The sequence below is a fragment of the Natrix helvetica genome (genome assembly GCF_964273705.1).
Source record: "Natrix helvetica genome assembly, chromosome: 4".
Lineage (NCBI taxonomy): Eukaryota > Metazoa > Chordata > Lepidosauria > Squamata > Natricidae > Natrix > Natrix helvetica.
In genome coordinates this window covers 48,132,133-48,276,311 of record NC_138550.1, presented here as the reverse complement: position 1 = coordinate 48,276,311, position 144,179 = coordinate 48,132,133, and the positions used below count along the sequence as shown (strand labels likewise).

The 144,179-nt window shown below is 35.2% G+C and overlaps 3 protein-coding genes across 8 annotated transcripts; 2 read left to right on the top strand and 1 right to left on the bottom strand.

Moving 5' to 3' along the window:
• Positions 1–38,418: 38,418 nt before the first annotated feature.
• On the top strand, positions 38,419–98,060 carry TMPRSS15 (transmembrane serine protease 15; the record flags this gene model as incomplete). Its single annotated transcript, XM_081953143.1, has 27 exons — positions 38,419–38,506; positions 43,798–43,919; positions 45,260–45,327; positions 48,074–48,225; positions 49,676–49,717; positions 49,818–49,859; positions 49,999–50,037; positions 51,471–51,584; positions 55,306–55,414; positions 58,413–58,522; positions 59,842–59,979; positions 60,950–61,099; positions 62,256–62,361; positions 63,101–63,251; positions 67,029–67,161; positions 73,230–73,319; positions 75,385–75,510; positions 76,237–76,377; positions 77,688–77,798; positions 80,829–80,961; positions 82,374–82,469; positions 85,552–85,601; positions 86,915–87,089; positions 90,651–90,832; positions 91,055–91,150; positions 95,420–95,559; positions 96,787–98,060. The coding sequence occupies 27 exons, from the start codon at positions 38,419–38,421 to the stop codon at positions 96,943–96,945; spliced, it is 3,063 nt and encodes a 1,020-aa protein (XP_081809269.1). The 3' UTR covers positions 96,946–98,060.
• A 1,501-nt stretch (positions 98,061–99,561) lies between these two features.
• CHODL (chondrolectin) lies at positions 99,562–135,666 on the bottom strand. 3 transcript variants are annotated; one of them, XM_081950628.1, is made up of 7 exons: positions 135,593–135,666; positions 109,075–109,387; positions 108,217–108,374; positions 106,509–106,556; positions 106,039–106,125; positions 103,027–103,129; positions 99,562–100,308 (listed from the first exon to the last, which is right to left on the bottom strand). In XM_081950628.1, the coding sequence occupies exons 2-7, from the start codon at positions 109,323–109,325 to the stop codon at positions 100,224–100,226; spliced, it is 732 nt and encodes a 243-aa protein (XP_081806754.1). In that variant the 5' UTR covers positions 109,326–109,387; positions 135,593–135,666; the 3' UTR covers positions 99,562–100,223. The 3 variants fall into 3 exon arrangements, with proteins under 3 accessions (XP_081806754.1, XP_081806756.1, XP_081806755.1); XM_081950630.1 differs by lacking the exon at positions 135,593–135,666 and adding an exon at positions 126,791–127,051; XM_081950629.1 differs by lacking the exon at positions 135,593–135,666 and adding an exon at positions 115,845–115,855.
• On the top strand, positions 134,556–138,983 carry LOC309390829 (uncharacterized protein). 4 transcript variants are annotated; one of them, XM_081950634.1, is made up of 3 exons: positions 134,556–134,651; positions 135,080–135,139; positions 138,414–138,983. In XM_081950634.1, exons 2-3 carry the CDS (start codon positions 135,095–135,097, stop codon positions 138,756–138,758), a joined length of 390 nt encoding a protein of 129 aa, XP_081806760.1. In that variant the 5' UTR covers positions 134,556–134,651; positions 135,080–135,094; the 3' UTR covers positions 138,759–138,983. The 4 variants fall into 4 exon arrangements, with proteins under 4 accessions (XP_081806760.1, XP_081806759.1, XP_081806757.1 ...); XM_081950633.1 differs by having other exon boundaries at positions 134,589–134,651; positions 134,963–135,139; positions 138,414–138,982; XM_081950631.1 differs by lacking the exon at positions 134,556–134,651 and adding an exon at positions 134,655–134,747 and having other exon boundaries at positions 138,414–138,982.
• Positions 138,984–144,179: the final 5,196 nt, after the last annotated feature.

Below are 144,179 nucleotides of genomic sequence, written 5' to 3'. Positions count from 1 at the left end.
GTGGAAAAAGTGGAGGTTAGAATCCTAAAAACCGAAGAGGAAAATGACCATAAATAAATTAAATTTGCTGATATTTATAGTGATTGGTTTTTTTCTGGAAATGGAAAGAGTGGAATACTGAAAGAGGAATTAAATGGAGGGGAACAGATGGCAAGACACAGAAGAAGAAAAAACAAAAGAATGTATGGATTTAAAGAAAGAAAATTTATTAGCAACATCATTGATAACACTACTGACAATCAAAGATAAGTTGATTAAGGAAATAGAAGAAGGGCATCGAAATTACATGAGAGATTTTATAAGCAAGGAGTTGCTAAGAGGAGTCCACACAAATTTGATTAAGGAGATGATTAGAGGACTGACACCACAAATGGCAAAGACATGAGACTGTTTTGCAATTGGAAAGATGCAGGTTGATAGATGGACGTGTATAATTTAAAACTAGTTAAACTTAATGAAATTTAGTGACAATAGATATAGTTAAATAAATAATTGATAATGATAATAATGTATACAATGTGTAGTGTTATGATAAGTAATAATTGGATATGAATATTGAATAGTACCCATGAAAGGAAGATGAGAAATCCTTTTGGATTATATATAAAGGTTAATAAAAAAAGAAGTAAGTTAGATTCAGTTAAGTCTTGATTATTAGGAGGGAAAATGTTAAGATACAGGATATAGTCAAATAAAGGAGGGATAATGATAACAACATACACACACACACATGTATGTATGTATGTATGTATGTATGTATGTATGTATGTACAACATAAGGAAACTGGATGTAAATTGTAAACAGTGATTTGGAAAGGAGGATTAGAAAATTTTGTTACTAAATATTATGGATGTTTAGCTAGAATAGGGCATAAAGATTCAGTGTTATTGGAAGATTTTAGAAATAGTAAATGAAATGCCAATATGTGGTATGTATTAAATCTTGGTATATTTTATGATGAAGGACGTTTAAACAATTATAGTCAAATGAAAATGGAGGTATGATGATGGTAACATGTATAAATATCTGAGTTAAACTACTTGAGTTAATATGAATTATGCTTGATGACTGTGGAAGAGATGCACGAAAGCCTTTTGTAACCAACTGATACACTTTCTACAATATGTAAAGAAGGAAGATTTTATGTGTTGTGTTTGTTTTGAAAATAAAAAATAAAAAAATTATTTTAAAAAAAGAAATGATGTTATATTATCACCTCTCTTTTGTCATTCTTAAAGCAGTTAAACTGTTCAAAGCACCATGGTACCTTGGTACTTGACTGCTTTGAAACTCATCAAATTTGGCACTCAACTCATTTTGACACAAACATTTTGTCCCAGTGCTCCTCATTTGTTTGGTACTCAATGCACAAGGTAGACTTATCAGTGTTGGCTACCTTGTGACTCACTACATTATTCCTTATGGGAAAAATTTGTTTAGTACTCATCATTTCTTGTATTCATTGCACTTCCCAATTGAGTTCTGAGTTGCACTGTACTAGAATTTCCTGCGAAAATGTTTACTAAAAAAATGAATGTAATTATCAGAGACTATCTAGCTATCTATCATCTATCAATCATCTATCTTTACTGCTTCCTGAAATTTGGATGTATCTAAAATAGGTGCTACTGATAAGAAACTGATAAAGATTTTAGGAAGCATATCATTCTACAGAACAAATCAAATAATAAAACTATAGTTAACATTGACTCAGGAGATCATAGTGTCTTAAAATTTTGGATCTTTGATCAAAATCTTTCTATCAAACCTTTTTTACAATTTTATATTGCTGTCATACCATCTTTTCCTTTAATTCTTCTTCAGCAGTCAGTCTCATTTCATTAAGTCACTGCTGCAATTCAGCTTTAATGGAGTGAAATACCAGCAAAAAGTATTTTCAACATATTTCTTCTGATCTGCGCTCAACAGATTTCAGTCTTTTTCTGCCACAAGCAATATCATGGTTCTTTTGCAGCCTGGAAGAGATCTAATGACCTGTTACTTAATTGTGTGCTTGGAAGTAAAATATACAACCAATCTCCTGAATTTGCATATTTGCACATTCTGCAATTGAGGACACACAGGTCAAAGTGCAGACTGATAATGAGACCATCAAAACAGTAAGGGATTTTATCTTTCTAGACTCCAAAATCGACCAACGTGGTGATTGCAGTTCTAAAATCTTGGAAGAACTGTAATGTCTGGAATGAATAACATCTGGAAGAGTAAAAATATAGACCTCCAAACCGAATGCAGCTGAGTTAACAAAATAATTTTCTAATTAGTACCTATGGCTGCAAAATTTGGACTCTGAAAGAGGCAGTTAACAGAAGGGTGGATGCCTTTGAACTATGTTGTGGAGAGGACTATTATATATCCCATGTACTCCAAAAATAGCAAAGAAGTCCTAGGCCAACATCACCAAAAAGATCACATGGAGAATGCTGATCCACAGAGTGGCCAAGGGTCAGACGGGATTGAATGATTGAAAAAGATGATGCAATTTGTCCCAAATCATGTTCTAGATACGAGACAACAATTTATGTATAAAGCCTGCATTGCTCATAATCTCACAAATTACCCACAAAGGATATTTTTAAAAACTATAGAAAATATTGATTCGATATTAATATAAACAAGGAGATGGGAGGGGATCATTAGGTCAGGTTTTCCACACTTAAAATAATGGATGTTGTAATATAACTATATTCATAAATGCAGTTGATGAAAATTGGAAGTGTTTCTATTGAATAGAATAAATAGAGACTCAAGACTCAAGAGCCATTGTTTTGAGTTTTTGGCATATGTGAAATATATTACAAAAAGAAATAGCCATTTGAATTGTGTCATTATGCCATGAATGTTTTGCATATCTGGAATTCATCAATTAATATATATATATATATATATATATATATATATATATATATATATATATAGTGTGTGTGTGTGTGTGTGTGTGTGTGTGTGTGTGTGTGTGTGTGTGTGTGTGTGTGTGTGTGTGTGTTGTATTTGTGCTGATAAATAAATAAAGGGAGACTAGTATAGATCTATTTCAAGCTATTTAGCTCTCATCAGCTAGCCATATAATATAATAATATATATATAATATGAATAGTATGCCCAAATATGGGAGGGAGCTCACTACTCCCCCTTTCTGTCCTTCGGCTCATTACAGAAGACCATCCAGGCAGAAAACCATACTTTTTTTTATTTTTAATGTTGCCTTTGCTATGTTTGTGTTGGATTTGTGCTGATAAATAAATAAAGGGAGACTAGTATAGATCTATTTCAATCTATTTAGCTCTCATCAGCTAGCCATACCCTTACTGGGATTAGAACCTGGGCTGTATTACATATTAGGCAGATGTATTAGCCACTAAGCCACAGGCTCTCCTCCTTTATCAGCTGAGTCAGGGATACACTCTCTCTCTCTCTCTCTCTCTCTCACACACACACACACACACTTATGTATTTCATATCATTATAATCAGAAATGTGACGGCAAAATCATGATGGTCTTTATCAGCTTGTTGCAAAACAAGATGTCATGTTTCATCTGTAACGACACAGATTCATCATTTAGTGTTTAGCAAAATTAAATCCAAAACAGTTAATTTGATATAATTTTATTTAAAATTTTAAGAAACAAAGGTAAAAAAATAATACAAGCTAATATAAAAAGGGGAAAATAAAAATGGTGCCAAAAATAACACTAAACCTCAAGAAGAAGAAGAAGAAAGAAGGTAGAAGAAAAATGGAAAAGAAAGCAAAACAGATATAAAGATAATTTTAAAATGTTTTAAACTTCATTTTTTTATGTTTTCTTTTCTTCTGCTCTAGTTGGCAAATATTTAATGTAACAACAGAATAAAGCAAAGTAAGCTGAAAATATTTCTAAAATAAAAGCAGCTAAATAGTGAAGTACACATGAATTGCCTATATTGAATTCTTTCATCAATAAATGCAATATTGAGAAGGTTGTAATATAGAGGCTTTGTCATACATGCACAAATATTACTTGTGACAGTCAGAGGCTTGCTTTTTAGTAAATAGTAGTAATTTAGTAATAAGGTATGAACTGCCTCTTTTAAGAAGCATGGTATTTGACTGAGTGAGTGTCAGATAAGTTAATAACTCTGCTTGGCTGCTTGAACGATGATACTCCTTTTCTCCAGTCATTACAACACTGACATCAAAAAACACAGAAGATGTGAACTTTTTCTAATCTTGGCATGTTTCCTGTAATGAGTTATTTGAAGCTTTGCATTGTTTTCAACAAATCTATTCAATCCTGTGAAATGTTAGCAATATACATCCTTTTCTCAAGATACTTTGTATTTAACATTTCCCCTCCTCCTCCCTCTTCCTCAAGTTTGCTGAAGAGCAAAAGTGGTATAGACACAACTGAATGCATTTTACAATATTGAAAACTCAAGGAGAGGCAATTACAATGGTTCCATGCATTTTAATCAGCTATAAATATCCTCAGCCTACATTTAATACACACACTTACACAGAAGGAATGTATACACGGATATACAACCTCATCATCCCGAGCCAACAGTACATAGCATAAAATCAGTGTTGAAAAGAGAGGACACAGCCACTGAGAGTTCTGTCAGCCTTGAGCTTTTGAGCAAGTCATGTTTATTGCCTGGTTAAATATTAATATGAGGAGAGTTCATGCTCTTTTCTGAAATCCCATTAGCAGACTGCATGCCAGCAGGAAAAAACATCCACATTCAGCGCTATTTGTAATATGCTCTGTTTAGAAGTGCATGACTAAAAGCCACCAAAAAAAAAAAGAAACCCTCAACAGTCTGAGTTTTTCCTAATACTGAAAACATATTCTATAACTTTTCTCATGTCAAAAATGTTTTGCCAAGGACACTTTTCCCCCACTTATGTTCTCACAATTGTTTAAAACAAAGTTTTAGGGTGACAGTCCTGCTATATTATAAAAGGAAGAATTAAACTAACCAGCAAGCGCACAAACCAGCTATTTTTTGTGAATAAACTCTAAAATCTGCTGACAATTTTCAATACGATAGCTGCAGCTGCCTGATCCTATGTAAAAAGATATGGAGAAAAATCTATTTCTAACACAGAGAGCTTCCTAGTCAGTGATGTGCAGTCAGGGGAGGCAGGGGAGGCACAGCCTCACCACTGTCATCCTGAAAAGAAAAGAAAAATGTAAAGGGAAAAAGGCGAGAGCTGAGGTCAGACTGAGCTAGTTGCTGCCTAAGCCTGCCTCTCCATGGATGACTGCTTAACTGTTTAAAACAGCCTCTAAAAAACGCCCTCTCCTATGAGGCAGGAAAACTGCGTGCCGCTCCTACGTCAGGAATTTTTAGGCTTTTAACCCTTAAGTTAAGCAAGGGTTAAAAACCTAAAAATTCCTGACATAGGGGAGGCACCCAGTTTTCCTGCCTCCTAGTAGAGGACGCTCGTTTGGGTGGGGCTTCTTTCGAGAAGCTTTGTGTGTGTGTGTGAGAGAGAGAGTTTGTTTGAGTGAGAGAAGGAAGGGGGTAGGAGAGGCAAGGAGGGCAGCCCACCTTACCCGGCTGGAGGGGCATCACCTCTGGCTCCAGTCCAGCCTGCGGTGCTTGCAGCCCCCACCAGCTCCTCCAGGGACTCCCAGGCTCGGCGTCAGAGAGCCGCCACGAGAGAGGCCGGCCAGGTTGCCTGGGAGGTGGCAGAGGTACACTTTATTCTTTTGGGTGGGGGAAGTGGGGGGGGAGAGGCTTCCTCCACTCCATCCGCGCCCCAGCTACGCTGCCCTTGCCTAACAAGCGAGCCCCAGATGCCGTGCAGCTCTGACGGGCAGTGCCGTGGCTGAATTCCAAGGCAGAGGGCGGCAGGGAGGCTGGGCCAGACTCTTCACGGGGTGGCTGGCCTCCCCCAAGCCAGACTGGCCTTGGTTGACCCCGACCAAAGGCCTCGGGTGCCGAGGGCACGGTTGGGGGAGCCAGGCCAGCGCCGTTTGGCTCTTCTCTGCGGAGCAAAAGGTGGGTGGGCAGGTGGATGCTCAGAGCCCCAGGAGCCCTTCCACTGAGCACAGCGCTCCCTCACAGCTCCCATCACCCTGTCTGGCAGGCGCTGCCAGCCCGGAAAGCAGCTGAGCTGGGGAGTCCTGGCCGGCAGTTCGGCTTCCAGAGCGGGTGGTGCGGGCACCGGTGGGCTCCTCCGGGCTCCCGCCTTCCCAAAACGCATCCCTGTTTTTGCGGAAAGCAAAAGAATGGAGAAGAAATGGGGAAGCTTCGGGTATGAAATGAGGCTGTGGAAGAGAGTTTTGCCCTTTGCTGATGAACGTGGCCTCATTTCACACCCAAAGCTTCCCCCTTTCTTCTCCATTCTTTTGCTTTCTGCAAAAACAGGGACACGCTTTGGGAAGGCGGGAGCCCGGAGGAGTCCACCGGCGCCCGCACTGCCCACTCTGGAAGTCGAACTTGCACCCATCCTGGAGGGATCCTACTCCGGACTGGGAGTTGAAGTCCACAAGTCTAAAAAAATTGCTGCCTCACCAGCCAAAAACCTCACTGCACGTCACTGCCTAGCATACATGACATTCCATTTCCTCAATCCATTTTTTGGTATAATTTGGGTCCCATTTTGGCTCCTTATTCTAAGTATCATCAATGTTGGACCATGAAGGGAAGCCTTTTCTGTTTTTGCTCCTTTCTCTGGAAGAGCATCATTGTGGAGATTAGATTATATCCAAGCCTTTTGTATTTCAGAAAGTCAGTAAAATCAGGCTGTGGGATCTTTAGGAACAGATTGGAGTTTTGGATTCCTTGCTCAGCAAGACAATTAGTAAAATTTATTCTGTTGTCCGAAAATGTATGAATGTTTATTTTGTATAGCAGGCATGTCATTCCAATGATTTTTGTTGTTGTCAACTCAATGATGGGCCTATTTATTTATTTACTTTATCAAACATGTACAAGATAACAGGTATAAGTATAAATATGGACATGAACAAAGGAAATAAGTACAAATAAATGGGCACAGTAGTACAGGCATGCTGGTGTGCTTATGCATGTCCCCTTTATGGACCTCTTAGGAATCAGGTGAGGTCCACAGTAGACAGTTTAAGATTGAAGCTGTGGGGGTTTGAGAATTTAACAACGGAGTCAGGTAGAGCATTCCAGGCATTGACGGCTCTGTTGCTGAAGTTGTATTTTCTGCAATCGAGTTTGGAACAATTTACTTTGAGTTTGTATCAAATGTTTGCCCATGTATTATTGTGATTGAAGCTGAAGCAGTCATTGACAGGTAAGACATTGTAAAAGACAATTTTGTGTACTGTGCTTAGATCATACCACAGATGACACAGTTCCAGATTGTCCAAGCCCAAAATTTCGAGCCTGATGACATAGGGAATTCTATTGTGAGTAGGGGAGTGGAGTGCTCTTCTCATGAAGTACCTCTGGACCTGCTCAATCATATTAATGTCCAATATACAGTAGGGATTCCAGGCAGGTGAGCTGTATTCAAGAATTGGTCTGGCAAAGGTTTTGTATGCCCTAGTTAGCAGTACAATGTTACTGGAGAAGAAGCTTTGCAAAATTAGGTTAACAATTCTTAATGCCTTTTTGGCAATGCTGTTACAGTGAGCTCTGGGGCTTAGATCATTTGAGATGACTACTCCTAGGTCCTTGACAGAGTGAGGGTCATCTATGAGGTCATATCTGCCCAGCTTGTATTTGGTATTTTGATTTTTGTTGCCAATGTGTAGGACAGAGCATTCATTAGATGAGATTTGCCAATTGCACGACCATTCTGACACATAGTCAAGGTTGCTTTGTAGGATAGCAGCATTTAAAACAGTTAAATAGTTTTAAGTCATCAGAGAAGAGGACGCAGATGCTTATAATATGATTGCAAAGGTCATTTATGTAAAGCAGAAAGAGTGTGGGTCCTAAAATGTTGCCTTGGGAGGACATTGCTGATAACTGGTGCCATGTTTGATAGGGCACTCCCTATTTTGACTACTTGTTGCCTGTTTGACAGGAACATGGTTATCCACTTGTACAGGGAATGTCATAAGAGCTTAGTTTTAATTTTAGTTTGTCGTGTACCACTGAATCAAAGGCTTTGCAGAAGTCTATGTAAATTGCATCTATTGCTTTACCCTGGTCAAGTTGTGTGGTCCAAATGTTTCTGCACTGTAGGATTTGCAGATTACAGGACAATTTTTTCTTAAACCAAACTGTTTGTTAGAAAGCAGGTTGTTTGTCTCTAAGTGGAGGGTTTATAATTGATTCCATGACTTTACAGGTGATGCAACACAGTGAGATTGATATGTAATTTTCTACTAGGCTAGGGTCTCCTTTTTGAAAATAGATATGACCGTGGCTAATGACTATAGGTCTGGCAAGGAGCTGGTTCTGAAAGATACCTCATGCCCCTAGTCCCAAAATCTCAATAATATTTAAGGGGACCTACTTGATTCTTGGATCATAGATAATTCCAAAGATATGGGGGAATTGTGATGGCTTGAATAATTGGCACATTGCTCTTATCATGACAGTAGATATCATTTCCAGCCATTTTGATCAGGATTCCAATGCAGGAAGTTCTATAAAGGCAATATGACTTCTTGGTCACTTTGCAGGAGGACATCGAATATGTTGTGACTTTTTATATTATTGTTTTCTTTTGAGTAGCCTGGACTGTACTTCCACCCATGTTACCAAACATAACTTTTAGCCAAAGGTATTGTGTGAATTATTCTGGCAGATGCTTCTCTCAATGTTGTTAAAATAATTCAACACTTCCTTTCTGGGGAGGGGGGGGAGGAATATGATTTCTATATAACAAGGGCTCTCCATGTTGGCAGTTTCTAAATACTTTAACTTCTTCCAGAAAACTGTCAGCTGACTTCCCCTTCAATAATCAGTTTTATTTGCATGCAAATTTGGAATACCGACATTGAATTTCAGTGGATGGATCTGAAAAAACATCCAGCATTAATATTTCATGTGACAGTAAATAGTTTGATATGGTACACAAGCATCCAAAATAGCTATTGTTTATCCTGATTTATAGGCAGGTCTTATATCATAAATGTTAAACAAGAAACTTCCGTATGCTTTTAGAAAGCTGATATTAAGTCTTCATATTGGCCATATAAAACAAAACATAAAATCAGTAGAGAAGGCAGAAAGAAGAGAAGGAGAAAAAAAGTATATACTTCATATTATAAAAATTCCAAAAAGATAAACTCAAATTCAATATGATTTCAAAAACATTGCCATAGAGAAAGTCATGGAACTTGTTTCCTCTCTAATAATATCAAGGGTCTTTTTGTCAACTGATGCTTAGTTCCTTTCATAGAAGAGATGGTCCTAGGATAGGAAGCAACTAGTACCTCTGGGCCATTTAACAATTTGTTACAATATGCAACACCACCATGCAGGGAAGTTTCAATTATCAAAAAACAGTAGGTTTCTTATCTAGAATTAAAATCACCCTTTTTAATCAACTCAAGCCGCAGAAACCTGGAGAAAATCTCAGCAGTTTGCTTTCCAGAAGCATCAATAATTATACTGATGTGTATAGTTTTTTCTATCATCACTACAAAAATGATTTTATTAAGGCGAATTCTCTTCTTCAAAAGGGGAAGACAACAGGAGAGGGCATTAGAGTTGAACAAATTGGTTTTTATGTGGAGTAGACATTATTTCCCTTCCAAAATATGCCCTCAATTGTAAAACCTAATTTAAAATAGTATAGATAAGATTCTACTTACCATTTAATAAACCAGGTAGGCTGTCTCAGGCTGAAAATATTTTCTCCATGGCTTCACAGTGGGAAAGCCCAAAAGTCTTGGCTACCATGTTGCCCAGCTGAACTGGAAGTCTTACTCATTACTTTTTTTAGTTGACCAATATCAATGGTTTTTTGTCCTTGGATAATGACTCATCACTACTTTCCTGAAATATATATTTACTTCAAGTTTGCTAACTAGCAATGAATACTTCAACCCAGGTTCAATCAGATCAATGAGCATCTGAGAAAAAGCTATGGCATAAACTATTTGGGAAGAAACTCCTATGAAGTTATGCAATTGATGATCCAGACCTGGAACCTAACTCCTGACCTTAACTAGCAGTGTTATAAGGATTGTATCATGCTGTTATTTATAAACAGTCACTTTCAGGTGAAGTTAGATGATTTGACTCTTTTACAGTTCCTTAATTTCATACTAATGGTATTTAAACAGCATATTCACTCAGAGTGGCCATTTTTGTATAACACCTGTACTCCACATCTGTGATTCTGTAACTTGAACAAAAAATTGTATGACAGTGCCTATCGACATTGTAGAGAATTTATTTATTTAGTTTAAGCTGTTCAAAATTCTCAGGTTTTTTGGTCTGAATGGTATTTTGCATTAGTTACTCTCTCGTTGACAGGTTTTTCTGTGACTTCTAGTAATGCAGTTTTTAATGGATAATATTCTTTATTTGATCTACTGTAAATGTCAATTTCAATCCAGATAAGAGCCTCCATTGGAGCATTTCCTCATAAACTTCATGTTGAAAAAGATTTGTTAGCATCACTTTCTACCAAAACTCTAAAATTTTATTCATCTCTTCCTTTTGGTGTAAAAAGAAAGAAAACATGAAGTTATGACATATAGTTTTGATGATTAAGTAGGATAGATTATAGAAAGTAGAGGGCCGTGATGTGAATTTACGGAAAGAGATCAATTTATAATTGTATTTATAACTATTGTAAAGAAGATTGGAATTCACTTCTTTGCATCTTTTTTTCTTTCTTTTTTGGATCTTTAGTTTTTTTGTTTCATTTTTTTCTCTTTTTCTCATTTCTTCTTTGCTTTATTTTAATTTATATTCATATTATTCTTGTATTTCAAATGTTCAGTAAATAGTCATGCCTTCCTCATGTTGCTGAATTCAGTTGACAAATTTAAATGTACAATAAGTGATGATATAGGTGAGAAATAATATTTCAGTAATCTCATAGTTTATCGGATGCTTTGGACTTTGATAAGGCAGGAGCAATGAATACTGTCTGAACCCCACATATAGTCAGTATGTTAACTGTTTTCTGATCAGGACTAGGTAATTTGTTTCCCTTTTGATAAAAGAAAAACCACTCTGCATACGAATCCCAGAAAACAGTCTGATGAATATCAAACATATCAGTGTGTCCTAAAGCCTTTTTTTCCTACAGTCAGTCTCTCTTCAGACTTCCAATTAAAGATTAGTGTTGACCACAACTGAATACTAAACCCCTTCCTGCTGGTTTTGGCTTTCAGTAAATCCTACTCCCATTCCTCAAATTCAGAATTGTGTATCAGGAACAGAAATACCACACAGAGGTTCAAACCAACTCTTTGTATGAACAAACAATTAAGCTTCCTGACAAAACTCTGCCCAACACCTTTCTGAAATGGCATGACCCGTAAACCACTAAAAGCTACTATTAATGCACAAAGACATCAACATACATTTAAAAATGCTGCTCATTCAATTAGTAGAGGTAGACAATAGTTCTGAACTTGTCAGATAAATAAATTCATCTTCACAGGGTAATGGCTCTCTTTTTAATTGTTACATTTTTAACAGTACTGTATATTTTCATTTGATTCACTCAACTTATCCAGATATTCCCATATTCCTTTTTCACACAACTCATTGTATTAATCTTTTCTATCATAATCTTTAACTATTTATGAAGCTGGCAGGGAAAAAAACCTATGTAAAAATCTTTATTTTTACTTTACTTAAAAAAATTATGTGGACTCTCCATGACCATAACTAAGTCCAACTTGTTGACATATATGGAATATCTTTATGGACACATTAGCAGTTAAAATGTATTTCCATTTAATAGGGCATTTATATATCATGTTCAACTGGATTCATGGAACATAAAAACTAAACATATAATATTGTTTAATGCATATTGTAAATTGTGATATTGGTATGCTTATTTTTTGTGTTTTACAGTAATTCTAACAAAGTACTTGTCATTGATATCCATAGTGTTGTGGTGTCATAGCACAAATTCCATGCCTGACATACTTGTGTGGAATATCATGATGTAAATATGAACCTGTGGGGGTTTTGTCATGTTGTTGCAATACACAACTTACTAGTTTAGCATCTTTGTGATAAGAATAAGCAATTAATTTCTAGAACTATTTGAAAATTCAGAATAAATTCTCAAAGGTCCTAAGAATTCTATGGAAAAAATACGCTAGAGAATGGGGAGTAAATTGTGAATTAAATGGCCATCCTAAGAAGATAATGGAGAAAAGAAGAGCATTTTTAAACTCTCATACATCATTTGACCATCAAAGTATACAAAGATAGAGAATGTAAAAATTAAACAACAGTTATAACTAATTACAGCACATCGTAAAATTAAAATATTTAGTTTGAATTGCTTGTTTTATTTTATTATCACATTGTTAACTACATTTATTTAAAATAGATTTAGCATGCCCTTTCTCAGCTGCATTCAGAATTTCTGTGCATTCATATCTGTGGTATAGCCATAAGTGTGTGTATGTATGTATATATGCAGACCAGTGGTGGGTTACGTCCGGTACGCCCTGATATGGGCGTACTGGTACCTGCTGGGAGCACCATTCTAGTACAGTGCTCCAGAGGGCCCACCCACCCACCCATCCTCCTTACCTCTATTTGACCAACCGAGCCATTTGTGCAGGCGCACAAAGCATATGATACCTGCGTGACGTTTTACTGAGCAGCTGGAGCATCATGGGCGGTGGGTGCACGTAGTGGATGCCCGGCCCTGTTGCAACGCACCATTTGCAATGGGATCTGGAACCCACCATGGATGCAGACCCACATATGACATATCCCTTTGCATCAAATGACTCAGTTTCAAAATTTCTGCTTTCTTATTAAGTTAATTACTACATTTAATTAGATTTTGGTTATCTGTAGGATAAAGATGGTCAAAAGAAATGTAATAATTTAAACCACAGTATTAACTTCAGTATTAACTTGTATTAACTTCAGATGAGTATGAATTATGATTTCCTAACACATACCGTATTTTTCGGAGTATAAGACGCTCCATTTTTCCTCAAAAAAGAGGCTGAAAAAAGGCTGGGTGCGTCGAATACAGCATTTTTTGCCTCCTGAAAACCTGCCCCTTAACCAAAATGGCTGTGCATACCCTTATGGAGGCATTCAGAGACCTCCTGGGGATTGGGGAGGGCAGAAATAAGCAAAAAATGGGCTGCTTTTGCCCCCCAACCCCCAGCAGCACTCTATAAGCTCCCATAAGGGTATGCATGCAATTTTGTTTGACAAAAAACGGGCCCCGTTTTTTGCTTGTTTTTGCCCTCCCAGTAGCACTCTGCAAGCCCCCCCCCCCTAGGCTATTCATGCCTTTTATTTGAAAAAAAACGGGCCCATTTTTTCAAAAAACGGACCATTTTTCGGAGGTTGCAGAGTGCAGAAACTTTTTTTTTCCTTTCGGAAAGCTCTTTAACTGATGAGAATTACATTGATCAAGTGCTGTTCCAGCAGAAAAAAAGTCTTAAGGTTTATCAGCGATTTCCTCCATCACATGGATAAATACACCTGGAAACATCTACCTACCTTCCTACTCTCTCTTTCCCTACCTACCTACTCTCTCTCGCTCTCCCTACCTATCTACTGTATTTCTCTCTCTCTCTCTTTCTATTTCTCTCTCTCTATCCTTCTACCTACCTACCTACCTACCTACCTACTGACACACACTTTCTCTCTACCTACCTACCTACTGTATTTCTCTTTCTTTCTCTCCCTCTCTATCCCTCTATCTACCTACCTACTCTTTTTTTTTAATTTGCCTCTTCAAAACCTTGGTGTGTCTTATACTCCGGTGCGTCTTATACTCTGAAAAATACAGTACTTTAACTTTTACAAAGGTTAAGCCAGAGGTGGGTTCCTTCTGGTCCTGTCTGGTATGCCAGAAGAGGTAGTGAAAATCTGGCGTACCTGGACCGGACCAATAGTAATGGTGGCTTGGCCACGCCCCAAACCTTGGTCAGAAGCTTTTTTTTAAAGCCTTTTTTCCCTGCCGTTCAGGCAAGAGAAAAGAAGCTTTAAAAATTAAAAGGGGGGAGGAGAGGGAGGAAGGAAGGGAAGGGAGAAAGAAAAATAAATAAAAAGAAAGAAGGAATCTCACTTTTTAACCAGGATTCACCAAAGTAGAAAAAAATGCTGTTGCTTTAAATCGGAACTGCCTGGCTGTAGAATTTTGGGAGTTGAAGTCCACAAGTTTTAATGCTGCAAACTTTAAATTGAAACGTGCTTTAAATTGAAAAAAGAAGTTTGCAAAGTGACATTCAGCAATTTGTTTGGGTCAACTGAACAACAGGATAAAAGGTAGAATTCTTATATGGTTCTATGTTTTTGAAGTTTTGGGGTTTGTGCAATATGGGCTTTGGATTTCTAAAAGGGTTTGGATCATTCCCTGCTTGTGAATGGACCCAAACTTTCTATAGACTCATTATCTATCTGGAAGGCATTATCTATCTGGCAGGCACGTAGTATGACCCTTTCTGGGAGTGATATTTTATTGGGGGAGGGATTGGTTGCTTCCCACAGAGGGAAGGGGGAAAAAGGAAGGAAGGAAGGAAGGAAGGAAGGAAGGAAGGAAGGAAGGAAGGAAGGAAGGAAAACAGCATAGCAATTTAGGGCTAGGAGGCTACTCAGATATCATCTAGTCCAACCCTCCTGCTGCAGCAGAAAACCTTACATTATCTGGATTATTTTGGTACCTCTAACAGAGAGGAAAATTGCCAGAAATGAGAAGGAATTTACTAGCACAAGGCTGCCATGCAGAGATAGTCCTTTACTTATGACTACAATTGAGCCCAAAATTTCGGTTGCTAAGCAAGAGCATTGTTAAGTGAGCTTCACCACATTTTACCCAATCCATGACATCTCCTGGTGAGTGACAAGTTGGCCACGCCCACACAATCATATGACTGCTAAGCCATGCCCACAAAATAGGCCACACCCACAGAATAGGTAGTAAAAATTTTGAAACCCACCACTGGGTTAAGCTTTATCCTAACAGCATACATGTGTACCCAGAGCTACGTGCTATTGAACTCTAGATATTAGATTGACTATTTAATGTACAATTTCATTTTATGACAGCTCACATTAAAAATTATTTCTGGTTCAACAGTAAGAAACCATCTGACACAATAGCCTTATATAGGTTCATTGTTCCATGTTTGTTTGTTGCTAACAAGGGCATGAAACAGATATTTGGGTAGAGTGGCAATGTGAAATCAGTCATGGATGAAACTGCAGAGGGTTTTTATAACACTAGCCCAACCCAGCCCCACCAATTACTATTCATTTCTTTTTAGCTCTAGCTGCTACAGAGATTTTCTTCTGACTAAGCTAGAGGAGTTCCCTTAGTTGTTATTGAGGTACCTAGCCTGGAATTTCGCTATCATTGTAACTCAAAGGAAAGATGACATAGGTCACTTTTTGTCATACCTTTACAGGGACCTCCATTATATGGCTATGCCATCCTATTTCCACTTTTCCAGAAATAACATGTCCGTTCTTTATGTCTTTATGTTAACAGGTAACAACTGTTAACTTTAGAAGGTCAACCAAACCAAGAAACAGACATTACATAGGTCTAAAACTATTTTTATTAGAATGGCTATAGTCAAAGAATCTTGGAAAGCTGAATATACTGCTCTTCTTCTCTCCTTTAACTTCTTGAGAATTAGTGGGAACTTCTTAATCATCCAAGTCATGGTTGTCCCAAAGGTGTTTTTTTACAAAAGGCAAGTGGACTTTCGGCGGGGGGGGGGTTGTTGGAAAACATTTTTCATCTCATTTAAGAAGCTTCTTCGGTAGGGTTGTGGTGGTATATCTGTCTGAAATGTTTTCTAATAGAAGCCAAAATAAGTAGCTCATGGTTACTAAGAAGGACTCATGTGGAGTCCTTTTCATTGATTTATTTTTGCCTATGGGTTTAAGCCATTCTTATCTCTTTGTTGCCTTGAAAATGGATCTATATTTTCTGCTAAGGTTAACTTAACTCTATTCTTCACAGGAGCACTTAACCAACCTTGTCCAGATCTGAAAGTCAAGCAGGGTCAGATCTAGTTAATATTTGGAAACTTCCAAGTAATACCTGAGTAATGGACCAAACTGGGAGACCAAAAGTCATTATGGAAAAAGAAATGAGTAATGACAAACACTGTATTTTTCTGTCTGTATTTCTGACAAGAAAACTACTGCATATATGAAAGCATCAAGAATTAAAGTGTAGAACACTTTATCTTTATTGTTACCTCTGTTAATCTTTAAATAAACCTTCATGCTGATTTTATTTTAAAACAATAAGTGTTGTAGATGCAAAGATGAAATGAACTGAGAAACAGAAAGTCAGAAAACAATAACTGAGATACTCATCCATTCCTAAACAAATCATGTGTTCCTTGTTAACTCCAAGTACTATTCTAAGCTTTCCTAAACAGGGAATTGCACAAGAAATAAAAATATTGGCACTGCATATTATGCTATAGAAGATGAAATTCAAAACTGCAGATGTTTATATTTTTTCTTAGCAAAGCATCCAGAAAAAAAATTTTTTTTTTTAATGCAGAGCAGCAGTGCACCCCAGTGGTGAGTTTTCTATTCAGTTGGCATTTTTCTATATTTGATTTGCTTTGCAATTTAAAAGATAACTTCAGCATATGGAAAATATATCACTAACTTTTCTTCTTCTATAATGTAAAATATATTTGTGTACCAATATCAAAACATCATTCACTTCAAGAATAAAAAAAGCATGCAGTAAATACCTATTCAAGTTTATGACTTTTATCTGCATGACTTTTATCTGTTCAATATGCTTTTTAATAAATACATATTTATTAATTTAAAGAAGACATCCAAATTAATACACATTAAAATGATTTCACACAGGCAAAATATTTTAAGATTGTTTCCAGAAAACTGGTACAGATCCTCCTATATTTTTCATTGATCTGCATTGACTGTATTGTCTGTCTGTACACAGACACACACACACACACACACACACACACACAGAGGGGGGAGGGAGGGAGAGAGAGAGAAAGAGAAAAAGAGAGAGAGAGACTGTTCTGTATATATACATATATAGAAAAACTGCAGTAAACAAAAAGAAATTACCATCTAGAATTAATGTCTTAAAAATCTATCAATATGGTAGAAGATTAGAAGTTTCCTAAAGCAAATTTTGAAATTAAAGCTTGACTCAATTTTTACTACTGTATTTTTCGGAGTATAAGATGCACCTTTTTTTCCTCAAAAAGAGGCTGAAAATCTGGGTGCGTCTTATACACCGAATACAGCATTTTTTTTGCCCCCCGAAGCCTTGCCCCTTCACCAAAATAGCCGTGCATGCCCTTATAGAGGTTTTCAGAAGGCTCCTGGGGGCTGGGGAGGGCAGAAATGAGCAAACAAATGGACCGTTCCCACTCCCCAGCCCCCAGCAGCACTCTATAAGCCTCCATAAGGCTATGCATGTAATTCTTTTGAAAAAAACAGGCTATTCATGTCTCTTTTTAAAAAAATAATAGGGCCCGTTTTTGCAAAAAACGGGCCGGTTTTGGGAGGTTTTCAGAGTGCAGAAAGTTTTGTTTTTCCATTTGGAAAGCTCTTTGATTGATGAGAATTACATTGATCAAGTGCTTTGCCAGCAGAAACTAAGTCTTAGATGTGCAGATTGTCAGCAATTTACTTCTCCAGCACATGGATAAATACACCTGGAAACATCTACTACCTACCTACTCTCTCTCTCTCCCTACCTACCTACTGTATTTCTCTCTGTGTGTCCCTCTCTATCCCTTTATCTACCTACTTACTTTTTTAAAATTGCCTCTTCAAAACCTTGGTGCGTCTTATACTCTGGTGCATCTTATACTCCAAAAATATGGTATTTTTTAATAACTATAATATTAATAAATGAATTTCAATAAATAAATAAATACAAATTAGGACTTTATTGTAAAGATTCTATGAAATAAAATGAAATTCAGAATAATTGACAGGTAGATAATTGCCTAAAGTTTATTATAAGATTGCCAAATGGTCCATTAGACACATGGTGATAAACTAGGTTTAGTTCTGATAATGTTTTCTTCAGGCCACTAGCCAGAAAATGTTCTTTTTACTTTCTTACCTGACCTCCCCCCACACCAATATAGCTTAAGTAAATATTTGCTCTTACCAGATTTCTCTTTGAAGTAACATGATAATAAAACACCATATTGAAAAACATTGTTGCAAAAAATGGGTCTTCTGATCTTACTGAGCAATAACAAGTGACTGCTAATTAACCTGTTGAGTCATTGAATAGCATAAAATAAAAGTTGCACTAAGCTGATTAAGAGATCATGCTGTTCAGGATGTTCAGTCATATGTGCTGTATTTTCAAAATGTCATTGTGTGTTACTTTATAATACTCAAAGTTCCAAAACAGAGAATGGTACTAAAGATAATAAATTAAAATGTAACCTTGAATAACACCAGGTCACTAGCAAAGGTGGTTCTCAAGCATTTCATAATATTGCTGAGACTGCTGGTAATGAGTTCTTGAGAGTTTATTTTATTTTGGGAGTTTATATCATTGCCTATTTGCACTTGGTGACTCAAGGCGGCATACAATACACACACACACACACATACACACACAAACATATACATGAAAGGCGTGGTGGCTCAATGGCTAAGACGCTGAGCTTGTCGATCAGAAAGGTCAGCATTTTGGTGGTTCGAATTCCTAGCACCGCGTAATCGAGTGTGCTCCCTTTACTAGTGCCAGCTTCTGTCAACCTAGCTGTTCGGAAGCACGTAAAAAATGCAAGTTGAAAAATAGGAACCACCTTTGGTGGGAAGGTAACAGTGGTCTGTGCACCTTCAGAGACCTCTTCGGACAGTGCTGTCTCTTCAGCTTTGAAACGGAGATGAACACCACCCCCTAGAGTCAGGAACGACTAGCACATATGTGCAAGGGGAACCTTTACCATTACCTAAATATAAAATAATATAAAAACAACAAAACTAATAAAAGAGAGACCCAATAATAAATTAATATAACAATATAATAAAATAACCCCCTGCCCTGGCGACAGCATATCACATAAGCCATTTAATGGGCTCCATTCCATTCTGTGTTTCTCAGGCCCACTGGCAGAAGCAGGTCTTCAGAATGGATATGTGTGATATGTTGGTAAGCCTTGTGGATGTCTCAGTGGTCAGGATAAAGGCTCATGAACTTGGTGGCACAGTGATTAGAATAGAGTATTGCAGGCAAACTCTGCCCACAAACTGGAGTTTGATCTTGATGGGACTCAAGGTTGACTCAGCCTTCCAATCTTCCAGGTCAGTAAAATGAGAACCCAGATTGTTGGGGGAAATATGCTGACTCTGTAAACCACTTAGAGAAGACTGTAAACACATTATGAAGCAATGCATAAATCTAAGTGTTATTTCTATTGCTATACTTGTACTGTCAGTTGATGCAGTACTGGGTTTTTAGAGTCTGATGTACAGTGCTTCCTGGAAGTAGCCATGTAGTTCAACTGTTTGGTTGTATAAGGGTGTTTTATTTTGTTTTGTTTTGTTTTGTTTTACTCCCCCACCTGATAGTAAAATGTTTGGCTTTGGTTTGTTTGTTTGCTGGTTTTTTTCCTTCTAGCCATAGATCAGGTTCTGTGTATAGGATGTGTATGTGGGGAAAAGAAGGATGATTGCTGGATCAAGGACGCTAAAACTGATCAGAAGTACCTGGATATTTGGTGTCATGACTACTTGAATAAATGTGATGTTGGATTGTGCAGATGGAGTCTTTTACCTAAACAAGAGAAAGCATAGGTGTGATATTCTGGGGAAAGTGAGACAGCAATAACTTCAGTGTGGTGACAAGCATGGGAGTTATGATGGGAGATAAGGCACAAGCTGTTCCCAGGGAAGGCAGTTTCACTACTTGTGGCCAATACTACATTCCAGCATCCTCTGCTCAGCTCTAGTATTTAGCTCTCAAATATTCCACACCCCCAATTTATGTTACTGCCATAAAGGTAATAAAGCTTATGTCATCTATGATTTAAAACATTTAATTTAAATCAAGGATGAGAACATCGTCCTTTCATCATTTCTGAAACTGGCTATACACAAAGGGATTTCCCTCCCTTTTGGAAATGTCTCCATCCAATTTCAGGTATAGGATCAGTTGCAATTCTGGGACAATGGTGGTAGACTAGCTATTACCAACAAAGGAGAATATTTGTAGCTCAGGGTTGAAATGAGGGCTCCTTGGTGCTCTCTAACCTTGGTTGTTTTGTTTTAGATGTTTCATTACCTAAATTAGGTAACATCATCAGTACTAGTAGGGAGTAAGATTTCCTCTCAATTTATATTCTAATTTCTTGCTCTGTCCATGTTGGTGGGAGTGGTCTTGGTGGCTCTTTGCTTGGGCTGTTTAGGGTGAGCATGGCCTAGCTTTTATTATTTCTGAGATTCTTGTGGCTACCAGGAGCTCGCTCCATATATAAACAGATGAGACACCCACTTTTAAAGTTAGGATCAGATATTTGGTGCTATTTACTGTTGCATAGCAACTTCCCTGCCTGAGCTGCTTGATGCTGCGGCTTACTAAGCAGTGGATACTCCAGACTTATGGTGCTAAGGGTCCTGTGTATATATTGGGGGTTTACTGCAACCAAATTAATTATGGGCCTGATTCAAGCTATTAATGGCCCAACTCACTGTGGGACTCTGTTCTTTGTCTCAGAACAGTGGTGAAGTGGTCTGATGTTGACAGATCAGTCCCTTGTCATGATAAAAAAACCTCATATTAGCCTTGAAATTCTCCATGTAAACTCTTCCCTGCAGGGAGGAAGGACCTATTAAACTGGTTCACTCCAGGTATCTGAGGGACCCAGCCAAAAGGGTACTTGCAGTCATTCCTGAAGCTTTGTTTCATAACTCAATCAATGCCTTTATTACTGTTTGGAATGAGCAGGTGATAGGGATCTTGGATGTGATTTCATCTGCAGACTCTCTGTGAGCATGGACTCCTGAGGATCACCTGATTTTGTTTCTTTAAAACAAATATGTCAACATTGTCAATTTTCATTTCTATTTTGAAGTAGTGATCCAAATTTTCTCTCTTGAGGATTGTAAACTTACTTGCAACTCTTCTTTCAGTTGCACTGGGGCATTTGTAATTAAAACATCTTTGTAATAGGTACTATGAATAGCAGATTTACTGTATATTTCACAATTACAATTAAATCCTTTGTATTGTCGAATACTTGTGCAGTAGCATCAATGGTTTGACAATTATCTGCATTTGGTTGCATCTCTGATTCACTCACCTTTCCTCCAATTACTTGAATATTTTCTTGCTTTGCTCTCTTTCATGTCATCTTTGGAACATAGTTGATCTATAAAATTAATTGTTTTGCTTAAATATTAAATATTTCATTAAATACTAATAAAATATTATTAAATATTTTTTGCAATATCTGTCTGGCTTAGATGCCTTGGATGTTGTTTCATTTTCTTCTGTTCTTAGTGCTCTCTTGTGGTCAAAGAATATTTTTTTAAAAAAATTAAAAAGCTTTTTTAAAATCAGCTGGTATGTCCTGGCCAATCAGAATCTATTAAAATTGGAAGATTTTAGCCTCCCACAACAAACAATTCAAACAGCAAATTATAACTCCCAACATCAAATAAATATAGCAAATATAGCAAAATTAACAAAATAAAACTTCAACATTGAAAACATATTTGCCCATAAAAATTAGGAAAAATACCCATACACCACACAACTCATCTCCAGCCACTCTCCTCCTTGTTGTTCAATAATAATGAAGTCCCAATAAGGGCACAGAAATTCAAATAGGAATAACACTGTAATGAAAAGAGTCTCTTTTAGCTTAGTAAAAATAATAATCTAATAAGGTGTTTAAGAAGTGAACTCTGTTGTCCATTTAAATTCCAAAATAGCTTATGGACAACTCAGCCAGCTAATTCAGAGTCCTACTCCAGGGTCTCCTAGCAGACCACTACTATATGGAGGACTTTGTAGGTTAATTCTGGGGCTCTGCGTCATCCAAAAGAGTCATCTAAACTTAGGAAACTCAGTTCCATGTTTGTAAGTTGAAAAAGATTTAGTCCAGAAGAAAGCTTGCCACACTGAAGGTTCTGAACATTGCTCAAAAGCCTACATAATCAGCCAGGAAAGGAAGCTGCCATTATCACTATTAGAAAGATTATAAAAGTTGAGCCAATAGCACGGCTTTCTGTTGCTACTTCTGGAATATTTGCCTCCTGAGGGCAGGTTAGTCCTCACATGTTATCTTTTGGGAAGTTGGTAAAAGAAATCCTCTTCCTCAGGGAAAGAGAGAGATGTTCACTGAACACTACAAGAAATACAATTTTAAGGTTTTAATCTATTGATTTTGATAGTGTTTTCATTCAGGTACAGTACAAATTGCCTTGGGTCATTCCACTAAACAATATTATAAATAATAAATAGGTAAAATAAAGTTGATTCAAACCTTATTCCTATCTTACATGAACCAGAGGAAGAAAGGGCAAAAAAAAAAATCAAGGAGCTTGTATACTGCAAAAGATTTAGACATTTCTTTTTGCAGTAAACAAATTGAAATGATTATTCCCCTTTTCCCCAAAGGACACTGCTGTGGAATAAAGTATAGTCATTGGTATGCAGCAAGGCTTGGCCACCCAGGAATTCAAGTAAAAGAGAAGGCCACAAGAGCAAAGATTTTAAACAGCATGACTGCAGTTCTTTTATCTTTACTTCTTTTTTCATTATTAAAATAGCTTAGGGATATGGCTCTTCCCTAGGTGCGTACATATAATTCTCATTAGCACTAATGGGAATTATGCATTCAAAAGAGAATATAACCCTAAATTGAACATTTACATACAACTTTCTTCCTGCATTATACTTGAACATGAACCATAAAACTAGGACAAGCACAATGAAGCAATGCTGGAGATCAAAAACAGAAGTGAAAATTTTCTTTCTAGAAGGGAAATCACTGTTCTATTGTTGTTGCTGAGCAACATTGGTTGTCTTTTTTTTAAGCTTCCAGAAGCTTATTGTTGAGATCTTAAGTCAACTAAGCTTTCCAAATAGGACAACACAACCAGTGGTCATGCTAGTAATGGAAATTGTAATTCCATATGCCTAAAAGGCATCAGATGAAGCTACCTACAGTAATTACGTTCATCTATATAGACATATCTTTCTTAAAAATATAGACTGAGTATTACTATTCATTACTATTCTTCTTTACTGCAGTAGTAAGCAAGTGTTATTCATTCTTAAAAACCTGATATTATGCTTGATTATAATGACTATTTCAAGAACCTGAACTGATAAACTAATCTCCAAATCTCAACTAAACAAATGCTTCGTCTTACACATTGGCAACAAAAATCAGAACACCAAACACAAACTGGACGGATACAACCTCATAGGCAACCTTCACTCTGTCAAGGACCTAGGAGTAATCATCTCAAACGATCTAAGCCCCAGAACGCACTGTAACAGCATTGCCAAAAAGGCATTAAGAGTTGTTAATCTAATTTTGTGAAGCTTTTTCTCTGGTAACTTTGTACTGCAATCTAGGGTATATAAAACCTTTGCCAGACCAATTCTTGAATACAGCTTGTCTGTCTTGAATCCACACTGTATATCAGACATTAATATATTTGAGTGGGTCCAGAGGTATTTCACGAGAAGGGAAGTCCAGTCCTCTGCTCACAATAGGATCCCTTATACAACCAGACTCAAAATTTTGGACTTGGACAACTTGGAACTATGCCACCTATGGTCTGACCTAAGCATAGTACACAAAATTGTCTGCTACAACATCCTACCTGTCAACAACTACTTCATTTTCAACCTCAATAATACATGGGCAAACAATTGATATAAACTCAAGGTAAACCACTCCAAATTGAATTGCAGAAAATACGACTTCAGCAACAGAGTGGTTAAGGCTGGAATGTTCTACCTGACTCTGTTGTTACATCCTCAAACCCCCACATCTTCAACCTTAAGCTGTCTACCATGGACCTCACTCCATGCCTAAGAGATCTGTAAAGGGGGTGTACATAAGCGCACCTGCGTGCCAGTGGTGGGTTTCAAATTTTTTTAGAACCTCTTCTGTAGGTGTGGCCTCCTTTGTGGGAGTGGCTTGCCAGCCATGTGACTGGGTGGGAGTGGCTTGGCAGTCATGTGACTGGGTGGGTGTGGCCAACTTGTAAAATGTGGTGAAACTCACTTAACAACGCTCTTGCTTAGCAATCAAAATGTTGGCTCAGAAACTCTGGCATTTGAAGCACGCAAGTCTTAAAGCTGTCCAGTTACAAGACCCTTGCACCCCTAACCCTTTAGAAAAAAAACTCCAGGGGTATTCAAACTTGACAGCTTTAAGACTTGTGGACTTCAACTCCCAGAATTCCTCCTCTCGCTCTTCGTCTTGATGATGTACGGATGGGCGGGGGGAGGGAGCTGGAACCGGTTCTAAACGGCACTGTAGATTTGTGGAACCTCTTCTATAGAAAAGGTTAGAACTGGCAGGAACCCACCCCTGCTGTGTTCCTACTGTCCCTGTCCAACTGTCTCATTTATTTGTACTCATTTCCTTTGTTCTTATCCATGTTTATACTCACCCCTGTTATCTTGTACATGTTTGACAAACTAAATAAAATAAACCATGTTTATGAACTTCAGTAGAATTATCTAAACTATATAAATTATAGTTTAATTGTGTAGACAGACAAATCAACATGAAAAGTATTCCTTGAAGCAAACCAACTTAGAAACCTTAGTTTTAAATAAATAGGACAGAGCCATTTGGCTATATTTCCTTAGTCCATAATTTATGTTGAGCAATTCATAGTGTAACTGAATAAAACACATTTTATGGTGTTTGCTCAGCCATAAACTTGGCTTGCAAATCACAGTGGGTTATAAGCTAGTCTACTGAGAATTCATGACAGGCTTCCTACACAGATTATCTACTGGACCATTTTTGAAACTTGCATGTATGCAATAACTATTAGCCATAATAATTAGGGCAATATAACTTGTGGCATTTGAAAGAAACATTATTTTAAACACCCAAGCTTCTATGAAACTGCTCAAGGTTTGGATAATAGTGTGATATTATTTTAAAAGGTTTTCTGGCACAAACGTTAGATCTTGTCAAAGTTATAAAGACAAAGCACAAAGTAAAATTTTCCAACTATCCAAAATCAAGTACGTAACAAATAATAAAAGATTGTTTGATTTAAGACTCTGAAAGAATCCAGAAGAAAAGAGAACAGAAATGGCCAGTAAAAAATTTATTTTCCTGGGTTATCTTTCCCAGTACAGCAGTAGCAGTTTTCTGTATTTTAGAATTAAGCAGGAGTGTTCTGCTTGTAATATATCAGACAAAATAACTGCATTTTCAGGATTGCAAATGGCTTGCATGCTCAAAATTATTTGCCATAATGGATTTTAATAAAAATTAACAATTTTTATGTGAGAAAAATATATATTTACAGGCTTTTACTTAGGGTTACCTAAGGAGCATACAACCCTGGGGCTTATGTGTCCTGAAGCCCCTTCCTTGCCTCTCACTTAACTTTTAACTTTGAATTTTAACTAACTTTGCCTCTTATTTAAGAATATACAGTTTTTATGTTTTTTATTTTCATTTCTATACTCTCCCAGAGTTTCTCTGTGAGGGAAATGGGTGGCTTTTAAATTTGATAAATAATAAATAATGAATGCTTCAATATATTTAATGGCTCTGAATGAAGAAGGAAATGAAATGCACATTTTTATTTCACCTGAAGTATCCTGCTATATATAGTGCAGAGGGTGATAAAAGACCCCAAGGTTTTATCTGTACTTTATCACAGGCATTTAATACTGGCCAGAATAATGCCAATATGTTGGCATATATATTATGATGTCACATCAGCTTTTACTGCAGTTTCCTGACCATCATCTTTGTTTCTTTGTTACCCACTTCAGATTCTGCTGCTACTACTGATGTTTCACGGATAGGAACTAGTTCTCTCTAAATTTTAGATCTTCTACCACTGTCTGCCTTGTATTTTAATTAGATAGAGTTATAATTGCTTTTGCATAATATCTTATTTTGGTTTTTTGTCTTGATCTCATTGTTTTGATCTAATTTTTTTATCTAATAGGAATTAATATGAATTACAATGTGTTGATTTAATTTGCCATACTAGCATATAGTGTAACAAAATACTCTGATTCCACTGATATCAAATTCCTTTTAGAATCTATCAGTTGAATTAATTAGAGATACTAGAGAGCTGAGCAATGACTTATAAAATCAGAGATTGTCAAGTAGGTATGATTTTTCTGCTAAAATATAACATACAAAATATAACAAATAATCCATTTAATGTTTTCAATTCAGATTTATGATATGTGAGCATAAATGGGTAATAGTTCATTAATAAATAGAACTTCTGAACTAGAAAGAATCCGACAACATTCTCAGCTCATAGAATCTTTTTAAAAATATGCATTATCCATGTTCTGTATATAGCAGTGATGGCTAATCTTTTTTGGATCGCATGCCAAAAGCAGGGGGAGTGCAGGGGGATCGTGCACAGGCGTGCCCACACCCATAATGCTAGCATGCAACCCCAGCTTGCATGCACATGTGTCCCCCTCCACAAATGTGTGCATGACCAGTGCTCCCCCCCCCCGCTTTTGGCATGCTTTTTTCACCCTCCTCAGGCTCCAGAGGCTTTCTAGGAGCCTGGGGGGGCAAAAACAGCCTCCTTCCCCCCCCCCGAGTTTCCCTGAAACCTCCAGAGTGCAAAAAACTGGCCCTATGGGCTAACTGGAAGTTCAGGAACGGAGTTCTGGTTTGCTCGTATGACCATTTTTTGCCCTCCTGAGCCTTCAGGGAAGCCTCCTGAAGGCTCTGGAGGGCAAAAAACAGCCCTACAAGCCAACCGGAAGTCCATTCCTGAATTTCTGGTTTGCCCATGGGCTGGTTTTTTGCACTCCAGAGGCTTTAAGGAAGCCTCCGAGGGCGAAAAACAGCCTTAAAAGAAGTCCGAAGTCAGCTGGCCAGCGTGCACGTGTGCACTGTAGCTGACAGGGCAACACCTCACGTGCTTTAACAATTGGCTACTGGTGCCCCCTGTGACACGCGTGCCATAGGTTCGCCATCATGATTATATAGATACAAGCATTTAAGCAGAATTAACTGTGCCTTCTCTTCTCTGTAACATTTTCACATTATTATATTGTTGGAGGAAATATCCATCTGGTCCAGTTCCCAGGTTGATTGATGAGGCAGAACCACATGTGATTTTGGGCAGCTGACAAAATGGAGTTGAGAGTGGTGGGGTTTTTTTGGGTTTGTATTTGAGCTTCCTCTTTCTAGCAAGAACATGTCCTTTAATATTCTATTGGCCATCAGATTCTATGGGATCATGTAGGGGTTATGTAGGGGTCATAGCTGGCTCTATAGGCAAAAGATAAAATGCAAATCCTAGGTGCTTGTCTGAGCTAATCTGGTCAATCTCTGGCTAATTTTTTTTTAAAATAAAATTTTTATTTTCAGACAAACACACAACACATATAACATAAAAGCCTCTTCAATTACACACAGTGTGTCAATTGGTTACAAAGTCTTTCTGTGTCCTTTCCGTATTCCTCACTTGAATTTTATCAAAATTCACATATTGACAATCAAGATATCTTTGTATACATTGTTATTAGGCTTCCTGCTATTCTAAGTCATTCATTTTAGCATTGATAACATTCTCTAATAGTTTCCATTTCCATGTTTTCCCCCATTATTAGTATCATCAACATAATATACATGTATACAAATTGTTATACTTATTAAGCATCCATTAAACCCAGCTATTATTACATCCTTTCAACATAAGGCATATTAAATTTGAAGTAAATTTGTATTATAACAAATTTGTTACATTATCCTGAAATCATCCAATGATATTACATCTTTCTAATCTATTCTATATAGAATTGTTTATCTTTTATAAAAAGGCTTTAGGCTTTTCAACATCATCTCCATAATCCTCACAGTTTGTATAAGATTTCATATTATCAATCTAGTATATAAAATTGATTTGTTATCATTATTAATCATTTATTTGACTATAACTGTTATTACATTGTACATTACACTAAATTTTTAACTATATTTAACTAAATTTATTGTGACGTCATTCTATTATTTTAGCATTGATAACATTATCTAATAATTTTCAATTCCATGTTTTTCCCCATTATTAGTATCATCAATCTAATATACTTGTATACAAATTGATATAATTATTAAACATTGATTAAGCCTAGCTATTATTACATCCTTTCAACTTAAAGCATATTAAATTTAAACTTATAGTATGACATTTTATTACATCACCCCTGAAATCATCTAATGATATTACATCTTTATATTCTATTCTATATAAAATTGTTTAACTTTTATAAAAAGGCTTTTCAACATCATCTCCATATCTTCACTTGCAGTATTGTATAAAATTTCATATTATCAATCCAGTATATATAAATGCTTTGTTACCATTATTAATCATTTATTTGACTATAACTATTATTACATTGTACATAGCACTCAAAAGTTAAATGCATTTAACTAAAATTTATTGTGACATTTCATTTCATCATCCTGTATCCTTCCAGAGATAGTGTAGTCCAATATCTCTTGTCATTTGTAAAGTCTGTATTCTAAATGTTTTCTTGATAAGTCTTATGTGGACTTCTCTTAAGAATTTGTTGTTCATTATAAGAATTTGAAACCTTTTATCTGCTCTGTTTATCAGCTTCACTTTTATTATCATTAGTGCTTTTGCCGAGATTACTCTCATTATTTCTGCCAAATTTTTTCTCCTTTCTTCATCTATTTTCTGACATCTGAAATGAAGATAATCAATTTCTCCTTTCTGTATTTCATACCTGTCATTTCCCTCCACTCTCAGTTTGCTGTCAGTATCAACAATTTTCTTATCACTTTCATATGTCTCTGTTATTTTTTCAGCTCTGTCCTCAAACTTCATTGCTGTCCCCATACTTTTTGTATTTAGATCTATAATTTCAAATCTCTTTTCAATTCTCTCTGTAATTATTAAAACCTTTTGAATTTCTAAGAAAATTATTTGCAAAGTTAGTGCCTTTTCTTCTTCACATTGTACCATTTTCCAGGTTATAAACACTGACAAAACATCCAAGATTTTTTAGGTCAAACAAATTCAGTGGAGTTTTTCAAATCAAAGCTTTCTCTTTCCTTCAAAGGAATAACTGTATCAACAAAACGTTTTCCCTGAGCCTATCAGTAAACAAAGCTTATAGCTTTATATTGCAAAGCCTCTAGCCACTAGATGGCAGTGTTACTTCTTTTCCATCTGTTTCTGCCTCTCTGTCCAAGAGAGGAAAAGAAAAGTGTAAAAATTATGCTGCGCCCCAGCCTTACGAGAGAAGAAGCTTTTAATCCATGAATACAAAATATGGAGAAAGCATAGAGGAGGAAGGAAAAAAAGAGACCAGTCAAGTTTAAAAGTCCATAGAAAACAAACGAAGTTAAGATAGAAAAGATATCACGATTATCTTAAACCAGAGTTAATTCGCTGCTTATTTTCTTCTGTCTTCAATTTTATTTTAAATTCCAATTCTTTTGGGTTTTCCCTTCTCTAATATTAAAAAATTTTCTCACCATTTTGGCACATTCCTGCACAGCTTCTGTTTCAGAGGCTTGTCCTAACCTTTGGCAGCCATTTTAGTTGCTTCTCTTGTAGCTGGCAAAAAGAGCTTTATCCTGGATCAATCAAGGGCTTTGCAATGCCCCTGAGATCAGCAGAACATACTCTTCTCTATCATGTTCCTTCAGAACAGTTTAGGTCCAAAAGGACTGTCCAGAAACAGAGATATCAACAGCAATCCTGGAGACCCAAGATTGCATGTCGTATCATTGAGATGTCAAGCCCCGCCCCCCAACTTCTGGCTTATTGTTTATCTGAGCTTCCAGGTTTCTGCGAGTTTGGACTGCTCTGGGGGGGAGGGTGCAATGTTCTAAAGGGTGTTTGGCAATTCCTATTGTTTCTAATGGCTTTCGTCCTGTGTTGGATCTTGAGTGAAGGGCTGCTTCTAATCTTATCACTCTGCATTTGTTAGCTGTCAAACTTGCTGCAAGCAGTTTTGAAATATCCTGTCTTGAATGGATTACTGCCTGCAGTATTTCCCTTGCTTATGAATAAAGCCATCTAGATAGTTGTCTTCTTTAAATAAGCTCTTTATTTCCTTAAGCGCTGGCATCTGCTATGGGATATTAAGAAAAAGTGGGGGATGCTTCCTGCCTTTAAAAATGTTTCTCCATTTCTCCTTTATAGAAATACAATATTCTGTTTTTTTTAATATTTCCCAAAATATTTCATTCTTCTGGGGAGTTAAGTGTTGACCTTCTACAATATGTTATGGTTGTTGTTGTTGTTGTTGTTGCAAAGACATGTCTAACCCATCATGAACCCAAGGACAATGTTCCTCCAGGCCTTCCTGTCCTCTGGAGTCCATTTAAGCTCGTGCCCACTGCTTCAGTAGCCTAAGTTTTTTAAAAAAATAATACTCTCTAGTACTCCATTAGCTGCTTCTGGCAAGAGCAGACAAATACACCTTGTAGTAACTTTAGGAAAATTCTCTTACCTAGTTTTCTAAATGCAACTCAATGATTTGAGAAGCATGATAACTCAGAATTTCCTATGATCAAAAGGCCCATCATTCCAGTCCTTTCTTCATATTTATTTCTCATTCCTCTTGCCAATTATCTATTCTGAAGTGCTAATTAGGAGCAAGAAGTCAATTGGATTATCAAGGAAATGTATCTGGAATATATTTTCCCATGAGATTTTTAAGAGGTATCTTTCCTTCAACAGTTTCCCTGGTGATGTCTGTAGATTTAACAAAGAATAAAATAGTAAATGTGACAGAGCAATTTGAGAATCCAAAAAAATTACTTCTGTAAAATTGTTCTCTCAATTATCAAGGGATATAACACAGTTTGTAAGGAATATTGTTATCCATTCAACAGTAAAAACAGTAACAGATCAATAGGTAAAGCAAGAACATAATATTCTTTTTTTATGAGAGTTGTTTTCCCTTTCTCCTTGTTAACTGGGTATAAAAAAGGATACACACCCACACCCACAGATTAAATTTATCTGCCCCGAATCATTTATTGTCAATTACAATTATAATCCCCCCCCAAAAAAAAGACTTAATGTAATCTATAAAGCCTGAAGGGACTATAATATCTGGAAGACTGCTTTGAACCAAATAATACAACTAAGAGGTGCAGTTTTCATCTAAAGTTCTTCTCCATGTTTTCCCATAACTGATGTTTGATGAGCAGCCACTGGCAGCAAGAACTTTTGCTGCTTCTGCAAACTACCTGTTGCATATCACCCCAGAGAATTTGATCCAACAGAATCTTTGTTGTTTCAGTAGGAAGTGAATAACTTTTTATTTGCCAAGGCATTTTAACATGTCATTTAATTTGCCTTGGGTTTAGTTTTACTTGCTCTGCTGAATTTGATGACTGCTTTAATTACTGTTTCCGCTGTGATATTCTTGTAACCTTTTATGTACAGGATATCATTGCTTTATAATTTACTTTATACCACCCAGAAAGCTTTCACTTAAAATAGACCAAACTTTTTACAAATAAATTTTATTTATTTTTTTATTTATTTGATTCAATTTATCAGTCGCGCCCTCTCCGCGAAGGGACTCGGGGCGACGTACAATCAAATATAAAGGCATGTGGCATGGAGTAGGTAAATACATCAACAATTAACAATACAAAAAGTAAAAGCCACAAAGTTAAAATAAATAACAATAAAATTAATACAATTAAAACAATTAAAATACCCAAAAGATTTAAATATACAGTTTAAAATTTGCCAGGGAGGTTAGAAGTTCTGATTAAGCCAGGCCGGCTAGTTGGAACAGGTGGGTCTTGAGTTTCGTGCGGAAGGAGCGGAGATCCGTCGTTATCCTGATATCTGGGGGAAGGTCATTCCAGAGGGCTGGGCCCATCACAGAGAAGGCCCTACTCCTGGGCGCCGCCCGCTGGCACTGCCTAGTGGACGGCACCCGGAGGAGTCCCTCTCTGTGAGAGCGGATTGGTCGCAGGGATGTATGGGGCAGGATACGATCCCGCAAATATGATATTATATATATATATATATAAAAAACTAAAACGAGCATATACAAATAACAATGTATCCAAAACGACATTAGCTCCATAGTTTTCTAAAGGAAGGGGACTGTTCATAGCATTAATTCTGCAATGAGAAGAGACTTAATCATTTTATATAGGTTAAGTAGTAATAAATTGGAATATCCAGCTGGTTAAAATTGAGAATAGAATATACTAAAGGTAAGAATCACGTTGTTCTGGGCTACTAAAGGCTATATCAATTTTCTCTTTTGGTGAATATATTTATGAAATGTATTTTTTATATTTCTTATGTGATGTATTATATATAATCTTAATTACTCAGTTTATTATACTGTTTCCACCCAAGAAATACTTAAGCTGGCTTACATATTAACCTGTTGCATAAACACTTATTAATAATTATACCTATTAACATACACTAAATGTGTTTTAATTATACAGCAAATAAAGGAGAACACTTAATGACATAAACATCTGTTAAAATATGCAGGCGATTTTTTTTTAATGGCAGGTATAAGACTTTGTCCATCACCAACTTATAATTCATTGATCTTCTCATTAACCATAAACATGCACAGTGGCACTAGTGTTACTTCACTGCCCTTTTTTAACTTCCTGAAGTGCTCGCCTTTGTTGCTACTAATATTATCAGTAGAGATACAAAACTGATCCAATTCCAGTTGTATTACAAATCTTTACCTTTGGCAGAAAGGACTTTGGCACATCTGATGTATATTTGTACAACATATGATACTCTTTTTCTAAACACAATTTAACTCAACACAATTAAAATTAAGCCATTAATTCTCCATGTCTGCGCCCATTTAATTTATCTAAAAGAATACTGCCAAAGCAGTCTTCGGTGCTGTGATTTGTGATTTAGAAATAACAACAGGCTAAAGGTTATAGAAAACTGGTCAAAATGTAATATTTTGTAGTGCTACTCCAGGCAAAAGAGTATAATTATCTATATATTCGATTATTTATATATTTAATATATTTTATCATTCCATCTTTCAAAAAAAAAATCAATTGATGAATTGGAGATCGTCTAACATGATAACAGTATCATCTTTCATATCCCAATATCATGTTTTGATAATTATAACATTAAGAAACCGCCTTTGCTATTTACATAGCAACAACAGATGTATTAAGTGTGGTACCATATATCTAAAGTGTTTTTCCTTTTTATATTTTATGAATGGGAGACTACAATCACTAGTTATAGCAAAGAAAATTATGAATTAAATACATAGCAAAATAATTAATTAAAGATATGTGAGGATAAAAAAAATATGTAAAATGGTGGGAGCAATGTTGCTATCATATCCTTGTCCTTTTTTGTTTATATGACCTTGACATATGGATGTCTAAGGCTTAATATTCATATGATCTTTCATGTTACAAACAATTGTTAAAGTTTTCTTTTATGGTCTTTAAAATAGAAAGTAATTGGGCAAAAATCTAAGAGTTTTGAACTATTGATATTTCAATAGTAATACCACTTAGACTTATATACCATCCCATAATACTTTACAACACTTTCTGGACAATTTATAATGTCAGCATATTGTCCCCAGCAATCTGGGTCCTCATTTTACCAACTTCAGAGGGATGGAAGGCTGAATACCTTGACTCCCATCAGGCTCAAACTCCAGGCTGTGGGCAGAGTTAGCCTGCAATACTGCATCCTAACCATTCCATTACCACAGCTCTTTAAGCTCCAGCTCCACTATTTATATCACACAACTCATAAAGTATACATCAACATTTTATTTGAATTATAGTTGATTTTTAAATTACAAATTATTTTGTAACATGAATGTTGTTGACTTTGCACCATATATTATACTTTATTGTAAGTTATTACAACGAAACTTACTCTGCTTCATAGTTCATGTGTTCTCTGTAGGAAGCTTAGTGGTCAATTATCAGCCTTACTACATAGCACTTGAAAACTCCTAAATAAAATTATGGAAAGTAATTTATCTTGGAAATGCTACTTATTTGTTTATTGTATTATATTCATTAAATTTAACATCCCCTATATCTCACCACAAGGTGAAAGCTAGCTATGTTAGCTGATCCAATTGTCGAATACTCAAAAGAAGGATAATAGAAGGGAATACTATATTTTGGAGAATTGGTGTCAGGAGTTCTTTCAAGCACAAAGGCTGATTGATAGTTTGCATATTTTTGCTGAAATAAATGATCATGGCTAAAGAGTAGGGCTTCAAAACTCAGATGAGTATTAGGTAACAAAAAATAAGGGGTAAAATTCCATCATTATTCAGGAATTTTGACATTTTAACAGGACATCTTATTGATTTAGGTTGTTGTCAAGTGCCAACATTTTTGAGGTTTCCTGTATATACAGTAAATGATCAAAATATGGATAGCTTCTCTTAATGTAGCATCAGCAACATCTTTTTCTAGATTTTTATTGCAGATCTGTCAGTGTACTTTATCCACTTACTTTTGCAGCAGCCAGCATTGCAGAATGGACCAATTATTTAACATAGCTGCCAGAGAAAAGCTGACTCCGATATCGTCTTGCTAATGAAGGGCAATCCTGTGCACATAACCAAGTCATTTTCTCACAAATAACTTAGAAAAATGCCACGTCCTGCCTTCTTTTTTTTTTCCATAGATTTTAGCACTAGAATGCTCCGTAAAGAAATACAAACACAATGAGCCAAAAACACCACAGCAAAACTGTATCTCTCACAGGAACCGCACATAATGCTGAGATAGCAGTTATTTCGTTACAATAGAGATCTCCAGGGTTACTGCATCAGACATCAAACTGGTGCATTGGAAAGAAGCAAATCAGCACCCTGGCCTGGCTAATGCTTAGAGAAAACTCTTAGATAATGTTAAATAAAAACATAATATTTAAAGAAAAGTAAGTTAAAGTGAGATTTCCTTTCTGCCCACAACCAATATAAAGGTTAATAGCCTACTAATTTGATTACAGTATATGATATTAGAATCCTGGGCAGCTATGAGGAAGTAAAGGGCGTAAATGATGACCATGGGTGATGAGATGATACCTCAATTTCTCCACTTCTATCAGATATTCAAAAATGAATATGAACTGAAACATCTATATTATTACATTATCACAAATATAGGGTCATTTCTGCATAATTGCAATTTGCTGCAGAAACTACTGATCAGAAATCATTGGAATAAAACCTGTACAGTGGTACCTTGGTGCTTGACTGCTTCAAAATTCGTTGAATTTGGTACTTCATGCTGCAAAAGGAAGCAGGGGTCAGCCACAGAGGGTAGATGATCATGCTAGGAAGGTTGCTAACATAGGAAAAGAGACAGATAGGAATTTCTTTCTGGCCAAGGCAAGGGGTCAAGTGATAAGTCATATAGTTTGTTTGGTACTCATCCTTTTTATAATTGTTGTGCTTCCCCAAACCAATTAAGGATGAGTACTGAGGTATCACTAGTTGAAAACTGCATTCTGGAATGAATGTCTAGAAGGATTCTCTTTCATTCAAATCATACTAGTGCCATAGCTGTCTAACTGAACTCAGTTAGAACTGAAAAAGCTTCTTGGATGAGAATCAAAACTTTTTCAATAGAAAAAAACAAACAAGAAAGCCAAGTTGCCTTTTGGAAAAAGCATCTTTGCATTCCAGGATGCTTTAAAACTAAATCAGAAATCCTTAAATAAAATATCATATACTTGAAATAAATGTGCGGTCAGTAAAATGCAAACCCTAAAGAAAAGGGATTATTATTTTATCACTGGGAGGATAAATTCAGTGTTTGATATCAGGTGTCAAAAATTTTATTTTGAGGCTGTACCGATCCACTTAATGAGTCTCCAGAAATTTTACGTAGCAGTCACTATGAAAAAGAAATTTACTTGTGGATATGTTTCCAGAAACTTTGTTATATGGTTCTTAAGTCCCAATATATCATATGGTGAGTGGTTTTACTGCCAATATTATTATAGCTTTTTCAAAATGGAATGGCATGTTAATTCTAACCTCTGTCACAATATCTGCTGTTGTCCCTAAAATGTACAGGGAAAAATATGAGGCAGTTCTTTATCTCTTCAGTCAACTGAAGACTCTACATGTGGAAGTATAGGAGTGTAAAAAGACTCCCTGTTGAAAACTATTGTTTACCCTTGTGGAATAAAATAAGATGCTTCCCCAAGTATGTTTTTGATTGCATTGAAAAATAATGTGGAATCAATTCCATATGCTACATGTGGAAAGTGACATATAAATATATCTTTAATATTGTTGTTGAGATATCATTTCTGTTATACCTGAAACCAACTACATAAAAGAGCAGCTTTTCACTCCATGGAAACAGGTAGTCCTCAGTTCTACTTTTGCATTCCTTAGAACTTCAATCATAATTTGTAAAAACTGAAAGCTTATTTTATTTCCATTCTGTGTTGTGAAACACATCTGCATTACACAAAGTAAAATATGAAACTTCTAAAAATAATTCCAAGTTTATAATAAATTCTCCTTAAAATTTCCTTATCCTTGTGTGTGAAGGTCCTCTAACCACTTTGCATCTCACAGGCTCCCAAAATATGTTAGATGTGTTTGTCCAGCAGATTCCCCATTACTGCTTCATATTTTGATTTATCTCTTACCAGATACAAAGGTAAATTGATCCATAATTTCCAGGACTTGCAAGTAACTATAAGCATTGCAACTGAAAGTAGCAATGTTCAATATCATTGCAATTTCATATAAAAAAATAATGCAAAGTTGAAGATTAACATTTACAGCCCTAGATGTTGAATATGTAGATATGTTATCTTGAAAAAATATTAACCTCTGAACAGGAGTTATACATTCCTATCATTAATACTTTTTCTTTGGGTGTAAAGTCTACTATATGACGGAACCTAGAAATGAAATTACTAAATGCATTATGATTAAAGCCTTTTGGGTTTTTTTGTCTTGTGATGTAAACTCATTGAGTCCAGCAATATATAAAAATAAATAATTAACTAGAATCATCTCAATATACCTGTGCTCAAATTATCACTATTATTCTCAAAGTTACAGGGATCTGGCAGCAATTTCAGTTTCCAGATCAAAATGAATCCAAAAAAAGGGTTCAAGAAGACAAACATCCCTTTTAACAGCTATGAACTTTTGCTCACTGTTCTATTTATAACCTCTCTATGTATTTGTACTGTTTTATTAACATTTCTATGGCTGTTCAACCAGGCAACTGAACAAGGTAAGAAACTACAAGCTTTGTAATTTGTTCTATATTAAAACTGAATAGTCTTAAATTGCTGTTGATATATACAGTATTTAATTGCTCATTTTGTTTGGCATTGTAATGACTACTGCTTCTTTGGGGAAAAATACATATTAAAAGCAGACATTCTACCCTGGAAGCATTCTTAGGTCTCTAAACTATATATTCTATGAAATAAAGGCAGCAAGGAACTGACTCAATTTAAAGTTTATGTGAAAATGATTTTGTACTTTTGTATCTTTGTGAAAATTCCTTTCATTTAAATGTTTGAGAAATTACTATAACCAAATCATGTAATCAAAGGTTATTGTTACATAGAATGAAATGACAAATGGAAATAAAAAGAATGCACTGTTCCCACCATTAGTATTGCTGTGATATATTCTCACTGTTGTGAGAATTGGTGGTCTAGTGGATGTTAAAATTCTTAAGAAAGTAACACAATTTTTCATCAGAATTGAAATGTAGCACATTATTTATTTTAATGTTAAATTTGCTTAGGTTCTTTCACTAGTTATTTTGTGAGTATTTCCCAATGTTGTGCTCTTGGTCACTTTACTTTTGTTTTATTTCTTGTCAAAAATATATTTTTGTTTAAAGTTAGGCAAGGTTATACAAAGTTTCCCATGGTCACATTATTTTAAAATTTACCCAAACAATTTGTTTTCTTCTTGTCATAATGGTTCCATGAATTAAAAATGTATTACAAAAAATACAAGGAACTATTAAGTATTCTTCTTTGGTTTTCTTTGTACTTTAACAACAAAGTACAAATCAAATCTTAACTCAAAAGTCCAGACAATTAATAGATGATAGAATGGATACAATCTATGGTTATGAAATTTATAAGATCTCTATGCTATTGCATTATACCTTTTCCACAATTTCTTACCGAGATGGAATTGGTAGGGACTATAAAAATAAAACTTTTCCCACAAATGCAATAATTTCTTGTAACTCAAACATTTTCAACTTTTCTGATGCAGTTACTGGAGCAGAAAAATGAAATCAGTCATACATTTTGGAAAAGTGGGTACATAAATTCCTAAATGAATAAAATAAATGCTATATTATTGAAAAATTGTTGTAAAAGTTATTTATATTTGGAAAAATACATACATACATACATACATACATACATACATACATACATACATAGTTACATACATACATACATACATACATACATACATACATATATATATATATATATATACATATGTTTTCGTAGATTTTCACGGGTGTAGGTATGCTGGTTTTGTTGTATTCGGGTCTTTTCCCGTGAAAAGACCCGAATACAACAAAACCAGCATATATATATATATATATATATATATATATATATATATATATATATATATATATATATATATATATATATATATATATATATATAATCGCAATATATATATATATATATATATATATATATATATATATATATATATATATATATATATATATATATCGCAATATATATATATATATATATATATATGTATATATATATATATATATATATATATATATATATATATATATATATATATATAATGCGCAATATATATATATATATATATAATGCGCAATATATATATATATATATATACAACAAGACCAGCCTCTATATATGCCAAAACGTTGCCAAGACAATCTCAATCTTACACGGGAAAAGACCCGAATACAACAAGACCAACATACCTACACCGGTGAAAATCTAAGAAAATCTAAGAAAATCTACAAATATGTGTGTGTGTGTGTGTGTGTGTGTGTGAGAGAGAGAGAGAGAGAGAGAGAGAGAGAGAGAGAGTGTTTTCATAGATTTTCACGGGTGTAGGTATGCTGGTCTTATTGTATTCGGGTCTTTTCCCGTGTAAGATTGAGATTGCCAATGTAACGTTGCCAAGACAATCTCAATCTTACACGGGAAAAGACCTGAATACAATAAGACCAGCATGTGTGTGTGTGTATGTGTGTGTGTGTACGAATGTATATGTATATATGTGTGTGTGTATGTAAATGTATATCAACATAAAAGTACACAATATAAATATAATATATAGCCTGATTAAGAAATATGGCTGATTAGAATTTAGCTAGGGAAAAATAATAAATCGAGCATAATTACACTGGCTTTACCGTTATTGGTCATTTATTATGAGTATGGTCCTATATGCATAATCTTTGTCTTGGCTGTTATTCTATTGTAGATTTCTATATTTTTGCTAATAACTCATTGATCTATAAAAGTGTTCTATGGGAGGGGGAGAATGTAGATTAAATTTAGAACAAAAGTATTATTCCTGATTTTCACAACTGTCACAATTATAGAATTCCAAAAGTTATTAAACTGTTCTTTATAATAGCATGATTGATTTCTAATATGAGATATTTATTAAATATATACCTGAGAAATGAATGCTACATTTACGTAATTTATTTTATGCAAACTTTAAATCTATGTTCTAATTATTAATTTTTGCAATATTGTCCCTGTATATCAATTGATGGTAAATGATTGCAAGTGTCTTTTTCCAAAGCTATTTATAAGAAAACTGTTTCATGCCCAAGATAATGATTCTTATAATACTCTGAAAGTATTCGCTTCCTGACATCATATCTCATACTAAATAAAATTATCTGCCTATTATTGCTCTTTCACTAGTATCTCAGCAACTTTAATCCAACTTGAAACTATTAATTTCTATGACTAAAGCCACCTACATCTGTTTTTTATATGTATTACATCAGTTTTCTATGTTTTCATTAGTCTGAATTAAAAACAACTCTAAGCCTTTTCTTAGGTCCAAGATGGTCTACGTAATTCATTAAAGAAAAAAAAAACAATACAACAAGATTGATGAAATCTAAATTAATAATTTATTATAACACACTTCATATAAGCATCAGCACTATATTATAAACAAGTCTAATATAAAAAAGGCCTTTTATCTTACAATAAAGCACTAATGTAAGGTTCAGTATCTGAATAGGGTTGGATGACCATAGCTTTAGATCTGTAAAAGATAACACAACACTATTTTCTAGAAACATGGATCTAAGCTTTCCCAATTTGTATCAAACCCAAGGGAACTTCCAAACATCATTCTTGGCTTTTCAAAAACTACATACTCTCCCACAACTACAATCTGTTCTTCAACTGTAGCATCATTAGTACAAAAGAGTTCAGTTGTTATATATGTTCTATCTCAACTAAGGATAGTCCTGGAGTTTCTGCTTGCTCTGTTGTCAGAATGGACCGTCCATTGTTTCCTGAGTACAGAAAAATATGATGTCATTCTCTATCTGTTCCCATGTTTTGAATTGTTTTGTGTTCTAAGTTGTCTTAAGCCTTTTAAACATATGGTTTCTAATCTAGCAAGAATCTATCTGATTGACTACAGCATTTGCCAAAGCTCCCTTACCTCCTGTAGCTGATCATTAATCTGTGTAGTCATTTTATTCTGGCAGCCAGGCTCCTGTGTTCTCTGCTTTTTTTAAAAAAAACATTTTTTATTGTTTTAATTAAACAAAAACACAAAAAAGAATCATTCTTCATTACATCTTGCAGAAAGCATGTCGATTGTTTACAAATAGATTTCATGGGTTACTACCACAATCATTATTTACTTCCTTCATATTGAATTGTACATTTTAAATAAATAAAAAAATTATGTATTTTACTATCAATGTATCATCATTCTTATTTAACTAGAATTATTTAAACTTGCTTTTATCTGGAATCATTTTTATTTAAAGACACAACACACCTACTGGCATTCATTAGCTATTTCAATAAACCTCCAATAATTACCCTTTTATAACATATTTCTTTTTTTCCCCCAACTCACTATTTAAGGCTTATATCTGATTGCTTTTACCAATGCCAATACATGTAGAAATCACTAAATGTTATCCATTAACATTTCCTTGTTGTTATTGTAGTTATCTAAAATATGTTTTACTATTTATATCACATCTCCTCTCATCTGACCCAAGAAAGATTACATCTTTATAATAAAATTTAAACAAAAATTTGTTAGTAGAGTTTATAAGTACCCAAGAAAGATTGCATCTTTATAGCAAAATCTAAACAAAAATTTATTAGTAAAATTGATAAACCTTTTTGATTAGTAAAATGGATAAACCTTTTTCCAGGTCCCGATTTGCAGTTTATATCCAAATTGCTTTTACTAGTTGAAATTATTATTTCATTATTATTATCATAATGAATTTGTTAACGAATAAACATTTAAAGAAACATTCTAAAAGCATCTACAAAATCCTACTTATTAATCACCAAAAATTAACTAAGTTTTTAATTATCAACATTCATTATCAGCCTGCATCTTTCCAGTAACAAAACAATCTTATCTCTTTTGCCAGTTGTTGCGTCAATTCTCTTATTAACTTCTTTATAAGTTTTTAAAAAACTTCTCTCTGCACTTTTTTGCTTAAAAGATCTCTCATATAGTCTCATTGCCCTTGAGCTGGTGTTGAAATTAACATGTCTTTGATTATCAAACGTATTTCTGAAGCTGTTTCTCTTCTTAATTCCATCATCAAATCCATATCTTGACAAGAGGGATAGAGCTCCAGATTATCAAATTCACTTTTCCATATTCCCTTCTTTCCACTTTCACCCATGAATGCTCCATTAGTAAGTTCATCTGTAAGTTCATCTTATCTTTATCTTCTATATCTTCATTCTCTTCTTTAATTTTTGGGACTCCAACCCCTTCATCTTTTGCTGAGCAAGACAATAGTCTATCCAACTTCTTCTCAAATCTCTCAAATCCTTCCAATATATTTTGAATTCCATCCAAAAAATCTTGAAAACTTAGGGTTTCCTCATCTGCATATTGATACTTATTTCCAAGAAGAAAGAAGAGAGAGGAGAAAGAAGAGAAAAAAGTCTAAAATCCACTGCCACTCTCACCTTCAATGGTTCTTTTATATATAAAAGTACCTTTATTTTGAATTTACTTAAGCACAAGATTCTTTTAATTTTTTCAAAAAAGAAGGGTTCTATCTTTTTCTTTTCTTTTCCTTTCCTTGCCCAAAATATTTCACAAAGGCACCTGCAGAAGAACAGTCCGTGCCCTTGAGTCCTTATCAGGTCTCCACAAGTAAGCTGCAAACCCTCCAGTTACAGTGTCAGTAGAATCAAAAGAAATAGAACGAAGGATACATTGTTTCAAAAAAAGAAAAAAACCCAAGTTCTGGCTTCCGAATGGCAGATTCAACTTTCTCTTATTCGTTTCAGGCTTAAGGAAAACAAAAGTCTCTAAATGTCTCTAATGAAATTTAATAAGCAGTAGAAGGGAGGGTTATTAAAAATAAAAAAAGGTTTTAGTTCTGCCAAAAAATAAGGTAGCAAAGAGTAGGGGAAAAAATCAATTCATTCACTTAAGAGGAGAAACAGGAAGCATTACAATCACAAAACATTGTTGCAAAGAAAAAGGAAAAAAACTTTCTAAGGCAGTCCAATAGAGATAAATTTCGTTGCTTTATTCATTTGCTTAAAGGACTAATTTATCTTTTAAAAAAAGATTTTCTTTGGGCAATCATTCTCAAAGGAAAAATCTCACCAGATGGACTCACTTTCACTGCCTTCTTTCCAGAGCCGTCTCTGACTTTGTCAGCCTGGGGACTGTCTGTTTACCGCCGGCTTGGAGAGCTTCCCTTGGGTCAATCAGGGACTTTGCAATGTCCCTGAGACCAGCAAGGATTTGTCTCCCTGTTCACTGTCTCTACGTGATGTTTTAGGTCCATATGGACCATGCAGCAGTAAAAGTATCAACTGCGATTTCGGACAATCGAGACCGCACGTTGTCTCATCATGATGTTGGCTCCTCCTCCTCCATTCTCTGCTTTTTTTAATGATTTTTTACAGTTGTTCCAGTGATTATTTATTAATTCTCACTCTTTCTAAAGGCTCATCACTGCATTTAACTCTTGCATCTTCCAGTGTGCATCCTTTTAGTTTCTATCCAAGTTTGGAAAAGTACACTTGCATTACTTCAGTGCTAGAAATAGAATGAAAACTGTTTATAATGAAAATATATACAGTTGAATATTTATTCTATCTCTACTTGCATGAATCCATATTCATAGATTTAAAAAATGCAAAAATTCTAAACCAACAGAATGAGAGAAACAATTTGCTTTCTAACTTCTATGCTTTTTTAATCAGGAGCAAAATGCCACGAAGCAAAGGGAATATTTACAATAAAATCAGGAGCATTGTTCACCCCTGCTTTGCGAAATAAATCATCGGTAGACTTCAAAGTTCTTGCCTTTGATGTTCAGCAAATGGTAAAAATAAACTGATTTTTACTGGATTATTTCTATATTTTCGCATTCCCTTTTTTGTTTAAATAAGTCAATGTCCTACCAATATATGGGAATGAGTGTGCAAGAGAGAAGAAGATAAAAGCAATATAACTTAGACTTATATACTGCTTCACAGTGCTTTACAACCCTCTCTAAGAGATTCACAGAGTCGGCATATTGCCCCCAACAATAGGTCCTCATTTTACTGACCTTGGAAGGATGGAAGGCTGAGTCAACCTTGAGCCAATGACAATAGACAGTCAGCAGAATTAGCCTGCAATGCTGTATTCTAGCACTGTGCCACCACATAGTGGTTATATATGTGCATGCATAAGTATGCCCATAAGAGATGGCATGGCATATAATGTTGCTGACAAGATATGTATTTTATTTTTATATTATTCCTTTTATATTTTGGTTTTTAAACCTTTTTGGCTGTTCTAAGTCTCTCTACAAGAGAATGGCAATATATTTCATGTTAAATAGTTACATAGAACTGCAGACAGAGAAGTTTAGAAAGAAAGCAAATTCAAAAATACTATATAGTGTACAATATTACAATGCTAAGAACAAATGTAACATAGAAAAGAGCCATGTCTGTCTAGAGAAGGAAACCTTCTCTAGACAGCTAGAGCTAACCAAAGTACATCCCTATAAGTAAGAGATTTTCCACCCACCCTAATTCAAGGTCAGAAGGGAAAGCCAGGCTTTCAAACATATTTTAAACAGAGTCACAATGGGGGATGTAAAACCCACTTCCTAAGGCCCATTAGATGGCATTGGCTGTGGAGCTCAGAACATGAGCACTTGTCCAAGTTAAAAATGTCATAAGCTTAGTGTCCTTTACATTGCTACAAGAGATCCAAATCCAGTCCCATTGAATTCCATTGACGCTTATCTACTGCCAGTTTAGTGCTGACCATTGACTAGATTCTTGTACACAGGCTTGAATAAGCCTTAAAAATGGACCTGATTCTTTGACCCTGACAGTCAATTGATTTAATCAATTTGTATGCATATGTGTATATCCTTTTCCTTCATGGTCATTATTTTTGAGCAGAAAGATGTCACTGCTGCATTAACCAAACTTTGTCTGCCTGTCTGTCTGTCAAGCAGCTTTCTTTTCTATCTCTATATATCTATATTTAAAGAGCCATATTATTATTTAAAAAATATTAATTTGTAAGAAAAACTGAATATTTCTTGCCTTTATAGGAAGAGAGTTTCCGGGTTATTTTTCCTGATGATATCACTTTTTATATTTTCTATATTAGAAAATATATTCTACATATGTTTTATATTGTTTATCTTTGTATATCTAGGTAGATGATTTGTTACATGCAAGTGAACTTCAAAATGAATATAAGGGAAGTAAAGTTATGGAATTTAGGTAAGTTAATTTTTAATCAAAATCAATATTAGGATGGACATTATGTACACATGCTTGAAATATTATTAAAATCATAGGATCTCTCACACTAGAATTATAACATGTTTATTCCTCTTCATCCGCTTCTAAAGCTACAGTTTTAAAACTCCTACATGCTTATTGTATGCTCAGTATAGATCCTGTTCTATGTTCATTAGGAAAATTGGAGTATATTTCCTTATTTAAGGTCTTAATGAAAGAGTAGTAGTAAAATTAAATGAAAATGAGAGAAAGAAATCAAAAGTATGAAGAAAATTCCTTTGCTTTCCATTTATCAGCCCAAAGTAATCCATTCCTGGATGAAGCATACTTATAAATTATGGGCTATAATACAAGGGATCCTCAACCTACCATTGAGACTGGAACTTCCATCACTAAGTGATGCGGTCATTAAGACGCATTTGATTTTATGATCTTTGTTGCCATGGTTGTTAATTCATTAAATGAATTATGCCATCATTAAATGAATGCAGTTTCTGCCTTTGAATTTGCTTAATAGAAGCTCCTGGAAAGGTCATAAATAGTGATCATGAGACTGTGGGGCTCTGCAACTATTATAAATACATGCCAATTGCAAGCATCCAAATTTTGATCACATGAATTTTGTGCAATGATCAAAAATGGGAGGACTGCTCATAAGTCAATGTTCAGCAGGGGTGTATCTTTAAACAGTCATTAAATGAATGAACATAAGTTGAGAACTACCCATAGAACCATACTGGTCTGGTAAATTTGGTAAAAAGATATTTTATTACTTTCCACTCTAGAGGCAAAAGAAAGAGTGAGTGATCCCAAATCAGCTTTGCCCTCCATAACACAGAACTGGTTATCCCAGTTCATAACCACTCCTCTTATTTATCACAAATCTACCGAAGGGGAATTTTTCCAGGAATCATTTTCTTTACTTCATATCCTAATCAGATCTGTTAAGAAATAAGATGTATTTCCTCATCATAAATTTTAACAATTGTTGAATACCTTTGCTAATATTATTAAAATATAGAATCACCATTCTCAAGTTCAGTAGTTTTAACTATCAAGTTATAGTACATATACTATAAGTAAAATAATAGGGGAAATGTTTGGCTTTAATAAAAATGAAACTATGTACCGGTATTTGAGAATGAATCAAGATCATTCTCAAATTCCACAGCATTAACTATCACATTATATTACTAAAAAGTTAAATAAGAGGGGAAAACTTTTACTTGAATAAGAATGAAGATATACTGTATAAAAACAAATATCTTCACAGCAATATCCATTTTAATATTCCAAAACTCATTCATAGTCTAGTCCAGAATTCCAAATCATAACCACTCTCAAGTCTGTTTAGCTTTTAAGGTTAGACAATCTCAGCCTGGGTTTATATTCCTCATTTCAATTAACAGATGGATTATTGTCATAATGCTCTAAATCCATGTAATTTATCATAGATCAAAAACTTGATTTTAAATATGACAGTAGAAATCATATTATGCATATAATGTGTAGAGGTTTTTATCTTTCACTTCTCAAGCTATGATGTTCATGAAATCTTTCTTCATACGTAGTAGTTAAACATGATGTGTGGTTTAGTTCATATTTCAATTTTAGCTTTATTAAGTATGATACAGAGCAAAGTACTAAAATCAAGTTAATTTTATTACAGAAAATTACACTCAGTTGCCATGATCATTAGTACTTAGGCTACTACTATAAGTAAAAAAGCATGTGCACCAGAAACCCGGAAGAGGAACGGGCAATGCCACATATGCCATGCGACAAGGTCTCTTCGGGCACGCATGCTATAAGTTCATCACGACCATAGAATGTCTGTTCAATATTCATACTTAAGCAGTTCTTTCAACCACTGCACTACAATTATTTGTAATTTGTAGTCCTTTATTCCTTACTGAGTATCTATATGAATGTACAGTAATAACTGATCATCATTCTGGATACTTTGGATTTATCTGTATCTAAATTTTAAATTTATGTTTTTACTTATAATCATAATTTCCTCATTGATCTTAGATTGGTTAAACAGATCATTAAACTTACAATATTTTTAGTCCATTTATTGATTGCAAACATGCTTTGCTACCTATATAAGACAAATGTCTGATTCCATGTCTTTTTTTAATTAATATGTTTAAGAAAATAGGAAGCTATTTATATGAGCCATTGTCCTATTTATCTCCCTATGATCTCCCAATTGAGAGTAGCTCACCCCACTCATTCCAACTGAATGGAATGAGGCTTGCTACGGGTGCCATCTGCTGAGGAATTCATTAAACTAGGAGAAAAGCCTTTTTTTGGTGTGACCCTATGCATGGGGAATACGCTACCACTGGAGTATTTAACAATATTAAAACATGGCTTCATCATTGGCAGGGCCCTATATACGAACTGGCTCTCCAGGTTAATCAAAATGGGTGGAAAGCAAGCATATTTTAAACAAAAGAATATTTTAAGATTCCACATAAAAATACTTCCCCCCCCCCATTGTTTTTTTCCCCTTTTTATCCTTTAAATATCCACATTTGTTACAAACAATTTCAGTGTTATACAGTTAGGTGTGTATGATGTTATAAAAAAGGAGGAAAATTCAAGCAATTAAAAATCATGCTAGTTTAATGCCAAGATTCTGGTTATTCATCTGTTGTTCAATACAAATTAATTTATGTTTGTATACTAATTTGTATTGTTGTTTACCTCTAACCAGAAATGGTAGTGTAATTGTAGTCTTCAAACTTTTCTTTGTACGGTGGGTGTCTGAAGTAAAGATAAAGAATGCGTTGGTCTATGGCATCAAAGAGAATAAAAGTGAACTCTTACAGACTTTTAACATTGATGTGAACAGCATAGAAGTAACAGGTAATCCACATTTTTTTAAAAATACAGCAAAGTGTTTAATTGTTTTTTTTTAAATACAGGAAAATGTTTAATTGGTTATTTTCTGCTGATTCTTGCTTTGATACTGGCATCTTCACCACTGTATTTATGTTCATATCAACAACACTTTCTATTATTTTCAGATTTAACTATTCTAAAATATTTATGATCACCATATGCATACAACTTCATGTATGAGCACATACACATATATGCAAATCTTACCAAAATAATACCAAAAAGCAAATGGAGTAAAAAATTAAAATTATGTCAAGTTTCAAAACTCACGATTGGCTAGGAGGTAAAATATTTTTTTCCAGCAAGAATGAAATATTAATAATATGGTCTCACATGACTACATAACTATGTGAATCTGAGAGTGGGGGAGAGACTTCATATTCAATAAAATGGCTTTAAAGGGGTTTACAAAGTATTTTTTTCATATTTTAAAACTAGTGCTGAGCCTTAAAATTTTGATCCAAATGTTATTTGAGATTCAAGATCTGCTGTTTTGCTTTCAGCAATGAACCTGGTAATTATGAAATACTGAGGTAATTTATTTAGTGCATAACATATGTATATACGAAATTTTCTCTGTTTTGTCATCAGTGATGTTACCTAGGTTTGGGTAATGAAATGTCTTGCAAGAAAACAAGCAAGCTCAGAGAGTATCAAGGACTCCTCATTTCAACCCTGAGCTACAAATATTCTTCCTTATTTTGTAACTGCTATAATGCAAGCACTTTCAAAAAAATCTATTTTATAGCTTACATCGTGTAGAAATATTTAAAGTAGCATACTTTATATTCAAAATTTCAACTCCAAACTAAAAATTCTTGGAAGAAAGTTCATCACTTGGCATAAATTTCCTACTTACTTGTCTTTGGTTCCTATATATGAATTTAAGTTAAACTCTTAACAGTTTATCTCACATGGCTGAAGTTGTTTTAGTTGATGATACCGAAACATTTCCATTTCTTTTATCAACTTTACTTTAATCAGTGCTGTGTATGATTCAACTGTAGGTTAGGAATTTAACAATATGAAGATGTAATAACATATAACCTATTGAAGGAATACAAAGTCAGGAAGCTGGACAAAATTACAATTACTTCTCAATACCAAACCAAAAAAACATTTTTATACTGAACTTTAAACAGATTGGAACATTTTATTAAGAAATAATTGTGCAGGGGGAGGCTGGTCATTTGCTTTACTTTCTGTTTCACTAAATTTGGAATATTTCTGTTACTAAAGCGAGCCTTAATAACACCTGGTTAATAAGAACAAGATTTATTTCCATAATAAATAAGAACATTAATTCACTTTTTGCATTATTGTGTAAAGTGACAATAATTAATACAAATTAATTTGGAAACATAAAGGAGAATTTTTATGGGTTTTTTAAAAGTCTGTTTGGTTCATTTTGCAGATTTGGGAATATCTACTACAAGCAGTCCTTTGACAACATCTGGTTAGTCAATACAAAATGCATATTATTGTTTTATCAATTAATGAAAACCTTTTGAGAAAATTATCCTTTTTTTTCTTTATTTTGTTTGATTTTTTTTCAGGTTTGGAAATATTTAGTACAAGTAGTGCTTCAACAATTTCTGGTTAGTAAATATAGAATGTATCACAGGAAATGTAGCATAAATATAGAATGTAGCACAGGAAAACTTTTCATTTTATTAATTAATAAAAACAGCTTTTAAAAAAATAACTTTTTGTTTTGTGGTTTGATTCACTATCCAGGATTGGGATTAACTCATACAACTATTTCAATAACATCCAGTTAGTAAATACAGATTTTATTAACTTAGGTAAGGTATATGGAATCCCCCAACTTTTTAAAATAAAATTGCTTTGTGAAACAATTTTCATATTCATTTTAGTTTTGTAATTGAAATTTTCACTTTCCAGAGCTAAGCACAATAAATTCTGCTTTCATTTAAGTTAATACCAGTATTTGGATTGTGACATGATAAAAAAATAAAATGCATTAAAAATTCTGGGTAAACAAATTGTATTTTATTTAACTTTCAAACTCAAAGATTCACAGTTAATTCTTTTTAAAGTATCCTAATATTCTTCTATTTTTTACAACAAAAATAATCTGTGTTTCTTCTAGAATATATCTATTTCTGTGTGTAATCACAAACAATTTATTTTAATTATTTTATATCACATTCAAATACTGGATTCAAGAACATTACTCTTTTTCTCTAATAGTGAATTGATTTCCATCTATTTTAGTAATTGGAACATATAACAATTGGTAAATATTTAGATAAATAAGCCTCATTTTTAAATTTACATTTCAACCTGAGTTTGTTGAATGAATCTCCCTCTCCCTCTCTTTCTCTCTCTCTCCCTCCCTCTGTGTGTGTGTTGTGGTTTCTCTGTGTGTATGTGTCTTTGTGTATGTGTATCACTGTAATTTGGAAACAAAATCAGTGACCAAAGTAAACATTTCCAATGGATTCATTTCCTTCTCCAGTAGATGGCATTGTTGTTTAGTTTTCAGAAGAACAAATAAGAAATAAATAAAATAAAATAAAGAAATAACTCTGTTGTTGACATCAGCAAAAAATTGTTCTGAATTTGATAATTTTGCCATTAGAAATAATCAAGGCTGAACTTTCTCGCTTAACTTAATAGAATTATGTTTCCAGAATAATGAGAAAACAACCAGTTAAAGAAAGCTCAGCTATTCTATCTATTTCTAAAATTCTAAACATTTATTCTGATCATAGTAATACCTTCACTATTATTTAACATTATTATTCTTTGTGTCAGTACACTGAGTGGATTTATAATTCATCTTCAATACAAAAATCTCAGTAAAAAGCCACTAGAAAGCAAGCCAATTTTTATTGTCATGTGTTAGATAACAACAGAAAGTGGATCCAATCTAAAGCCACTTCAAAAGTTTTATTTCAAATGAGTAGATGTCTTACTTTATACTACAGCAATCTTCATTGTATATTCACATCTCATAGTACAGTATACATAGTACAGTATATGTCAATGTGAAACAGAAGTTTCTTAGACAAATGAACTGCGGAATTTTTTTGTTACATTTTAAGAAATCCCTTGAATTGACTATTTCTGAAAATATGTCTTTTGGTTGTAAGATTGGATAACTTCTTGATTATCTTCTATGGGTGGTATTCTATTCTGGAATAGAAAAATTAACCATGCATTCTTTTTGAAACATATGTTAGGTAAATGTTTGCCTTCATATGGTCGTTGTGCTGATGATGAAAACTGCATCAGAAAAGAATTATTTTGTGATGGAATACCACAGTGCCCAGATGATTCAGATGAAAACAAATGTGGTAAGAATTTAAACTTCTGTAATTAACTTTTGAATTTCCAGAGCAATGTTAATACGAATGTTTTAAATATAAAAATAAATTAAGTCAAGCAGGATTGCCATTTGTTTTGTTTTACTTTTCAGATATATATATATATGTATTCTTCAAACTTTTATTGATTTTTTCTCTACTAAAGATATTAATAGATAATTTATTGTGGTTGTCAATACTATATGACAGTGGTTAGGGTGCCAGTCTATAAACCAGGAGAACATGAGTTCAAGTCCTCCCTTAACCATAAAGCTAATTGGCAATATTGGGTCAGTCAACATCTCTTATCCCTAGGAAGCAGCCAATGTCAACCCACCTCTGACACATTGTCAAGAAAACCGGACAGATTGATCCAGGTAGTCACTAGGAGACTGACATTCATTCATTCATTCATTCTCTCTCTCTCTCTCTCTCTCTCTCTCTCTCTCTCCCACCCTCCCTCCCTCCCTCCCTCTCTCTCTCTCTCTCTCTCTCACACACACACACACACACACACCACCACACCACACCACACCATAAAAAGAATTATAGTCTGCAAAGGAGCCTTATATCATTATGTACATATTTAACTTTTATGCTAAACAACATGCATATTTGATATTGCCTTCACTTATGCTTGTGATAATACTTACGATTGCACTAGATCTGTCCTAAATGAAATTGGGAGACTTCAAGCTGATTCTATGGTTCCTCCATGTGAAGGGAAATGTTTATAAAAAGCAATCTGAATTGAATCTTCAGAAGACTTTGTGCATAATTTGAAGCCACTGTCAATATATTCCCTTCTACATAATTCCATGTGATAAAAAGAAGACGGGTACTTCCAACATGGATCATGCATTGTCTTCCTTTCTTATTAATGGAAATAGCAATAGCACTTAGACTTGTATACTGCTTTACAGTGCTTTACAGTGCTTTACAGCCCTCTCTAAGCGGTATACAGAGTCAGCATATTGCCCCCAACAATTTGGATCCTCCTTTTACCCACCTCGGAAAGATAGAAGGCTGAGTCAACCTTGATCCTGGTGAGATTTGAACTGCCACACTGCAGCTAGCAGTCAGCTGAAGTAGCCTGCAATGCTGCATTCTAACCACTGCGCCACCTCAGCTCCGATAAAATACAATGCAAGGCAATGCAATGCAATGCAATGCAAGGCAATGCAAGGCAAGGCAAGGCAATGCAATGCAATGCAAGGCAAGGCAACGCAATGCAACGCAACACAATACAATACAATATAATACGATATGATATATGATATGTTTTTGATTGCTTTTCCTTTATTTACCTCCCTCATCCTTGAAAAATTCAATTTTCCCATCTGGAAAAAAAGACAGAAAGGTTGCACTCATTTTTTGAGAATATAAACAGTTTCTGATCTGAAAAGTTTCCTGAGAAAGACGTAAAAAGAGAATGTAGCTGTATGAGTGCATGCATATAGGAATGCCTTTGTCACTTTAGTCGTATTCATATTTTATTCTATGTTCATCAAGTATTTAGCTTTGTCTACACAACAGAGTGTTTTTAAATTTTTAATATCATTTGCTTACAATTAAGGTTATCAGGTTTCAATACATTAGTATAACAAAAGAATTATAGATATTTGAAAATGGTCTTCTGGTTGTCTATAAAATATTTATTTAACCACTTTATTGGTGACATTTAAAGCAATTCAAACAAAAAGTAGAGGGGGCATCCTCATCCTTCACTGGTCATCAAGCAGATAATAACAAGGAAACCGCAATGAATATATGCAAATTGTAGAAACATTGTAGAGAGATACAAAGGTCCCTCTTTTTAGTTTTCTAGTTATGAAATTCATTAACTTATCCATTAGTGAGACTCACTAAAAAATCCAGCTAAATTAAGTTTAGCTGATTATTCTCTGCCTCTTTAACATGTACAAACTATGAGTTGCAGGCTTCTCTTTTTTAGCAAGAACAACTTATTACTTACTTATAGACAATCACTTCAATTACTAAATATAAAGTTAACATTAATGTCCTTATATTGAGGTTCCAATAATAATCGTACGTTTTTATATACCACTTAGTGTCCATAAAGTGCGGGATGATAGATTTCTGGCAGGAAAGCAGTATAATGTTTTGATTACTATTCATAATATTCAGAGCTATAAATAGAAAAATTGAAGGACCTAGAAGAACTCTATATGGAGAATTCACAAAGAGCAGAATATGATATTTGCAAAATCATGAGATCATGGATATTTTGCAGCTTTTCGGTGTCACTTTTTTTCCCATTCCCCAAATGACAAAGTCACGTCTATAGCACATGAAATCGTGTAGAGAGTGGATGTGTAGTAATATACACTGCACTAATATTTTGCCCACAAAATAATATATCAGTAGAGTTCAGTATATGATAGGAACAGTGGTGGGTTCCTCTCCTCCTTGCTGCCGGTATGCTACTCACAGGGCCGCGCATCCTGTTCATGCATGCGTGCTGCACACGTATGCACACTCCACTGCCCCTGCGACACCCAGCTGCGTGTCGGAGCTCACGCAGGCGCCACAAGCTGTGCATGCATGCACAATTGGCCGATTGCTTTAAAAACAGGTGTAAAACGCAGGCAGGCGGGTGGGCCAAATGAGCCACCATACCGGTACGCTGTCAGCTGCTCCCGGCTACTACCGGTACGACCGTACCGGGCTGTACCAGCCGGAACCCACCACTGGATATGAATATAAAGCCAGGAGCTAGTTTGGTTTAGTGGTTAAGGCACCAGGCTAGAAAGCAAGAAACCATGATTTCAAGTACTACATTAGACATAAAAGCTAGCTTGGTGATTTGGCACTCTATCTCAGCTCAGCCCATCCCACAGAATTATTATTGTGAGGAAATTGGAGGGAGAAGATGTATTTATATTTGCTGCCTTCTGTTATTTGTAATAATAATAATGGTGGGATATTGTTGTTAGTTGAGAATTTGTAACTGACCCATTGCGACCCCATGGACAATGGTGGGATACAAATCAATTACTTAAAAGACGCACAGCACAGGAAAGGTATAATTTTTATAGTTTCAATAAATCAGTACACATCTCAGCTAAAATATAGGTAATGAATAACCCAAGAAGCCCTCCTTTCACAAAATTAAGCAATTGTTCAATATCTTAATTCAGCTTTCAAAATACTGTATGTACTGATGTACTGAAATATGAATAATAGCACTTTCTGATGTACTAATGTACTGAAATATGAATAATAGCAGTTTCTGAAAATCCAGAGTTATGTAGATCATAATTTTATTAAGCAGGTTCTTTCATTTATTTATTCAAATATAGAGTGTGATTTTTCTAAAAAAATATATTGGCTGAGAATGATTCGACTCTTTGAACAATCTTTGTAGTTTCAAGTATTATTTTGAAGTATTATTTTTGAATGGTATTTTTTGTCGTTGATGATGATGATGATTGTTTAATAATTTTTTTTTGTTTTTAAATAGTTTTTCTAAGCTTAGGATTTCATGTGAGCTGTGCAGAATCTGTCTCTAGATTATACAACTAAATTAAAGCTCCTAAATTCTGTTTTCTAATCAGTGACATTATTTTTTGAGTGGACATATTTTTAGCATTTATCAACGTTTATTCAATCAAAAGCAAAATATTTTGAAATACAATCAGCATATTTTCATCATATTCCGAAATCATCTTTTATCATCCTGCATTTACAGCTACACCCTGTGATGGAAAATTCATTCTAGATGGCTTGTCCGGATCTTTCCATTCTATTCATTATCCAGAACCCTATAGCTCAAAACTTGTTTGTCGATGGATAATAAAGTAAGATGCTTCATAACATTCTCGATCTTAATTTGACACTTTCTGCAATCAAAATGACCTTTTCCGCTTATATTAATACTTTAACTGTTTAATTTATACAATCTAGCCAATATTTATCATGATGCTCCTTATAAATCTATGTTTTTTCTAATATTGCAATACCTATCTGTTCTGCCCACCCCCCTCTCCACGCCTATGAATAACCAGAACACAGGCTTGGCTGTTTGACACTGTTTAAGTACTGAGATAACAAATCCTTTGGCTGAGGGCCCAGACAACTCACGTTCAATAGAACAACCCAGATAATTCAAACGAAGCAACGCAGATAGTCCCAATGAACAGACACGGCTAGAATACATAGATTTTCTTAACTACTAATTCGAACAGTTGTTTCCTGAGTCCTTTTGGAGAAGGGCGGCATATAAATCCAAATAAACCTAAACCTAAACCTAAATGCCTCACCTATAAGCTCTCAATCCACAACCACCTGTGCTTAATCATCTTCTATTAGTCTGCTGCTTCTGTTTCTCAGCCCTTCTCAATCTAGCATCAGGGACAAACTGCCTTTGATCCTCCCCACTGCTCCATGCCTCAGGTGCCTCCTGGTGGCCAACCAGCCTCTCTGGTCCCTGCTCTGAGTCTGAACCCTGCACAGGGTTCTCCACATCGTCCAGGGCAGACTCATATGGTTCCTCGCTATCCGAGTCCATCAGCAGCTCAACCGGATCCTGCTGGGCCACAACACCTATCTAATTTTAAGACATAACAAACCATTCTCTAGTATAATTTTAAACTTCTATCCTAGTAGCTGTTGCATGAAAGTCCTTCCAGCTAGCTCATGTCAGCCATTTCCTTATTTATTTAATTATTTCATTTTAAAGCTATATATTTTAAGCTATATATTTTGCCTATAATCACTTCCAAGTGATTATAGGCAAAAATATAACAAAAGAAAAAGAAAACTAGTAACATCAGAGATAATATCCACTACTATATACACAACATGTGACCAAAGAACAAAATACTAACATCAGTGTGGAGTCCCAATCAATATGCCATAGGGTTTGACAACAGGATGGAAGCTGTGCAGTTTTTTTTTATTTACTCGTCTACCTGGTCCATATTAATTGATTGCCTAAAGATTTTAACAGAATATCTTTTAATGGCCTTGAGACTCCAATTTGCATTTTTTTCTGGATCCAAATATTAAAATGTGTAAGAAAGAAACTATTCCAATTCATCTGGTAAGAAACTGTCCGTGTGCTTGTTTGGATATTAATGAAATATTAAATGAATGTTTTTGTATCGTTTTTGATATTTTGAAGTCCTCCCATGATGATATAAACAAATATGTCGAATTGCACATAATATTATCATCATCTGCTTCTGGAGGAATTAATAACAACAAAAAACAGCATTTCAGCTGAAGCTGAGAACATTTTTTTTATTCTTGCTATTTCTACTAGCATTGCTTTTATGATGACATTACTGTTTCTTCATTAAATTTTATATTTCTTTCTGAACCATGTAATATTCTTTTAATATACTGATGAAACTTAACAAATATGCTTTATTAAGTTTCATTTCCCAAAGTTTTCTTTTGTTTCTTTTTGTCAAATATAATTTTAAGATTATTTTCCCATCTGCATAAGTACTACGAAGGAATGAAAAGAAAGAATTATAGATCACATGGATCAATGCTCAGTTTCTGTTACCAGACTGACTCTGACAAGCATGTTCAAATTATTGTGGTCAAACATATATTTTTCATGTCTTTTGGGAACTGTAACTGTTACTAAAATTAAAACAGTTTGCGGTTTCACATTTTCATGTTGCCTCCTGAGTATTTAAAATCATTGTGCTTACAGTATATAACAGAAACTATAATATAGCAGTGTAAATAAACTCTGTTTGTAATATAATGCAACTGCTACGTTAATAATTATTATGGTGTGATCAATCCTATGGTCCCTGGGGTAAAGTTCTAAAATTATAGAATATTTCTATTTCTTTAGCCAAATTTTCTTAGACAGAAACTTACAGCCTAAATAAAGAAAATATGAAATATGTTTTGCTTTCTATATCAAATAACTATAGATAGTTATTTTGAAAATTAGAAATCTATGACCTTAGAAAATTACCCAAAAAAGTTATATAGACAGCCATTTACCACTATTCTGATTGGAAAGCCAGAAGCAGTAGTCATATACAATTAAATTTAGAGAATGGTAATCAATTCACCACCCAAAATAAGCCACACCAAAATTTGGTCCAAGTATCACAGACAGCAGTATCAAGCAAGAAAAATGACAATTATGCAAATCAAAATATTTATGATTACATCTGAAATCTATTCGTCTACCCCTGAAACTAAATATATCTGCATCATTCAGCTGCCTAGGCTCCTAATGATGGCATACTTATTCTCAAATTTAAATCTTGCAATCCTAGCACAGACATCTGAAGTAAACAGAAGAGGCTCTGAATCAAATTGTACACCAATGCCTACTTTCACCAACTATTGCTGTGGAATTTTTCCTTTTTCTTTGAAACTAAAGGAAGCAATTTGAAACTGTTTGGTGGTGGTGATTGATGATGATTGAAGATGATGATTGATGATGATGATGATGATGATGATGATGATGATGATTGCTCTTCCTCCATTCATTCTGAAAATATTCCAGGCAGAATCAAAGGACTTAGCTGAACAGATAGACAAGGACAGGGAAAGAGATCTTTCTTCTTAGTGGACATGCTTCCTAATCTGTTCTATTCAGTAGAGCACCATGACTTTCAGAATCATTTTCAGATAAGGTTGAGAATGTTTGGTAAGATTTTTTTTCAGGAAAGTGATTTTTTACCCTACTTTCTGTTGCAAGTACATAACTAAAAACATCCCGTAGTAACAAAAATTTCACATCACATTATCACAAGTCTACAATACAGCTATTATTTCCTAGTCATTAATATGGCATCTTTCATGATGTTTTTCTTTTAGTATGGAGAAGCACCTATCTATCAAAATTAACTTCACTGCTTTTGAGACAGAAGAGTTTAACGATGTTCTAAGTATTTATGAAGGTATAGGTCCAACAAAGATATTAAGAGGTAAGATGCCTTTTTAATTAAATGTTAAAAATAAATGAACCCTGTGATTTGAATAGAAATAGGTATTCTAAGGACTTTGAAGAAGAAAGAGGATAGAAAGAGTATTTGGTGTTGGACAGATTTGAAAATATAATGAATAGTCAAGAAAACAAATATTGGAAGATCAATCCAGAGTTCTTATTCAAAGTGTAAATGGTTAGGCTTAAGTTACTATATTATGGGCACATTATATGAAAATCTAGTTTGCCTGAAAAATTTATAATGCTGGAAAACATGGAAGAAAATGCAGTAGGATTATCAAGATCACTGGACTAATTAGAAAAGTGCACCATTGGAAGATGTGCAGCACCAGGTTTGGACAGATCATCCTCAAGAAGATCTCCGTGGCTGCTAAAAGATGACACTGACTTGATGGTATATAATTATTAATCAGATGTAAATTCAGGCTTTGCAATGTGTTTATACTATTCTGAGCTTTTTATGTACTTACTCATTCAGCTGAGTGTAGGACAAAACACATTCAGTTGTTATTGCCCTACATGACAAGCGTAAGTATTGAAGCCTAAGGTTTTTTTTTGGGGGGGGGGGGATTTAATGTTTTCTTTTTTGTTTACATATTTCAAGAGTTTTTAGAAAAATAATAATTACTACACTGTCAGTCCCAGCACAGAATGATATAGAATAAGCCAACCAAATTTCAATTGTTTATTTGCTCACACTCTTCAGACAAAATCTTGCCAGATGAAACCTATATCATTCTTATCTAACAGATACACCTAGAGAAATTCTAGGGAGTGACCATCCTAAATCTTTTTCTCTGACTCCAATCCAGCACCACACTGTGTTGCCCCCTTCTTGGAATATGCTCCCTCTGTCCTGAGAAGATGATACTTCACTGTAGTCCATCACACCACCTACACCTTCATAGACAAAATCCATGCCTTTCTGAAACATTTTCTTTGCATGAAACGATAGCTATGGAAAAGCAGGGGACACAATAAATCCCCAGGAGACATAATAAGTCCTTTTGTGTGAAGATGACAGAGTTTACCTATATTTATATAATGATCTGCTTACTTTTAAGTTCATTAAACTAATTGCAATTGACTGTTGTGACTAGAATCCTATTGAAAGTTTAGGTATACTTGATTTATTGTTACTAAAAAGCATGAACATTAATGAAAGGATGTTTACATACTGGAAGAAATATAGTTTTGTATCAACTTTCCACAGAACAAAATCAATTGATTCACTTTTACTTGAATAGGTATATTATTCCATTCTGATTTTTTTTTCTCCATTATGTTTTTTGTTCTTAGCTCAAATCTCAGGTTCTAATCCTGGTACAGTTTATATTTTTTCTGATAAAGCCACTGTGGAATTTATCACAAATTTTTATGGAAACCTTAATGGTTTTAATGCAACCTACACTGCATTTAATACAAGTGAACTAACTAGTAAGTATACCTGTAATTTATATTTAAGTACTACAGCAAAGTAGAGCTATGACTACTGTTTGAAAAATATAATTATAGCATACAGCTTCCTCGATGTGCAACAGCTGATCAACTATATAATTTAAAAATTACAAAGGAACAGATCCTTTTTAATCCCATCCAATTATTCATTGAGACCTCTACCATCAATGTCTTATTGCTATCTGCTTTCTGTAATTTTCGTCTTATTCAAATGCTTCAGTTCATTGGTGGTAATATCACATGAAAACCAATATGGTAGACTGAAATCCTGGATCATGTTTCCTTCAATCAGGTAATATATTGAGCAGCTAGGCCAGTTATTAATGTGCCTCAGACTCACAGTGTTGCTACTTTAAGAATAAAAATGCATCATCTTGGCTTCCTGAGAGGAGAGTCAACTGTAGATACATACAGTTTATGTGATGCCTGCTATACTTCATAACTTAAGCTCTCTGCCTTTTCCTTGCCTGTCAAGTCTTTTCCCAGCAGTTGGCTGTGAGAAAAGCAGATAAATAAGACAAGCAAATATCACTGTGCACAGCTTATAAGGGCAGAGTGCATGGCTAGTGTCATGTGGAACAGCCATTGTTTAAGAAGGATGTCCAACTCACTGTAAAAATAGTTCTAAATGCTGTCACTCTGTCTATACCAGTTGTTACATTAAATGCCATGGAAACCTAACAATTCACCACACATATATATGTTCCATCGTATAGCCAAGTAATTGTGCTTCTTTTTTTTTTCAAAATCTCATTTAAACTAATTTCAAATTGGGACCTTTTACACTGGAAGTAAAATATTTTGTGAACAGTATCAAAATGATAATAATCAGGATATTTTTTTTCTTTTTATGATACTATAATGCCTTGATTCTGGGTATAATTAAGATGTACATTATAGAATTTCAGTGTTGTTTACTTTATTATTTTTACTCCAACCTTGCTTGAAGACAATGAAAAAATCAACTGTTCATTTGAAGATGGATTTTGTTACTGGATTCAACATATAATTGACCACAATGAATGGGAGAGAGTTAGTGGCCCTATCGTTCCTTCTATATCTGGTCCAGATTTTGATCATACTTTTGGCAATTTATCAGGTAAGAAATACTGTGTGCAAAAGCAATGATGGTTGTTGGTTACCATTTTTAATGTATTGTGGAAAGAATAGAAATATTTTATATTCTTTCTTTTCTTAAACTGAACATAAGAAGCAGTACACACATTTGGAGGATTAACTAAACTCAGGGCTTTGAACTATAAAAATGGCTCCAAGTAGCTCTTGCTTGCCTAATTACTCTAATACAATTATGAAGTGATGATAATATGTTGAAAAACACAGGGCCGCAAAATACTTTAAATACATATTTATCTAAAGAATTTATTTTCTATAGTATGCTAGGCAGGTGAACCTATGGACTGAAATAGAAAAATGCATGACTTTCACAGAAATTTCAGTACAGAAATTCAGTATAGAAATTCACTAATTATTTAATTAATACAATAGCTATTTATTTCACTTGATTTAATTTGTATAGCCATTCATCTTTTGCTGCATGGGTATTTTTTATTAATCATAGTTTTAATTTAATGATACTTGATGTTTTCCAGCTGGAAAATATCCAGAATCTTGTAGGCTACATCCTGATGGCCTCTGATGGTTTGACCATACAGCATTTCAATTCCATTACTATTTTTTTTCCTTGCTTTATTTCTATTGGAACACATTTTTCTATACACATTTTTGTTGCATAGGATCATGAACTAGGATTCAGGATACAAATTTGGTTAAATACATAAACACATATTTAGGCTTGTAACCATTTCAAAGTAGAGCAATACTGAATTGACAGTAATAAAAAATAAAAATAAAGTCTCTCACCATTAGTCCTGTTGGCAAAGGCTGATTAAAATTGGCATTTATCTATAGTCACTTTTCTAGAAATCCTGGCAAACATGAACTTCATAAAGATATTATTTAAGTTACGTGTGTATTTATAAGTGCATATACTTTCTCTCTTTCTTTCTCTCTTTGTTTAATTGCTTTCCTTTCTGTTACCAGTATGCTTAAAAAATAAGATGACCGAATATGAAAGAGGTGGGATAAAAATAAAATCATCAGTAGCATTACCATCACTGAGTTCATGTCTAAATTAGCAGGATGCTTTCTTAACTCATCAAGAATCAGAAGTCCATATGATATCACTCATTAAGTGCATATATACTTACATATTTTTACTTTGATTTTTTTTCCAGGCTACTATATTTTAACACAAACAACCCGTCTAAGCGAACTAATGAGAACTCAAATATCTAGCTTACCCTTAGAACCTATTTCAGATGCATACTGCCTAAGTTTCTGGTATAGTAAATATTTTGTTTATATAATAAGAAATTATTATGATTTGTAAAAGTAGTCCTTCTTTAAAAACTTGGGGATGAAGAAAATGTTTTTACAATGAGTACTGAGGATACCCAAAGCCCATAGAAAGATTCTGTGGAAGGGGAAGAAGTAATCTTGCCTAAATAAATGGATGGAATGCTGAACAAGCACATCCTATCTGCAGCTTGGTAACTTTTAGAAAACAAGATGTGCAACTTGTTTATTTGTAGAAAATGATGTCTTTGAAAACTAATCTCTAAATTTATTATGCAAACATTTTTATATGATGTGAATATAGACCCGTGTAGTTCTACATTATGAAAGGATCTTAAATGTTTGTGGGACAAGGTAAACAAAAGTTTGTTTGTTTAAAGATAGAGTTTACAGAACCCTATTAGACACTTCTGACATCTGAAGCTGAAATAAGAAGTCTCTCTGACCAATTAACCAACTAAGGAAGATTCTAGTTTGGTCAGGGAAAGCAGGATAGACCTAGATATAATAAGGACATTAAGTGTTCTACCATTTGCCCAGACTGTGGTGCAATTTAGAACAAAATTCATGTCTGCCTATGTGAATTCACTCATAAAAGTTATTTCTTCCCCAATTCCATCTACTACTGATAGAGCATGTTCTTCTGAAATTAGACTGTTAGACACTGGGTGGATTTAACTTTAATAAGATATTATATAATTTATGAAATTTGTTTTTCATTTAGGTATCACATGTATGGTGTTCATGTGTACCGTCTAAATATTAAAATTATATATGATGATAACAGTCCAAAGATCATCTTCCACAAAGAAGGAAATTATGGAAAAAATTGGAATTATGGACAAATAACATTAAATGAAACATCTAAATTTAAAGTATGTTAATATATTTATGTTCAGCTTATACTTATGATTGTCTTCATTTTGTTATCATTTCTCTTCTTCTTTCAGCATTCATAAACAAATACACATTCACAATTATAGCACTGAAATAACAATATCAGACAGTATGCATATATATTGTGCTGTATTTTGGGCAACTAAAATTATTGTTGGAATTTTTTTCTGACTTTCACAGTTATGACACTAATTGAGATTTGGTTGGAGTAATTAGCTAGAATAATGAAATAAACGTACAATTGAAATTAATTTGATGTGCATTCTATAATTTCCTCTGCCTCCCAGCTTTTTAGTGTCAAAGAGGGATTCTATATCTCCAACTAATACTTCTAGCACTTGATTATATACTTGCCTTGTCAAACTTGGCTTCTAAAATGAATGTGTGGTTTATAAATTATTGCTCAAATGTGACTAATAAATCATTAGAATCCTCTACAGGAGAATTTTTTTCTTCATCTTCTGTGTACTGAACAATTGAGTTAACCCAGTGCTTCTCAATTATTTTCTGTCATGCCCCCCCTAGGAAGAAGAAAACATTTCGCGCCCCCCGCGCGACTGTAAATAGTATCATTTGTCTATAAAATTGTTATAAGTATACCTCTGCATAACACTGTATCCTTATTAAGAGAATAAAAAAAGAAAGAAATGTGGATCAATTTACAACAAAGAATAGCTTTATTAACTGTAGCAGAAAAGATTTAAAGGAGCACAGGATTTAAAGGAACACAATATTAAAAAAAACTTTAACCTGCAAAACAAAAATATATAAAATAATTTGAGCTGAGCCCCCCTTTACGGAGCCTCACGCCCCCCCTGGGGGGCCCGCCCCACTATTTGAGAAGCACTGAGTTAACCCAAATGTTTTCAAAACTCATATCTCATCTTCCCAACATTTCTGGTAACAGTGCTCTCAGCAAGAAAAAAAGAGTTCCAAACAATATCTGAACCTGAATTTTTATTAGATGTGTTTAGGGGAAGTAGAATTCCTTACAAAGCAATTCTAAAATTAGTAACTTATGGCTATTCGCATTAGTATCAGAAAGGCAAATGTTCTGGACCGATAGAGATAATTAGAATTTTATAACCATGTCAAAATATTTCAACATAATAGGAGTCAGAGTACAAAGAACCAGTTGCATTTTGGCAAGTTGATAAGATGGCACATACTCAAACTTTCTGCCTATTCTTTCTTTGATTTTTTTCAATTTTTCATATAGATCAGGAAATTTTGATCACCTAACAGTTTTATTTTCTATGAATGCTGAGAAGTCTATTTATAAAAGAAAAAAAGAATTAAAATATCAACAAAGGCTGATATTCGGTTTCACAATATGCCAAACACATTTGTTTTAATTAAAATAAAATGAGAAAGGGAAGAAAACATTGCCTATATCTGAATGTTTATTTCATAAATTGTAAGATAGCAATTATTTCATTTAGAAATATAATCTAAAACATCTTAACTCAAACAGAAGCTTTCTTGAATTCAGTGGAACATATCCCATGATTTAAATTGTTACCTTAATCATTAATAAAAATGAATTGGTAATGTTCTGATAATATACATCAGGGGTGTCAAACTCAAGGCCCAGGAACCAGATCTGACCCATGGGTCAGATCTGGTCCCTGGGCCTTGAGTTTGACATCCCTGGTGTATATTATCAGAACATTACAAATGGGGTGCTTAGATCTGGCCCATGGGGCCACCCTGGAAATAGCAAAGGACAGGCCGATGATGCCTCTGCCAGCAAAAATGGAGCTTGGAAGCTCCCAGGCACAGTTTTCACCTGCGACAGCCTCCTGCAACTTTCAGCCAGCAAAAACAGAGGGCTGCAGGAGGCCATTGTGGCTGAAAATGGCGCTCAGGAGCCCGCTAGCAGAGCACTCGGGCCACCATAGGTGCCCCTAATACAAGTGACGTCAAGCTGGCCATATCCACTCTGCCCACCCCAGCCCCTGAGGTCAAACACCACCCTGATGCATCCCACAATGAAATTGAGTTTGACACCCTTGATATACACCATCAATTTTACTTATATGCATTCATATTTTACAAAGTTACTATAGGTTAATGAAACTGTAAATCATTTCAATATATAAAATAATAATCCAATATTAATAGTCCATTCTCTTTATAATCCTTAATTCCAATTTAATACATGTTTTTCATTGTCATTTAATATGTAGATTCTAAATAAACAGAATCCCAACATTGTTCTAATAGCTGCAAAAATATAGCATAATTAGCTGTCTAATTTACTTCTTAAATGTCTCAATCTTTTTTACATAACTCATCCAGCATGAGTATATATGACTGGCAAGAGTCCCAAAACCTAATGCAGAATATTCAGTAGATTGTGTAAATTATCGTAAGAGCGCAAAATGTTTACAGCAGTGAAAAAAACCTGTTCAGCAAATAATCAAAATCTATGTTCCCGGGCAAACCTACAGATAATGAAACAACATAGGAGATATTCACATATCAGATATCTACAGATAATGTAGGGTGTACATATTCAATACACCTTCTATTCCCACATTATTAATCATGCAAGATGTTGGATTAAAAAAACTATCAGGCTGAACTAAGTTTCTTATTAGTTATTATTTATAAGAAAGGTGTTAGAAATATAAAGAATTATTTTTTCTTATGTATTTTTATAGGTTTAATATTTCAGACCTTAGTAGTTAGGAAATTAACTCAAAACACCAAAAATGGGTAAAAGCAAAATATTTCCATGTGTCATTTTTAAATGGATTTTTTCCCTAGAAAATAAGTTATACAAAATAACCATTGTTGAAAAGGAATTGAATCAATCTACTTCATAGCATGATTGAATTGATTATTGAAATAGCAACTGAATAAAAATATGCAGGATCAGTCAATGGGCAATAGATATTAATGCTTTATTTCTGCATTCTCATACATCCACCAACAGTGTACAGATCAGTTCATTTCTTTTTTGACATGAAACATCAAATTATATCAATAGCAAAAGCATTCCATAACAGCATAATCATCAATAGAAAGCTACTTAAAAGTGCTAATATTAGTAATATTAATAAAACAATCGCTTCTATAAATTATAAACATGTTTTTAAATGCTTCAGAAAATAAAAAGATGTATAACTAAGATACTGGATGAATTTATCATAAAATGGGCAGTAATACAAATTTGATTAAGAAACACATTTCTTCCCTCAATTTTCTTCCTAATAATGTATCTGGATTTATCACTAAATTGAAAAATAGAATAAGCAAATGCTTTTCTCAGTAACAAGCCCTCTTTTAGCCAATATTTATACTACTTAATTGTTTCCAAATTCCAAATAGCACTAACTTATCAAGCTTCACTACAATCCCCACAGCAGTTTTGATGGACCAATATTAAAAGATCCCTATTGTAGCCCTAAGCTCAACAAGATGCTGTTGAGACTGCAGTTCATGTACTACTATACTTTTCCCAATTTAAGGAGTCAAGGGCTCGCCTTATAATTCTTTACCTGGTAAAACATCTGTGAAACACCTGTATGGTTGTTATCACATCAGTATGATTCAATCTCTTTGAATGTGGCTAAATTTTGTTACACTGCCTGTAAAATTGGGCAAGCTTTTTTTTATACATTGATGAACCCACCATTAATTATAATATTTTATCTTGTTTTGTTTTTACTTCATTTTGATTTTGAATGTCAGTGGCCATAATAAAAATATCTATTATTGTTTTCTCACTATATAACATTTGTTTCTAGGTTGCTTTTGAAGCCTTTAAAAGACCAGGTTGGAGTGATATTGCCATTGATGATATACGGCTTTTAAATGGAGTCTGTGCTGAAAGCGTTTATCCAGAACCCACTAAAGTTCCTACAACATCTCTGCTACCAAGTAAGTCATTATTATTTCTGAATTATAATATATTATAATATATAGTTATATTGAAGTCAGTATTAAGATTTCTATCAAACTATTTACTAAGACTGCATTACTATTCTTCTTCTAATCCTTCCTATTACCTATCTCCTCCCACTATAACCTTGTTGCTTGTATCTTTATAATTTACATTTGTTTTGTATATTTGTTTATGATTTATATTTGTATCTTTATGATTTATATTTGTTAGTGTGATTTGATTGCTTATTTACCATCCTATGACTATCACTAAGTGTTGTATCTTATGATTCTTGAGGGATGTATTTTGTATGTACACTGAGAGCATATGCACCAAACTCCTTGCGTGTCCAATTACACTTGGCCAATATTATATTCTATTCTATTCCTATTCTATTCTATTCTATTCTATTCTATTCTATTCTATTCTATTCTATTCTATTGGTGAATTTACCCTCATCACTTACTGCAAAGCAGACCTCCAATAAAGAAGAAAAGTGATAAAATATTTAGTATTTGTTCTTCATATATTCCTATGTTGTCCTGTTCTGTTTGAGTTTTTCATATTTGTGACAAGGAAGTGATTCATTTATTAAGCAGTAAGAAAACATGAGTCTAATTAGCATTACAAATAGTCCTTGGCTTTCGTTACCATCCTTTTGAAGTTTACAATGAAGCTTGCATTTAACTGTAGCAGCATTCCCATGGTCACATGATCAAAATTTGGGCACTTGGCAACTGGCATATATTTACAATGGTTGCAGTGGCCCAGAGTTGCTGATCTCCATTTATGACCTTCCCAGGGGGCTTTCTCAAAGCAAAATCAATGATGAGCTGAGATTTGCTTAATGTTTGTGTTAATTGGCTAACAATCATGATAATAGTAATTTAATGGTGATTTTAATTTATGGCTGTGGCAAAAAAACATTGTAAAATCAGGCACTACTTACTCAGTTACTGCATTGCTTAGCAATGAAAGCTCCAATTCCAATTTTGGCCATCAGTCGATGACTATCTATACTGTATATTACCAATTGTCATTTATATAAAAGTATTTTTGACTCTAAATTTTGAATAATATTTTTGCCCCGGTTTTAATTCTTAGCTTCATTTCACATTTTGAATTTATTGCTTTATTCTACCTTTTTACATTCAGGGTGATATGCAAAATATTATGCCGTCAATAGTAGTTTGTTGGTCAGAACTATTTTTTCATCACATATTTTCATCAATATGTGGCAGTAGCTAGATTTCTTTTTTTTTAAATAGTAATTCTTCCAGTTGTATTTTATGTTATTTTTACGTCCCAGGCCATGAATAGTATTCTTCCATCTAAACTGCTTACAATAATTAAGTCATCCAGAAAACAATTCACAACACAACAACCCGCATCCCAAATTCATAAAATGTTAAATAAACCTTGAATCCACTGGCGCAGTTAATATTCAGGTACCCAACTAACATCACGTGCTGATGAAAATCCATCTATTGCTTTATTTTGTAGATGTAACTCACTGATGTAAATATTATGACACACAGCAGATGATTTAAGCAAAGAACTAAGGAGCCTTAATTAAATTCATTCATTTCCAAATTTGACTACTGCATTACTTAATGTTGAAAGACACATAATTGATGATGCATAGAGCTAATCCTATCAATTTTAGGAGAGGATATTAAACTTATCTAATAAATGCACAGTAAATTGGTGAATAGGAGTAAGGTTAGAAAGCACAAAAGGACAAAAGTTCAGGCGTGTATGGTCATGAAGCTTCTAATGAAGTTCAGAAGCAGATCAACTTCTTTGTATTCTTTGCTAATCCTAATTTATATTGCTGCAAAGATTGACTATATCTAGATTTATTATCTTCTTTCTGCAGATAACATTTTCCTATATTAAAATATTGGAAATCTGGTGTATCATTAAATTGAATAACTAACTTCTCATATTTTATAAAGTGATGATATTAAGTCTGTCTCAATAAAAACAATCTGAATTCAATCTAGACTATCCGAATAGATATTGATGGTAATCTACTAACTGCCAATACTTGCTTACCAAAAACTTAATTAACTTGTATTAATCTTGTAATATAGGCATCTGAAAAAATTGCCATATTTTTCCACACATTAATATTAATATTCATCAAAACTATGTACTTTTTCACTTTTTAGTTTTATTGACTTTTAGTACAGATTAATACTATATAAAATGGAAATATTCAGTTCATGGAATATATTTTCATAATTTATTCCTTTTAAGTTCAACAGTTGTTATAATTCTGGCCTAGAAACCAGGAGATTCTAAGCCTCCCTTATCCATAAAAACTGGCTCGATATCTGGATATTGTAGGATAGATGGATGGATGGATGGATGGATGGATGGATGGATGGATGGATGGATGGATGGAAATGGAGATGGAGAAAGAGAGAGAGAGAAAGAAAGAAAGAAAGAAAGAAAGAAAGAAAGAAAGAAAGAAAGAAAGAGACAGAGACACAGAGACAGACAGACAGACAGACAGAGAGACAGAGAGACAGAGAAGAGAAAAAGACTACTACTAACAATCACATCAAATGTACAAAATAGCTTCATTAGGAAATGTGTATTCACAAAATGGCTGCTGTGATGATAGTAATATTTGGAAAAAATAAAAGATGAATCTGAGAAAGGTCAAATCTGAAGGAAGTTAATAAGCTTTTTTTTAACAAAAATGTTTATAACTGCTTTGCAGAAGCAAAACCAAAAAAATAGTTAAATAAATTTAAGGGGCTGGCTTTTATAACATAAGTTGTATGGTCATTGTGGCTAAGATGCATGCATTCAGTCTCATCTACAGTTTCTAGAAAAAAAACCTGATTTCTCAGAACTATCTTTCTTTGTGCCCTCCCTTTTGTACAAAAATCTGATGCTAGAACATGCAGCTTTGCCTTGCAGCATGTCAGTCTCTATTTTTTCAGTGTGACAATTCCCAAACTACACAATATCCAAGGAGTCCTAGTGGATAACCATTTAAATATGAGCCAGCAGTGTGCATCAGCTGCCAAAAAAGCCAACACAGTTCTAGGCTGCATCAACAGAGGGATAGAATCAAGATCATGTGAAGTGTTAATACCACTTTATAATGCCTTGGTAATGCCACACTTGGAATACTGCATTCAGTTCTGGTCGCCACGATGTAAAAAAGATGTGCAGACTCTAGAAAGAGTGCAGAGAAGAGCAACAAAGATGATTAGGGGACTGGAGACTAAAACATATGAAGAACGGTTGCAGGAACTGGGTATGTTTAGCTTAAGAGAAAGAAGGACTAGGGGACAGATGATAACAGTGTTCCAATATCTCAGGGGTTGCCACAAAGAAGAGGGAGTCAAACTATTCTCCAAGGCACCTGAACAAGAAGCAATGGGTGGAAACTAATCAAGGGGAGAAGCAACTTAGAACTGAAGAGAAATTTCCTGACAGTTAGAACAATTAATCAGTGGAACAGCTTGCCTCCAGAAGTTGTGAATGCCCCAACACTGGAAGTCTTTAAGAAGATATTGGATAGCCATCTGTCTGAAACGGTATAGGGTTTCCTGCCTAAGCAGGGGGCTGGACTAGAAGACCTCCAAAGTCCCTTCCAACTCTACTATTGTATTGTATTGTATTGTATTGTATAGTTCAGTGGCTATTGCGTTCTTATATATAAATATAGCATTTCTCTGTCTGTACACCTTCTAGTCGGTGTTTATTTCTAGTGCCTCCCTGGACAAGTTTCTGCAGTTTCTTGGCAAGAGTTTTCAGAAGTTGTTTGCCATTTTCTGATTCTTGGAGCTGAAAAAGAGTTACTGGCCCAAGGTAACCCAGTTGGTTTGTGCCTTAGGAAGAACTAGAAATCAGAGTTCCTGGTTTGTAGCCTTATGCCTCACTCAGTAGACCAAACTGGATCTCAAATATACATTAGTAACGATTTATGTTGCTATTTTTTGAAGGTTAAAAATAATAGTATTATAGAAGAACAAACAAAAAAGCATGATTATTCATGTTCTGTTCTTTGTATAGGATGACAAACTAAAGTCAAAAATAAAGACTTTTGCAATGTAGTCAATATAGCTTATAACTGCTGATTCTTTGATACACCATGTTTGTTATCTGTAATACAAAATACTGAACAAGAGTGACAAAGAAAGAATATTGATTTTATCTTTGTCACCTTTGTTTTTAATCAGTTTTTTAAAGAAAATTGAAATTTTAATAACATACACATTCACCTATCAGCAAATTACTTTGAGACCTACAGAAACAACACCTTCTCTGAAATTACTAAAACTTGAAGTTCTCCCACCCACTTCTGGCTTGTCACATCAGTTTTTAAAGCTGAATGCTCTACAGGAGGCTTTATTGTAGAAATGAATAAGCAACTCTCAATCTTTCTTCATTATATGATGTTCTGCAGCTGAGACAACATTGCCTAATAAAAGAGTGTAACAGGCTGCATGAAGCATTATTATTACAGAAAATCTTTTCCACCCAGACTCGTCAAATTATCATTAGATTTAATGGCAGCATTATAAGCATAATGGCAGATCCTGTAAGTACTTCTTTCAGCCCATCTGTATCTCAATTGCTGCTAATATATTTTGTTAGAGCAAGAGTAAAAAGATGCCATGCTCAGTGAGCTGTTTAATGTAAAATTATACTTTAAAATTATCTTAAAAGATAGTTTGTTTTTAAGATAATGATAAGCTATTCTATTTGGTATATAGATAGCAGAAAGTCTAGTAATTTTGCTTGGCTCATTACTGTTGTGACCCTGGTTTATTTTTTTCCCAAGAAATATTCTAACCCTCTTAAGATAACTAGCTTTCTTTTGCTGATACCCAGTTTCTGCTTGTATATTTTAAAAGGATGTAATTTGATGCTTCCATGTTACTATGATTCTGAAATGCTAATAATAACCTTTTAGTATTATACATACATAGTAGAAATTGTACAATTAGACGCTGTAGATCTTTTCCTAGTTTAAAAAAAACCCAATTTTAATTTATGTTGTTTTTCCATCAACAGTCAACAGTTATCATGCTTTCTGTAATACTGTTCATTTCTTTAATTTGGATCTCCAATCTTTCTGGGACCAATCGAGAGTTTTTCAAATTCATAAATCACGTTGTATGCATTGATTACAAAATGCCTTAGCAAAATGTTTAATTAATTACAAAATATCTACTACGTTGAAGGGTTACCTGCTCTAACAGCTGCATATCAAAACATATCATAGTACCTTCAAAGAGCAAATACAAGCTTCAAAAGCAAGGAGCTGCAATCAGAAAGTCTAATTTTACACCTTACAATATTTTATTTGAAACTATGCTACAGTTATAATTGACATGTGAAATACAATAAATGAAACTAGAATTCTAGTATCCAGCTATATCAGCAAGGTACCTATATTACCAATGTTGTGGAAAAGTTTAACTATAAGGAACCATAAGGAAACAAAACAATTGAAGATCTACAACAAAGCTTTTTTTTATAGCCATACAAAGAATACAATGATAACTGGTCTACCAGTTAATGCTTTGTTTCTGCATTCTCATACATCCACCAACAGTGTACAGATCAGTTTTGTTTTCGACATAAAACATCAAATGATATCAATACCAAAAGCATTCCAAAACACAGCATAATCATCAATAGCACAGTAGTAATAAAAGCTACTTAAAAATGCAAACATACACACATACACACCAAACCAAACCTATGTATTCTGCTTCCTTTGGGGAAAGAATCATTTATCTGTCACAATAAAGTTATATAAAACTAAGAAGGATACTATAAGGACATGCATGCTCACAAAGGGGACTTTTATACATTGGTCACATAAAAGAATTTTCATACAACTACAAAGTAATGTAATAGTATAGATCATTTTAAATATAAACTACATGTGCAGAATATTTTACAGCAACAAGCTGATCTGGTGATTCACTACCTCCTCAAACATAACAGTAAGCAACTGACCTATGCAGATCTCTGACTACCCAAAAATCAATGGTTTGCCATCTCTGATCTACTTTGTATCTTCTAGCTGATTGTGGAGGTCCATATGATTTGTGGGAACCAAACACTACATTTACTTCAATGAACTACCCAAACAACTACCCTAATAAAGCATCTTGTAAGTTGTGTCTTGTAAATTATGTCTAGTAAGTTACATGTCTTCAAAACTTTAGACAAGTTTGTTTAAAAATATGAAACATACCGTATAAATAAATGTGTAAATAGAATTAATGAAGATCATACTCAGGTTCATTAGAAGCTTTTGACTTCAGCTTCATTAAATTTTTAATAATTTTTTTTTTAAAAAATAGAGATTATAGAACACATGCTATTGTAAAAATGTAAGAAAAATCTCATTATGTCTCATTTTCTGATCTGGTGTTGTACCTGTTGTAGCAGCTAGAGCCTTAAAAAGCAGACTTTGGACAAAGCTAGATCCCATTCTCATCTAACTAGGATCCAATGATACAGGCAGATCATCATATTCACCAACAAATGGTAAATGGATGTGCTCTTTTTATCCACAAATCTGGCATTAAAAAACAAAATGATTCAATGATCTAGCTCCATAAAGAGACAATTGGACCAGAGGAGAGAATCTTACAAAACTGTAGATATCCCCCTTTTAAGGCAGTCTACCCAATTACTCATTCGCTTGGCAATTAAAAGCCCACAGCTTTGTTAGATTCCATAGCCTCCTCTGACCTAATCTCAGTAGCAGCAACAACCCCACCCTTACCATGAAAACCACTGGAATCCCACTCCTGTTTACTTCATTCTAACATGCAAACACTACCTATCAATAAGCACTGGTCAATCTCTATTGGACACCCCTCCTATAAAGCTTTACTGCTACTAGAATTTTGGTTCATCAGACTTTGTATATTCTACTCCAGCATATATGCTTACTTCACAATGTTTCTTCTTTTTAAAATTTGTTCATTAGTATTATACAATACAATAAAAGTATTTGAAAAATGAAAAGAAAAAGAAAAATATTTTCTGTCAGAAAAAAAAAGTCTATGTAAGTCTTCCTGTCTTTTTAAAAAGTCTGTTCACTTCATGTACTGTTTCTGGTACAGAGCGGGCCAGGTACACAGCTACAACTATTCCAAAGTCGTGGGCAGAAAAACAACCTGCCCACTCTCATGCATCACCTGTCTCCAGTATTGGTCCCTTGATTATCTGACTGCTGACCAAAATTACATCATTCTGCATCCTTTTCCCTTCAAACGTTAAGTACTACACAGCCTCTCATTCCTTTCCATTTCTCATTCTCACATATTTCATCCCATATTTTGTTTCCACAGTAGCAGAGGTAAAAACTTGTTTGTTTGTTTGTTTTGTTTTATTGGATTTATATGCCACCCTTCTCCCAAAGGACTCAGGGCAGCGAGTGGGGAAGGACGCTGAATATCTGAGAGGAAACATATAGGAAAGGTAGATTGGAAAAGAGTAATTAAGTCTTTAGTGTGATCCAAATTTGTCTATACTTGTTATATACTCATTTATACTTCTCTGTAATAGAATATTTGGTTGGTTTGTTTTTAAAGAAATCAATTATCACCTTACACACCTAACAGTAAAAATAATTATTTTTTAAAAAAACGAGAAAATCATTTCAAATCAACCTCCCCTGAATTTGCTCAAAACTTGTAGAATATATTAATAATATATTAATAAAAATTAATTTAAAATTTGCAGAATGCATTAAAGAAGTCTGATTTGAATAAATACAACATTAGAGAGAAATAATAATAGTAGTAACATAATAATAGTGATAATAACAACATCTTTGGCTAATTGTGGTCATTATGCCTCAGGTGACTTGGAATCCCGGGATATGTTTTTAAGGTGCAAATGCTAAGAATAATCTCAACTAACTCACTGCCCAACCACCCATCAATGGTTAAATAATTCTGATTCTTTTCCTGAAATTGCCTTTTTAAATTTAAATGCTGTGTCTTATTCATAAGGCTATGTCATATTGAGGATTGTTAACAGAAGTATTAAACTGTTGTAATGCCATTATACTTTGGAGTTGTATTGGAAGTGTTTAAACATATTAAATCTTAATAAAAATGATGATGATGACTGCTAACTATGCAACCTGCTTCTTTATGGAAACTATTGACAAATCAGTATTTTTGGTTTTGTTTCCTTCTTATATTTTATAATTCTAGGTGTATGGTATTTGAATGCAGAGAAAGGAAAAAATATTCAACTTCATTTTCAGTATTTTAATTTAGAAACTATTAATGATGTTCTAGAAGTCAGAGATGGTATAGGAGCTGAATCTTTATTTTTAGGCAAGTATATAAAATATATCAAAATGAGTGAAAAATTATATTGAATCAGAAAACTTCTCTAATTATGCTATACGTTTAAAAAATAAAACAGTGAAAAATAATATAGTATACAGTGTTTTAACAATTCCAGAAATTTGTAAATTCCATGACTTGAATGTGACAATATCATTTTCATTCATAAAAATGTTCAATAACAATAGTATTGCAGATAAAATTTAATATATTTTCTTACATATAATTAAACTTTTATGTTGATTGATATAATTTAATTTAAGTTAACAAAATTGCAGTATTGGGGAAATTAAGAAGATTCTGGTGTGAATATTTTCTTTCTATTGTTGCATCATTGTGTCATTTGCCATATTATATGGCAAAGATTCCTGGAAGTTGTGATAAGTTCTCAGAGAGAACGTTAATAGAAAATCAATCTTTCTGAGATATTATACAGCCTGGATCCAGTCCAGATAAATTATCCATCTCAAACTACAAAGCAAGTGCATATTTTAAGTTACATTATATTCAATATCATCTATGAATAAAGAACATTTAAAGTTTAGCATTTAATCAGTATCGATTTATTTATTTGTTTTTCTTAGATTAAGCTTTGCAGATCATCCATCTAAATATGGATGAAAAAAGTAGTAGACATTTTTCTGTCCTATATGTGTTCATTATGACATGCATATTAGTCTTTGGGGTAATGATATACTTTTCCTTGCTATGAAGCTGTATATACTGGAAAATCCCCAGTGCCAGATGTATTCTCTACAACTCACCAAATGACTGTGCTCTTCATTTCGGACAAATCTATAACCAGAAAAGGATTTGTAGCCAATTTTACTACAGGATACCATCTTGGCATGCCAGGTGAGTTTCCCATATACCCAGAGGTGGTATTCAGCAGGTTCTGACCAGTTCTGGAGAACCAAAAGCAGAAATTTTGAGTAGTTCGGAGAACCGGTAAATGCCACCTCTGACTGGCCCTGCCCCCATCTATTCTCTGCCTCCTGAGTCCCAGCTGATCAGGGGGAAATGGGGATTTTGCAGTAACCTTCCCCTGGAGTGGGGAGGGAATGGAGATTTTACAGTGTCCTTCCCCAGCCACACCCACCAAGAGACTCCCACCAAGCCATGCCATGCCCACCAAGCCATGCCTTCAGAACCAGTAGTAAAAACTTTTGAATCCCACCACTGCATATACCCCACACAAAAGCATAGGGAACAAAGAACAGAGAGAAAATATATTGTTCAATTCCTGTGGCTTCTCTTTGATTCATTCTTGTTTTACTTTATAAGTTATACACCAGCAATCCAGGTCAGTGATAAATTTTCACCTACAGTATAATATTGATTACTTACTGATTAATTGGTTGGTTTTACTACATTGGTATACCGCTCTAATCAAAGCATATTTGTATAAATTAAAAAGAGAAAGCAGAAAACAATACTGTATACCAAAATTTTAAAGAAGTTATATACAAAATAAACTTATAAAAACAATAAAAAATATGGAGCCCACTGTTATTTTATGGAGTAGTATGATTAGCAACCAGGAAGCAGCTGATTAATAATTTCTTTCTTGGCTTTAGATCCCACTAAATTCTTCCATGATATATGCTGTGCAACAGCTGTGGAACAGTTCTTCAATTTGGCCTACTGCATTGTGCAATTGAGACACTTGTGGTTTTTCAGTAGATCATGATTAAATGAATCATGGCTTAGAGCAATCTAAGAACTCTGTCTATCTTTACTTCATAAATGTGTTTTTCTAATTCCAAAATTGCTTGGAAATAGCTTTTCAAAGACAAAGGAGCATGGGGGCAGGGTAGAATTCAAACATCTTTCTGGGTACTTCTTTTCACTACAAATTAACTACAAAGTAAGAAGAATAAAGATAGTTAACTGTGGGGTTATCAGTGGCCCAACTATTATTGGCCTTTAGTGTGCTACCACTAAAAGATTTCTATATTAATTGCAGTTCATATTTATTCTCTGTGTTCATCTCTTGAAATTACTTGGCTAGTGTGCATCATGATTAATATATAAAATAGGTGAAATATTTTATCTTGCACATGAGATATGAGAAATGTACTCTGTGTTATAAAAAAGTTTTATAAAAAAACATTAAAACTGCTGATTTTCATGGGCCACAGTATCTGTGTCTTCTTCATTAACAGCTTCATGTGGATTGAATTATTATCAGTGTGGAAGTGGAGAATGTATACCTCAGGGTCACGTTTGTGATCAATTCCAGCACTGTAAAGATGATTCTGATGAAGCAGATTGTGGTAAATATTTATATATATATTTTAAAAAAAACATTTCTAATCCCAGTTCAGGGAAGGTAACTATTTTCAAAGGGAGTCCTTTGAAAGCCGTGTGTACAGTAAAGTAAAATCCCAAGCGTACCTTGGGTTCTGTATGTAAAAGAAGAAAAGAAAGACATGTTATTTGATGTGAATGAATGGTAAAGTTTTGAATAAAAGAATAGGAATGTAAAAGAAAAAAAGAAAGAAAAACCCACACATTCTAGCAACCAAATGCTGGAAAGCTGCTATTCTAAAGTGGGCAGTGTTAAATAGGCGAGGAAGTAGACTGACACCGTGAGGTGAATTAAAGGGTTTTAATTGTAACAGGCTTGTAACAAGCAATACAGGAGAGAAGCAACGTTCCTCTGCTTGACAGCTATTTATACGGAGCTGTCAAGCAGGGAAACCAATGGGGAGCGAGGAACAGCCCGCTCTTCAGCCAAGCCGCATGTTAGCCAATCAGACGCGGCTTGGCTGTTGCTGGCAGACAGGCAGGCAATCCCCGGTCATAAGTCGAGGAATACAACAGGCAGGAAAGATTTTTGAGGAGTCACTGATCTCTTTTAGAGAGGGGGCCTAATCTTTTAGAAAAGAGGCTATCCAACCATCTCACTAAAAAAAAAACCAAAATCTGTACACAGTTTTCTTTCATCGGTTTCTGTGCCTCCCCTTTTCTAATACAGTAGATATTTGTAGCTGAAGGTTGAAATGTGGGGTCCTTGGTGCTCTCTGAGCTTGGCTGTTTTCTTGCAAACATTTCATTATCCAAACTAGGTAACATCATCAGCACCAAGGGCCCCCCTCTTTCTCTATGCAGTGAAAATAAAAAGTATTAGTAAGTGAGGACTTCAGTCTAATACTTTGAAACCAAAATATATTTATTTTGTTGTAGGACCTCTTTTTGCAAATAAGAGTAGGGGTGCTTCTGCCAGTGCAGACGTATTCTGCTCAGCACATCCAAAAAGCATCCTTAATCTTCTTTTCAAGGAAATTTAGGACCAAACGTAAGCCCAGTAAAAGTCTTTGACAGCTGTGACGAGCCACATTTCAACTGTTTTACAATACAGATGCAGGTTACTTTGACAACAATGACAGCTGTTGTCACAGCACCATCTGGGAAGGTAGTTATTTACAAAATTAAATGTTCTGTGCATAGCTCTGCTTTGCATAAACTAAAAATAATAGACTATGTGCCATGTTTTATATGCAAATCCAATGATAAAATGATGCTGAGGCTGGTTAAAAAAAGTGAGAGCAGTAACAGTTAATCATCTGTAAGAACTGACAATGGTTTGTGTGCATAGATACTTAGATTTGTAGACAGTTTGCCTCACATTGGATATCTTAAGTCTTAGTACAAAAAACTTAAGACATTTCTTGTCAGCTGTCTTATCTTCACTTGTTATTTTGGGTCCGTGTTTGTTGAAGGGGGAGAAAACTTTATTGTTGCTTTTCATAACAGATCCTTAATCAAAGCACACCAAGCATATGCTTCTTTGAAAAGCTGGAACATTTTGTAAAATTTTCTTAGCAGGTTAAGTACACGAATTGCAGTACAAGGAATAAATACAGATCCAATAGGCTTATAGTTGGATAGTGGTGTTTGTGACATTCAGACCCAGGTTAAAGATATAATCCTCATTTAAACATATGGTCATATGTCTAATGATGCAAGTTTTTCTAAGTGTTCCTTATTGGTCCTATCATCAGTGAAGATTTTGTGGAGAGCTGCAAGTTACTTAATGCAATTTCTGCCTGTATCACCATACTTACAGGGGTACCATAAATTATAGATTAGTAACATTTAGAGCAAGGATGTCAAACTTGCATCATCACAGCGGTGTCATGTGACATATTGGGATTTTTCTTCACTTGTGGGCGTTTCCAGCGTGTGATACCTCCGGCCCACAGGCCACGAGTTTGACAGCTCTGATCTAGAGCAATGTTTCTCAAACTCATGCTAACTGAGGAATTGTGGGAGTTGAAGACCATATATCTTAAAGTTGCTGAGGTTGAGAATAATCTAGACGGCTAAAGATTTATTCCTATGAATTATCTAAGTCAGGGTTGTCAAACTCGATTTCATTGAGAGTCACTTCAAGGTTGTGTTTTACCTTGGGGGGATGAGTTGGACATGGCCAGGGTGGGTGTGGCCATCTTGAAGGCTCCTTTAGTGGCCCAAGCGCTCTGCCAGCAAGAACGGGCACTGAAGCTCTGTTTTTCGTTGTGACCTGCAACCCACTGCCAGTGAAAACAGATCTTGGGAGGACCATGTGCAGCCCTTGTGAGCTCTGTTTTCAGCTGTAACAACCTCCTACAGCCCTTTGCCAGTGAAAACAGAGCTGAGAGGGCCACACATGGGCCTCTCAGGCTCTATTTTCAGTTGCAATGATCTTCTGCAGTCCTCTGGAACTTAGGGGGGAACCAGGCATCCCTGAACTCCATTTTCACTGGCAGAGGGCTGCAGGAGGCTGTTGTGGCCAAAAACGGAGACTGGGAGTGCCATGAGTGGCCCTCCTGAGATCTGTTTTCACTGGGAGCGTCACCATGTGCCAAATCTCAGCACTCCACAGGGTGAATCCGGCCTGCAGGCCTTGAGTTTGGCACCCCGATCTAAGTCTTTCTAAATGTACTATATAAAGTGTTCATCATCCAAAAGCCCATGAGTTCTCAATTGGTAAATACACTGTTTATATGGATCCCAAGTAATTCAAGAACAACTATGGAACAATCAGGACTAAGCACATCAATGTGAGCCAGGAAAATGGTGCATTTACAAAATAATAATAATGTTCACTTCAAAATCTAATTGTTAACTCACGAAGCATTTCTGACCCTGACACGAGTTTTATTACAGAATTTGATTTGGATTTGAAAAGGGAAAACAGAAAGATGTTCAAATCACACCTTTTCACATCTGCTAAATTTGAACTTGATCATACGCAGTGTTCTATGAATAAAACGAATCCTCAATCTGTGTTATAATATTAAACCTTACTTTTATGACAGTGCGCTTGATCAATGGTTCTGTCAGCTCCAATGGGTTAGTCCAATTCAAAATTGAGACGCAATGGTTTACAGCTTGTGCTAATCAGTGGACAGAAGAATTATCAACCAGTGTCTGCAATCTGTTAAAACTAGGGTAAGTAAAGTTTTGGATTATAGTTTCTTTCAGAGCTAATTCTTCTGCTAATACTTTATATGACAGATATAATACTGGCTTGTAGGTTTGGAAGAAAGAGCAGGTATAAAGCTCTAATGTTCTGCATAATGTATAATGTACCTGGCTTTCCCAGTGGCATTTCCAGCAGCAGAAACTTTCTTCAAGAACTAAGGCATGTCTGCTCAATGTCAACTTGATTACACTTTAGTCAGGAAAAAAATGTTTATATGGAAGACATTTTGACTGTTTATCAACACATGGACATGCTGAATGCTGCTGTTGTTCTTCTTGTTGTTGTATAAGATATATTATGCGTTTAGTTGTTCTTTTGTTAGCCCTTTAATATTAAATATATAACTGCCATTCACTGGAAATACAGATTTTATAAAATAAGTGAAGATTTATTACACATAATTGAAATTTACCTGCCAAATCCAGAATAGCTTTGAAAACTTGGAAATATCCCTTCCTTCTACTATTTATAAAGATCTCTTTTAAAAATAACAACAGTGACAATAATGCTAGCTATAATATTTTTAAGAATAAACACACACACACACACACACACACACACACACACACACAGATAAATCCCTGTAAAAAATAAGAAAATGAAAAAGAAGGAAGCTAATCGCTTTCAAATATTGGTTTATTAGCCGTTAGTATTTTCATAGTTGCTTTATCTAGTTCCCAGGATATCTCATCAATTTTTTCTATTAAATTTATTCTGACTTTCAGTATGGAATTTGGTCTATATTTTCATTTCCTCAATATGCAAGAATAAAACATGAAGCTCCATTTGTAGTACTATAACATTGTATATTATCATTGAATAATTGCAGTGGTAACTGAAGATCTAAATTATAACAATTTACCTTCTCTCCCCTTTAACTTTCTCCCCTATCATTGTTATATTGGAACCCAGCTTGCAGATTATGTTTATGTTCATTTATAAATGCATGTATAGTTTTATTACTATGCAGACTTCTTAATCATATGCAAATGGCTACAATAGTTCCATATCTAAATCAGATAGATCGATTCACAAATGCAAGTTCTTAATTTGATATAGGAGGACCAATCAACAAATAACTAACTATTTTGGCCATCAATTTGGGAAATTTGTAGCCCAAGTCCAAAGTAAGTTCCAAACTGTGGTAAATGCCAGGTTTTTCTTTCTGATTCCTTGCGTAATGGTAGAATTATTGGCATATTTTGATTGCTCAGTTTAGCACATTTATTCCTAAGAGTAATCATTTCCAAATGTGCTATAAAATATGTTTACTAAGTAATTTCTTTATCTTATTAAACCATAAATAATACAGCACAATAATTTCTGTATTTTTATTATAATTAAAAGGATATGTTTTAAGCAAAGTTTTTCCTTTTAGAAGTGGGAACGAGTCATCTCCTGTCTTGTTTACTGGGGCAGGTCCATTTGTAGAAATTAAAAAAGCAACTAACAGCAATTTGACACTAACACCAAGGTAAGGCTTTATAAATGACAGTTTAAAATGGTGAAGTAAGTATAAGTAAATCATTGAAAATATAGTAAGTAGGAATTTCTATTTTTTTTCTTTTTTGCTTCTTAATTCTCTTATTATTTATCAGTAAAAATTGTCAAAAGGTATGGAAATTTCCATATAAACTAACAAACATTTACAGAATAAATGAACATTTCGGACAAATTAACAGTCCCCTCACTAACATCAACTGATATGAATCAAAATAAGGAGTTTTTTAACCACTTAATATTCTGATATTAATAATCAGTTGTTGTAATAGAATTTACAACAACTATGGATATGGCAACAATGTGGAGTCTGATTGCCACTTTCCTTCTTCTGCGAAGGCTTTCATTTACCCCATACCCAATTCTCCACCTAAACATCAACTCTTGCATTTCATAAGAATCATTACCAGAGTAAATCCTGCTTAGATTTTTGAGATCAGCCAAGTCAGTTATATGTTGCCATCTACTTTGACATATGAAGAGTTGCCAGCTGTAAGATTTATGTTGGCAAGAGGCTGGAGAAGAAGGTCTACAAGATCCCGTCCAACCCTATTGTTCTATGTTGTATTAATATAGCATTTGGTATACAGTATATAGGAGCATAATTTTTAATTGTTATGTTATTAAAGCAATAGTAGTAGGGCATATTTTAAAACATTTCAATTCATCAAAGATTTTTTGTTTGTTTTCAACTTTCCCTCCAATATAGTTTTTGAAAGAAAAAATGGGGGGATATTTGAAAAAGAAGGTAGCACTTATTGGAGAAGGCATTTCAATCAAGAACATTTCTTACAAACAATAGAACTGCCAATTTATTTCATTCCCATAGAGAAAAATCATTTTGATAAGCTCAAGTGAAAAATATGTTACAGATTACTTTTATGTCCCTATATGCAACTTTATTTTGTTTTTGTTCTTTTAGTCATCCCAGAAATCCAATAGAAACTAGAAATTTAGTTTTATAATCAATATGGTAAAATAAAAGTTTTAAAGCTAGGCATGCTTATTAGTATTATACAGTTAAAAATGAATTAAAAGTGCCTCAGACTTGTTGATTGGATGGTGAGATGTACTAACTTAATATTTAAACCATAAAGAAATAAACAGAGTTACATTTTACTTGTAAGAAAAGCAACACAAGTGATTGATAGCCTCATTTGTGCTTGTATTAAACAACACATTAAGAATTAATCAAGAATTCATTTTGCAACAGTATAAATTTCAATCATTGTATTTATAAGAATGTTATTTTTTAAAAAACATATATTGCTTACAATCAGATTTAAAACAATAATAAAACAACAATAGCTAATGTAAAACATGTTACATTAAAATGGGTGGATGTAAAAAAAGCTATTATTTTCACAGCAACAGTGAAAACAATAGCTCCTAGGTGCCTAAATAGTATAGTGGTACGTGACCCCAAAATGTGGAAGATTTTTCCAAAGTGGAGGTTCCATCCCCCAAGAACTCTTTGTGAGATCACAATTCAGTCCTGCGATTGCTTAATCATAGTAATCATGTATCCATAATGGAAGGTTGTATAGAACATATCCTGGCATTAAAGCTTTATGTGTTGAAAATAAATGAACTTAATATCTAATTGAAGTTCATCTATGATGTCTTCGCGACAGTAGGTGACTGATCTTGACTGGAACAAGAAGCTAAAAAGTGCAGTGCCTGATCAGTACATGGGTAGGAAATTTAATAGGATGCCAGAACCCTAGATTAGATTAAAAAGTAAAAAGAAAAAAAATCCTTCTCAAGACAAGAATAGTGCCAAAGCAGTTTGATTTGTAATCATAAAACTATACAATTATGTCCACGAAGTTACCTATGCAACTCAGGGACTTGAGCTGGATTTTTTAGAATCCATGAAATACAAGAATACAGTGCATATCTATGAGGTATTACTTTTTAGCACAAACAGAGTCTCTGTAGTTCTTTTAAAAATCTTTATTTAAGCAGTTGTATCTCCGAAATGCTGGAGTCAGTCTGACCTAAGGGATGTGTATTTCTTACCAAGTCATATTTTTATAATCATTTTCATATTTGTTTATCCCAACAAGCTCTGGAACATAGCATATACTGCAACTGAATCGAACCCCACATACCTTAAATTTGCTGTGGTTGAGAAACCCTGATCTAGAGGGTGAAAGATTTCCTCTTCTGGATTACCTAAATCTTGGGTGTCCAATCTTGGCAACTTTAAGACTGCCATGTTGGCTGGGGAATTCTGGGAGTTGAAGTCTACAAATCTTAAAGTTGCCAAGGTTGGAGATACCCCCGATCCAAATGCTTCTGATTGATTTCTCTACTATGAGATGGCATCTATGGTGAGGCAAAGAGCAATCCCTGTAATGACACCATAGCACAAATCATGAGATTTACATTTTTTTTGTCAGTTGTCATAAGATCATTATGCAGTTGCGCATATGTCAGCATTTTGACATAATTGTTTGCTACTGATAACCATATTCTAAACTCCAGCTAGTACAGGTGTAGTTATCTCAAAGCTCTGCTACTCCCTCCTCTTTTTCTTTCTCTCTTGGACTTTAATCTTCTTGACTGATGAAAGAGTCTAAGACATTTGAAAGCTTTTGGTGGTTGTAAAAGATCAGTTGATTCAGTCTGGCCTACAGTGTCTTTTAATTTTCACTTCTCTTTACACTCAACATTGTGTTTCCTTTGGTCAGTTTCTAAACTTTTATGCAGTCTTATATATACTGTATGTAAAAGTAGTATTGTTTTCCATCAAGCTGTTTAAAAAATGGGTAATAACAACAAATATGTAAAGTGACAGATAATTAACAGCCAGATAATTCTAAAATTTATCCTTTTCTAGGATTAATTACTATGGATAACTATATTGGAAATAATTGACTTTTTAAAAACATTGTCATTCATCATCATAGAGAAGTCAAATGATATTTTAGAGTATTTACAAAGCTTTACAACATCTGTTGATAAATGGAATATTGTATTTGATTTAAAAAATACATTCTCTATGTATGGACTTTATTACCTGATTTGTACTAAATATGCTCTTTTCTTAGGGTAAAGTGTTTGAATAATTTGGTGATTCATTTGCAATGCACTGGTAAATGTAAGTTTATGAAAAATCAAAAATTCAACTTAAAAGGGTAACTCCGTTTTTTCCCAATACATTACATTTTCTGTTTACACTGTTGGCATTTTTACTGCTAAAAAATATTTTTCGGGTTAGTTTTAGGATCCTTCAGAATTTATTCATATATTTATGATTTTAAAATATAGTATTGTTGCATTATTTTGGCCCATCATTTTGTATTTCTAAATGTATTAACATTATTAAAAAATACAGGTAGCATTTAGTGTCAGGAAGGGAAGTAAGAGGAAGAAAGAAACAGATTTTTTTTATGTTGCTTTTATAGTAGTCTGACATTTTTAAACTAAACAAAAATCCAGATAGATCTATTTAATAGTGCAAAAGATACATTGTACAGTTTACTGCATTTTTTTGTTGTTATTGCTAAAACTTCACAACTACTTTTTATTTCATTTTTGGAATATTTTGAATTTGATTAATATTTCTTTGACATTTTTTTCTTTAGTTTAAATCATTTCAGAAGGTTTATTGACATTATTTACCTTATAAAGGTCTTTATTTCATTGTTTCATAAGATGGTTTAAATGTGAAGTTATTGAACTATGTAAAACAAGGGAAGATAAAAATTGCTGCAGTGTGGATTATACAATGAAAGTCAGCATATCTGTAAATTCCCTCAAAAATTAAATTAATTTTTTTAATACCTTGAATTTTTACAGCAGTGACCTTTTTCATTAATAAACAGGAATTTCAATAACAACAGAAACAATTTATAATAAAAATATTATTTACCCAACAATAGTTTTCACAGAAAATAATACACAGTAAACTAAATATATTGTCTTAAAATAATTATTGTAAAGTCAAGGATTACCTGTATTCAAGAAAATATTCAAAACTCTATTGCAGAGTACGCTAAATTAGCATATCTGATTACTGTATTTTTTGCTCCATAAGACGCTCCTGACCATAAGACGCACCTAGGTTTAGGGGAGGAAAACAAGAAATTTTTTTTTGCCTTTTCCTCCCAGAGTCCATCTGGCTAGTGTCCTTGCAGCAAACAGCAAACAGCCTGCCTCTTCTGTGTCTGCTGCCACCCAGGGAATGCTGAAGCCTTCACCTCCGAGCAGCTGATCGGTGGTTGGATTGGCTTCCCAGAATACCGCCAATAAGCTATTCCATGTGGTGGGCATCACTGCCGCCATTCGCCGCTGCTGCTGCCTGTCACCCATATTTGCACTTTTGGGAGGAAACAAAGTGTGTCTTATGGAGCAAAAAATACAGTATTTCTCAGAACACATATTTATACTTTTTATTTTCCTTACCCATAGCTTGTGGGAAAAGGATGATTACCCAGAAATCTCAACCAAGAATTGTTGGTGGTTCTGATGCTCAAGAAGGTGCTTGGCCTTGGATAGTCTCACTGTATTTCAATTACAATCCCACCTGTGGAGCTTCTCTTATCAACAATGAATGGCTACTCTCAGCTGCACATTGTGTCTATGGGTAACTTTATTTCCAGAATTCAACAGTTGTTACATTCCATATCTTCATGTATTCTTCTTTTTTAAAAAATGTGGATATCAGTATTTACCTGACGATTCATGGAGAGTTAAAAGATAGAGACAAGATACATATAGCCCTTGCCTCTCTAATAATATAAATACAGCATCACATCTCATACTATAGTAAAGAGACAATCAGTATCAGGGATGCACAGGAATTTAAACTTCTTATAGCAATCAATTCCGCATAGAGTTCACTTGAATACATACTATAATTGTTAATAAATGCAATATATATTTTCCCAAAATATACAAAATGAATAAAGAACACCGTTCATAAAAAGATTTTACTTTAAAACAGTTCTTAAGAAGAGCACCAGTATTATGAGTGGTACTTATTCAATAAAACCCATTACCCAGCTGCAAAAATATGAATACAGGAAAGAATTGGAGTATTATATATCTCTTTGCTGTCATCTGATAGTACTGATTTTTGCAAACTAGATGAGGTACCACTATATGAATGGAGCATTTGCTTAAGTAATCCTTCCCTTTTCTTAAATAATCTAGCTCACATTTCAAATTGAGGCAATGGCCTTATTTGCTTGAATCTAATTATCAGATCTTGGATTCTGATAAAAGCAATAAAGCAATCTTATATTAATTAGATTTTCATCCTGCTTTTATAGCTAACTCAAAGTGGTGAACACATATCTAATACATCTTCCTCTTACTTCTGTTTTGCTCACAGTAACAACCCTATGTGATTATCTTATATTAATACAATACAATACAATACAATACAATACAATACAATACAATACAATACAATACAATACAATACAATACAATACAATAGGAGAGTTGGAAGGGACCTTGGAGGTCTTCTAGTCCAACCCCCTGCCTAGGCAGGAAACCCTATACCGTTTCAGACAAATGGCTATCCAACATCTTCTTAAAGACTTCCAGTGTTGGAGCCACTGATTAATTGTTCTAACTATCAGGAAATTTCTCCTCAGTTCTAAGTTGCTTCTCTCCTTGATTAGTTTCCACCTTTTTTTTAATTCTGGTACATGCGAATGTGTTGGATTGATAGAATATTTAAAATTTATAAGAACAAGATATCTAAATTAGAACAGTTTCTCTTTTTTTGTAAAAGTTATTTATTTTTTCCTTTAAAACAAACATTTCATCTTTCATCAATCAGTGTGTCATCTGAGTACAATTTTTTTGTGTCATAATAGTTATAGCTTACCACCAACTTCTTTATATACATCTCTTCTTATTTTAACATTCCAACTTAACATATCTCCTGATATAACTTTTCTCTTTCTAAATTATTTAATTTTATACTTTTTATCCATATTCATTTTCTAACCAATGATAGAATAACCCCCATATATTATAACAATCAGATTCTCCCTTTCCTTTAATTGCTAGTGTTAACCTACTCCTTTCTGCACAGTCTAATATTTTCTTAAATTAGAACAGTTTTAAGGAACTTATTTATCTTCATATATCTAATATTTGTCATAGGAGACAATGAACTATGGGAAATGTCTGAGAGGAATGTAATGAACACTCTCATTCCAGAAAAAGAAGCAGTTTCTTGTAAATATTTGATTTATAGAAAGGAAAACAGGACAATCTTGATGGTCAGAATTTATTAACTGGTTCTGCATAAAAAAAAGAGGTCCACTTCTGAATATTAAAATATGTATACCCATATTTTAAGGAATGTATCTTAGAGCTATAAGAACTATTACTCCTAATGCTTTTAAAACATTAATTGGGAGTTGGTTGGAAATTTTTCCTGGCTCCATCAGTGCTGTTCACATTATGCATTGCAGAAGCTGTCTATAGCATATTAAGATGTGAACTTTTTCTCGTAATGTTACTAATATATTCAAAGCATTTCATTACTAAAAATGGAATCCAAGAGTGGTAATTCTTCAATTACTTTCAACCTTACATCTCATTAGTTACAATACAGTTATAAATAAATCAAGAATGATTTAATGTAGTTATCTGCATTATAACAGCTATACTAGCCTAAGTGTTCCATTTTAAATACAATAAATTGTACTCCTCTGAAGTTTTGCCAGATGTGTGATTAAAGAATGTCTTATAGGAAATGCAGCTTAACCATCCATATGAAACATATCTAAGTAAATATGAATAATAAATGTTCATCTTTGTCTCATATGAATTTGCAATATTTGTTATTAGCAACAATGGTATTCAGGCTTGTGCTAGCATATTCTATGATGCTTGTATGATTCTCTATCATAATCTGAGCTGCTCCTGTCCTAATAAAGGCCATTAGCTCCTCTCTTTAGAGCTATCTTGTTCCATAAGTATTAGATTTCTGCACTGTCTCAGCTACATCACTGCTGGCATATCATTGCTGAATAACAAGACACATTGTTCATAATCAAACAGTTCATCTTATTCTTCATCTTACACTTACCACATTGTGAGACATTATCTCCCTAAGGATGCAATGTAATTCAACACTGTAATTATACATGGACATGAAGCAATAAACTTGGAAACAATGTTCAAATTTGTGATGCCTATGCCCACAAATTAATGTGGGTTCTTTAATCTATATTTTGTTCAATTCTATAGTGTATTACAAACAATATAGATTTTGTGTAAAAATGTGAGTCCTTTATTAAATGTAGTAAATATATTGATTTCACGGAAAATAGTATCATCCAAGCAACATTGACTAATTTGAGAAATTGTTCAAATCTAATAAACAGATGGGGAAGTGATCCTTAAGAAAGTCAAGTGTTATAGGCTACACTGAGACATTAAAAAATCATGAACTTCCATATTGCTGATAAATAATACAGATGGAAGTGACAATATAATCTTTGAGAATGAAGCTTGACTCAAAGGAGTGTTTGACTTAATAATGTTGGTAGCATGATGAAACAATTTCACATATAATTTGAGTTTGGTCTATTTTAACATTTATTAAAAGGAATGTGTGAAATGGATAAAATTCAATATTGATAAACTGCTGTTCTTAAAATTGAGTCAGTATACATCTATTTTAATATAATAATGCATATTATATCCCTATATATTGTCTTAAATATATTATACTAGTGACATTGATGATTGACAACAGAGAAAATGAAATAGAATATTGCTAATATTGGATAATCACACAGTTGAAAGGATAAATAGGCTCCTCGCCCATTTTTGTGAGCACTGAGCAAAAATATTTTCTAATTTTAAGTCATTTACAAAAACCTACTCTTTAGTAGCCAGAAATTTGGGAACATTAGATGGATGACAGGAATAAGTAGTTTGAGAACTCTTAAAAGTTTGATCCCCAACATACATGGCTGGTGGAAAGAGATTGTGGAACTGGTACCACAAAAATATCTGGAGGTTTAAGTCTATCCCTGACTCTCAATATTACTGAAATCAGTAAAAGTTGTGTTTGAACATATTGTGTCAATTTGGTTCAAATGTTAAAATATACAAAAATTACATCTCAAAGCTATTTCAAGTCATAATTTAAGCATGTGTTATTTTGACTTAGGAGGAATTTAAAACCATCTCGGTGGAAAGCAGTTCTTGGCCTGCACACAAATCTCAATCTATCATATCCTCAAACTGTGAGCAGAAAGATTGATCAGATTATTATCAATCCTCACTATAATAAACGAACAAAAGACAGCGACATTGCTTTGATGCATCTCCAATTTAGAGTGAATTACACAGGTAAAATGATTTTCTCTTGCAGCCTTGCCTTAGGGTTATTAACAGATTAGGGTCTAAATCTAAGAGATATTTTTAAAAATTGGTATAATTTCCAATAGTCAACATCATAAAACTGGTAATCCTGATATTTTTTTTAAGCTTATTTTTCAGCAAAACAAATTGTGCAATGTTATTATGAAAGACTGGAGAATGCAGGTATAATTGTTCATTTCTTTTATGCAGATTATATTCAGCCCATTTGCCTCCCAGAAAAAAATAATCAATTTTTGCCGGGCACTAAATGCTCTGTTGCTGGCTGGGGAAAAACAACACCGGAAGGTACGTTACTGTCATGTTAAATCTTTTTCTTCATTTTATTGTATTTTCCTGATGCAATCACTATAACTTAGAGTATAAAAACATTTTTTCTTTCAGATATATCAACTGTCATAATATTAGAGTACATTTTATGAAACAGATCCATTGAAGCTTTATATTAATTTTCCACCCAAAGTAATGGTTGGGAAAATGTACATAAGTAGGTTTTTTTTCCAAAAACAAACAAACTTTGATTTTTTTAAAAAAATATTGTGTAGTCATTACATTAAAAGTAGAAAAAGAGACTTCCGGTTCCGGCGGCTACGGCGACGGGCAAGCCTTTGCCCGCTCCCGCTCTCCCGGTGGGCTTCCCCTGCTTCTGGGGGGGCACAGGACGCCCCGGAGAGGCGTCCTGCCGAGGGAGCGGCTCGCGGAGGGCCCTGGCATTGGCGGCGGCTGGTGGGGGCTTCTCCGCTTCGCTCTAGGCACCAGGGAGCAGTATCGGAGGGCGCGTGGGCGTCTCGCCCTATGCCGATCGGAGAACGCAAAACTGAAGGAAGCAGCGGCGGTGCGGTGAGATGCTTCCTCTCTTCATTCCCTTACTTTTGAGTTGATGGACTTTTCAGTAATTCTAAAAGTTAATCTTTCGGATTTTTCTTGGAGGAGCGGCTGGAGGGGAGGGGGATTTCCCCCCCCTTGGACAAGCAGCTTGAAAAAATTTTGCTCTCGCCCCCAGGGGAAGGAGGAGGGGGGAGAGCCAACTAATGATGCCTCACCCCAGTAAAAGTGTTTTTCATTGGACTTAGTTCCAGAACTTATTGATGACCTGAGAACTTTGTGAACTTTTAAAATTTTTCCTATGCCTCTGAGCCCAAAGCTGGCAGGGCAAGATGGCACACTTCCGTTGTCTTCATGAACTGTGAAACCTGACTCCACCTTTAAAATTCAGGCTTCCGGTCTTTGTCTCCGTGTCACCCAGAGGAACCTCTTGTGGATTGTTATTTCCTGATCTCTTTGGAGAAAAAAACTTTCATCTATTGCTAGACTGATTAAAGAAACTCCCACCTGTTTGGATCTTCTGCCTTCTGGACTCATCTGCCTGCTCTACTTCTCCAGCTGCCCAGTCTCTATACTGACTGATCTCTTTGTTTTATAAACCATGTCTCCAAAAAGACCACCCCCTGGAAAACCTGGCTTTGCTACTTCTGCACCGACATCTGCAACATCCAGTCCTGCCACACAGTCAAAGATCACAGAACTGATGCAACCTAAGAGTACAGAGATAGATTTGCAACAAATGCTCCAGCAACTCATACAGGGCCAGGAAGAAATTAAGAAACAATTAAAAGAAATGAAGGAAGAAATTAAAGAGAATCAAGTCCAAATTTATAAGAACTCACAGAGACTGGACCTTGTGGAGGGTGGGGTGGCGGAGGCGAGAGGGGGGGTAGAGGCTCTACAGAAGGGAAACAAAGAACTTGATATCCAACAAATGAAAACAGAGTTTGAGAGAATGTCCTTTTATCTTAGATTTCAAAATGTAATAGAAGCAGATGGGGAAAATATAAGGGACATTATGACTAATATTTTAGCTGAATACATACACAAAGATAAACAGCAGATGGAATGGGAGATAGATCTGGTCTATAGAGTGAATTCAGCATATGCCAGAACACACAATGTACCCAGGGAGGTTCATATTAAATTCCTTAGGAAAAGCACAAGAGATGAAATTCTGGGTGTACAAAGGGGGCAAGCATTGACTTATCATGACAGGGAGATAACCATCCTGAAGCAGATCCCCCAAAAAATTAGGGAGAAAAGGAAAAATTATTCGCAATTGGCGAATAAACTATACCAGAAGGGGGTGTGGTTTAGATGGTAGATGCCTGAAGGTATGCTGATATTCTGGGAGGAGACAAGAATCAGAATCAATACACCCATAGAGGCACAGGCCTTTATGGAAAAAAATAAAGCGAACCTAGAAAAAACAGAAGACGCTACAACGGTCATACAGGACACGGGAGGGGCCGGAGCTCTGCCAGCGGGGGGTGAAGGGGCAACACCAAGAAAGCTCAGATCACAAAAATGAACAAGAAAACCACAATGTTATAAACAGACCAAAAGTAATAATGAAATTATATCTAGACTATATATCATATCTATATAAATTGATTGAAAACTCTTTTCTTTAGAATTAATATGCTGATTTTTTGTGATCATGTATTAATGTTTTATACTTAGATGTATCTTATGAGTTTGGAGGGAGGGGGCGTCTGCCACACTTGCAACTGCCAAAATTTGTAACCATTCCACCTACCCTTTTCCTTATAAATGTTTTAAAAAACCAATAAAATTTTTTGAAAAAAAAAAAGTAGAAAAAGAAAACCACTAAAATTGTTGGCCTCTCATATAAAATGATAAACTAATCATAAAGTGGTAAAGATTCTGGCACAAAAGCAGTTTTTAATGATTAAACAGAAAATAAAGATAAATAGGATTAAAACAGATATTACCATAGAAAATTCATTTTTTATTTTAATAAAGGCATCTTGAATAACCAGATATTAAGTGAACTACATAAAGAATACATATTATTGACAATAAATTAGATTTAGACTAAAAATACATTTCAAACAATGGAAGCCACCACTGAGAAGTCCTTATTCATTTATAATTGCAACTCATTCCACACATAGCCAAGGAACATGGAACATAGAAGTAAATTATGCAAGTAGATTGCAGGAAACAGAAACATATAGAAAGGCAATCCTTGGTACCCACAAGTGGCTTTAAATTTAGCACCCCCCCCCAAAAAAAAATCTGACAAAGAATGCAGCTAAACAACTAAAACTAGTTTGCTAAGTAGTGCAATGCCTTAGAATGGTTGTTTTTCAGTTATGCATAGATCTTCCCTAAAACATATTCCTTGGCCCCATAGTAGGATTTGCAGTTAATAATGCATGTATTTATTTTTCAATTGCAAAGCACAGAAACTTTTTAAAATTGGGATCAAAGCTACAGCATAATATGAAAAATACACATAATGTCACCTAGGTCCCAAGCCATCAAGCTGACCATGCACAATAAATGTCTTTTGAAGAACAATATTTAAAGGTATTAATAAATAAGGGAAGAACAAGCATCATGCAGCGCTTTCGAGACTAGATTTATTATGGCATAAATTGAAATGGACTAGAACCTACCTCATTAAAGGAATACAGTGATGCACAAACTGTTGTGCTTCATTGTTACTACACACATGGGTGCAGAGAATAAAAATTATAAACAATATATCTATGCCATAATCAATCTTCCTGGATGGCATTTTAAATTTTTAAATTTTGGGGTTTTAAATTGGTTTTAACTGGGACTATTTTAATTATCGTAAAATAGTTTGGTTTTGTACGGACTGTGTGTTTAAGTTGGTTTTGTCTGGTTTTGCGTGTTGCTTTGTTATTCATTTTGTATATTTATTGTCTGTACACCGCCCCGAGTCCCTTCGGGGAGAGGGGGCGGTATATAAGCTAAATAAACTAAACTAATCTGTTTCACTTTTAACGATGCCACAACTATCAGCTATTCTATTCTTCCAGCTGGAGTGTACTTATGTCAGAAACACTGAATGACAGCTTTTTTTATTAAAAAGGCAGAAGTGAGAACAGATATTTATTTTTACCTTCTATCTGCATTGCATTAATATTATGATTCTCTCATTATAAATTCAAAGGTCAACTCTGTAAGTTGGGGATGGAATGTCACACCACCTAATCAAGCACTTTTTTTTAGAACTAATAACTTTTTGATCTTGACAAGCAAAAATAGATAAGTGAAGGAGGAGCAGTTGCTAGAGAAAGTTGAAAGCTAGAAAACTGTAAGAGCTTCTTATCCGTGCCATTCTGTGCGCTCTCTCTAATATGGTCCTATAATCCACTGTGGATTTTATTTACATCTGTACTAAATTGTGTACTGCAGTATTACAACTCTGCTGTGCATAAATAGAAGCTCCATCTGGTTTCCCTGCAGCTTGGAGAACTGCACAGAAATATTTTCCATCTATTGCAAATGGAAGCTTTAGCTGGAAGGTGAAGACCAAAGTAGTGAGAGAGCCACGTTACTTATATGAGATGTAGCTTTTAGGGAATGAAAATCCGATGGGCCTTGCATGGGCCTGCTTTGGAGGTAAGTCGTAGACTATAGGAATGACTGAATTCTGTATAATATTTGACTTACATGATATGTATCATTTTATCAGTTACAACAATACATATACTTCTGGTTTTCAAATAGATTCAATCTCAAGCATATTGCAAGAAGCAGAAGTCCCTCTTATAACACATCAGAAATGCAAGAAACTGATGCCAGAGTACAATATTACTGAAAACATGATATGTGCTGGGTATGATGAAGGTGGAGTTGATGCTTGTAAGGTAAATGGTAACAGTGTTTGCATTGTCATAGAATAGTCAATAAAATATCAGTTTTTCTGATTCTTTTTTATAGCAGCAATAGCACTTAGACTTCCATACTGCTTCCAGTGCTTTACAGCCCTCTCTGAGCAGTTTACAGAGTCAGCATATTGCCCCCAACAATCTACGTCTTCATTTTACCCACCTCGGAAGGATGGAAGGCTGAGTCAACCTTGAGCCTCATGAAATTTGATCTGCCAAATTGCAGTCAGCCAGCAGTCAGCAGAAGTATCCTGCAGTACTGCATTCTAGCCACTGTGCCATAAAGTAATAAATAATGTAAACTTTTCCATCTGGCATATCTCCATGTTAGGAAGCAAGAAAAATATTACCTTTTTTCTAATCATTTTGGCTGTTAAGGAAAAAAAATAGTAGTAGTATTGTCAACTTAACAAGGAAGAGAGGTAAGGAAGGAATGAAGGTTCATTCAAAATTTCACTAGTCCATCAAAGAACCTGTTCAAAAAAAGCCATGCTACCTTTCCTGCAAGCAATTAACAGAAATAGCAATGGCACTTAGATTTATATACCACTTCACAGTGCTTTACTGCCCTCTGTAAGCAGTTTACAGAGTCAGCATATTTTCCCCAACAATCTGGGTCTTCAATGTTCTGACCTCATAAGGATGGAAGGTTGAGTCAACCTTAAGCTGGGTGAGACTTGAACTGCCAAACTGCTGGCAGCCGGCAGTCAGCAGAAGTAACCTGTAGTATTGCATTCTAATCACTGCACCACCATGGTTCTTACATAAAAATACATAAAATTGCACAGATTAAATTGATATAACAGCAAAGAAACAGCATGGACAGGTCTATGTAGGCACAAGCAATAGACATAACTTTTGGAGCACAGCAACCAAATATGGTTGAAGGTTGCCTTAATGCCAATACAAGAGCAAGGTGATAAATACATTCGTTTCAGTGAATTTATCTCACTGAAGCATTTCCTGCCCATGGTTAACAGGTTGGGTAAAGGATCCTTATGAAAGGCATTTCTTTCTTCAATGCTTATATTAACATGATGGCATAACTTTTACACAGGCCCAATATGTTTCATTTAAACTTATGACTTACAGAGAAGCTTGCAGAAATATTATATAAAACTGACAGTGATCTTATTAAACAGTTACGTTCATAGTAATAGTGCTGTCAACAATAACAATATTTTAATTTTTCTTTTGTCATTTCAGGGAGATTCTGGTGGGCCCCTGATGTGTCAAGAGAATAAAAAGTGGTTTCTATTTGGCGTAACATCCTTTGGCTACAAGTGTGCACTTCCAAATCGCCCTGGAATTTATGTAAACGCTTTCAAATTTGTTGACTGGATAAAACGTACCATTAATTATTAATTATTTTTTTAAAAAAGTAGAAAGAATATGAGATTGAAAAATAATGTGACTATAGCATCTTTACGATAAACTTTTGCAGAATCAGGCAAAAATTAATAATTCAAATTATGTCCAAGTTTTGTGTTAGAAGTGATCTGAACAAGTACTTGAAGTGTCACTGCCATTTACCCAGAAGTTGCAATAATTTTATTCCAGCTATTCTCTTAATACTTGAATAAGTAAAGAGAAGGGTAGCTCAGATAACATGCTGATTTGTTGAAAGTATAACCCTCAGTAAAATTGTGCCTTTACACTTACTGAGAAGAGCAGTTGACAACACCATGAATTAAACTCTTATATAGAGTCTACTGCTGTTAGGCTGTGAATACATTTAAATAATAATAATAATAAATATTTTTTTCTTTTGTAAGAGATTTTCAAATGACTGCTTTTTTCAAACAGTAATGATATTTGTCATTACTAAGGCTCCAATCAGAAAACCTCAGTGATATACCTCCCGAATCATTTCCTATTATTAACTCAGTTTATTAAGAAACTAGACAATGCAAAGTGTATGTATAGTTTATGCAAAAATTCAGGATACAGTACTGATTAGCATGAAACTCTCATGTCTAGTCCAATGAACTAGAAAATACTATGGATCTAACCATTCAAATCGAGTAGGTAACTTTCTATTCTCTATTAATTAATTTTAGATGTTTTTTTCCTGCAGTGCATGATAGACTAATCAAACAATTACTGCATTTACTATAAGATAGAAATCTTTGAAAACTAACTCATAGCTATAAATACCAGCTTTCTATCGAAATCAATGGGAAATGCTTTTATATTGTTTCTGTGAAATCATATATGCATATATTTCATTTGTTTTAAATCATACTGTCAGAATGTGTTTAAGACATCCCTGTATTTTAAATGAAATAACAATCTAAATTTAGATAAGAAATATTACAAATTCAGAAAGAAGAGCCAAACTTATAACTGTAATGAGAAAAAATTCAACTTGTAAATAAATCAATAGTCTCTAATACAATAGTAATAAAATTATTTGATTAGGCCAAAACCATTCTGCATGCAGTTTAGGATTTAGCAATTTATAATTCTCAGAGTACGTTTGTTAATACTAACAAATAATCAACTTTTCTCTTGAAAACTGCAGGAAATAAAGCATCTATCCAATAGATTCTATCGCATATCAGGTCTCATGATCCTGAATTTATATATTTAGAAATACCATTGTTTTCAACAGAAGCACTTTCTCATACATATGCAAATCAAAGAATTTTCAAACAGAGATTTGAGAATGAATCCAATATGTATATTTCAGTCTCAGTTCCATTGCAGCTAATGTACATCTGCAGTTAATACATGTTTCCATGTTGGCCAAGAGACAGAAAAATCCCACACCGTTTTCTTATTTTTAGGAAATGACCAGCACAATAGCATCAAACTCAACTTTTGGTGATTTCAAAGATATCTCTATGTCATTTTCTTTGCAGCAATATGGAAACAATATTGCTATTGGCTTTTATTTTTTGAGGGCAGAAGGGAGGCAAGGGAATACTTGTTTATATCCAAGTCTGTCCTACAGCCATGATATTTCCTGGACATCTTTGATATGACCCAATCATTAGGATAAGGAATATATTTCAATAGCCCTATATGCATAAGGGAGGCATATTAGATCAAATTGAGAAAATCTCTGTATGACAGAAACTTGAAAATGGCATCTTTAGCAAATCTGAATGTGTACAGTTGTTTACAGTTTCTTAATATAGAATTGTGTGCAGTTATTTACCAACACACAGTGTGTGTATGTATGTATGTATGTATGTATGTATGTATGTATGTATGTATGTATGTATGTATGTACGTACACACACACACCTCTCTTTGGATATATTCTCTAGCAATCTTTTCATACTTATCACTGTTATATAAATAACGCCAATCTGAGAATCTATTCTACAGATCTGAGCAGCTCTGAGGCAGTTTCACAAATATTTTTCTTGGTCTTCAAATCTAGACTTTTGCAAATAGGAATAAAATTTCCAAAAGAATAAAAATACTCTTAGCTATCTTCAGGAAATATTTGAAAATTGTTATTGTGTCAAAAGAAATATTACAAGAAAGATTTTCTAGCCTTTGAAGTCTACTTTCATATTCTTATCTTGAATCTATTTTTAAAAAACTGTACACAATTCTTTATATATTCAAGTATGCATAAAGTGATGCTATATAGAAGTGGTGTCAATTTCTGTAACTTAGAGGCAGGAATGTGGGAGAGAGGGAGCGAAGGAGCGAGAAAGGGAGGGAGGAAAGGAAGGAAGGAAGGAAGGAAGGAAGGAAGGAAGGAAGGAAGGAAGGAAGGAAGGAGACTCCATGACAGTGTGTACATTTCATGATTTTTAAGTGATTAAGAGATAGCATTTCTAAGTGGCATCAGGGTGACTTCACTTTCGTACGATTTAAAAACAAAACCACAATAAAACCAGAACAGAACAAGATACCTGTATGGAATAAGTTGTCAACCATACATTTCTGCCATTGCTTGTTCCAACAGTAAAGCATACATAGGAAAAGCTACTTTTTCTTTCAGCTTGTTGTCAGGGAATTGAATGTACTAATTCTACTATTTTTGTACTAATTAATATGACCTGAGTACAATACTTTGTGCTAACATTGAACAAGCATTATCAAAAATAGATGGTAGCAAAGAATAATCAAGTACTGTGCATCGTTTTCTTTGCCTTAAAAGAATCTCATCAAATGAATAACACTGATAAATATTTTTACATATATGAGATTACAATAACTCATACTCTAGTGTAGATTTTTTTATGCAAAGATAAATTATCTTAATACACTGTAAATTCATATTAGCTGGAATTACAGTCCATCCATTAGCGAGAAATAATACAATATATATGAAATTAATAATGGAAATAAATGTTAAAGGTTACATTAGAAATATTTTTCTACAACTGACACATAGGCTGAATTCAAAATGTTTTGTCTACTCATTAGTATTTGTAACCAAGTACTTTCCTTACAAAATAATCACATTCTTTTTTTTTTAAGCAGGCTATGCTTGCTATGGAATTAAAAACCAAAAATCATGTATTAAAAAATGATCCAAGCAATAGCCTCAAGGGGGAGTTTCCACTTCATTCTGTTGATCTGTTGCAATTTCAAGCCATTCCAAACTAAGACAATATAACAAGACAATATAAGAAATCCTGAAAAGTATCATTTCTGCTTTCTTTTCAGCCAGTTTTCTATACTTCCAGGTTACTGTCCTTTCTGGGGTTCTTAGAAATCCACAGTGTTGACTGATCAGGGCTGGTTTTTGTTCTTCCTTTACTGGAAAATTAAAAACACAAATTCATGGCTATACATTTGGTTCACATAATTTCACATATTCAACTAGGAACTCTGCAATAAAGGAGGGTGGTAAGGAATAAATCCTAAAAAAACTATCTGAATATTTGTATTAGGAATATTGCTTCATTTACCCTGTTTCAAAAGCACTACATACATATAGCTTAAAACTGATCTTAGACATAAGGAAGCCGAACAGCTTATGTGTCTTGTGTAATATTTAACACTCAAGGCCTGTACCAATTAGCTTATCAATGATTTAGTGCCAACTGAGTTTTTATAAATAACTTCTGCATTAGTATAATTAAAGTATAAAGCAAAATATTAGCAAGAAGAAAACAGCAACCAAACAGAGGAAGTCTGAGGAAAAGGTTAATGATTATATAAATGTGGGAAATCCTCCAGTGAAACAAGCACCTGATCAGGTGAGTACTTGAAGACCTTCTTAGTCAGTGGCTTCAAATTCTATTGGCATAGAATTGGAGAATTCCCCGGAATGTGAAATTCTACTCCTAAGGGGAATTCTGGGAGTGGAAGTGTAATACATCAATACAATACAATACAATAATAGAGTTGGAAGGGACCTTGGAGGTCTTCTAGTCCAATCCCCTGCCTAGGCAGGAAACCCTATACCGTTTCAGGCAAATGGCTATCCAACATCTTCTTAAAGACTTCCAGTGTCAATCTAGCAATCCCTATTGAATGAAATTGCTCTTTTAATGCCAACCTCTGAACAAAAATTGCAAGCTTTTTGACAGTGAGGGCTGAATTTTGAGTGCTGTGCCATGGACTATGTTCCCCAAAGGAGGGCAGGATAGAAAGTATTATTTTATTATTCTTTGTACATTTAAAACTTTTACTTCTTTCACATTAACGATTGCAACTCAGTGACAAAAATTTTGATAGGCTGCAATAATCATATAGCTTTTGGATGATGGTGGTGGTGGTGGTGGTGGTGATGATTCATTTGATTTGCTTCCCATTTTTCTTCTGAAAAAGCGTTCAAAATGGTTGTTTTCAAATATTACAGCACCATGGAAGGAAGCCAAATAAAGCTATTAATGTTGCTGCTGATTTTAAAGGATTTCCTCTGAACAAATGTGGCAAGAACATATTCCCCAAACTATTGTTCAGTAGGAACACTGCTAACTTTCCATGAGTTTATAGAGTTTATCATAATTTCAAGACTGTCAAAGCTCAAAGTAATAAATGTTTTTAATCTTTGAGAAGAATACTGGGTAGCTTAGGCACTGACATTCTGCCTCCAAAACAGAATCAAAAGATGATCTTAGAAACTGAGCAATGTACCAAGTTAGAATCTAAATGTTCTGTAAGGGATTCAGATGTTAACGGAGATGAATCATTGAAGCAATTTCTCCTTGCTTCCCTAGAAGAAAGAAAGGGAAAGCTTCTAAGCATGAATGGTTTGCCATAAAGCACAGGAGAAATGCTTGGTTCCTAATATGATGGGTTAATATCTGCATGCTCACTACATTGTTTTCCTCTTTATAACCAAATATTTCTAACCTACATTCTCTAAATATTAGATTTAACTTCCATAATTCCTCACTAACATATCACACATTTGGGAGGCAAGAAAAGAATATTTGCTGCATTTTCTGGAGGAAATAAAACAAACATTTTTTTTCCCTGGAGCTCATAAATATAAATATTTATATATGGAATTTCTACTAAAATTGAAGCTTTGTATCAACTCCTTCCTCTTGCAACATTTCATTAATCCTCCTGTGTTTTTCCCATGTTTTTAATTGTATCTTATACACCTCGTGCTGAGTGGCAGGGAGTGAGCCTGTTACCTTGTTGGAAATTGAATGTCAGAATTACCACATAGTTATTTACATGCATCCTTCCCAACCACCATTGACGTTTTGGGGAAGAGTTTGCAAATTCATTACATAAATACTCCAGAAGATTGTGCAAAAAAGTTGTAACAAGACATCTTGTGAGTTCTCTGGACTGAATAGATGGCCTTGATTTTTTGTTTGTTTGTTTTAGGACACAACCGCTTGTAGTATATTTGATAAGTCCTGTGTCGCTAAGAAAATTGGAAAATTCTACATTAAAGTAAGATTAAATATTATGAAAATAAGTGGCTAGTGGATAGAAAGGTCCACATTGGAGCATTGTTTAACTCTTTCCTCTGCAACAACATTCCCACTTCACAAAACAAAATGAACAGTGACCATAATATTCTAAGAGGGGATGGAAAATGAAATGATCCATCTTTGGAAAATGGTTCCTTTGAATATTTCCAAAGCAGGAAATACTATTGAGCATAATTGCTTTTTCATAAAGCAGAATATATAATAGAATATATTGTTTCATATTGCAAAGCTTATATACTTTATTTTGATGTTAGACGGAAATGCTACTTTTCTAATGAAGTTATACATAAGCAACAAGCTTATCTATATTGGTTTAATAATACTATTTGATCTATGACAGGGCCACAACTAACTCCCTCTATTTAAGCTGCATATTTTATCTTTGAGTAGGTGGCTACATTTTTAAATGCATTCTTCTTTTACAATACATCCATTAGGCAATATTATCGATGTCATTCACAATCTCTAGTCTTGCATTTTATGTAGACTGGACTTGAACATGAGTAAGTGACTGATGTAAACATATATTCCAAAGTACATAAATCGCAGACACAAATTGCCATATTTGAATTACCTTTTATGAAGCATCTGGAAACAGCAAGTCCCAAAAGCCACTAATATCAACAACAACAGCGGTATGGTTGGTATAACAACGTAAATTAAATTAGGAATTAGACCTACAAGAAAAAAGAATGTTATTACACTTAAAAATATAGAAAGGCTAATTTTGTGTACTAAAATAATACATATATAAATATTTTACTTTGTTTGGTGTTTACACCATGCAAACCAGGGACTCTGAAAACGGTGATTAACAATATGTAACTAAATATTTTAATCCTGAAATTTCTTCAAAGCCTCCTAGCACTAATGGCAAAAATAACTTTTCCCTATAATATGCAAAAAAGAGAAAGTTTCAAAATGTATTTTAAACTTGCTTATTCCAGTAATTCATCCACCAATGGGATGGCAATAGCACTTAGACTTATATTGCCCTCAACAATCTAGGCCAGCGATGGCGAACCTTTTTTGGCTCGCGTGCCATAAGTGGGGGTCGTGTGCAGGCGTGCCACACCCATAATGCAATGTGCACTACAGGCGCTCCCCCCCTCCATTTTTACATGCTTTTTTTGCCCTCCCCAGGCTTCAGAAGTCACTTCCGGTTTGCTCGGAGGATCGTTTTGAGTACTCCGAAGGCTTCAGGGACTTTCTGGAGGCTTCCTTGATGCCTCCAGAGGGTGTCCAGGGGGGCAGGGGAGGCTGTTTTCACCCTCCCCATGCTCCTATAAAGCCTCTGGAGCCTGAGGAGGGCAAAAAATGGCTTTAAAAAAGGGTGGACTCAGCTGGCCAGCACACGCATGCGCGCTGGCCAGCTAACAGGGCAGTGCCTCGCGTGCCCCAACAAATGGCTCCGCGTGCCACCTGTGGCACGCGTGCCATAGGCTCGCCATCACTGATCTAGGCCCTCATTTTACTAACCTCAAAAGGATGGAAGTCGGGATCAACCTTGATCCAGTCAGGATCAAACTCCTGACAGTGAGCAGAATTAGCCTGCAAAGTTGCATTCTAACCATTGCACCACCATGGCTCCTTTTGTTATACAAAAAGTATAACCAAAAATCTGAATGAAGTAGAGTTCAGGTGTTCAACTTTTTGGTTTACCTGGCCTTCATTGTGAAGAGAAATTGTCTTGGCCCGCATATAAAATAATAATGTGTCAATTTTGAAACTGATCAGATCTGTCACAGCCCTTTTTCTGTTCCTCAGCTTGACACACTTTGGGGATGGAGAGAGTTCTGGAATGTCAGACCAGGTATCAACAACTTACTATCTTGTGGGAACCAAGGTCATCCCAACAGGTGCTGGCCATAGAATGAAGGAGATGCCAGAACACCTAATTGGACAATGTGATCTATGACAAGGAGAGAAGGGGCTGTCTATTCTTTTACTATACTGAAAGCGTGGGAAATAACCAGAGCTGGTTTTGCATTTCAAAAGTGTCGATATGATGTAGTCAATAAAGCAATTCTTTGAGAAAGCTAAAAGTCTTTGAGTTGGTGGATTGGTTTGGCTCATCACTCATAACCTTGACATAATGTGCATAAATCACATAATAATGTTCAAGATTTACAGTCTTGTGGGACCATATTACAGCTGTCCAGGCCACATACAGCCCATGGGCCCTGGTTGGACACACCTGTCGTAGAGCATATGAATCAATATTTTTTTTTCATGAACAGAATTCCAAGGTTTATATAAAATTTGTTTTGATGTATATTCAAATTCATATTTTTAACCTGAACCATATGAATAGGGGGAAAACCCTAGTCCATATGGCAAATCCCATCACAGAGATATCCTGCATCCTAATGGATAACAAACTTTAATTGAAGGAACTATAAAAATTCCAACCCCAAGCAAACTTTCCAAGTCCAGAATAGATACAATTGGTAGCCAAGATGAATCTGTGCAAAGGCCCCCTCCTTCAACAGGAGCTGTGAGTCTAGAAAGACCTCCAAACTGTGTGCCGGCTCTGTGCCAGTCCATCTAGAGCCAAAGATGATATGTCACCAGAACCTGCAGTGTTTAAAACCCAAAGCCACTCTATCTTGCCAGGATTAAATTGCAGCCAGTTTCTTCCAGTTTCCATGCATTGTGTCACTGCAGGACATCACCCAGAGTAGAGACGTATAACTTGATATTATTGGCATACTGATGCTGCTGCACATCATGAATTACCTCCCCCAGGAGTTTCACACAGATATTAAATAGGAGTGGTCAAAAACCTGAATCCACCCCATACTATAGTAGCAGTATCATCTAGGCATACCAAGGTATGTCTATAGCAGCCCTTGCCACTGCATTCTGGACCAATTGAAGCTCTAACTAGTAGTTAAGGGCAGACCCATGCATATGGCAACAATCAAGCCTTAGATAATAAACACATGAATGATCCTCTGTGTTCCTTATCCAGAAAAGGATATAGCTGGTGTACAGTTGGAGCTGTACAAAGACCTTCCTGGCCATAACAACTTTGTGCTTCTTTATTGATCCTGAAGATGCACTAGGATTTAGGGAAGCAAAACATTCACCAAGCAAGCATATGGCACAAAGCATAAAAGTTATCATGTGATTATTCAGCAACTGTACATATTTCTAAGACGCTAACTTTTGGATTTCCAAGTTTCCACAAATGTATAAGAGCAAACGAGGTACAACAGCATGTTCTTGTTGTCATGGCCAATAGGGCCACTTTATTATTCATTTATTTATTTCATGAGCTACCATTTGTAAAAACCGAATTAAGAAAAATGTTAATTGCAAAAATGCAAATTTTAAGTATTTCAATGTTCAATTGGCATTTCCAGGAAATTATACTTGAAATTCTTTATCTAGCTGCTATTTACTTTCTGTTGAATCCCAGGATGTCTTTCCCAAATTTATATCATTTTTCCGTTAAAATGCTAAGTCGTACCCAAATTTATATCATTTTTCCGTTAAAATGCTAAGTGCATCTAATTGACTGAAAAATGACTTTTGAAATAACATTGTGAAATGTGATCTAAAAACCAAAAATATCAATTACCCCCGGTTTCAGTAACTACCAATGGAAGATCATCTTCTGACTTGCTTGGATCATTAGGCTTCATGACTGGCACTGTTGCTTGAACTTCTGAAAAACAGTTTTTGGTGGTGGGAAGGAAAGAACAGTAAAATTGTTTTCTATGTCTTTGTATCTGCTTTTGTAATAATACTTAGACAAGGTAACAAAATTGTACAGCTAATCATTTTTAAAAGTAAGTGTGGGTGATAAATTCTGGCTACAGGTTTTATTGCAACATTGGAATCACATCTGGAATAAAAGTTACCAAAACTGCAATATTCTAAAGGGCAGCCATATGCTATAAACTACACAGCTGGATATTTTTCTAAATTGCAATGATAGTTCAAATGTTCCAACTTAGCCTGCTTTTTTAATCTGTCTGAATGTTTTGATTTCAAAAATAATTCACATTTTATTTCTCAACACAGCAATTAGGTCCAAAATGTTCTTACCATGATGTGAATCTGTTCTGTCTCCTGATTCTTTTTCTACACGATCTTCTGTTAAATCAATAAGAAATGTTTTAAAAGTATATTATTTTTACTGTTTGTACGCAACATCAAAAATAACTTTAAGAAACTTTTATAACTAACCTCCCCAGTCTACTTTCATTTGGAAAAGCAAACTGAATACTCATTCAGTCCAATTTTCAAATAAATTGGACTTGTTGCTGTAACTTTCAAACCTCAAGAGGCAGTAAATTGTAGAAGACTCATTGAAACATGAATATGGAGCACTGTATTTTGTGGAATGATATTTAGGAAAAAACAAGGTCCAGAACTTTCGTATGTATGTATGTATGTATGTATGTATGTATGTATGTATGTATGTATGTATGTATGTATGTATGGTGTCACAACCCCTGGTATGCCCAAATATGGGAGGGAACACTCTGCTTCCCTTTTCTGTCCTTCGGCTCACTCCAAGAGATCATCCAGGCAGAAAACCATATTTTTAATGTTGCCTTTGTTACATTTGTGTTGTGTTTGTGCATATGTTTTCGTAGTCATGGGTGTAGGTATGCTGGTCTTGTTGTATTCAGGTCTTTTCCCGTGTAAGATTGAGATTGTTTTGGCAACGTTACAGCGAGGTCTCACTCGCCATCTTCAGGCTAGGTTTTGGGCTTAAAGTGTGATCGGAGCTGCCTTCTTTCTATAAATCTTGGTGGGGGGTTGTGGAGTGCTGGCTTTGTTTCAGTAAGTGGAATGATTGGTTGTGTGGTTGCATCATGATTGGTAGATTGGTGCCGATTGGTGCTGGCTGTATGTCTATTGTTGTTTTGTGTTGCAACGGCCTAGGTAGTGGGTAGGGCTCATTTGTTGACTAGGGCTGGTTTCCAGATGTTCAGGTCTACAGGATATGAAATTAATTTTGAAGGAACCAGGTTAATCTCCAAAACAAAGGGCCTTATCTTTAACAACAACAAGAGAATAATTATGGAAGCTATTGAAATAGAGAAACACCTCCATAACATGAATAAATGTGATGATACCTCCCACCTACAGACACCTGGAAACCAACCCTAGTCAACAACTGAGCCCCACCAAGATTTATAGAAAGACGGCAGCTCCGATCACACTTTAAGCCCAAAACCTGAAGATGGTGAGTGAGACCTCGCTGAAATGTTGCCAAGACAATCTTAATCTTACACAGGAAAAGACCCAAATACAACAAGACCAGCATGTGTGTATGTGTGTGTGATATATATGTGCTCTGTTTTCACAGAATATCCAAAAGTAAAAATAGTGAAGGATGTATATATGAACTATATATAATAGAAGAGATCATAAATTAAGACATTCTTTTACACAAATATTTTATGAAGCGCATTGATCTTACTTGGTTATTATTTTGAACACATTATCTCACCTAGTTATGACACTACTTGGGTGAGCTTAACTGAGCTTCTATAGCTCAATATAAGACCTATAAAATCTATTAGACTGCTATTGCACTGAATGATTTAGCAGCCTAAATGTCATCAGAATGAAAAATTCAGAAGACAAACACAAAGACAGTAACATTATTTAACAGTAAACTATATTATTCAGGGGTTATTTCCTTAGTTCTGAGTCTAGCTTACAAGGAAAGTGCCACGGCTGATTTATCTGTGCTTCAAAAGTAAAGATTGCATCAAGAACCTGGTTTATCATGCCCTACCTGACGTATACTTGCAGATAAAATTGTGCTTCATGTTACATCTGTCGTCATTCCATTGATAAAGATAAGGCCCTCCTAAACCTGGATTTGCAGTTGGCTGGTGATACATCACAACACAAGCTTCACTCCCACAGGAAGGCTCATCAGTATACCAATTTCTATAAAGCAGAAATATAACAAATGCAAAATATAACTTTTGAATCTTTATTATTCTGTTAAATAGTTTTTTATTCCTTTCAGTTTTCCCATATTCCCAAGTTAGCTAAGATGTTGGGCTTTGTGCAACTCCTTCATTACATTTTCCTATGCCAAATAAACATAAGTTGGGGCAAAGATCTATTGCAGAATTTATATTAAAGTTATACAAAAAAAAAAAAACCCTACATGTAAATTGTTGGCATACAACCCCATAATGGATGGAAAAAATACTGTATATGTAATGGTCTGTAAAATATGTTTGGAAACATTATTGAATGACAGTGCAGAATATGGGAAGAAAGAAATATGTTATCCACGATTCAGGAACAAGTGAGACCAAAAGTCATATTCCACTATATTTGATGGGCAATTCTTGGTAGGATACTACCTATCTTCTCACTAACACAGTAAGGAATTAGATCTGAACAAGGCAGAAGGGAGAAGAATGGTACAAGTATAATGATAAAAATCCATGCTGATCTGAGGATGCAATAGAAAAGTACAGTATGAAACTCACAACTGTCTGATAAAACCAAGATAATGCAAAAATGATAAAACACATGACCTCTCAACACAATCTGTAAGTTGTGCTCCTAGCTCCATATACATCTTGGTCTTCTATTGCTAGCCATCTTGGAATAAAATATTAAGAGCATTTACCTGAAGAGGGAACTGCTTCCATCTGTCCATTTGTAAAGATCAGGGCAGGCACTGGATGTGGTTTGTCCCTCTCCATTTCTCCATAGGCCAATCCAGAAGTCTCCATCAGAAATCCCAGGACCTGATTTTGTGAGATTCTGCAGCATATTTTCTATCAGTTTCTGTTCGGTTTCACTTTCAAGACTTAGAAGTACTCCACCGCCCATTTCACAAGCTTGGCGAGCCTCCTGAAAACCCACACGCCGAGACATGTCTTGGAAATAGGCAATCTTGTAGCAGGGTTGTGCTGAATCACCATAGCATATCTTTTGACCTAAAAAAAAATCCCACAAAATAACACTGAATATTTTTTTTATTCATATCCATAGATTTCAGCCATATCTTTTATTATATTATAAGTCATTTAGGTTCAGACAATATTGCTTCCCCGCTTTATCATTGCAATTAAAATTTTAAAAGGAAAGGCACAATGCATGCATAATGTACTTGCTTGGTATGTTTGGAATCATCCATTTGGAAACACTTTCATTTCACCCAATATATATGACAAGAAGAAGGGAAAGAAAAGAAAACATGAGTCCATTTGCTTCTTTCTGAATATATGGAAATTAAAGTATTAGGAATACACTAAAAAAGCTAGTTGTTGGCATGTTATAGTTTCACTCCATACTGTATTATTCTCCATTTTGGGCTGTGTTGGAAAACCATTATATATTTCCCTTGTAGTGATAGAAAGTTCTTGAAACAACATACATAAAAAGGTGTTTTATTACCAGGAGGTGGCTTTCCATGTTTCAGCTTCTTCATTCTTACAATTTAGCATGGGTTGGGTTATAATGTAGCCAAAAACATGAATTTATGCTTACCATAATTTTTCTATCAAAAATATTCAAATTTAAATCTTGGGTTTGAACCACTCAATACACTTGGTCCACCACTGAATATATTACATGTCATTCCTTGACATTCTAAAAGTTTTATTTCTCTCTCAACAGAGGGGAAGGGATATCTCCTGGAAAAAAAGAGTTTTTTGCTTGTGTATATTTAATAGATTATGTGAGATAGTAGAAATGCAAAACTGGAAAAGCAGCCTAACTACCAGAATGTGCAGTGATGAGTTCTAACCCATTTTCAAATTGTTCCCACACAGAAAGCTAGCTCACCTAAATGTCTAGAGTACTTGGTTAATTGGGAATAACTTTTATCTCTTAAAAAATATCTACCTTAAGATAGGTATCAAAGTCTGGTGTGAATAAATGAGGCAAATTAAAGAGCAATGGTTTCTTAAAAATCCAATGGTCTCTAGTACCAAATTGATACTAGGCCCAGAGAAATTAAATAATCTATTCCTGCCTAATATACACATGTAACTGGTTTGTGCTGTATGTTTCTTTTTTTCTCTCTTTGCAATTTATATCAAACCCCAATGCTTACAATATCAAATGTTCTATAAAGAAGCATTTTATTCATTTTCTTTGCATAACCTCTCAATGAAGTTATAATTTCACTAGATATGGGCAGAAACTAATTGCTTATTAACTACTGTGCTGTGGAGTCTTTAATTGCCAATGTCATAAGAGGGGCCTTTATGCTGAAGCAAACTGGCAACAGTTGGAGGAAAATCAAAGGTTATGACTGAATGGTGAAGAAATAAGATCTGATGGAGAACCAGGACTTTGTATTTCATAACAACTGCCTAGAAAATACCTGAAGATCAGACTTGATGATAGAACTGGGATTCATGTTGTGCAACTCTACTGAAAATCCAAGCAGGGAGCCAAGTCCAGAAGACTTCCAGGAATTAATCTCCCTGGAAGAACTTCAGCAACTAGTCTTAGAAATATCTTGGAAATCAAATCGAAGTAGGATATTGACATAAAGATTAGGATCTAATCTCTAATCTCTTCTTCATCAACTAAGAAGTTGAAAAGGAAATGCAGACTAAAATGTAGACTTAAAAGTTAAAATGTATTAAACTGAAGAGTAACAAAAAAACACAATTAACCTGAAAATGACCCATTGAAGCTATTTTATTAATTTAGTTTTTAAAAGTATTTAATTCACTATGAAAATAATTAATTCCATATATTTTAAACTTGTTCATTTACCTTCTCAACCTATAATGTACACACATACAAGCTAACCAAAAATGTGGGGTTTTTTGCCTTTCCAGAGGAGAAGTAAATCAGTCTTATCAGAAAAATAAATAAATGAACAACTGATCTCACACCAACAACTGCAACATTCAGGAAGAAATGACAAAATATTTCAACATTCAAAGATAGTATATTACTGACCCCCAGGTTACAATCTCCAAAATAGAAATTTCATTGGAAACTCCAGATGAATAAGAACTAATGAAGACTTTATTCCATTCATTTTTCCTTGAATAAATACAAATGCTTCTCAGTTCTACTACAGGTGTTGATTAACATAGCAAAACTGAGATTGCCACCAATTACAGATGTTATGAATTTGTACTTTTATATTTTATTGCATTCAGAATGATTTTCAATCTTTGTGCATTTATGTAAGTTTATAGAAAATTGGAGATACAGGCACCAATTCAGAATAATATTTCATGTGCCTGCTTTCCACAAAAGCTTTGTATGGCATAGTAATAGTATAGCATAGTAATTTTCTATGGCATAGTAATTTTCTCAAACTAAAATTGGAAGTAACTAACAAAGCATGGAAGTCATCATGAGATTCCTGCCATTCAATTATTTATAGAGAATAAGAAAGAATAAGGATGCAAAAAGATTACTGCATGGATAAAAAGGGATTTTTATTTAAAATATTTGCATGGTTACCCATCTTAAAGACAAATGTGGGTGGCTCACAAGATAATGTCTGTTTTCTCTTAAATTATTTCTCATATCTCCTGTTCTCCTTGCAGTAATTTATTTAGTTTGTAATATATCTGCTACTCTAATATGGTCTTTGGCATATTATTTTACCACTTAAATTAGGTCTCCTGGGGTCACAGCAAAGAGTGGTCCATCCATAACCTATCATATGATTATCAATCATCCTATCTTACCATTTTGAAAGAACATTAATCTGTTGATTAATTAAATTAAGCATTACAAATGTTTTACTGCAGTTTTTTTCTTTTGCACTGTCGGTGTAACGTAATTAGAAATAGAATCACATTATATTATGACGCTTCAAAAGCAGCTGCAGAGGCATAATTTCATAACTGTACTCTGTATATCATTAGAAACAGAAACATATACAGTTTAAGCACTTTTTGCTGGCAACGCACATTTTCCTGGCTTAACATTCTGAGTAATCTTTTATTTTTCTGTTCAAAAATTGTTTTATGTTAGGTTCTTATAAATACAATCCACAAAACTAGTCATTAATTACTTATACCTCGTGATTCTGAACAAGTATTCAGCAATAATAGAAGAGCTGTCTAATTAATTACATTAAAGATTAAAACACAAGTAAAGCAAGTATTCTTAAGATAAAAATAGTAAATATCTATTTAAAAAGAAAGATCTCTTATCTTTCTTAAAGGGCAGTTAGGATCGAGGGGCCAGCAGTATATTCCATAGTGCAAGAGAACCATCAAAAACCCTCTTCTCCAATCTCCTCTTATTGTATCTCACAACATGATATTTAACAGACCCTTTCTAGGTACCCTCGTAGGACAAGGAATATATTGGAGTAAGTTATTCCTGTTTATTCTAGAAAATAATGTATTATGATTCTAGATGACACTTTAACAGCACTAAAAAAACTTCTTACATTGATTGGTGATGAGACTGTAGATCTTCCAATATCACTTAAAATCGATACCAGAAGTAGTATGGAAGTGGTCCACTTTCTTTTACCTTACTGTTGCTTTGGAAGCATTTTCCATTTTTATGACTTCACTATTTTCTCTGTCAATACTTTCGTAGCTTCTTGTCAAAGAGCAATGCCTTTAAATAAATGAATCGCTTTTCTAGACCTTTGAAAAGTGGCTTAGGAGTCAGTATAACATATATACCTGATGGTTGTGTGGAGATATATTAAAAATAGTCTTATTATTTGTAGCTTGTAATGTTTCAGGTTCAAATCCCTAGCACCATGTAACAGAGTGGGTTCCTGTTACTCGTCCCAGTTTACGCCAACCTCGCAGTTCAAATCATGTAAAAATGCAAGTAGAAAAACAGGAACCACCTTTGGTGGGAAGATAACAACATTCTGTGCACATCTGGTGTTTAGTCATGCCAGCCACATGACCATGGAGATGTCTTTGGACAGCGCTGGCTCTTCGGCTTTGAAATGGAAATGAGCACGGGAATGACTAGCACACATGTGCGAGGGGAACCTTTACCTTTAATGTTTCAGGTATTTCCCCAATTCTTTCTGGTACATGACCACTAGTCATACGTATATATGGAAATCAAGTGATGTACATCCATATAATGTATACATTTACTAGATTTAATGTAAAGCAGGATAGTAATTTTAACTTGATCCTAATGAAAAAATCTGGGTATGCCCATCCCCCTCAAAAAACCTTAAGGTATCCTGGGTAGTTTAAAATATTTAATATGTACTATCAATGGAAAAATTAAGAATAGTTATGTATTTGCAATAATACACCTTTGAAGTGGAAAGAGCATAGGTAAGATCAAAATTTGTATGTATATCTTACTCAGCAATGTTTTAGTATTCATAGATTTACAAAAGATATATAGGTCTGGTTGTACAAGGAAAATATTTTTTCATTTGCTAAATAAATAGGTTTAAGACAGAAATTGAAACTATATTTAGATATGTAGACATTTCTTAAGAACAGAAAATACAAGTAGTCATTCACTTACAATAGTTCATAGTGACCATTCAAAATTATAATGGCACTAAAAAAAGTGGCATGACCATTTTTCACACTTATGACCATCGATGCATCTCCATGGTCATGTGATCAAAATTCAGATGCTTGGCAACTGAGTCACATTTATGATGGTGGAAGTGTCCTGGGGTCATATTGGCATTAGTTCTCATCCATAAATTTAAGACAATATACAACAGAAGGGTGAAATACATTTAGTATTTGTTTACCTAACTGAGTCTTCTTTGCTATTCCTTGATCATATAGAACTTCAACTTTAAATCATGTAATTTAAATTATGTTATTTAAATTTTAAATAATTTTATATTATTCTCTCAACCAATGTGAAGATGTCTCTGAAGAATGCACCAAGGGTCTGCTCATTGCAAACTGACAATACCAGTGTCTTGCAGAGATCTATGGTAGCTTCCATGTCCATTGAGCTATCTGGGTGTAGAGGTGCATTATTTTCTCTGAGGTGGACACTTTCAGAAATCACAAAGGAACAGGTACTTTCAGTGGATGGAAGCAGTACAATTTTGAAAACAGAGGCTGAAAAATATTTACCTTCTAAAACCTAGTCTTACTCGTCAATTTTATCTGCATCATCTAAACTGAAGACATTGAAATATACTATATCTGAATGCTGAACAATAAACCAAAATACGTGATTTATGGGATTACCTAATTTTTGAGACTTGCCCAATGTACTAAAATCATAAGCTAATTTTACTGACTGGGTTCAAATAACTTGTAGTATCAAGGTGGTTACCTAATCTATGGTTCAATAAATCATGCAACACTAGCCAACTTAAGAGTGCTACTCAGATTATACTGTTTAGTTTCTCAGGGGATTCAGACAGCACATAAAAGACATGAAGTATTGCCAAGCATTACTTTGTTTGGCAACTTCATTTTTCATATGACATAATATAATTTTATAAACATATTCAACACCACCAATCTTATTTTGCCTTAAGAATTTGAGCAAAATAAGCTTATCCCTCAGAAGAGTAACAAATTAAATTTTGACAACAACAGACAGTACTTAGTATATGACCAGAGGTGGTATTCAGCAGGTTCTGACTAGTTCTGGAGAACTAGTAGCGGAAATTTTGTGTAGTTCAGAGAACCGGTAAATACCGTCTCTGACTGGCCCCGTCCCTATCTATTCTCTGCCTCCCGAGTCCCAGCTGATTGGGAGGAAATGGGAATTTTGCTTTAACCATCCCCTGGAGTGGGGAAGGAATGGAGATTTTACAGTATCCTTCCCCTGCCACACCCAACAAGCCACACCCACCAAGCCATGCCACGACTGCCAAGCCATGCCCATAGAACTGGCAATAAATTTTTTTGAATCCATCATTGTGTATGATATATATACAGATACACTGAGTTGAGTGATGTGCGGTGAGGTTTATGGCTGGTGAGGTAGCAATTTTTTAGGCTTGTGGACTTAAACTCCCAGAATTTCACAGCCAGTTCTGATTTAAAGCGACAGCATTTGTTTTTCTCCTTTGCGAAAGAAGCTTACTTCTTTCTTTTTCTTCTCCCTTCCCCTCCTTCCTCCCTCTACCCCTCCCTCCCCCTCTCTCAAACACACACACACACACACACAGAAGTTGGATTGGACTATTTCTCCTACCCCTTTCCCTCTCTCTCACTCACTCTCTCTCAAACAAACACACACACACACACACAAAGTGTGTGAGGCGGAGGCAGGGAGCCAGTCAAAGAGCCATACTGGAGCACACACACTTTCCCCCAGCCCTGGAAGGATCCAGCCCAGCTTCACTGATTACAGATTTGAAAAGGCAACGTGGCTCTGCCTGCAAGGGAGCACAAGCGAGCCAGAGTCCTTCCCTCCAGCCTTTGCCCAAAGCCCCGCACCAGGAGGATGAAGTTTGAATTCCTCCCCCTCCCTCCGACCCACACATACCTTTTCCAGCTGTTTCAGAGAGGATTTCAACTCTGCTCTTGCCTCGGGTCCTCTGAAGAAGCCCCGCCCAAACGAGCGCCCTCTACTATGAGGCAGGAGAACTGGGTGCCGCCCCTATGTTAGGAATTTTTAGGCTTTTAACCCTTGCTTAACTTAAGGGTTAAAAGCCTAAAAATTCCTGACGTGGGAGCGGCACGCAGTTTTCCTGTCTCATAGTAGAGGGCATTTTTAGAGGCTTTTTTAAACAGTTAAGCAGTCATCCACGGTGAGGCAGGCTCAGGCAGCAACTAACTCAGTCTGACTTCAGCTCTCTCCTTTTTCCCTTTACATTTTCTTTTCTTTTCATGATGACAGTAGTGAGGCTGTGCCTCCCCTGCCTCACCTGACTGCACGTCACTGACTGAGCTATATTGTAATATAAACTTACGATGTGGTCTTGGGAAAATGTCTGCCTTTCAACTGAACCTTTTAAAAAAAATGTGGATGCAATATGCCATGCAATAAAATCAGCTAAAAGATGATGGTGGTTGTTTTCCTATCATCTTGAACAGAGACAGGGGGAATGTAAGTCCAATAAAATCCAACTGAGTACTTGGGCAGACAGCACTTAGGATTGTAAAGAAGAAAAACAATTCCTTACTGGCTTATTATAAACATGTCTCAATTTTAATTTCAAATTGAAAATCTTCCCAAAGACCATTAGACCACAGATCACATCTTTAATTAATTAGTGTAAGCATAGCTCAGATGGCTACCTGTACCTTTCATTTAGCACAGCTGCAAGGCCTCTCTTTTGAAAAAAATCTTAGTAGTAATAGTAGTAGTTCTAGTAAAGGAAGCTGTCATGTAAGCATGTGTAGCCCTACTTGGATTTCACAATGTTATACTATAGTCTGTGTGTATGTGTGTGTGTCATTAGAAATAGCTATTGATGCCAGAATTCTTAAGTTCAATCTATTTCTCATAATCAAAATATTTAAAATGTTATCCACAATACTTAAAATGTTATTTCTATGTTCTAGGGTATTAAGTACCTCATTCAGTTTTGTGGCATCTGCAAATATAGTGGCCATTCTCACCAACTCATAACCAAAGTATTAATTAAAATATTGAAGAATAAAATACCTAGGTCTTACCCTTGTGGCATCCCTCTGAATCTCTCTCAAATATGATGGAGGATTTATTCTGCTCTTTGACCGTAATACAGGTTGATTGATTGATGTAGGATTATTAAAGAGCACTCTTTGAGCCTAATCTTCAAGACAGCTATATATCCACTTAATTGTCATGCCATTCAGCCCACATTCAGCTAGCTAGCTAATCAGCATGCCATAGGGTACTCTGTCAAATATTTGGCTGAAGTCAAAATATATTAAAACTACAATATCTATTCAGGAAGTTACCTGATCAAAAAATGAGATAGTCTGGCAACATTTGTTCGTAATAAAACTATGCTGCAATCTGATAATTATCACATTGTTTTCCAGGGGTTTATATATCACTGTCCTTATTATCTTCTCTAGAAATTTCTGTGATATCAGTGTCAGAATGTCTGGTCTCATAGTAGCCATTCATGGAAAAGTAAAACTCACAAAACTAAAATAATATGAAGAGAGGCGTTATTGCATTGTTTAGTTTCCAGACAGGGCTGTATTCTAAATTCCCTGTGATATAGATTGATATATACTCTTTTATTTCCTGCTTGTACAATGTAGAAGTGTAGTTATTAGTTGAACATTATTAGCTTTATTGGAATTCTTCCCTGGATTGTGCAGCTTTAGTACATCTGTTGAATATCAACTGTCTTCATTTTATGTCTGTTTTATTATTGAATAGATTTCAATATTCCACTTTCCTACTTCATTATGTAAATGCAGTCATGTACATTGACAGTGCAGAAAAAAATATCCAATAAAAACAAAATGAAAAACAAAAATAAACTGACAGCAAACAACAGTCCTTAAGGAATAATGGCTTTGATTAATATATTGGTTGTTAAGTGGCAACTAATAAGATTAACTCTCTTCCCTCTTGCCCAGCAGTTACTTAAAGTAATTGCATTTTTGGAAAACTGTATTATCATCATTTTGTGCTATGTGATGTCATAGAAACAACAGTGTGGGTCATGTACCACTCAGCAAATGTTCCTGACTTAGTCATCACAACTTTTTAAAGTCCAACACTTCTGTCAGCTGAAGACATTCTAATCTATTGTGTTTTAACCAATAAGCATAGAGCATAAACAATAATTAGTGGTAATTGTATGAATCAATACTCCGCTTACAACAATATTATTTCAAATCATGATTCAGAACATCATTGCAATGTGGAAAATATGCATAAGGCACTTAGGAGCAGATGAGATAAAACAGGGTAACCTGTAAAGTTTAGTAAACTCCACGTTATGAAAGAGTCAGAAGAGTAAAAGGCAGACTAAGTAATAAAGATCAGGACTAGTTTGTGATGAAAATTCTGAACAAGGTAACTTTTTTGAAGTTTATTTTAGAGGTAAAACTGAATAAATGATAGAATTGTCCATTGTCTTTGATAATGCAAAACAATTTTCCTTCACTGTTTGATTGTACTTAAAAGGGGAAAAGAGGTAACTACTCAGGTTGAGAGCACATGTAAACTGAACCGTTAATCTACTCCTCGCCTGTACTGATAGATAAGAAAATCCTGGCTGTGACACTTTGGCAAAAGTTGTGACTACATGCTACTATGTCCTCTTCCACTGGACAACTACCTTGCTACTGTGTCCTCCCACTGTCCTTTTCCAGCAATACATCTGCCAATCATTTTTCTTCCTATGGAGAAAATTACACATATGCACCGAAATATATGTGTATAAAAACACTTGCAAAGTTTGGTTAAATTTATATATACAAAGTTAAGGCATATATATGAGCCATGATGACACAGTGGTTAGAATGCAGTATTGCAGGCTAACTCTCTCTGAGCTTGCTTGTTTTTTGCAGATGTTTCATTACCCAAACTAGGTAACATCATCAGTGCTAGTGATGATGTTACCTATTTGGGTAATAAAAGGTCTACAAGACAACAAGCAAGCTCAAAGAGCAACAAGGATCCCTCATGTCAACCCTCAGCTACAAATACTCTCCTTTATCAGGTTAACTCTGCCCACAATCAGGAGTGTCATCCTGACCAGTTTAGCTTGATTCAGCCTTCCATCCTTCGGTTAGTAAAACGAGGACCCAGATTGTCGGGGGCAATATGCCGAGACTGCTATAAAGCCCTATAGAGTGGTATATAAGTCTACATGATATTGCTATATATTTAAACATAAATACCATATTTCAGAAGAAAAAACTTTTCTTGACACCCTGTTGTACTCTACTGTCTTCTAGGGCAAAGTAGAGTTGAAATAGGGATGCATCATTTCATTGATTTTCCAGAATCTTGAGGGAGGGTTAGTTCCCAAAGAAAAACCTAGGAGAAAAATTAGCTAGCTCAGGAAAACAAAAATAACAATTGAAAATGTTTTGCCAGATTTTAAACCAAATATATTCAGTTTGCTAAATGAAGGTCACAGCAACTCTTCTGTTTCAGTCCTTTGCTTTAAAAAAGCTCTAAATATCATTAGAGATAAAGAACAGCAGCTATAGACATGACTGCGGTTGTATTTCTTCCTCTACAAAGTAACTTCTGACCTGCTTATAAATTTACAGCAGTAAAGTAAATCACTCCATCAAAACAGAGAAGTCAAGATGACATGAGAAAACAATATGTTAAAATCACAACAGACTATTGTATACATAAATCACTTACCTAGTAAAAGGGTGCTATTGCTTGCTTCTGCCTTCAAAGAATGGCTATAGATATGTTCTTTCATTTTAAATGTGTATAGATTTAATTTGTTTTAAAGCATAAGGAATCGAGAGTTCCATCTCCTGATGATTCTTCCAAAGAGAACTCTTTTTTTTATAAAGTAGGCCTTTATCTCTCAGAATTTACAAACTATTAATATTAAAAGCTAGAATTTGCTTAAGGGGCCATGCCTTTTATGGAAATATAACTAATTAAAAAAAAACATTTGATGTTATTTCTGCTACCTCTGATTACTGATGTAACACTACTAAAGTCACTAGACCACTACCAATAATAATAGGAAGAATTCATTTCGATTACTAATAGAAAAACGAAATTTATATTCTGCCAGTAGATAGGACAGAAATGTGATATGTAATTGCTAAGACCAAAGATATCTGAGGAGCCATCTCTTCCCAATGGAACTAGCTCATGTCAAAGGAAGAGACCTACTACAAATGCCATCTGCTAAGGAATTCTGGCAGGAGGAGTCAAGAAGAGTGTATTTCACTGTGGCCCTGTCCATGTGGAATACTTTACCACCAGAAGTGATGGTCCTGTCCATGTGGAATACTTTACCACCAGAGATGAGAACTCTTCCAAACCCAGGGGGGTTTCAGAACAGTATTAAAACATGTCATTGCTAGTTGGCTTGCTTTGCCAGAAGAGCACTCATCACTGGACGTAGCTAACAGAGTAAGAGGACTTCATCCCCATGCTATCTTTGTCTTTGTGTTTCGTATAATTTTAACTTTTTAACTTAAAATCAGAATTATAGATAAAAATGCATTTCAGTTTATGTTGTTTGCCTTGGCATTTGTTTAGCATTCCTAAGATGTAAGGACTGGCAGCCAATGGTTTTTGATAACTATGATAAAGAAGATACATAAAGTACCCAATCCCAAACCACAAATAAAGACAAACATTAATGAGAGATTTTTTTTTATAAATGACAACCTGTGTTCCTAGCTCTATCCCACAAGCAGCACAACAGAGTTTTCAATATGTTTCAAAAGCAGGAATATCTAACAAATCTGAATGCTATGTAAATCATTTTGGATCCACAAGGTAAAACCAGAATGAATTTTCATCTTCTCTGGATTGAATTTTGTTCACATTCATCTGGTTATTTACTAATGCAGACATCAGTTTAGTGCTCCATTCATCTAAATCAGATGGCAATGACTACAGATGGATGTCAGCAAACATCAGCAATAACTTGTTCCAAATCTTGAAATCATCTTATTCTCCCAAAGGATATTGCCATGTATTTGCCCAGACAATGTATCAGCTTCCAATAGTACTATTATTTATCTGTGTCCCTTGAAATGTTTTTACAGAATCAAGACTACATAATTGTACTTCCTGCCCTCCAATACGATCTAATCCTTCCCTTTCACATTTATTGGCCCAGCATTAACTACAGGTAGGCATATAGACTAATGGATCAATACAATAATAAATCAACTAATGCCACCATTGTCTAATGTCTCTGTTCTGTGGAATATTTCAAAACACTTACATTAGAAACAAATGATTCCTTAACAATCTGCATATACAAAAGAGGATTTGGAATATGAATTATGATTACCTATTAATTCTCCACAGAAACAATTCTTTTCTGGCAAAAATATCACCAGGAAATTCTTTTTACTGTTTCAGTTGTGTCAATAACCCAAGTTATTGTGAGATATCTGGGGACAAAAGTGTTTTCCTCAGCCCTTTTCCAGAAGTGAGTATATTTCCTTTCCACTGTGACCATGGCCACTGTTTTTTTTTCCCTGCTCATGACCCAATCAACACTTCTGTCTAGATTGAAATGCCATTTCTTCTCATTCAGAAGATTAAAAGGCAGCAGTAAATAGCAAGTAGATTGATCAGAAGTGCTAGTTCTTACAGAAACATTCCATCACATCAGTAGTTGAAAGGGATAACTGTTTGTTATATATCATCTGAAATGTATCATACCTAAGAGAATCCATTAAAATGTGTAAGAATAGACTTTTTTTCCTTGTGTTTTTTTCTTGTACCAGTTTTTTAATCTTTCTGTATCGTCATGAGAACTAAATCCAAAAATGGGGGTAGTACAATTGATTTGAGAATAAATTGACTTTCTAATTCAATCATCAAATCATATATTTATCTATTAACTGGATGACTTAATGGGTATTTGCATAGCCCCCCCTTTCCCCCCCTAATCAATTAACCATGTTAATCCAATCACCTCAGTTGAACAATGTGATAATGGCCTTTTGAATTCAATTAATTTTTCAAAATTGAATCAACAATTTTAAATGGATTGGATCAAATTTTCACAGGCCTATTAAAGCATACTGCTTAGAACTGGAAGCCGTGTAATATGCTTCTCCCCATATGTTCAAATATAAGTCTACAGGTATTCTCAATGTAGAAAAAGGGAATATCTGTATATTTCAGTATGTGAAATAAAGGCCAATGTTAAAGGAATTTTATTCATCTTTAGCAAGGCTAACAAATCTTTCAAGGAACACTTTCCCCTGACAAAGATGTGTGTATCTGCATCCCTTTTTCACTATGAGAGTACCAGAATGAATCTGTTCACTTGGAAAGAACCTGCTGAGTATCCCATCTCAGAAAGCATTCCATCCACCCAGGATCCATACCAGAGCTTTCTCAATGGTGGTATCCATTCATGACACGTAGAGCTCTCATAATTCATGAATAACAAAGTGATACCCAAGAAGATTGAAATTATAGGTAAAAAATGCTTCGGGCATATTGAATAATATTTGCTGCTACATCCTCATAACTAATGGGGGAAATTTGGCTACACTGCAGTTAATAATGACTATTCAGTTTGCCAGAAGAACCGGGGAGTCTTCATTCATCATCTGGATCAGCCAATCCTTTCATTGGGATCTAACTAACACAGAACATGTACAATCATAAAATTTACAATAGAAAGGTATGCTATGCGTATTCTGTAGTCAAGGGAATCACATGGATACTTATTAATGGTAAACATATTTCATTATATACCTTCAGTAAGGGAAGATGAGGGGACATTATTAGGGTAAGTCAACTGCAATATCTACAGGTGAAACTCAAAAAATTAGAATATCGTGCAAAAGTTCATTTATTTCAGTAATGCAACATAAAAGGTAAAACTAATATAGGAGATAGACGCATTACATGCAAAGCAAGATAGTTCAAGCCATGATTTGTCATAATTGTGAAGATTATGCCTTACAGCTCATGAAAACCCCAAATCCACCATCTCAGAAAATTACAATATTACATGCAATCAATAAAACAAGGATTGTACATAGAACAATGTCGGACCTCTGAAAAGTATAAGCATGCAAATGTACTCAGTACTTGGTTTGGCCCCTTTTGCAGCAATTACTGCCTCAATGTGGCATGGCATGGAAGCTATCAGCCTGTGGCACTGCTGAAGTGTTATGGAAGACCAGGATGCTTCAATAGCGGCCTTCAGCTCTTCTGCATTGTTTGGTCTCATGTCTCTCATCTTTCTCTTGGCAATGCCCCATAGATTCTCTATGGGGTTCAGGTCAGGTGAGTTTGCTGGCCAATCAAGCACAGTAATCCCACAGTCATCGAACCAAGTTTTGGTGGTTTGGCAGTGTGGGCAGGTGCCAAGTCCTGCTGGAAAATGAAGTCAGCATCCCCATAAGACTCGTCTGCGGAAGAAAGCATGAAGTGCTCCAAAATCTCCTGGTAGATGGCTGCGTTGTCCCTGGACTTAATGAAGTACAGTGGACCAACACCAGCATATGACATGACTCCCCAAATCAACACAGACTGTGGAAACTTCACACTGGACTTCAAGCATCTTGCAGTGTGTGCCTCTCCATTCTTCCTCCATGCTCTGGGTCCTTGGTTTCCAAATGAGATGCAAAAGTTGCTCTCATCAGAAAAGAGGACTTTGGACCACTGAGCAACAGACCAGGTCTGTTTTTCTTTAGCCCAGGTAAGACGCTTCTGACATTGTTTGTTGTTCAGGAGCAGCTAGACAAGAGGAATACGACATTTGAAGCCCATGTCCAGGATCCGTCTGTGTGTGGTGGCTCTTGATGCACTGACTCCAGCCTCAATCCACTCCTTATGAAAGTCCCCAACACTTTTGAATGGCCTTTTACTGACAATCCTCTCCAGGCTGTGGTCATCCCTGCTGCTTGTGCACCTTTTTCTTCCACACTTTTCCCTTCCACATACCTTTTTATTAATGTGTTTTGATACAGCACTTTGGGAACATCCAACTTCTTTTGCAATTACCTTTTGAAGCTTTCCCTCCTTATGGAGGGTGTCAATGATGGTTTTCTGCACAACTGTCAGGTCAGCAGTCTTTCCCATGATTGTGATTCCTACTGAACCAGACCGAGAGACCATTTAAAGGCTCAGGAACCCTCTGCATGTGTTATGGCTTAATTAGCTGATTAGAGTGGGACACTTTGAGCCTAGAATGTTGCACCTTTTCACAATATTCTAATTTTCTGAGATTGTGGATTTGAGAGTTTCATGAGCTGTAAGCCATAATCATCACAATTATAAGAAATCATGGCTTGAACTATCTTGCTTTGCATGTAATGCGTCTATCTCATATATTAGTTCCACCTTTTAAGTTCCATTACTGAAAAATATGAACTTTTGCACAATATTCTAATTTTTTGAGTTTCACCTGTAAAGCAGGGCTGTCAAACTCCCAGTCTGCAGGCTGGATGTGTCACATGCTGCCCATGCCCAGTTTAGCGAAGGGGGGGAGTCTTAATACATCACGTGACGCCGCCATGATGAAGTGAGTTTGACGCCCCTGATCTAGAGTGTGTTAAGAATTGGCAGCCCTTTAAAAGGACAGCTGGTTCTCATGTATGGGACCAGCTGTTAAAAGTCTGTCTAATTTGCCCTAATGTATAAAAACAACCTCCCTGCTAACAAGTATCCATAGAAAAGTAAAATGTGTCCCCTTTGGATATTAGTTTTTAATATCTATTCCTGCTGATGGGTGCAATTGTTATGTTTAAAATTGTCATGTTTTGTCACAAAATCTACATCAAAAGACAAATGTCATTCCTGACTTTCATAGACTGAAACATGTTGCTTCTGTGACACAAAGTACTTCCAATCATATTTGTCCTGTCTAACCTAGTCTTTCGTATGTCATTAATTTGTTTCTATATGCCATGAATAGAATACTTGTGGCCTTCCTGATATTGAATTTGTCCCACCAAATCTTTTGGACAACAAGGAACAACTGGAGAGACAGAGATTACTTATTTCTTTTTTAATATATTATTTATTAGGGTTATTTCTATGTATTCTGCAACTTTACATACACCTATACTTAATTTAAACTTTTTTTCAAGTTGAATGCAGCACATCGTCACATCAAGATCAGTATCTCCATTGTGAATTCTTGGCCCTCCCAAGAGCTTCCCCATTATAATTATTTGCAGTGGCATGACATGGATGAGAAAATCCATTATGTAATGCCTCAGAAAAATGTAGGATCCTTGGTGCTATTTTCTTGTAAATTTTTCATTATCCAAACTAGGTAAATATTATCAGGATTCTTCATTTCAACCCTGAACTACAAATATTCTCCTTTATTGGTATCAGAAAAATGCCTGCTCTATTTTGTAACAATTCTGTATCCAGAACTGGCCAGTTATAGCATTAATGGAGACAGTAGATTGAACTCTATCCCACAACAAAGAAAATATAAGTCAAATGTGTAATGTTACCTTCTTGTGAAGAGAAACTGAGGTGGTTTAAAAAAAAGTTTAACGAACATCCTTAGAAAATGTGCACATATCTTTTCTTATAAACAAATACACAGTCTATGAGGTTGTTAGACATTAGTGTACAAGGAAATAGATATTTAAGTAACCCAAGCCAACCTCCAGTGCTATTATTCTCTAAAGATATATTCCAAAATGACTAACTTGAAATTGGTTGTCCATTTTCTATTTTAGTGAACCATTTTCATACTAGTAATATGTAGCAAATAATTGTAAGACAACGTCTGACAATGATACAGTCTGCTTCAAAGATTATGTGGTTTGAACATATGAGAATATTTCAGGATAATAAAACATCTTCGTTTGCTCAATTGTTGGTATATTTGCCTTTAGGTATTCATAATGTAAATAGAAAGGCTTATACTCTTGTTTATTCAGACACTGACTCTAATTGACAGCTGTTCTCAAAACCTGAGTTTTCTCAACCACACTATCATCAATCAGAGGCTGTAATCACATTTGAAACCTTAGATATATCCAAAGGATGCTTCATACAACTTACTCTTTTGTGCCCTGGGGGCAGAGTAGGATGGAGAAATGATTGCAGAATATATTGTACAGCCTTGGTGAAGGAAGGGTGAATACTTTTCTAGACATTAATTGAAATTAAAGTTTGGTGGATGTGCTGGGAACAAAAAGTATAACCACACATTAGAATAATTACTTAGAACATAAGCCAAAAATTTGGAAAATGCATTTTCATCATAACCAAGATTACTATTAATTGCATTATTAAAGAGAATCATTCTATCATAACTGTCAAATAATTTTGAGTATTTTCGCTGGGAGGGTAACATATTGTGATATTTAATGGACATACCATTATTAGCAGAAAAAGCCAGATAAAGCAATAATATTTCAAAGTAAGTACAGTAGTATGGGGGGAGATGGAATGAGAAGGCAAACATGCTTGTAAAAATCAGAAGACTCAAGGATACAGATGTAGTGTTCCTGTCTAAATCTAAGCATTTAGCTCTCTCACATAATATCATCTAAACTCTGTTTCAACCGACATTGCTCATCTCCTGGAGTGTACAAAACTAGACACGGATTACTTCTAGATATCCTTAGAATGCAGCTACTTATCACTAAATAATTACAATGAATTAGGAGAAGTTCCGGAGAATTTTCTCTTTCGAAACTTTTAGCCATTGTTCAAAGGACCGCTCACAGCTCTTGGTCAGCTGCAGCAGGAAACAAGCAGAGGATAATAAAGTACAGCCCTAGAGATTAAAACGGGACATCCTGGAGCAGCTGAATCCACGGATGAAACTTCTCTCTCAAACTGGAATAAATTGGACGCTTCTTCTCTTTACTCACCACTCAAGAGGCGCTGGGAGAAGCAGCTCTGCGCCCACAGCAACCAGGCGACCACAACCAGCAACGGGATGGGAACACGGCCCTTGGAAGGGAGCATAGCAGCGACCGGCTCAGGGAGCATCTCACCAAGCCTCGAGAATAGCAGGAGACAGCCTGCAGCAGCAGCAGCGCCGACACCTCCCAAGGAACAAGTCACCGAAGGGTCTCTGCGCTGGGGACGTAGTAAAAGCACTAAGCCGCGGCAGCTGCAGCAGCCAAGGCTTCCCGAGACCCCGCCTCCGGTCTGGCTGTGACCCTTCCACTCATCTCCTGCTCCAAGAAACGCAATGCCTTCGCTGGTCAACTCCAGCCCCAGGCAGACTTGTCTGTAGGGACGAAGAGGCTGGCTGCGGAGCCCCTAGATCGGCTTTGCCCTGCCTGCTAATGCTGGAAGCCGGGGAGTGGGAAAGCTTCAGCTGCTCTCTGCTGGTTATATAGGCCTTTTGCCAACCGGGAGTCTCGGTTGGGGAAAAGCCGTCCCCATCCTATTGATCTCTAGTCTGAATGGAAGCAATGGAGCTTTCAGAGGGGGGAGATGGGGGGGCACTCGAAAACAGCGGATTCAGCAGCCCCCTCCTCTCCCGAGCTGGTTGTTGCAGCAGGGGCTATTAAAAGCGGTTGCCAAAATTCATCTGGCAAAGGGAAGCTGTCATCATCGATCTTTCCCAGTGTTCAGGTTTCATTGAGGGCTCCCACTCTGCCCCCACCCCCATCCCCCCAGTGGGGCTCTGTTCTAAGAAAACATACAGTATGTGGTTTTATTCTTCTGGGTTGTTAAACTTCCCTTCTTTTATCCGCATACACATTTCAGTCTGACAACCTCTATCACAAACCAGATACTTTTGAAAATTTGGTATTTGATGTTGATGCTTAAAAAGTAATTAATGGGCATGCACAGAGTGCCTTTCCCATAGCAATGAGTGAATAAAGACAGACAGCCCCCCTAATGTGAAGTAATTTAGAGCAAGTAAGTTTTCTTTTTTTGAGCCACAAATGGCACAGGGTCAAATAGTGAATCTTGTCAGATTAGTGTTGAACTATAAGGCAACATATTGCATTGCATTTTTAAAGTATAAATGAGTGTATATATTACAACAATTTGTTACAAAGGTCAGTTTTACTCTTGCAGATCAAAAGAAAGACACACTAAATCGCCATGTAATTGGTAACTGGCTGAGTGTAATGTGAGAAATCAAATTCCCACATTGCCCTAAGACATGGTTGTTTGAACTCTTGCCTGCTGTATAAGATTCACTCCATGGCTGGATTCACACATCAAGTTAAGCCAAAATCCCCAAATTCCACATTATGGCTTGCATGATGTACAAAGGCAGCAAATACTGTCTTCTGCTGGGGATTATATTCTATTATTTTAAATGAGCATTTAATCCATTACATTATATGTAGTACAGATAGTCCTCAACTTACAACAGTTTGTTTAGTGACTGTTCAAAGTTACAATAGTCCTTTAAAAAGTGACTTATGACCGTTTTTCACATTTATGACCGTTGCAGGAGCACGTGATCAGTCACATGATCAAAATTCAGAGGCTTGGCAACTGACTCTTAGTTATGATGGTTGCAATGCCCACAGTCATGTGTTTTGCCTTTTGTGACCTTCTGACAAGCAAAGTCAATGGGGAAGCCAGGTTCTCTTAACAACCATATCACTAACTTAACAACTGCAATGATTCACTTAACAACTGGGGCAAGAAAAGTCATAAAATGGTTAAACTCACTTAACAAATGTCTCACTTGACAACAGAAATGTCGGGCTCAATTATGGTCATAAGTTGAGGGCTACCTGTAGTAAATATTTCCACAAGAGCAGCAAAATATACAATATATTTCTTCAGTTTGAATGTACCATTTAACAAAAAGCATACTAGTGGTTGGTTTTCTCTCTCTCTCTCTAGTAAAAGCAGAAGCATCTTTCTCAAATTTTACACAAAAATCTAACTCTTAAAATGGTATAATTATTTGTATCTAGAATTATCTATTCCTTTCTAAGGCTAAATAATCTTTTTTGCCTAGAACAAAAATGGCCTACTAACTATCACAAGCACATTTCCATGCTTCCACCTATTATTCAACATTCTCCCTCAGGCTGAGATGTCCTTTGGACAGTTTAAGATGTTTAAGTGTTGGGTTTTTTCCCTAATACCCTGATATAAATGCTTTGTTTAGGAATATATTGTGGACTGAAGTGGATTGAGGAGTTGCCCTGTTCCTTGCCAGCAATGTTCCATGCCAGCAATCTTTTAGTTCCAGTTGCCTTTGATATAAACCCTTTACCCTGCTTCCTGATCTCTTCACCCATCTTTTAGTTCTTTTCCTGCCTGCAAAGGAAATCCAATTCTGCAATGGCTTTTCTTAAAAATGGCTTGATTGATTCACTAGTCCAGTGATCAACCCTGAAAGTAAAACCCAGGAAAGTGAGCAGGTCATGTATGCCATAATTGAAAGTGTAACTGAAAGGAACTTGGCAGTCTGCTTAATAGAAAATTCACTCCCAGTGGCTGTTACTTCCAGCAGGAATTGGCCGAAGGGATTCATAGTTTAGATGAATCTGAAGTAGATTCTGTTCGTTTACAGCAAACCCTCTTTTTCAAACTCTAGTTCTTAGCAGCACATATCCACTGGCTTCATCTTGACTGTACAGTTCTGGATGACCCCTAGATGGCAATCGAAAGATCTCAACACATCTGTTGGTTGATAGCTTGAATAGTTGACTGGTTGGCCAATAGTTTCAAGGAGGAATAAAATAATGTTATTTTTTGAGGGAGGCCAGTTCAAACATGTAAAAAATAAATAAACTGTTCAATCAGTCAATGATGTTTCAAACAAGAAAAAAAAAATCTTTCTAATGCCTACAGTAACCAGAGCATTGTTCATGCCATTTGGAGGTGGATTTTCCTGTACAGGACAATTTTGGATGGACCTGGAATTTTAGCAGAAGAAATCATCAGTCATGGCATTTACATTAAAGCTGTATGAGTAGAAACACGTGTACACTGTTTCACTATTCCAGTGTGCAGTAAAGCAGTAAAGCACACTGGCTGAGCAGCCAGATTTGAAAGATCTTCATTTCCTACTGCTCCAAGAGGAGAATGGCAAAATAGCTGTATCTTCTAAGTGAATTACAGTATAATGAATCTGATGTATGTGCCACAAGTTCTCAAGCAGTTCTTTCTTCCCATGTCCAATATACACATGTACAGTTAATTTCATGCATGGATTTGAATGAAAGATAGTACAGGAGATACTGCGAAAGCTCATAAAGCTTAATAAAATTTACACCAAGGGTGTTGAATTCATGCGGGCCAGATCCATCACACGCTGGCCACACCCATGCCTGGTTTAGTGACAGGGGGAAAGTCACGATAAGTCATGTGACAACGTGATGATATGAGTTTGACACCCCTGATTTATACAAGAGCAACAAAAATATAAGTAACACTAAATGGGACTGAAGCAACGAACCGAATTGTTCAACATATGAGTATAATTTGCACAGTTCAGATACATTTTCTATCTCAAATTCATATTAACAATCTTTCAAAAAATACTTTGGGGGGAAAAGATTAAATGCTAGCTTGTTCTTTATAGTTCCATGGGTAGATTGAGATAATGAGCAGCTATAGAAAATCAACAGAACCAATCAAACCATTTGGAGACTGAAATCTTCATCAGCCTCATTGCCATGTCTGAATACCCAGGATGGTGCTTTCAAGATAAAGCAAGAATCCAACCAAGTAATTAAAAGGAAGCTGCTGGCTCTTTGGCACTCATTGTATGATTAACAATCTGGAAACAAAGTACTACATTGGTACTCTGTTTTCCAAAAACAGGTCCTCTCATGATACAGAGAGGATAGAGTAGGCAGCCTTAAAAAGAAAAGAAAAAAGCAAAGAAAAACCTCTGCAACCACAATATAAATTTATCTCCCTCAAGAATCTACAGTTTTACAGGTAGGTGACAACGTAAGAAGTGGCTAGAAGAATTACACCAGGCATGTATAGCCTGATGAGTCACAGTATCATGATATTCCCACAAAGTTTTGGTGCAGCCTACAGACACCACCAAAAGTTGTATAATCTATAATATAGTGGAAAATGGAAATACAATACGCAGAGCAGTTTGTTCAGGTTTAATTGTAGGAAAATATGATTTGGATTTCAATATTTTTTTTGTCCTAGCTTCATCTTTCTTTTTTTAGGGTTTTGGCACCATTTACATATTTAAAATGTAGTCCCAACTAGCAACTCAAAGGTCAACTGGGAGCACATCAAAAAGGGCTAATCTTTGGCTAAAATTTGGTCGAGACCAAAACCCCAACTCATTTGTTTTTAACAACTTTGTATCCCCCAGATATGCTGGAGAGTAACTCTGATGTTGCCTGGCCAAGTTAGCATGGAAACGTAGAATTATAATTGTATATACATATAAGGAGAGCAAAGGGGTGATATAGATTGTTATTCTACTGTTCTATGTAAATATCCTCTTTCCCACGGTTTGAAGTACAGAAGAAAAAAATGCAAATAATTATTTCTCTCCTTTTTCCTGAGAATATTCTATTCCATGACAGAAATTTCTCCTGAATTTCTAAGTCTCTACTACTGCTTAATAGTACTGCTTAAAACAGTATTACTCAACCCTAGCAACTTTAATGTATGTGAACTTCAGCATTTTGGCTGGGGAATTTTGGGAATTGATCATACAATTTAAAGTTGCTGAGATTCAGAAATTTAATACAATACAATACAATAGTAGAGTTGGAAGGGACCTTGGAGGTCTTCTAGTTCAACCCCCTGCTTAGGCAGGAAACCCTATACCATTTCAGAGAGATGGCTATCCAACATCTTCTTAAAGACTTCCAGTGTTGGGGCATTCACAACTTCTGGAGGCAAGCTGTTCCACTGATTAATTGTTCTAACTGCCAGGAAATTTCTCCTCAGTTCTAAGTTGCTTCTCTCCTTGATTAGTTTCCACCCATTGCTTCTTGTTCTACCCTCAGGTGCCTTGGAGAATAGTTTGACTCCCTCTTCTTTGTGGCAACCCCTGAGATATTGGAACACTGCTATCATGTCTCCCCTAGCCCTTCTTTCTCTTAAGCTAAACATACCCACTTCCTGCAACCGTTCTTCATATGTTTTAGTCTCCAGTCCCCTAATCATCTTTGTTGCTCTTCTCTGCACTCTTTCTAGAGTCTGCACATCTTTTCTACACCGTGGCGACCAAAACTGAATGCAGTATTCCAAGTGTGGCCTTACCAAGGCATTATAAAGTGGTATTAACACTTCACGTGATCTTGATTCTATCCCTCTATTTATGCAGCCTAGAACTGTGTTGGCTTTTTTGGCAGCTGCTGCACACTGCTGGTTCATATTTAAATGGTTGTCCACTGGGACTCCAAGATCCCTTTCACAGATTCTACTACTGAGCAAGGTATCATCTATACCAGTGATGGCGAAATTTTTTCGGCTCACGTGCCACAAGTGGGGGGAGTGCAGTGGGGTTGTGTGCGGGCGTGCCGCACCCATAATGCAATGTGCACGCACAACAGGTGTGGCCCCCCATTTTTACATGCTTTTTTCACCCTCCCCAGGATCCCGAGCCTTTATAGGACCCTGGGGAGGGCGAAAAGAGCCTCCCCCCCCCGAGGCCTTCCGGAGGCTTCAGGGACCGTCCGGAGACTTCCCTGACACCTTCGGAGCATTTAAAACGACCCTTGCTCGGAGGGTCGTTTTAAGCGTTCCGAAGGCTTCAGGGACCATCCGGAGGCTTCCCTGATGCCTTTGGAGCACTCAAAACGACCCTCCGAGCAAACTGGAAGTCATTTCCGGTTTGCTCGGAGGGTCATTTTAAGCATTCCAAAAGCTTCAGGGAAGCCTCCAGACTGTCCCTGAAGCCTCCGGAGGGCCTCTGGGGGGTGCGGGGGAGGCTCTTTTCGCCCTCTCCAGGCTCCTATAAAGCCTCTGGAGCCTGGGGAGGGCGAAAATATGGCTTTTAAAAACGGTGAACTCAGCTGGCCAGCGCGCACATGCGCGCTGGCCACCTGACAGGGCAGCGCCTTGCGTGCCCTGACAAATTGCTATGCGTGCCACCTGTGGCACGCGTGCCATAGGTTTGCCATCACTGATCTATACTGTACCTGTGCATTCCATTTTTGTTGCCTAAATGTAGAACCTTACTCTTTTCACCATTGAATTTCATTTTATTAGATAGTGCCCAATGTTCAAGTTTGTTAAGATCCTTCTGTATCTTAAGCCTATCTTCCAGAGTGTTGGCTATTTGGTTTACAGTATGGCTGTTCAATATAATATATCTCCCAATATTCTTCCTAATAGACTCAAACAGCTATAAAATATCATGTTTCAGATAATCTGCAAGATCACACAATATTAAAGCTTCATTGAACTTGCAGAATTTAATTTATTTGTTGTGATATATTAAATAAGTCAATTAAGTCTGTGAACCATGCAGAGCTGGATACTGAAAAACTAACCCTGGTTTACTGAGGCATTGTCATATGTTCCTGATCTAGGCATAATTCTGGATTACCATGCAAGATTGCTATAATTCACAAACAGACATTTTCCTACTTTTATCTCTATCTAGATAAATGATGAGTTTAAATGTTTTTAATATTTAACTTGGAAACTTAGAGGAACTACTTATTTTAAGAAGCAAGACCTGAATTAAAAATATTACAAAATTATTTCTTTACATGTTCCTTTTAGTTTTGAGTAAATAGATTATATATCGGCTCTTGATTCAATGGTGGTTTTTGGAACAATCTTACTCCCATAGAATAATAGTCTTTTAGGTGCAATTAGCATAATCTTCCTATCTAGAAAAGTTTCCAAGTTCTAGTCCTACACTTGTTTCTTGTCTTATCACAATTTCCCATAGAAAGCAATTTAACTCTTATCTTTCCATAAATCTGGAGTACTCCTCTCCACTTTTCCTCAAGTTTTGCATGTACAGCTCTTCCTTCTAGCCTGCTCCATTCATTTTCTGCAGCTGCTTATTTCAATCAATTGTTCTGTCAATATCCTTCTCATCCGCCCTTCTGGTTTGCCTCAGGACAGAGTGCTATTTATCAAGAATGGGGCTGGGGAGACTTATGCAGGGTGCCTACTTTTTCCCACTTCCATCTTGAGGTGACCCAAGGTTCTCTAAACAGAACTTTCCCCCATCTCTCTATGTGCTATTATCAAGAAAAGGCTGGAGAAAATATCTGTGTCTATATGTGATATTTATGTGTCACCATCTGGACTATAGGGGAGGAAAACAATACCGTTCACCTATTTATGGGTAGAATGCTTTTAAATGAAAGGTGGTTTAGATCATATTCATATTCTCTGAATATTGCAATGAATGCTCCCCCATAATCTTTAAATAAAGGATAATAAGGTGTATATAACAAGTCTAGAACATTTAGGTATATAATATCTATTTCTCATGCAGATTAAAAGAAACCCCATCTGGTTAAATAGAATATTTCAATCTTAAAATTAATAGTGCCTCTTACATTAACAATCTGCACTTTGGAAGTTAAAAGAAATTAGGATGTTAATATTTTCCTCCTTATAAATATTGCAAGAAGTACCAAAAGAGCATGTGGGTCTTTTAAATAATTATATTTTGACAAACCAATAGTCTAGTTGAATTAGAAGAGCTACTCTAATGAAAGGTTTGAGTAACTATTTTGAACTGCTATTTATTCATTAAAGCCATGGCTAACACCAAACATGGCCTTGCTTAAGGGAACGCAGTTGTTTTTAATCATTTATAAGTTTCAATGGGATGAATGATTGGTAGGTGATTGTTTTATTTGATTCACCTGGAAGATTTAAACATGTAAAATAGCTACAAGCCAGTAGGAAATTATACTTCTTAGAGAGATGGCTAAAGTAAGATTTACTAGGGTTTATTTGGCTTAGTTTCTGTTGGTAAAATTTGCCAGCCTTATAGCAATAAATTTATATTAGTGCTAAGTGGGGAACTGTACTTTGGTAGTCATATGGTCTAAAAGGCTAAGTAAAAATAGGAAAATATATTTTTATCAGTAAATAAGTAAATAACTGTACAATTTTATAATTACTCCTAAATTCTACTTTAATTTCAGATCTTTCTTACATCAGGAAGTTTTACCAAGCATGAATGGAAAAATAGGTGTCTGAATGTTATATTTATACTTTGAATTGAAATTTATTTTTTCATCTTAATTGTATTCCTTTCCCAGAGTTTTATTTATACCATGGAAGAAATGGAGAATTCTGATTACTTAGTTTCAGATGAAGAGGTAAGAATATGTTCTTAGGATTATTTTTAACCAAAGATTGATAGGTTTCTTTAATTGTAGAACAGATAGGAAGTCATAGCAATAGTGTCCATTTATAGCAGCATATCATTGAACTATGATTAATTAAATAAGCCATTAGAATGGTTAAATCCTAGCTGTGTTAAACTATAACTTTGATTTATGAAAATACAGGCATGGAAAATCCTTAACCTTCCAAATTTCAGCTTGGGAGTCTGCCAGGCTGATTTCCCAATTTTAATAGTCTTAAAATTCAATATCAGGTTTGAGATAAAATCTAGTTTTAGGGCTTCTGGCAGCTTTCTATATACTCGAATGAACTCTAAAACGAATAATAAATTCTGCACTTTTGAAAAAACATTTCTCTTATATCTTTAACCCTGCTGCTGAAAACTATAACCTTTTCCATAAAGAACAATGTAGAAAGAAGCATACCTTACTGTATGGGTCAAATAGCTTAGCTTGTTCATATTAGCTTGGTAAAGGAAAGGTATGAAAAATTCACAAGCATACAGTAATTGCCTTGTTTGACCTCACAGCCTTAACCTAATAGTGTGATAGTTGTGGGAAATGTAGACAATACAGGAAAAGGTGGATATAGTTCTGAAAAGCTGTTAGAGACAATGCTACTGAACAATTACAAGAAGCAATAAAACACTTATAAAACTTATAAATAGGGTGCAGGCAGTTGAAAAACAGTAACCAGATTCAAGTTGAAGATTCAAGCATGAAGTGGAAAATTCACCAGGTAGAGTTTGCAAAAATTGCCCCAGGAGAAGCAAGGATTATCCTTTGTGTAACTTAAAGAAGGCGAGAATCAATCTAAGTTTTTCTGTTTAAAAATGTTTACACAATTGTCAGATATAAAGTTCTGATGTTTTGAGTGTTGATGACTTCATATACTTTGCTGGCAAACTAGAATGTGGTATGGAGGGTATAGAGCCGTGATGGCGAACCTATGGCACGCGTGCCACAAGTGGCACGTGGAGCCATTTGTCAGGGCACGCGAGGCGCTGCCCTGTCAGCTGGCCAGCGCGCATGTGCGTGCTGGCCAGCTGAGTTCATCTTTTTAAAACCTATTTTTTGCCTTCCCCAGGCTCCAGAGGCTTTATAGGAGCCTGGGAAGGGCGAAAAGAGCCTCCCCGCCCCCCCCCAGAGGCTTCAGGGACCGTCCCCGAAGCCTTCAGAACGCTTAAAACCACCCTCCGAGCAAACCGGAAGTGACTTCCGGATTGCTTGGAGGGTCGTTTTAAGCGTTCCGAAGGCTTCAGGGACCGTCCGAGGCTTCACTGAAGCCTTCGGAATGCTTAAAACCACCCTCCGAGCAACCCGGAAGTCACTTCCGGTTTGCTCGGAGGGTCGTTTTAAGCGCTCCGAAGGCTTCAGGGAAGCCTCCGGACAGTCCCTGAAGCCTCCTGAGGGCCTCCAGGGGGTCGGGGGAGGCTCTTTTTGCCCTACCCAGGCTCTTATAAAGCCCCTGGAGCCTGGGGAGGGCAAAAAAATATAAAAATGGGGGGGTCGCGCATTGTGCGCGCATGCGCACTGGGGGGAGTCACGCATTGCATTATGGGTGCAGCACACCCGCACTCGACCCCCCTGCGCTCCCCCCACTTGTGGCACGCGAGCCAAAAAAGGTTCGCCATCACTGGTATAGAGTTTTAGATTATTTAAAGTCAAAATTTGTGGCTTGTTAAAAAGAAAATCTGTGCCCTGGTGTGGTATATGAACTCAGTTTTCATGTGCCTGGTAGATGACCTAGGCATGGAATTGAATGAAGAAATTGATCCTTGCTGATCTTTCTTAATATCTCACTAATTTTTGATACTTTTAAAATTATATTCTTCTATAACACTTTACAGTATAAGCATGCAGTTAGAAAACATTATTTTGCTACCAATTTATGGAAGAGGCAATCTGGGACATTTGTGAAAGCCTTTGACTTTCAAGAATGCACCAGTTTTGTTTTGTCTTCCATGTGTTAAAAATACTTTAAACTTTTTTTGGAATGTTCAAGCTTGAATATTATTAATAGCATGTCATTTTGTTTATTATATTTATATCCTACTTTTTGTATAACTTAAGGAAACATAAATGCTTCCACCTATGCTCCTTACAAAAACTGTTCTTTGAAGTGAGTTAGGGTGAAAAAAGTGACTGGCTTAAAGTTACCCAGATTATTTCTATATCTAAAAGAAAATGAGAACTCTGGGTATCTAGTCTAGCACTGTAACTGCTAAACCAAATTTGCTCTGACTTGATTCAAATGTTTGATACCCAGGGAAACAAGAAAACTTACAACTTTGTGATTCATGTTAACTTGAAATTTTGACCAATTATGGCTTTTAGATTAGATTAAAATCTAGATAAAATTTTCCTAATATCAATCATTGATATGCTGGTTATTTCAGGTCTGAGTTCAGCTAAACTTTCAATGTTGGTTTGCCTTCTGTTTGGACAACACTTATTTTGATGTTGTTTTGATTCTGGCAGGTGAATTATTTAAGTCCTACTCATTAATTAAATATTCTTTTTATAAGATCTTAGATTTTAAAAACATAAATGTCTTTAAAATACTATTGTTAATAATTCACTGTATATTTTTAAAAAGCCTGCTTTCCATTAATTTATATGGGTAAATAATAACAAGCCTTCACTATGGTTATCTCAAATCCCCTTAAATCTAAATATTTCTTTAGATTCACCAAGCTTCTGGGGTTTTTTTCCACCAGGAAGGAATATTGGTATTTTTACTAATATGATTTAAATAATGGAAAAATAGCCAGTACAGGTAGTCATCAACTTATGAACGGTCACTTAACAATTATTTAAACTTACAACAGACTCAAAAAAGCTACTTATGTCCCATCCCCAAAGTTATGACTGCTGCATCACCCTTGTAACCATGTGATTGCATTTCATTCATGTGGCAACTAACTCGAATTTATAACCAGTTGCAGTATGCCATGGTTATGTGATCATGTTTTATAATCTGGCAAAAACCAGCAAAAATGCCCATTGGATAAACTGGATTTGGATTTATGCATTGCATTTAACAACTGTGGTGACTCACTTAATAACCATGGTAGAAATGATCATAAAATCAGGTCAAGATAGGTGAGGACTCAGCAAACAATCACAATGGCTTATAAAAAAAATCCGGGTTCAATTACCATAATTTTAAAAAAACCTACAAGTTTGTTAAATGTGTGTTCTGACCTTTATGTATTTAGAATATACAACTTTTATTCAATTTCAGATTTCCACAAATAAGGAGAGACATTCTCGCCTTGGAGAGGATAATCTAGATGATACGCTAGAATATGATTTTGCTGGTCAAAGTTTAAACGTGAAAAAAATTGAAGATATGAATGCTAAGAAGAGTGATTTGTTGAATGATCAAAATATTGGACAAGAGGCTGAAGCTGAAAAAATTTCAGGTTCCATGGAGCTAATAGTATCTGATCCTCTGACTCCTATTCCAAAGACTGAAGCATGTGTCCCATATTGTGGTTCTCTCAATCCTTGCACCTCATACTTAAAAGCTGGAAATAGTGCAAACGTAAAGCAAAGTATTACTGATTTAGAGAGAGAGAAATATTAAAAAATTCATATCACATGGATCAGGGGAAATAAGTGAGTTATAATTTAGATTCAACGTATCCCTCTGCATGTAGCTACACGTCTTTATGCATTTTTACCCAATTCTTGTTTGCAGTTAACTGCAGGATTTGGATTTGATGAAATGCTATTTCAGAGAAGCTATTCTATTTATGAATAAATCAAATGTCTATGAGTCTTTGCAACATCAAATGTGAAAAGTTGATCCCAAATATTTGAAGGCAAAAAAGGAATTGTCCAAATTCTGCAAATGAAATTATGTTAATGTCTGTCTTTCAGCCAGTGGGGACCACACATTGGTATAATACTGTCTGTACAACTAGATTATTATACTGTCGTAGCTGAAGAGCACAATTTATGCTTGCTAGTAAGTTTCCATGGGCTGGGAAACAGATTGGTTGGTCTTAGTTTATGGATTGGAAACTAAGGTTTGTTTTCTATAGCTTTATGAATTATAGTCCTACCTACACCAAGGAGGAGAGATGCTGAAAAGTACTAGATAAGGTTCAGGCCTCAAAGCCCTTCAAATTGAGTCTTATCCAAAGGGTAACTGTTGAATTTTAATATAGATAGCCTCTTTGACTCCTAAAGTCAAAAGAGGCTATATTAAAATTCAACAGCCCTCCCTTAACAGAGAGAGAGGGATTCAACACCACCTATCTCCTGTTTACAGTGCAATCCTAGGAAAGTCCCATACCCATTTGCATTCTGATTCAGGTGACTGAAGCTAGAAATAAATCCCCAATAATTGGCCTCAATAATTGTCAAAGAGCTAACGACAGAATAACTGCAAAGAATACAAATCTTTCCATTCCCCACAAGTTAGTCAAGTTTCTTTGATGAGAAGTGAAAGGTTTTCAAAGAAAAAAAAGCCAAGAAAGTCCAGTTGCCTTTTTTTTAAAAAAAAAATCACCACTAGGTATACAAAGGCAAGTATAATTTAATAAATATAACAGAAATCTAGTAGACTGATTCCTAGGTCTGGAATAGGGCAGCTAAAAGATACGTTGTTCTAAGATCAGTAGCAATGAAACAGTATTGTACGTTAAAAAATGTCCATTTTTTTTCATTTCTACAAGTGAAGAAGAGTTGGCAATGCTGTAGAGAGCATCTTGGTTATAGTAAGTGGATGAACAAATAAAAATGATACTGCTGTTGGCCTAGACAACCAAGAAGTGTACAAGAAGTACAAAAGTGTACTTAGGTTATAGGAAAGCAGATTCCAACTGAATGTTAGGTAGAAAAATGTCCTAATAGCAAGATTAGTGTAGTAATGGATCCTACTATTGAGACAGGAGATGGGCTTTCTTCATTGTGTTCACAATTTGGTTAGATTCCCATCTTTCTGGAATGCTTTAAACTGAATTCCTGTTTTGAACACAATGTTAGATTTAGAAATAGAAAGTTCTATTTCTTGAGGGCTTAATGGGCAAAATCACGTGAGCCAAACTCACAACATCATAGTGCTGTCACATGACATTTTGCAACATTTCTGTTGCCTTTGTGGAGCTGGGGTGGGCATTGCCTGTGGTTGACACATCTGGCCCATGGACTGCCAGTTTGACACCCCTGAGCTACATGGTTCCTTCCAACTTGTGTTTTTACTATTCTAGTTTTTAAAAGAGTACTCGCAATATCTCAGTGCTTTCCTTTCATGATAGGAAAGACACATTTTGTATCAAAGCTTGGATTTCAGATAACATTGATTATAGGAATAAGCCACTCATGAAAAGACTATATGTTACCCGCAGTGTTTTACAACGGTATTTTAGTTACAAAGAGAAAGTAACACATACATCCTGTTTCATTTTACTTTGAAATCAGGTTTACCGTATTTGGTGGATAGAAATTCTAAGAGTACACATATGCTGAAATCATCTGCTGGGAGCCTTGACAATTTCCCAGTTTTATGAAAAATTCCTTATGTGCTGAAGTCAATACCTCGGTAGTTGTATTTCAACACCATCAGAAACAACAGGATTTGAAGCTGAATTATCTTTTTAAAGTATCTCTCCTGTTTAACTATTTAGAGAAAGTAAATGCAATTTACTTTATCACAGTATGAAGTAAATCACCAAATAGAGCAGACAGAATTTTATATTTATGAAACTGGAATTATGCTGCACAACTGCCAAATTCCATAAATCCATAAAAATGGCCAACAGCCATATGCATTGAATTTCTGCTGAATATAGTTAAGCGAACATTGCTGCAGAAGCAAACTTAACCACAACTGCAGTATATCATGTTCTAGTTTGCATGGGTTTTTTTTTGCACACGCTTCACAAAAGGACACAATTCTCTTATTAAATGCTCCTTTCTTTTAAAAGATATGATGTTTGATTAAATTGGTTCATATTTTCTAAAGGAGCATCAAATATCAGTTACATGCCAGGAGTGACTCTTTGGAAAAGTTTGAGGTACCCGTATTTCAGTTAAGGGCATGAAGTATGATATCTTATTACAACAAAACAAATATATTTCCCTTTCTTGTATTAAATGTGTATACTTCATTCTTTTATGAAATAATATGTTCCAAAGCTAGTTTTCATAAAGAAAGGAGATTTTATAAGCAATTATAAACTACAGTGTTTCAAAATAATTCATGTACACCACCCACTATTAGCAAATAATAAGGCTGGAAGGCACTTTTCAGTCGATATGTTTTTAAAATATGTGAATGTTTTGGAAAACAGGAAATTCTTAATCTTTTGGTGCCAAAACTGTCTTTGTTGCTGTCCTGTAATGCCCCAATTATGCCTCTACTCCTGGAATTTCCAGCTGCTGAAACCAATTGCATCCTCTTGTCAAATTCTGAGGCTGAATATCTCTCTATTCACAAATCATTCTTTCTGCATGTGGAAGGAATAATTCTTCTACATCTTGGAATGCCCATACCCTGACTACAAGACAGCAGAATTTAAATACCAGGTGCTATTAAGATTACTAGCAATAGCAATAGCACTTAGACTTATATACAGTGGGACCTCGGGTCGTGAATGGCTCACCCCATGATCAATTCAGGTGCTGACTGAAAAATCCACTAAATGTTTTACTCACATCACAAACACATCCTTGTGTGCTGAATAAACACAGCCGCAGCAATTTTCCCTGCCTGGAATGGATTACGGTCGGCACCTATTGTACTGATTTATAGTGATTTACAGCACTCTCTAAAAAGTTTACAGCATCAGCATATTGTCTCCAACAATCTGGCCCCACAATTTACCTACCTCAGAAGATGGAAGGTTGAATCAATTTTGATCCAGTGAGGATTGAACTCTTGGCAATGAGTAGAGTCAGCCCGCAATACTGTATTCTAACCACTGCACCAAAATGGTTCTAGCTACTATTTGCCTACCACAATATTTTGTTAATAGAACTAATTCCGAGGACAGAGTGACCTATTTTAGAACAAATGGAGTCAACCAATAACATAAATAAGACTTTTCTGCAAGAAATAGATCAAGATCCCAGTAAAGAGTGAGGAGATGTAGTCGATTGTCCTATAAGTCTTCTCTTTGGAATGAAGTGATCCTGTTTTGTAGAGTATTAGGGATAAATATACAGAGTTTATAGGTCAATCAATGGAATAGGTTAGTACTAGCCTCAGTATCATATATTAGAAGAGCAGTTTAAGTTTCAGTTACAGTTTGAATAGAAGCTTTGGTCTACGAAGCCAATGAACAGTAGATTTTGCTGCTCTGTGTTATTATGGCAAACGTAAGTTGAATTATAAATGAGAGGTGAGCAATCACAGGACAGTAAGCTTTTTATTTTAATCAAGACCAGCCTGGTCCAACTTCCTGAATTTGATGTCCCCAGAATGATGGAAAATGCAAACCAGAATTTACCACCATCAGAGATTCTATAAAGATAACAAATTGGGAAATATTGGCCTTGTCTGTTAAAAAATTTGGAAGAAAAATCTCTATACACTCAAGCTGGTAAATCAAAGCAGCAGAAAACAGTATATCTTCTTTTTCCATAGATAAACTATTTGCAGCCTTTTGAATGTTTTAACATTAAGAATGTGATAGCATCCTAGAGTGCATCTAAAGAAGAATAGCATTTCTGGCACCCTGGAGAGATGCTGCAGTGGCCTCTGCATTTTGCCTTCAGCATCTCCACCTGAGGCTGTACTCTCATTCTGCTTAATTCCTGGCCTAGACCTACTTGTGTGCCAAATCCAAATAATTTTGACCAGAGCCATTTGGAGTCGTGTGTTTGTGAACCTTTATTATAAAGTGTGTGCATAGTTTGCATTTCCAAATTCTTATCATACTGCATTTGGATGATTGCTACCTAGTAGTAAAATGCTGAGTGATCATCTTCCATAAATATATGTCAGAAAAGCCCTGTAACACTTTATTAGTTTGCATTTATGCCAGGGAAGCCTCATAATTTAGAATTCTTCTTTTCTACTGCTGATTAACAATTTACTAATGGTTTGATGCCAGAAAGTAGCTATAAATGAATCAAGCCTTGACTTTTCATAAATAACCTCCCCCACCTCTTTGAGGCAGGAGAATTATAGTTTCGCCTTAAAATCATTCGTTATTAGCTTCAGCATTTAAAACATTTAATTAAGATCTTGGTAAATAGTGCAAAATATAGATGAAGGAAACTACAGTGACTGTTAAGAAATGATTGATGACCAAATTATTATTGTCATTTGCTATCAAATAAGAAGATGGAAATCTTTCCTGTCTATCATCTGTCCTGAAGCATTCTGTTAAAAATTGAAGAAGATAGCCTGATTGAATCTAAATGTTTCAATCCTGTCAGACTATAACGTCTACCATTTTAATTGAAGCTGGTTGAGCTTGAAATGAGAGAAACTTGGGCAGACAGTTTGGGAAAAGCTACCAATGATTGGTAGCAATGTAAAATTTTGTCTTCACATCCCAAATCAAAATACCCAAGTGTATTTGTAGCCTTTCCATTGGTGGGCTCTTGCTCACTGCTGGATCTACCCCATCCAAGTAGCACAACCAAGATCAATACGTAAGTTATTGTCTTCAACTAGCATCCAATATCTATTCATTCAAATATTAGGAGACTTAAAACATTCTCCAATTATGCATCTAAGAACAATTATATTTAAAATGCTGAGAACTGAGTTGAGTTCCCAGTTGAGATAGCAGGACCAGCACAAAATGGTAATATTCAATTAGCACAAGAGAGAGCAAAGATTGTGATTTGTGGCTGGTGACCATGGTAACAAAAGTGAGAATTAAGACATTGAAACAAAAAGTAATATCAACTTTGCCATTCCAAAAGCAATAATAGGCAACCCATTTTAAATAGATAATAGATCTCATTGAGCCATTGGGGTGTGGGGATTTGTTCATTTTAGACACATAAATGTTTCAGTGCAACCTAATTTAATTCATTTGCTTTT

Bases quoted from the DNA above. Each gene is read 5' to 3' on its own strand.
- CHODL (XM_081950630.1), bottom strand. From the start codon at position 126,911: ATGCTCCCTGAGCCGGTCGCTGCTATGCTCCCTTCCAAGGGCCGTGTT. The intron at 108,375-109,074 runs GTAAATGCTCTT...TCTGCTTTATAG, and splicing joins GGAAGCAGTTCCCTCTTCAG to AAATTGGTATACTGATGAGC. The intron at 106,126-106,508 runs GTAAGAACATTT...ACTGTTTTTCAG, and splicing joins CAGAACAGATTCACATCATG to AAGTTCAAGCAACAGTGCCA.
- LOC309390829 (XM_081950631.1), top strand. The intron at 135,140-138,413 runs GTAAGAATATGT...ATTCAATTTCAG, and splicing joins ACTTAGTTTCAGATGAAGAG to ATTTCCACAAATAAGGAGAG.